The sequence below is a fragment of the Cnephaeus nilssonii genome (assembly GCF_951640355.1).
Source record: "Cnephaeus nilssonii genome assembly, chromosome: 16".
Lineage (NCBI taxonomy): Eukaryota > Metazoa > Chordata > Mammalia > Chiroptera > Vespertilionidae > Cnephaeus > Cnephaeus nilssonii.
Window position 1 is genome coordinate 21,649,210 of NC_137087.1, and position 143,666 is coordinate 21,792,875.

The 143,666-nt window shown below is 42.4% G+C and overlaps 3 protein-coding genes and 3 pseudogenes across 10 annotated transcripts; 3 read left to right on the plus strand and 3 right to left on the minus strand.

The window, feature by feature from the left end:
* The first annotated feature begins 1,199 nt into the window (after positions 1-1,199).
* LOC307112322 (cell division control protein 42 homolog) lies at positions 1,200-1,739 on the plus strand (annotated as a pseudogene). The gene has a single exon. The product of its transcript is annotated as a cell division control protein 42 homolog (transcript).
* Positions 1,740-4,126: 2,387 nt separating this feature from the next.
* Positions 4,127-27,999, minus strand: DDX21 (DExD-box helicase 21). The gene is made up of 15 exons (XM_079794111.1): positions 27,843-27,999; positions 25,408-25,887; positions 24,168-24,243; positions 23,319-23,497; positions 20,947-21,064; positions 20,054-20,239; positions 18,689-18,834; positions 17,864-18,013; positions 16,976-17,137; positions 14,693-14,812; positions 13,615-13,688; positions 11,666-11,825; positions 10,136-10,270; positions 7,709-7,753; positions 4,127-6,640 (listed from the first exon to the last, which is right to left on the minus strand). The coding sequence occupies exons 1-15, from the start codon at positions 27,927-27,929 to the stop codon at positions 6,371-6,373; spliced, it is 2,388 nt and encodes a 795-aa protein (XP_079650237.1). The 5' UTR covers positions 27,930-27,999; the 3' UTR covers positions 4,127-6,370.
* Positions 28,000-32,134: 4,135 nt separating this feature from the next.
* Positions 32,135-60,852, minus strand: DDX50 (DExD-box helicase 50). 5 transcript variants are annotated; one of them, XR_013814798.1, is made up of 17 exons: positions 60,667-60,852; positions 56,921-56,974; positions 55,995-56,291; positions 53,529-53,604; positions 53,008-53,186; positions 51,284-51,401; positions 50,981-51,166; positions 50,362-50,507; positions 47,281-47,430; positions 41,908-42,069; positions 41,328-41,447; positions 40,557-40,630; positions 40,173-40,332; positions 37,784-37,918; positions 36,086-36,130; positions 35,079-35,192; positions 33,956-34,084 (listed from the first exon to the last, which is right to left on the minus strand). XR_013814798.1 is itself a non-coding variant. In XM_079794343.1 (16 exons), exons 1-16 carry the CDS (start codon positions 60,748-60,750, stop codon positions 33,806-33,808), a joined length of 2,265 nt encoding a protein of 754 aa, XP_079650469.1. In that variant the 5' UTR covers positions 60,751-60,852; the 3' UTR covers positions 32,135-33,805. The 5 variants fall into 5 exon arrangements, 4 of the variants coding, with proteins under 4 accessions (XP_079650469.1, XP_079650471.1, XP_079650470.1 ...); XM_079794343.1 differs by lacking the exon at positions 35,079-35,192 and having other exon boundaries at positions 32,135-34,084; XM_079794345.1 differs by lacking the exon at positions 35,079-35,192 and having other exon boundaries at positions 32,136-34,084; positions 56,921-57,032; positions 60,667-60,800.
* A 106-nt stretch (positions 60,853-60,958) lies between these two features.
* On the plus strand, positions 60,959-64,230 carry LOC307112530 (large ribosomal subunit protein eL21-like; annotated as a pseudogene). Its single transcript has 2 exons — positions 60,959-60,964; positions 63,769-64,230. The product of its transcript is annotated as a large ribosomal subunit protein eL21-like (transcript).
* Positions 64,231-67,714: 3,484 nt separating this feature from the next.
* STOX1 (storkhead box 1) lies at positions 67,715-116,817 on the minus strand (the record flags this gene model as incomplete). Its single annotated transcript, XM_079794342.1, has 4 exons — positions 116,408-116,817; positions 74,338-74,490; positions 69,718-72,082; positions 67,715-67,862 (listed from the first exon to the last, which is right to left on the minus strand). Exons 1-4 carry the CDS (start codon positions 116,715-116,717, stop codon positions 67,715-67,717), a joined length of 2,976 nt encoding a protein of 991 aa, XP_079650468.1. The 5' UTR covers positions 116,718-116,817.
* On the plus strand, positions 72,746-73,654 carry LOC307112484 (large ribosomal subunit protein uL22-like; annotated as a pseudogene). Its single transcript has 3 exons — positions 72,746-72,769; positions 72,881-73,019; positions 73,249-73,654. The product of its transcript is annotated as a large ribosomal subunit protein uL22-like (transcript).
* Positions 116,818-143,666: the final 26,849 nt, after the last annotated feature.

A 143,666-nucleotide genomic window follows, 5' to 3' on the forward strand; every position in this document is an offset into this window, starting at 1 on the left:
CAATGGCACACACACTTTCTGAGCAGCACTTCACAATGTATGAAGAAGTGGAAAATTGGGTCTCTGAATGGTTTGCCTCAAAACAAGAAAAATGGGACGGTATCCACAAATTACCTGAAAGATGGGGGAAATGTGTAGCTAGCGATGGATATTACTTTGAATAAAGCACTTTTGATGTTTCTCTTGAAATTATCGTGTTTTCTTTGATGACAAAATCTGCATTATTAACAGGTACACCTAGAAAGATGGAAGAGTTCTAGCTGACAGTTGGGGAACATTATTTCCTCTCTTGGCCTTCTTTTTATACCAGTATTTTGAGTATTGACGGTCGTGGGATGTTCCCTGTGAGATATCATAAAGCAGTCCCTGTGGAATTCATCCAGTGAGTGGTATACAGATCAATGCAGTGACCCGAGATCAAGCTCATGGAAGGTAATTAGAAGAGAGGGAAAAGTATAAGGCATGTTGTGATGAAAGGGAGTTAACTTGTTTGGTCAAAGCACAGCTAATGTTTATCAATTATGTTTTCCAGTAAAAATAAGACACTAAGAAGAGCACTAATTTGTCTTTACACCAGGGAGCCAACTTAATGGAAAACTCATTAATAAGAGCAGGGTAACCATCATCTGTAGTATACAATATTGATCTGAAAGTGCCGGAAAATGCAGTTGGACATTCTTTTGAACAAATAAGAGGTATAATGATTGGGAAGATGGAAAAATTATCGTTATTTACAGATGGTATGATTGTCTTCCTGAAAAAGCAAAGTAAAACTAAACAGAAAAAGTAAAAAAAAGTTTAGTAAACAGGCGGGTCACAAATAAAGGTATAAAAACCAACAACCTTTCATTGGAGGAATGATGCAATGGAGAAAAAGGTCACTTTCATAACAGTAACATCAACAAAAATCTAGCATAAACTTAACCTATTTAATGAATTAAATAATAAGAATGTAAGACATAAGTTTTGTTTCCCAGACTGTAAGCCCTAAACAGTATTACCTATTATAAGGAAACCCGGTTCCTTCAAGAAAATGGTAATTCTGGTTCTGGGACAGGATGAGCCTGGCTATCTTGTCACACCAGAAATCTAAGAAACCATCAAAGACTAGAAGGGTCAGTTCACCAACACCCTGGCGGAGAAGCTGAGGTCACCATCAGATTTCAGATATTTAAATTGGATAGAAAACTGTTTCAGCAATGCAGACAATTAAGTGCATTATTGTGGGCGATGGTGCCATTGGTAAAATATGTCTCCTAATTATCCTACCCAATAAGCAAATTTCCATCTGACTATGTACCAACTGTTTTTGACAACTATGTAGTCACAATTATGATTGGTGGAGAGCCATATACTCTGACTTTTTGATACTGCAGGGCAAGAGGATATGACAAGATTATGACTGCTGAGTTATCCACAAGCAGATGTGTTTCTAATCTGTTTTTCAGTGGTCTCTCCATCTTCATTTGAAAACATTGAAGTGGGTGCCCGAGATGACTCACTACTGCCCATAGACTCCTTTCTTGCTTGTTGGGACCCAAATTGATCTCAGAGACGACCCTCTACTAATGAGAAATTTGCCAAGAACAAACAAAAGCCTATCCCTCCAGCGACTGCTGAAGAAAAGCTGGCCTGTGACCTGAAGGCCGTCAAATATGTGGAACGTTCTGCTCACACAGAAAGGCCTAAAGAATGTGTTGGACGAAGCAATACTGGCTGCTCTGGAGCCTCCAGAATAGAAGAGCTGCAGGTGTGTGTTGCTATGTTCATAAAACATCTCTCCAGAGCCTTTCTGCACAGCTGGTGCCAACATCATACTAAAAGCAATATTTAAATCAAACTCAAGATTAAACATTAAAATTCATATTTGCGATAAAAGAGGCTCTTGCCCACAAGAGAGAATATCTGAAGCAATTTATTAAAATCTTGGCAGCTGGCCCCTCAGCTCCCGCTTTCTCCGAGAGCTGCCGTTACTAAAGCTGACCGCTCTCCCAGCATTTCCCTCCACAGAAGACCTATTGTCACGGCCTCTGGAGGGGCAATTCCTGGAGGGACTGCTTCAGCCAATCTAGGGTCTCAAATAAACAAAAACTATGCAAATAAATCACCATCTTGGGGGGTGCGGGGCAGGCGGTAGGCTCTTGCTGTTTAAAGAGGGGATGGACAATTTGAGCATGAAATAACTGTGATAGATTAAAGTATATCATATGTTAAAACCTACAAATATAGTGATCAACCAAAGGACTTGTATGCATGCAAATAAGCATAACCAATGGACACAGACAGTAGGAGAGTGGGAGTGGCTGGGAAAAGGAGACATGTAATACTTCTTTCAACAATAAAGAATTTAAATTAAAATAAAAATTTACAACTTTATAAATAATAAACCGTAACAATGAAAAACAAATGGCTTGGCTTCTTCAAAAACTAAGTTGCAAGGAAAAAAATCCCCACCTATAGGGGAATTTGTCAATAAACAAAAATACTACATATGCACTTACCTTTTAACCAAGACATCCCACTTCTAGGAATCTACCCTGAAGATACACCTCCAACAGTATGAAACACAGACACAAGATTCCTCACTGCAGCACTGTTTGTAACTGCAAACTATAGGAAACCTATGTGCTCTTACATAAGAAATAAGAAAAAGGTTGAATAAACTATGTTATACCCACACAATGGAGTATGATGCATAAAATAAGGTTTCTATGAACCAATGTGGAGTGATTCCAGGGTATTCTGTTAAGGAAAAAAGGCAAAATGCAAAGCATTACTTATAGAATGACATTCTTCATCTTAATATCCTAGTTTTGATCATTGTACTATGGTTATATAAAACATTAACATTGGTAGAAACTGACTGGAGAGCATACAAAACTCTGTACTATTTGAATACATTTTAAGAAAATAAGTTTTCATTGGTTTTTAGAGAGAGGAAGGGATAGAAACATCAATGAGAGCCCTGTCGACGTAGCTGAGTGTTGGGGCGTCTACCGATGAACAAGGTCATGGTTTGATTCCCAGTTGGGGCACATGACAAGGTTGCAGGCTCGATTCCCAGTATGGGGCGAGCAGGAGGCAGCCAATCAATGATTCTCTCTGATCATTGAAGTTTCTATATATCTCTCCCTCTCCCTTCCTCTCTGAAATCAGTAAGAAAACTATATTTAAAAAAAACAAACACCAATTTTTCAGTCTATAATTAATCTGGGATTTAGTGTAAAGATCAAGTTAGAGTTCTAGAAGAAAATGAATGAAACTTTTATAACCTTGGAGGTGGGGAATACTTTTCTAAGCATAAGATAGCCAGAAATGATAAAAGATTGATAGTTACAACTACATAAAAACTTTGTCAAACATCCCACACAATTAAAAGACAAAAAAATTTTCAAGAGTATTTGCTACATATGATCACTACTAATAAACAAAGAATTTATCAACAAGAGGCAGACCCCAGTAGAAAAAGACAAGTATATAGGGTAATTTTTTAATGCTAATTGTCAATAAATAGGAGATATTATCCCTCACTCAATTAAAAGGTTAAAATAAAAATGACATCATTTTGTACCTAGCAAACTGACAAAAGGAAGCCAAAATCCAGGGTCCCATTGCTGCAGGGAAACAGGTTCTCATTCGTTGTAGGGTGGAACTGTAAACTGGTACCACGTTGACGAGCAACTTGCACCAAAGCTTGATACACATTCCCTTTGACCCTGAAATTCTTTTAGAAAACTTGTCCTAAATTGACAACCAGACAAGTAGGCAAAGATTTACACAAGGGCACTCATTTTAGGGTTGTTTATAATAGGGAAAATTTACAAATAACCAACATGGCCATCTCAATATACAGTGAGATACTATGTAGTCTCAAAATGTCATAGATCTATACTTTCTGAAGTGCGCATTACATGTTGAGGGGGGGAAGAGCAACTCACAAAATTGAATGAATGGTTCCAATTTTGTAAATGAATTCCTGGAAGAGATGCTCACAAAAATGTTAGATATGAGGTGACTGTTAGGTTTTTTCTTCTTCTATGTTTGAACTTTTATATGCACCATTTATTTTTAAAATAAAAATTTCAAGCTATTTTCAATTTCAGGGAAAAAGTCACCAAAAAACATAAACAGTGCTAATACCTTTATTATGGCATAAAGCAATATTTTATACATTAACGCAATTTTATAGTAAAAACATCTTATGTACAATTGTAAAGAAACCACTGCATAGAAAACACCAATGTAAAAAGGGCTGGATTTTAAAAGTTCGTTGAGTTCATAAATTGGAAAATATTTTCTCTGTAGAAAATAGTAAAAGTGGTAACATTCCCCAGGCTAGCGCAAAAGCCCATTTCAACCGAGCAGTAGCTGAATCACTAGTACACATTTATAAATATAGTTTGAATTCTAGGATCCAGAAGAGACTTTAGCTTCATTTACTGAAACAGCCATAGCCATGTTTTCCTTAAAATTAAGTTGTGTAAAGTGAAATATCCAATAATGTTCCCCTTATTCTTGATTTAGGTTTGATTATTTTTCTTTAGGCTAATCCACATCAAGGTTTTAATAAAGAACAAGTACTATGTCCTTTTAATCTGCTTGATAAAGTACCCATTTCTATCTAAACTGTGAAATGTTTTATCTTATTAATTATAATCCACAAGGCACATGAATTCTCTGTCACCAAACACCTTCCCCTAAGTTCCTGTGGCTTGACAGGTAGCCACGAGGAACAGGAGGAAAAGTGGCAACACTGACAAGTGGATCAAGAAATAAAAGCCAAGAGAATTTCTGAGAACTGAGAAACATCCGGTCAGGATTCGAAGACGGAACGGAAGCCCAAACAGAAAAAGGACACAGCCTCGAGAATCAGGGGCGAGTGGCTATCTGAGCCCCTTATTGCAAGGTGATCAAGTAAAAGGCAGGTAGATAAAAGACACTACTAAGTGAGAAAAACCAGGTCCTAGAAAGATTTCAGTTATTCAAAATAATTAAATGAAAACAAAATAGGCCATGCAGTTTTAACTTCTCCCATCAGAGTTTATTCCCTGAGATTCCTAGTACAGAATTTCTAGGAATTAAGGCGAGAAGACAATGCCATTCTAAGCTCCTGGACCATGCAGAAGGTTTCTCAGAGAAGTAATATTTGAGAACTTAGTTAACTATCTGGCCAGAGGTTATAACAAGTTCTCTAATTCCCTCAAAGCAACAACTTAAAATAATCATATAGTCTGTCTTTAAAACCTCCCAATGGAATAGCAGTTTAATAAAGATTCTTATACTGTGGCTATAGGAATAGGCTTTTTTGAGAAACTAACCCAGATCATTCTACCTAAAAATTCCAGTTTGCACATTAAACATTAACTGCCAGAGACATTAATGACCATTAAGTTTCTACCAATTAAAGATATTTTATCTTCACTTGCTCTCTTTGCTCTTAACAGATGTTTCCTTCTTGCATATGAAAAATATTTTCAGTGGTTTTGTTTTGTTTTGATTTTTCAGCAATGAAAATCTCTGCCCCCTATTCCCTTAACTCCTTCTTGGTAAACAGGAAGTGTAATACAGTATCATCAAGCCCCATTTACCCAGCCTCCTTACTTATGAAGAAAGTTATGGAGCCATCTCATACATTTAGAATTCCTTAGAGACACTTGCTCTCTATTAAAAACATTTTGTTATATATAGAGTTATATAGATGTATAAAATCTATGAAGAATTCACTGAAGCACAAATCACCCTATATTGAGAAGCTAAAAACGTATCAAAATGCACAAAATGATGGCTAATCTACATATTGTCTCCTACCATATGTATCACTATCCTCCAAATCTATAGCATAGGCTGGCATAAACTTTATTACATCCAAGCTCAGTTTGAAATCTTGCTTCAAAACATTGCTCAGTATTCTCAGAAGACGTGTTATAGGATCACATGAGGAATCGTTAGGAGGTGGCTGAGGAATGCTAATTACAGAACAAAGTGCTTCTCAGAGACTGCTGCATTCTGCATAGGTACTTAGGGAGGAACACTATTCAGAAATACTTTTAAGTATAAAGACTGGTCAACTTAAAAGTATAGGCAGATACATACTTGACTTTATCTTATATAAAAAATGCATTGGAATAAAAATGCAATGAATTCGTATACCTTTTCAAAAGGAAAACCTGATACAGAAGTGGCAATAAAGTTATAAATGGCAATCATCAGATGAAGTGATTTAAATGAAGCTTATTTCTCTGGAAGAAATGGGCCAAGGCAAGTAAGTGGTCAGGAAGGAAACACAATGTATTTTTAACTTTGTATGGGAAAAAAAAAGTTCAGTTCCATGTTGCCAAACAGTTCTGTTTTGCCATATAAATCGTCTACTTCAATTACCGAATGCTTTATTAAAACTCCGTTTCTGGCCTTTGTTCTGGAATCTGTTATTTCTGTTGCCACCTCCTGATCGCTGTCCCCTGAAGTTTCTATTTCCGTCCCGCTGTCCCCTGAAGTTTCTGCTTCCGTCCCGCTGTCCCCTAAAGCCTCGATTGCCTTCCCGCTGCCCCCTGAAGCTTCGGAATCCTTCCCGTGGTCCTTCCAGCTCCGGTTGCTCCGTGGCCACAGAGAGTTGCCAGCGCCGGGAATCATGCCATTTTTCCTGTTGAGAGATGCTTTTGTTTTTTCCTCTTTTATTTTTACTGAATTTGGTTTAAAAAGACACGAGAAAAACATTTTTTGCCCTTTCTCAAAGAGAAAAACTAGACTGATAACCTAAGTGCTGAAAAGGTCACTGGTCAAAAATACTAACCTTCATGGCCCAAAAGCCAGAGACACTGAGGGTGGAAAATAACTTTCACTATAAAAAGTACCCTCATAGCCTGGCCAGCAAGGCTCAGTGGTTGAGCATCAACCTAAGAACCAGGAGGTAATGGGTTGATGCCCGGTCAAAGCACATGCCCAGGTTGCGGGCTTGATCCCCAGTAGGGGGCATGCAAGAGGCAGCTGATCAATGATTCAAACATTGATGTTTCTATCTTTCTCTCCCTCTCCTTTCTTTCTGAAATCAATAAAAATATATGTTTTTAAAAAAAGAGAGAAGTAGCCTCATAGTATAGCATCATCACAGTATCATTTATTCAATTCAATTACTATAGGTATCCAAAGCTGCCAGGCAGTAAAACATAAATATATTTTGTACAAACATGTTTCTCACAGCAGTAGTGAATAAAGAAAGATATAGCAATTAAAAATGTTTATGTAGCCCTAATCAGTTTGGCTCAGCGGATAGAGCATCAGCCTGCAGACTCAAGGGTCCCAGGTTCGATACCGGTCAAGGTCATGTACCTTGGTTACGGGTACATACCCAGTAGGAAGTGTGCAGGAGGCAGCTGATCGATGTTTCTCTCTCATCGATGTTTCTAACTCTCTATCCCTCTCTGTAAAAAATCAATAAAATATATATATATTTTAAAATGTTTATGTAAACCTCATGTAACATATATAGGGGCGGGGAGGAGTCTGGATATGCTCTGTAGAAAAGAAAACAGGCAAGCTGACCAAGAAAATGTATCAAAATAAAATGTTAGGAAAGAAAAATCCTAAAATTCTTAAATGTCTTTTAGTGAAGGGACTAGAGCTGTTGTTTCCTTTCTATTATTCTGTATTTTCAATAACAAACATTCTACAATTTAGATATGTTAACTTCAAAATCCAAGAAAAAGAATACCTGTATTTCTGTGACTGCTTCAGTACGGACATCAAAGCAAACACCCTAGAAATCAAAACAAATGCAGTTAATCCAGCCTTTGACCTGAATTATAACATGCACATTAAGTAATACACCAAATGACCAGGTATTGTTTTATTTAAAAAGATATTTAAAAAACAGGAATACCACAATTCGCATTAAGATATTTAAAAATTGTATAACCAGCAAATGCTGTTTATAAATGGCCTCTTTTTTTGGCCATCAATAATGTTCTCAAATGCTTCTTGTGTCCTTTATTTTCATTTTTATTATCTCTTTATAACTTTTCATATTTCTTCTTTGTTACTAAGATAAAAATGGAGAGGGAAACTGTGGAAGGAATAAATATTATGTACCTAAGTAAGAAATTTTAAATGCATAGAGTTGGGAGTGTACTAGACTTTTTTCTTGTAAGTGTCCACAGAAATGAGCCATGAAAAGTAATAAATTTGTCATTATCGAGTCAAAAAAAGTATTGATTTTAGGTAAACTTTAGACCAAGACCAACACACTGCACCTCCCAAAGCACAATAGCAAAAAGCTAGGAATATATATATACACACACACACACACACGATTCAAAAACTATTTAGAACTGAGTAGAGATCATTCTTTGGCTACTGCACTGTTCTTATCCTCAAGTAACTATTAGCCACATTTATGGCTGAGGAAACAGAAGATTGGATAGGCTAACTGGTCTAGGGCCCCACAGCTGGTAAATAGAGTAGGTTTGAAAACTCTGGTCAGTATGGCTCCAAAACTTCTGGTCTAAAACCACTGAAATACACTGACTTTCATCAGAAAGAGTGTCAACTATTCAAGATGGCCTAACTAAAAGCAGAAAAATAAATGACGTATGGTTAATCTAGTTTTTTATAATTCAGCCTCCTATGAAGTTTTCTAAAAAATTAAACACAGGACATTATATTTGATAATAATTAGACATTACCTCCAATTAAGTCCTGTGTCTTGGTACCCGTTTTTATACTATATTCAAACTACCCCTGCAACTGACAGAGGCATCCCTCCGCACTGGTTGTTTGTAATTCCAACATTTTATAAGGAACAGCCCTTCTACCCAACAATTTACCCACTTATAAACACAGGTAGCATCAGGCACTGATGGATTTTGCCATTTGTGGGAATGTTCATTTACATGTTTACTAAGTATTCAATGACAGGCTCTCAATAGGTATAGAGAAAACTAGAAAACAGTCTTTGCACTTGAGTATGTTATACTGTTCTCGACGCTCTCAGCCAGCAAGCACAGCAAGTAAAGTTTACCTGAATAAAGGTATGCCCTAAGAACTCTGCAAGACAGATACAGATGCCCCCAACTCTGCTGTATGGCCAGGGAAAGCTTCACAGGGAGACTTAGAGCTAAGCCAAGTCACAAAGGACACCATGAAGAAAGAAATATTATAAACAGTGGGTTCAGCATGCATGTAGGATGAGAAAAAACAAGGTGTACTTGGCATTGCTGGAGTAGAGGAGGGTGCTGGTGGTGAGGAGGCAGAGATGAAGTTAGTAATGGGGGCAGGAGCCAGCTCATAAAGGATCTTATCCTCCATGGGAAAGTTGGGACTTTATTCCACACATTATGTGGAGTTAGAGATAACCAACATGGTCTGACATGAAATGAGTTGAAAATAAACCTCATTTGGTTTACCAGGCCAAGTATAGTCCATGTACCCCTGGAAACCTGAGATCGTTAGGGGGTTCCACAAAGTCAAAATTATTTTCATAAGAATACTGAAATGTTATCTGCCCTTTTCACCCTCATTCTTTCACAAGAGTACAGTAGAGTTTCCCAGACCCCACATGACATGTGATGATGTTGCTCTGATGACTAACTGAACATGATATTCTTGTTTTAGAGTCCCAGTTTTAATTTTAATATGGAAAATAGCACTAGATATAACCCATATGAACAAAAGCTTTTCAGTGTCCCCAACATTTATTAAGAATGTAAAGGGGTCATGAGACCAAAATGTTTGAGAATTGCTGTGCTGATCTGTGTCATTAACTGAGAGCAGGACTCAGAAGAAAGAACACCAATTCTGGAAGGCAAGATTTTAAATTTTGAATGTGAATTAAAGAATTCAATTTTAAATATTTGTTTTAAGTTGCTTAATAATAAACTCCACCTGAGTGGAGCTGTCAGGGAAGCAGCTGGATCTTCAAGTCCAGCACTGGCGGCAGGTGGTTCAGGATAGATACACAGATGGGATAGTTGTCTGTGACTAAGTGGAACTGAGGGTCATGGATGGCACTGCCCAGAGAAAACTAGAGAGTGAAAATATGCAGCATCCCCGAGAACAGGGAGAAACCCCCATACAGTGCTTTATTGCCGCATAAAGCCGTGAACCAAAGCAAGGTCACAACAGAGGTCCCAGCCTTCCTTACCTCCTTTCCTTTGAGAAAGACCATTCCCTTCACTTTGGAATCAATATCCTCACCCAGTTGCTCTTTAAGTTCTTTCCAAGCATAACTAATGTTTGGCATTTCAATTGAGCACTTCAAGATCATGGTCACAAAGCCCTATGGAGGAAAGGGAAACAAAATTAAAGTCTTAAAAACAAACCTAACTGATAAACACCTGCCCTCATGTTTCTAAAATATTTCTGGAAAAGTTCTCCCTAAAAGGATATACCACCTTCCACCTCCCACTAACCATACAAATAAGTACAAGTAAAACTGAGGAACTCTGAATAGATTGGTGGATTGTGCCGAAGTCAATAACTCCATTGTGGTATTAAAGTTTTGCAAACTGTTAACACTGGGAGAAACTGGGCAAAGTGTACAGGGATCTCACGATATTATCTCTTATTAGAGGCCCAGTGCACGAAATTCATGCACTGGGGGGAGAGGGGGTGTCCCTCAGCCCAGCCTGCACCCTCTCCGATCTGGGACCCCTCAGGAGATGTTCGACTGCCGGTTTAGGCCTGATCCCAACCGCTCGCCTGCCTGCCAGCCTGATCACCCCCTAACTGCTCCCCTGCCTGATCACCCCCAACTGCCCTCCTCTGCCGGCCTGGTCACCCTTAACTGCCCTCTCCTGCCGGCCTGGTCGCCCCCAGCTGCCCTCCCCTGCAGGCCCGGTTGCCCTCAACTGCCCTCCCCTGCAGGCCTGATCGCCCATAGCTACCCTCCCCTGCCAGCCATCTTTGACCACATGGGGGCGGCCATCTTGTGCGAGGGTGTGAGGGTCAATTTGCATATTACCTCTTTATTATATAGGATAACCTGTGAACCTATAGTTACCTCAAAATTTTAAAAAAGAAACCGAAAAGCATACACCTTCTAAAGTTTCTAGGTATGCTGGACAAATGTGTTGTGCACATTTATATGTGTGTGTATATTTTAGGAATTTAAAATTTTGAGATATAATTCACATAACCACAAAACTCACCATTCAGGGGTTTTTAGTAAGTTCACAAAATTTTCAAACATCAGCACTATCTAAAATTCCAGAACATTTCATCACCCTAAAAAGAACCCCTATGCCCATTAGCAGTCACTGCCATTTCCTCCTTTTTCAGGGACACTGGCAACCACTAATCTACTTTATGTCTCGATGGATTTGTTTATATACATCTGCCTTCAAGCAAAAGTTAAAACAACTGGGGTAGTCACCAACATTGAAAAAACTATGTATGATGCCAGATGGGTACTTGAATTACTAGGGGGAATACTTTGTGAAGTATGTTGATGGTTTAACTGCTATGCTATACATCTGAAACTAATACAAAATAAATTGAATGTTAACTGTAATTGAAAAATAAATATAAAGTTGAAACAATTGGGAAGTTTACACTTGATCTTAGCCAAAAGGCCGAGAAGCAATGAAACAATTGGGAAGTTTCAATGGAACACTTTCAAATCCCGCTCAAACTCCCAATTATAAAGCATCAGCTATTTGACGGGGATGCTTACCGCCTCTGAGTTGATCAAGGAGCGCTGGTCTACAGACGTGGCCCCTGAAATATGGGCCAGTGCTGCCGCCAGGGCTTCCACGGCTCCCTTCTCCTCTATCAGTTTCTCTGCTGACTGCTTAAAGTGACTGATGGCAGTGGGAGGAACAGAATCCAAAAACCTGTCGTTTGATTGAGAATATATTCGTTAGGAGAAGGATAGAAGTGGACAGATTTCATTTTCTTAATGTATCTTTATTGTCAAAAGTATTACAAATGTCTCCCTTTTTTCCCCATTGACACCCTCCACTCTGTACCTGCCTGACAGAGTTCATTTTCAAGACATCTCAAGTAACTTTATATATATATATATATATATATATATATATATATATATATATATATATGTATAATTGATTTTAGAGAGAGGGATAGAGATAGAAACATCGATGAGAGAGAAACATCAATTGACTGCCTCCTGCAAGCCTCGTACTGGGGATCGAGCCCACAACCCATGCATATGCCCTGACCAAGAATCAAACTGTGACCCCCTGGTTCACGGGCCAATGCTCAACCACTGTGCAACACCAGCCGGGCTAAATCAGTAACTTTCTAACGAGATCTTTCATATTCTAACACATCATTTTGATGCAAAGTATGTAATCATCACATTTCTGTGGTAATAAATTCATTCCTTTGATTTTATCTAGTTCTAACCACCAAAACAAAATGTCTTTCCTAAAAAAATAGTATGATATTAAGATGTTCATCACAGTGTTATAAAAATAATTTAACAATTTTAAAACGTGCATCAATAAAATATGTGTTATTTTTAGAATCAGAAAATACTCCAACTATTTCCATTCTGAAATAAAAGAAAAAAAAAAGACTCAAATCAAGTTAAAAATGATACATGCCTTTATGAGACTATACATCTATCTTGGTGATATTTAATGTCACATCTCAAATTTGAAAGAGATCATCCACAAGAACAAATAGGCTACATGAGGCAATCTCATCTGGCAGGCCTGCCCCGCTCAAGACTATCTCCTGCCAAAACCGGTTTGGCTCAGTGGATAGTGCGTCGGCCTGCGGACTGAGGGGTCCCAGGTTCGATTCCGGTCAAGGGCATGTACCTTGGTTGCGGGCACATCCCCAGTGGGAGGTGTGCAGGAGGCGGCTGATCGATGTTTCTCTCTCATCGATGTTTCTAACTCTCTCTCCCTCTCCCTTCCTCTCTGTAAAAAATCAATAAAATATATATATTTTTAAAAAGACTATCTCCTATACACCACCATCACCATCTTGGTCTCTTTTCTCCTTCCTGACCACCTCACCCCAAATTTCCTTAACTGGTGTCATAAGAAACCCTGTTTGCAGAATGTTTAAAGAAAGACATGCTAAAAATACATTTGAAAAATGTGGAGTTAAATTCTTTTCATTTGCAGAACTTTCCCAAGCTATTAATGTGCTAATATCTAGCATTTCTTTTTATCATGAACTCCTCTTGTCTATTTTTTTTTTTAATTGATTTCAGGGAGAGGAAGAGAGAGAGAGAGAAACATCAATCAGCTGCCTCCTGCACAGCCCTGACCAGAAATTGAACCCACCACACCTCTTGGTATACAAGATGACAATCCAACCAACTGAGCCATACTGGCCACACCTTATGTTTTTTATTGATTTTAGAGAGAGGGGAAGAGAGAAACATCAATCAGTTGCCTCCCATATGCACCCTGACCAGTGATTGAACCTGTGATCTTTTGGTATATGGGATGATTCTCTAACCAACTGAGTCACACCAGCCAGGGCCCCTGTCTATTTTTTTAAAAAGCATGTCACGTGCCCTGGTGGGTATGGCTCAGTTGGTTGAGCATTGTCCTGTGCACTGAGAGGTTGCTGGTCCAATTCCTGGTCAGGCACACGCCCGAGTTTCGAGCTCCATCCCCACAGCAGTGGCAGGGAACATACCTGATGGCATCTTTGCTGGAAGCTTTTATTATCTCTGTTGCAGAAGGAACACCTATTCGTTTAAATTTAATTCCCTACAAGAAAATGAACTATAGTTTAATACACAACATGGCCTTTGAGATTAGTAATCCTCTAATCTTTTATATTTACCAAACATATTATTACATATTTATAAGAAAAACTTTATGAGAATGGTTTTAGATTTACAAAGAGTTCCTATATCATGCACCAAGTTTTCTTATTGTTATTACTGTGGTACATTTATCCCAACTAAGAAACCCAATTGCTGCTTTACTATTAACTCCAAAGTTCATTAGAATTTCACTAGTTTTTCTGTTAATATTCTTTCCCTGTTCCAATATCCAATCTAGGAAACTACATCACATCGAATCATCATGTCTTCTTAGTCTCCTCTGATCTGTGGCAGTTTATGTTTCCTTGTTGTTCATGACCTGGACAGTTTTAAGGTACTGACCAGGTATTTTGCAAACTGTCCCTCAATTTGGCTATCTGAAATTTTTCACATGCTTAGACGGGGGTTATGGGTTTTTGGGAAAGAAGACCAGAGGTGAAAGCTGCCTCATCACATTCTATCAGGGGTACATTGTCTACTTATCACTGTCAACCAAGATCAACCGCCAGGCAGCGTTTGCCTGCTTTCGGCACTGCCAGTCTCCCCTGCCCCACCACCCCGATTTCCTTTGTAAGTGAGAAATTAAGAGCAGTCCACCCTGGAGGAGGAAGTACCAATTTCCGTACAGAAGCACTCCTACAACCCCCTAACTCTATCCTTAAATATTTCTGATGTGTTCTCATTGTCTGAAAACTGCCTTTCTGACATAAAACACCCATTATAATTGTTAAATATGAAAACAAAACCTCTGCTTTCAAATACAAAGTTATTTCAAAATGGGCCTTATATTGTAGGACAATGTATAAAATATGTAACAAACTTTGAGTCATGGCCACACACTGGAAATACAACTAATTTCAAGTTAATAAAAACTGAGTAAAGAAACCAAAGGCTGACTTTAGAACTCAACATTTGTTGAATAAAAAGCTAAGAACATAGTTTTACCGCTTTTTGCTCCACTTGCGCTAACTGATATTCTTCCTTGTGCTGATAAAAGCAGATGCAAACCCCAGTCCTTCCAGCTCTACCTGTTCGCCCAGAACGATGAATGTAGGACTCCACATCCTATTGAAGTAAAATACATGAGTGACACAACAAAAAGAGACAAGGACCTGAGCAGTCTACACAGAGGCAAGAGTGGAGATAAATATGCCGGGGGTATGAGGGAAGAGGTTCCTTAGCATTTCAATTTATATTCAAGTATTATCACAATAAGCTAACAAACAAAACAGAAACAGACTCTTAGATACAGAGAACAGACTGACAGCCGTCACAGAGGAGGGTGGAGGGGGAGTGGGTGAAAAAGGTGAAGGGATTAAGGAAAACAAAAACAAAACAAAAAAAAACCCTCATAGACAATAGTACCAGAGGGAAATGGGGGAGGAAAGGGACAGAGGGGATAATTGGTGATGGAAGAAGGCTTGACTTGGGTGGTGAACATACAATACAGATGATGTATTATAGAATTGAACCCCTGAAACCTATGAAATTTTACTAACTAATGTCATCCCAATAAATCCAATTAAACAAATAATAATTTAAAGCCCTGACCAGGTAGCTCAGTTGGTTAAACAGAACCCCAACATGCCAAGGTTGTGGGTGCAATCCCCAGTCAGGGAACATATAAGAAGCAACCAAAAGCCCGGCCTGTGTGGCGGTTATTGGACTTTGAACCAGGAATCAAGAGGTTGCTGGTTCAATTCCGTTGGGGCACATGCCCGGATTATGGGCTGGATCCCCCGTAGAAAGCATGCAGGAGGCAGCTGATCAATGTTTCTCTCTCTAAAAGTCAATTAAAAATGTGTGTGTGTGTGTGTGTACGCATTCATGAAGCATTCTGAGAAAAAAATATATTAAAAAATGAAGCAACCATGAATAGGTAGAACAGCCAATCAATGTTTCTCTCTCCTCCTCCTTCTCTCCATCTAAAATCAATTTTTAAAATATTAAAGTACTGTGACAATTTTGCAAAACCTCTAGAACAATGGTCCTTGTCCCAGGGACAAGTCTGCACAAAGCACCGTCTAAATAGTGCTGTCCAACAGAGCCGTATGTAATTTCAAGCTGCAATTTTCTAGTAACCACACTAAAAAGTAAAAATTAAAAGGTTAAATTAATTTTAATATTTTAACTCGATATACCCAAAAGTTTTATCACTTCAATATGCTATCTATTTAAAACAAGTTATCAAAATGAGATAGATATTTTGCATTCTTTTCTCCGGTCTTCAAAATCCAGTGCATATAATAAAGAGTTTAAAATTGCCGAAACCGGTTTGGCTCAGTGGATAGAGCGTCGGTCTGCGGACTCAAGGGTCCCAGGTTCGATTCCGATCGGGGACATGTGCCTTGGTTGCGGGCATATCCCCAGTAGGGGGTATGCAGGAGGCAGCTGATCGATGTTTCTCTCTCATCGATGTTTCTGACTCTCTATCCCTCTCTCTTCCTCTCTGTAAAAAATCAATAAAATATATTTTTTAAAAAAAATAAAATAAAATAAAAAACATTCCAACCTGTTTTTTTACACTTATAGCACACGTCAGACTAGGTGCATTTCAAGTGTATTCAACAACCCCACTGGCTGTGGCTACCATATTGGACAGCACAGATCTGCAGGCTCATTTAAACAATATCTATGCCACACAATTACGAGACTTCCTTTATAAGAATTGATGACTTGTGATCACAGTAATCAGGTATTTTTTCCATCCTTTAATCCTGAGGGATTTGCCAGTTTGAGGGAAGGTGAAGGGATATGATAGTAACAGGCTCCTTCAGACCGTCTTTTATTAATGTCAAGTACTGTCCACACCACGTAAATTATGCTTCAGGGCCCTCCCTAAGAGGTTCTAATCTCCCCAAAAAAACCAGCATTTTAACCATGGAAGCTGCAAGCTTCTTCTCCCTTCTCTACCTTCTAGCTCATGAATTTATCCATCCAACCCCCGCCCCATCTAAGTCCTACCCATGTTCAAAAGCCCAGTTCAAAACTGCACTACCTCCACGTAGCCTTCCAGGACTGACCCTCTAACCAGAAATTATGTTTCCTAACTCTGGCCAGTGGTCACACTTGCACTCAACTCTCAGTTCTGAGGGGAGAGCCTCACAATAAATTAAAATCACCCCTAGCACTCAAGACACGGCTATTATTAATCAAGTGAAAGTAAACGATGCAACTTCCATTTCAGTACCCAAAAGAAACAACAAAATAGAAATATAAAACACTTACCTTTGGTGGAGAACTTTGTATAACCAGGTCAACCTCAGGGATGTCTAATCCACGTGCAGCAACGTTGGTTGCAACCATAACTCCAAAATCACCATTTCTAAAACCTTTCAGGGTGATTTCCCTTTGCTTCTGTGGGATGTCTCCGTGTAATGACTGGGCATCCTGCCAAAGAAATAAGCTAGCATAAGGATCCAGATCCAACAATACATACATCACCAATGAGGCCTATCAAAGAGATTCATATTTTGGTGCTACTTCTACTGAAAATAGACAAGATTCAAAACTATTTCCAATCTTTGGTCATTAAATCAAATGCACCCTCCTATACTTACAAGATACAGAACACCAGATAAGAGTGATCAAATCTATTAGCTGGTTTAACCTTGGGTTTAAGCCACCTTTTCCTCATCTCTGAGATGAGACTGACAGATTAGGTGAGCTCTAACATGTATACTCTATTAACTAAAAGATGATTTGTCAGCCCAGTTGGCGTAGCTCAGTGGTTGAACACCAACCTGTAAACTAGGAGGTCATGGTTAAATTCCTGATCAGAGCATATGCCCAGGTTGTGGCCTCAATCCCCAGTATGGTTTGTGCAGGAGGCAGCCAATCAATGATTCTCTCTCATCACTGATATTTCTATCTCTCTCTCCCTTTCCCTTCCTCTCTGAAATCAATCCTATATAATAAAGAGCTAATATGCTAATTAGACCAAACAGCTAATATGCTAATTAGACCAATTAGACCCAGGGCTGCGAGGGCTGGCCGAGGCTGTGAGGGGCTGTGAGGGCCACGCCCCTTGCATGAATTTTGTGCATTGGGCCTCTAGTAAAAATATAAAAAATAAAAATGCTCCCTCCCTAAAGGAAAGGGAGAGGAAGGACCAACCTGCTTCATGGACGAATTCTGAGACAACTCCTGGGCTTCTTTCTTGGTTTCACAGAAGATGATAGTGCGCCCACGAAAACCACTGTACACCCGGATCACATCCCCAATAACTGCTGCTCTTTGAGTCCAGTGGCACTTGATAGCCAGATGCTTAAAGGAGGGGAAAAAAGATCAATTTCATAAACATACCTGGAACCTGAAATCACCTGCTCACCACTAAGGTACCAGAAGCAGAATTAAGCCCACCTAGAGCAGACTATACCACCGTTCGAGAAAAAACTAAACCATGAAAGCAGAGAGCTCCTTCCATTTCTCCAAAGAGCATCTGGCTTCTTTACTTTCTGACGTAACCATGAAAAGGTAGGAAAAGAAATACCATTTAGATTCCTACAGGAAACCAAATAACAAGAGAAACGTTTCTATGTTTTGTCCTTTCATCCACTTAAAAATGCAATCAGTGGTCAGTTACATGTCTACTCCTTGGGTGAAATGAATTCAGGTAGGTACCTGACCCTAAGCTGAACACAGCTTCAACACAAAGCACTAGGCTTCTCCTCTGCCCTCTAGTGTTTAAAGTCTAGGGGTAATTTCTGTTTAGGTAATTCAGACAGATTTAGGTTCCAAAAAAATTATGAAATCAAGCTACCAGAAGATGAATTTAGAAAACACAGATACCACATATAAGTCTTTACTTGGCTTTTCACATGGATTTGTGTTTATCTAGAAAAAAAGTTAATGTTTGCCAGTCTTAAAACTATCAAAATCAGACAGGAAAAAATGATATACAATTTATTACTAATTCCAGCAACTAAATGAATCATTTACCTCCACAGTTATTGCTGTTTTCTGAGTCCTTTTACCAATCAGGTCCACCTGTTCATATGTAGGCTTCATGTATTTCTTAGCAACATTATATACCCAATGAGGGCAAGTTGCAGAAAAAAGCAGTGTCTGGGGATTGTCTTCTGAATCTTTGAGGGTAAAAAAGTTAGTATGAATAACCCAAACAAGCCTACATAGTATTCCACCTAACCCAATTCTTCTAGGCTCCATACAGCAACCACTAGGCCACGCCAGGAATTAAGACACAAAAATGAGAGACACAGGTTACCAATAGGCAAATACTACCTAAATAATTTATTTAAAGAATCTCTGAAATGGCCCTAGCTGGTTTGGCTCAGTGAAAAGAGCATCGGCCTGTGAACTGAAGGGTCCCAGGTTTGATTCCAGTCAAGAGCACATGCCCAGGGTTGCGGGCTCAATCCCCAGTAGGGGGCGTGCAAAAGAGCCAATCAATGATTCTCTCTCATCATTTATGTTTCTATCTCTCCCTCTCCCTTCCTCTCTGAAATCATTTAAAAAATATTTTTTTAAAAAAGAATCCTTGAAATAGCAAAAGCACTCGAAACTTACTTGCTTTCTGACCATTGGCCTTTATGAACCACAAGTAAAATCTGTCCAATATAACAAATCCTACCAAGTGAAAAACACCCTGGGGTGGGATATGGGAGCAGACTAGAAGAGGTCAATGGGAGGGAGGAGGTGGGGGAGAAGACATATGTAATACTTTCAACAATAAAGATTTTTTTAAAAAACAAGACACCAATTCATTGCACTTTCATATATTTCAAATGGCAGTGTAAGCTCATAAAGCCCTTTTTGAGAGCAACTTGATGATGACTATTGAGGAGCATGAACATTCATACCATTCATCTCAGTAATTTCACTTCTGGAAATCTATCCTAAAAAACTAATTCCAAACACTGTGGTGTGAAAAGAAGCTATCTGCACACAAAAAATGTTTGTAAGCAGAATAATTTATATTATCTAAAAATTAAAACACATAGATGGAATTAAATCACAGCACAACCACTTCATGGACTATTATGCCAAATCTGTATATGCACAGTAAGGTTATTGTAATGCACACACATACTTACATACAATAGCACAAAGTCAGGAAGAAATGTACCAAAAGTCAAGTACACCAAACTGGTAGATATGAAATTCTCCTCTTTACTTACTCAAATTTCCCCCATTTCTGATAAATCATGAATTGTTTTTAATTCAAGTTTTCCTGAATAAAATAAGTCACCTCCCAATTTCCTAAAGCTTCATTTAACTCTTAGAAAACTACTTAATCACCATACTTCTTATCCCTTTTATCAATTCCTTGAACTTGGGGTTTACCTTTCTTGTATGCCACACTTAAAATCTCTTCTACTTGATCAGCAAACCCCATATCCAGCATCTGGTCCACTTCATCCAGGACAACATGCTTAAGTTTGGTGAGCTCTAGCTTGCCATTCTGTAGGTGGTCTTTGATTCGACCTGGCGTCCCAACCAGGATGTCAATACCATTCCGCATACGTTCAACTATAGAGAACATAAAGATAAGATATGCTTGGTTTTTAAGTCCTTTTATTAGGCTGGGGTACCAATCACAAATATTTTTACTTTAAAATTTTTACCAACTACAAGTGCTAAGCACTGAAGATAAAGATACCAAGACATGCCCTGGCCGGTTTGTTCAGTGGCTAGAGCATCGGCCCTTGGACTGAAGGATGGTGGGTTCGATTCCAAGTCAGGGCACATGCCCAGGTTGTGGGCTCCATCCCCTGTGGGGGATGTGCAGGAGGAACCCAATCGATGCTGTTTTCCTCTCGCATCCATATTTCTATCTCTCTATCCCTCTCCCTTCCTCTCTCTCTCTCTCTTTCTCTCTCTCAAAAAAATAAAATAAAATAAAATCAATCAATAAAAACCTATTATTAAAAAACGGGGATGGGGAGTAACCTTCAATTTGGAGTTTCTAGTTCCAAGGGCCCAATTGGACTCTGTCCTTGGGGTTCAGTAAGATACCTTTACAGCCTTTAGAAAATCAGATAATACAAAAGTTCTAAGGAGGATACAGGATTTGACACATCATCAGCAGGACCATGACATTAACCAACTTTAAACAATAACCACAAAGGAAACCACCAGAAGATTGGACCAGGTAAAGCCGGATGCCAAGGTTGGATCTAACCACGGCATCCAACAATGAATGGCATTTTCCTTTCCTCACTTTTGAATTTACTTACTTTGACCTCCATAGGGAGTTCCACCATAAAAACAAGCCACTGACAACTTTTTTGTGATGTCGCTGAAGTCTCTGCTTACTTGATTTGCCAATTCCCTTGTGGGTGTAAGAACCAGTACCTGAAAAGAAAAAACTAAATTTAATTCGTAACAAGTATTTTCAAAACATGTGCTTTGTAAGGTGCTGTGTGTGTGGAAGGATAATATAGTTTCTGACAAACCTACTCAGAAGAAACAACTGTGATCTCCCCAATCAGAAGAAAAGTGGTTACCAAAGGTATGGTGCTCAGGAGGGCCGCACGGAGCGGGCTGAGCCACTGGGGCAATGTTCATGGAGCTGCTGGTACTTAACAGCATGCCAGGAAAGGAACAACTTGAGCAAGGAGTAACACTGCTAATAACATTCGCTAGTATTTGTGCTTTTACTGTGTCTCAGGCTCGACTAAATGCTTAATATGCAATATTCTCATTTAATTATCACAAGGTATTGACCTATAATACCTATAATTATGTCATATAATTGTACTGTAATACCTACAATGATATACAAGAGTCTTCTAAAACCAAAGGCAAAGAGGAGGCCAAGCCTGGATTTAAATTAAGAGCCAGGCTCCAGCCATAGCTGGTTTAGTTCAGTGGATAGAGCATCAGCCTGCGGACCAAAGGGTCCCAGGTTTGATTCTGGTCAAGGACATGTACCGTGGCTGCAGGCTCCTCCCCAGCCTGGGCTTGTCAGGGCTCGTGCAGGAGGCAACCAATCGATGTGCTTTTCTCACATCAATGTTTCTCTCTTGTCTTTCCCCTCTATCTTCCACTCTCCCTAAAAAAAATCAATGAAAAAATATCCTCGGGCAAGGATTAACAAAAAAATAAAAAATAGAAGAGTCAGGCTCCAAAACCTGTGGCCTGAACCTAAGGCAGGGCCAACATGATGAGGGGCTTTGAACCCTAGAGCAGCCTGACTTTGATCCAGCAGGACACACAACAGGAAACCACTACAGATCCCCCAGTAAGATAACAACCTGACACAACTATGATTTAAGAACCACCACCTAATACATTCATCCAACAGATAGATATTTACTGAATACCCACTTTGTGCCAGATGGTATTCTAGGTGCCAGAATAATTCATTTACTGCTGTACTTGTTAACAGCAGTAAACAAATAAATCAATGAGGTGGAAGCATGGTCACAAAAGGCCAGTAAACAAGTGAGGTGGGGCCAGAAATTCAGGTACAAGAACCTCCAGCCAATGTGATCGCACAGGCATTTTAGTGAAGTAAGGAGGTTGGCCTCTTCACCTCTCTGAGTGTCTCTCCTTCCATTCATGCATCGCTACTAAAAATGGTTTCTTGCCCTGGCCAGGTAGGTCAGTTGCTTAGAGCATCATCCTGATATGCCAAGGTTGTGGGTTCAATCCCAGTCAGGGCACATATAAGAATCAAACAATGATTGCATAACTAAGTGGAACAACAAATTGATGTTTCTGTCTATATATATAGCTCTCCCTAAAAGCAATCAATAAATAAAAATGCTCGTGTCTTTAAAAATAAATAAATAAATATAAAAATGCTTTCTCCACTTCAAGTAAAAATGATAGACACTTGACCAAACCCGTGAGCCCTAGGGACAATCTAATAGTTTGAAAGAAACATTGTGAACATTAATAAATAATACAGGTGGTCACAACCATGGGATGGATTACAATATTTAAATATATAGGATTTGTGGCCAACAGTATAAAAAGATTTTTTTAATTGATTTTAGAAAGAGAGAGGAAGGGAGAAAAGGGGGGAGGGAGAGATGGAGAGTTGGGAAAGGAGACAGAGAAAGGGGGGGGGGGGAGAATTGGGGATTGTTTCACTTATATATGCCTTCATTGGTTGCTGCTTGTATGTGACCTGACCAGAGATCTAACCTGCAACCTTGGCGTATTGGGATGATGCTCCAATCAACTGAGCTGCCTGACCAGGGCTATGGCCAACACTTTAAAAGAATTATCCAGCCCTAACTGGTTTGGCTCAGTGGATAGAGTGTCGGCCTGTGGACTCAAGGGTCCCAGGTTCAATTCCGGTCAAGGGCATGTGCCTTGGTTGTGGGCACATCCCCGGTAGTGGGTGTGCAGGAGGCAGCTGATCGATGTTTCTCTCTCATCAATGTTTCTAACTCTCTCTCCCCCTCCCTTCCTCTCTGTAAAAAATCAATAAAATATCTTTTAAAAAAATAAATAAAAGAATTATCCAGGTTTACCTGCAGATACAGTAAATACCCAAAAAAGGCTTTAAGGAGAACCCAATCCAAAACAGTAGGGTTGTAAACAATGCCCAAGAGATGTTGCTGTGCGCATTTGGAGCCCCTGAGGTCTGAGTTACCTGAGGGGCGCGGCCTCTCTTCCGGTCATGCAGTTCCCCCAGAAGCTTCTCAATCAAAGGGATGGCAAAGGAGAAAGTCTTCCCAGTTCCTGTCCGCGCCTGTGCAATTAAATCTTTTCCACTATACACATGGTGAAATGTTTTTGCTTGTATAGGAAACAGGAAGGTCACCCCACGGGCTGTAAACAAATTAACCGTGTTATCTGACATTGCAGTTCTTAAAATATCAGCCATGGGGGGGGGGGGGGGAGGTATACCTTCTCAACATCTACAAAATCAGGTTCAGATATATGCTGGTGGTGAAGAAGCTATCTGACTGAAAAATATCAACATACTTTAAAGCACCGAATTACAGTAAATATTTATTACTTTAAGAGTTAAGTTGCTTGTCATGAAATGTCATCCACAGGTCAGTATAAGGTGAGAATCAGATGCTTTGCAGTCCAAGTGCAGACTGTGCAACACCTGGTTCAGAAAACACCTAGCTGGGCATCTGTGACCACCTGGCTCATTCACAGGCACACTGCTAAGATGAATTCTAAGCCAGGCTGGTATCATTAACCTAGAGATACCTCAAAAAGTGGAAGAGGATAAAAAAATATATATACATTAACATGGTATCAACTGTTTAATTGCAGCAGCACTATCAGTCATTACGCTTCTGAATAAATGTTAACCACTGGTTTAAGAGTCAACAAAGACCATCACTAGTATAGTCCTACATTGAATATATAGATCTACTTCATTATATGGCTGCATATAAGAACACGTTCTACTTCCTCTCAGCAAATACAGTGGCATGCTTCCAAATAATATGTTCTAATGTATACAATATTCTAAGAATATTACCTTTGAGAAGTTTAATAGTTTCTTCAGATATGGGGAAATTAGAGAAAGCGCCTTCTTTTTGTTCCACAGGTATTTCCTATCAAGTAAAGGGCCACAGAAAGAAATCAGTAACTTTACCCCTACAGGTTAATACAGAAACCAAAGAACCTATTCTAACATATCTTTCTCAATCAACCCAAAAGACACAAAAACCTTATGAGTAAATGAAGGTCTAAAAAGGAAATAATCTATAAAACCCTAGAAGAAAAATCTGTAGCAAATATATACCATACATATACTATGAAGGCAGGATCAGTCTCAACTAAGAACTATTCCATAGCCATTCTGAACAACTATACGGTTGCACAGGTCTTAGCCCTTTTCCATAGCAACATCTCTCATACATCCACAGAAAATAAGGACCAAACAGTGGCATTGATAGTAAAAATCTGAATGCCCAACAAATTGGGCACATAAAATGCCCAATAATTATGTGAATTTATACAAATTTAAGTGATGGATTATGTAACTATTAAGAATATTTAAGTCTTTTTACTTAACAATAAATAATTAAAATAAATTAAATATTTAACAAGTGGGGGAAATGCTTATATAAAAGTGGAAAAGTCTGGATACAATACTGCATATAGTAAATCCTAATCTGATTTAAAAAATAATTCCATATGTAAAGTACAGCAAGGAAATACCAAAATCAACAGGTTACTTCTATACCTGAAAAGTGCTTAATATTCACTGAATTACTGAATGCAGAAATTCTAAGGCAACTTTTAAAAATAAATTTCTATATTTCCTAAATTCTCTACATCACATATTATTTTTTAATAATCAAAAAAATTCTTAAATGTTGATTATCACCTACAAACACAAAATTGTTTATTAAATTAGGATTTTTCTTTCCTGAGATTCTGAAAGCTATCAGAATTAGCTTCCAAGCAGATTTATTTTAATCATCCAGTTCAACTCAAGTTAGTTAATAGCCTAAACAGAGACTTACAATCCTACTTAGGGATTTGGTGAAACTTAAAGAATCGAGGGTCTGTTTGCATGACTTGCAAATAAGCTGAGGGCTTCGGGAGAGATTTTCCCCAAACTTAAACAGATCTGCTTACTTGCAAGGAGGCATTCTGACTCTAGGCTCAATGGAACCTATGAAGCGCTAACAAATCAAATTTCCTCCCATTATTAAGTATGTAGTGATTACCTACTTATTTATCTGAAATGATATATATCTAAACCTTACCTGCTCCAACTCACTGTTACTTTCTTCACTGGCAGCTTCACTGGAGTTAGAGTCAAGTCCAGAATGAGAGAATCCATTCTTTAGTTTGGGGCTTTTCTCCCCAATTTCTCCATTCATTTCCTTTTCTTTCTTCATCTTCTTGGGCTTAGGAGAATCCACTTCTTCTTCAGAAGGCTCCTCATTTTTTTTTACTTTTTTGGTTTTAGAGGAAACTTCCTTTGTTTTTTTTACACTTTTGATTTTAGGAGAAATCACATCATCTTGAGATGGCTCCTCGTTCTTTTTTGCCTTTTTGGGTTTAACTTCATCTTGAGACGGCTCCTCGTTCTTTTTTGCCTTTTTGGATTTAGGAGAATTCATGTCAACCTCAGAAGGCTCTGCTTTCTTTTTAACTTTTCTAGCTTTGGGGGAAATGGCTTCTTCCTTTTCTTCTGCTGTCTCTTCAGTCTTATTAGATTTTGGCTTCTCTTTTCTACTTTTCTAAAAAAAAAAATCAATAAAGAAAATACAAACACTGCACAAAGCATCTGATACATCAACTCAGGATTACTCCAAGATTACACAATTATGAAGAACACAATTTGAGAGCATTTTTCAACATTTGTACTTCCACCGTGCATTGCAGTAAGGCAAAAATCAAACAGTATGCTTTCTAGTACTATTAGCTATATGGAGATAAACATATAGCAATAAATTCATTAGCTTGGAAAAGAATGCCTCTTACTAACTACTCAATTCATGTTGGTCAAACAAGTTCAAATTTTCACAAAGCATTTGGGGTGGCTCATGGGATGCTCCCACAGGCTCTAAACTAAATACACTATAGCAAGTGACCAAGTAAAGTACAGTTTAATTCTGATAAAAGTAATAAGGCCATATATATCCATGGGTGGAATATAGACTCTTCTTTCCTAGAATTCATGTACAGGTAAAACAAGGATTCATAACATCTGCCTTGCCTACCTCACAAGTGCAAATGAATTTACAGAGACACTTCATGAACCAAAAAGCTATAAAAACTCACAATCTATCACCGCATGTGTAAAAAAGATGAACCTAATTTAAAGAAGATGTGGGGGTGAAGCACAAGTTACAAGGTCCTAGAATGAGTGAAACCTCAAAACCAAATCAGACTATGGCTCCTACCTGAAATGTCTGACCCTCTCCAACGTTTCCTATTACTGAAACCTTAATTACTTAATATTACTGAACACAATTAAGACAGCTGCTGTATAAAACCTCTCCCACAGAGCCCCCGCACAATCCCAGAAGTACAGGGCTGAAGTCTGCCTCCCTACAACTTCAGGTGTGGCCTCTGCTCTCAAATCTTGGATGAGGGTAATCCAACAGGACCGTCCTTCAGACATCTGGAAAATAGCCTGTTTCCCCGCCCCCTCTCCACGACTTCAGTTCTGAATAACATAAGTCACCTTGGTTCTACCAAATCAGAGTGGATTTCCCATCCCCGTGGTCTCCTTGGGAATATAACGGAGTTTGGGCACGTCCCTCCTGATCTGGGCATCCCACAACTGAACACGATCACCGAGGCAGTGGAAGTACAGCGGTGCAGTGTCCTCCCCACCTGTGAGGCACGTCTGTGCTCCCTCGGCTTCCTACAAGGCCAGAGTATTGCTGTTGTAAAAGCTCCCCATCAGAAAGACCCGGAAGCGGCAAGGAAAGACCTAAGTCGTACACAATACAAGCTCTGGGACAATCTTTGTTCCCACTGGCCTCATCTCGGGCTCAGTCACAATCCAATCACTAGCTAAATAAATAACATCAAGGAGGCAGGCAGCTGTCAAGGTAACAGGAGAAATGCACTCTGCCGGCCACTCTCAGAAATATGGTGTGCAGTGAGCACCACAGCAGGGCTTCGCATGCCGGCGGGTGCTCTGGTCAATAAACATTAAGAGGAACTGCACTGCAGGACTAGTTTCTAAGGGCTGCTTACCGGCAAACTACACCTCCCTTAGGAGAAAAGCGTCCCCGCGGACGCCGCCCACGTGGGCAGGTGGGTTAAATTCTCACTAGTTTAAAGCGTCAGTCCCTACCTTGACTTGACTTACAATTCCCTCCGCGCACGCACTGGCCCGGAGTCAGGTCTGAGCTTGAGCCAAAACGTAGGGGCCTAACCTTCCAACGCTGTGCACCGGGTGCGGGGCACCCCGGTTCCGGGACCACGTGGGACAGACACCTGGCCCTCGCCGCAGCTCCGATCCGTCCCGGCCTGGGCCAGAAGTCCCGCGGCGCGGCGGCGCGCCCACCGCCCACGGAAAACGCTCCTCTCAGGCGCCCCTTGGCCGAGACCCACGCGGGTCTCCTGACAAGCCGGGTCCGCGCCGCGCTCCCAGCGCTCCCGGCCGGCGCACCCCTCCCCTCCCCGCACCCGGCCTGGCGTCCTGCCGTGCCCCAGGTCCCTCCGCCCTCGGTGGTACCTTCTCATTTTTTGTCGCTATCTCCACTTTTCCCATGGCCGCGTCTGATTCCAAATCTGCGTCACTAAGGAGTTTCCCCGGCATCATTCGGCACGAGCTGTGTAGGCCTGCCGATCTCGTCCACCGCGTGGAGAGGAAGAGACAGCGCCAGCCCGTTGGTCCACCCAGCTGTCGTCACTTCCGGTGGCAAAGCGTTTCCCCCGGAAGGAGAACACGATCACTGAAGCCTTGCAAGTACAGCAGGGAGGCTGGGCCCCACGTGGTGGTTCCAGGCGCCAGCTGCTCAGTGCCTGGGCGTGTGGAATTGATTGCTTGCAGCACCTAGACTAGGAGGTACCTACTGTAGGCTAGAACTGGAAGGAGCACAAAGGTTGGCTTTGTGTTTTTTTTAAATATATATTTTTAAAATATATTTTTATTGATTTCAGAGAGGAAGGGAGAGGGGAGAGATTAAAACATCGATGAGAGAGAATCATTGATCTGCTGCCTCCTGCACAACCCCTACTGGGGGTCAAGCCCACAACCTGGGCATGTGCCCTTGACTGGAATCGAACTCAGGACTCTTCAGTCTGCAGGCGGAAGCTCTATCCACTGAGCCAAACCAGGTAGGGCTTTAATATACTTTTTAAAATATATTTTTATTGATTTCAGAGAGGAAGGGAGAGGGAGAGAGAGAGACATCAATGATGAGAATCATTGATAGGCTGCCTCCTGCAACCTGAGCATGTGCCCCTGACCTGAATCTAACCCGGGACCTTTCAGTCCACAGGCTGACCCTCTATCCACTGAGCCAACCGGCCAGGGCTCTTCACTACTTTAGATTGCTCGAGTTTGCAAAATCCTTTCATGAACAGCTTAGCAAGACGTCTATTCTTTTAATTGATTTTGATAGAAACATTAATTGTTTGCCTCCCATACCGCCCAACCGGGATAGCCACAACCTGGGTATGTGCCCTGACCAGGAATGGAACCTGCCACCTTTTGGTGTACCTGACAATGCTCCGAGCCACACTGGCGAGGGCAAAACGTATATTCTTGATCATTTTGTTAACTCTGAAAGTAAACGCCCAGACTCACAAGCCTGGTTTAGAACTAAGATTCAATAGGGTCTGGTCAACAAACTTCCTAAACTTCCGCTGAAGAACTAGTGATCCAAAGAATTGGGAGCTAAGTCATCATAAAATCATTTTTAAAAATGGATTGAAACCCTGGCTAGTTTGGCTCAGTGGATAGAGTGTCTGCCTGCGGACTGAAGGGACCCAGGTTCAATTCCGGGTCAGGGCACATGCCCGGGGTTGCGGGCTCGATCCCCAATAAGCCCCGCCTCCCTGCTGTACTTGCACTGCTTCAGTGATCAATCGGAAGCAGCTGATCAAAGATTCTCATCATTGATGTTTCTCTCTCCCCCTCTCCCTTCCTCTCTGGAATCAATAAAAACATATTTTTAAAAAATGGGTTGAAATAAAAAAAAAAAAAAGGGTTGAAATCATGCATGGCTTTGAAAACCTGCACTATATTTGCTCAATGATTTTGGACACTACCTGATTTTCTCACACATGAAATAACAAAACCTACCTCATAGGTGGAGAAAATTAAGATAATGAATGAAAAGTGTTTGGCAAATACAGCACAATAAATGAAAGCTATTAAAACTCATAGATGTGTGAAGGTGGCTAGAAAATTCAAAATGTAACCATTTTGTGACAGGAAAATGCTGGAAATTTTATTTCTGCATGTCATAGTTATTTTAATTGTACTTTTTAAATGACAGCTTAAAGGAAAAATTTCATGTTTCACATAAACTATTATTTCATGTTTCAGAGTCTCAATTTTTTAACAAATAAATTTATGTAATTTATATTCTGTGATATCCTTGAGCCAGGAGCCTTCAGACAGCGCCTGACACATAGCAGCCTATCACCAAATGTTGACCATTAAACTGATAAGAACAGATACTACACTTGATCTTAGCCAAAAGGCCGAGAAGCGATTAAATGTTGACCATTAAAATGGCATTGTCGGGTGAAATAAATTTTAGCTATATGCCAGGCAGAAAAGCAATTCAATCAATCATCCTGGCATTAGGTGTGAGAAAAGGGGGAGCAAACATGAATGTAGTCAACCAACTGAATAACAAAATGCTTAACATCTAGGATGTCAGCATTGTACGCAAACGTTAGAGTACATATGTGAAGGACCATTCCCTGCCTCAAGCTGATAAACCACAGTCTGGTTGATAAACCACAAAACTATGGGATACTGCTATGTATGATACCACTAGAAATAGTATAAGACATTTTTATTACCAACAGATGTTCAACGAGAGAAGAGCCCAGAACACTGCTAAATGAATTGCTGTCAAAGCTTATAAAGTAAGGAAAATCCTTTGTAACATACCTGCACAAGGCCAAAATTATAAGAGGAAAAAAGCAAAAGGCTCTTTTTGGCTCATAGGTGGCCAAATTACTATATAGAATCTACTTATCAGCATAAAATTTAATAAGTAGAAGATATGAGTTTAATATACATCTTATAGAAAATGCGAAGTTCTGCTTGAATACTGACTGCAGCAGACTAGTGTCCTCTGATGTAGATGATACATTTTCATGAAATTATGGAAAGGATTTGTTTCAAAAAGTATGTATACATACATGCACACATAGTGAATTCAACTCTACACAACAAAAATGTTTGCAGTAATTATCTCTGAGTGATGTGATTGTAAGTGGTTTTTATTTTCTCTATTTTTTCAAATTTTCAACAATGGATATATATTACTAATATAAAAAATATTGTTTTTAAAACTTATTAAGCACTACCCCAAAATATACAAAGCAAAATGTGAGAGGAGGCGACTCTCAGACATTCCTATCTAAATGTGAATTTGTTACAGGGGGATAAATGGTGCCGAAAGGAGACTTTGGGTGGTGAACACACCATACCATAAAAGATGATGTAATAGAATTGTACACCTAAAAACAGATAATTTTATTAACCAATATCACCCCAATAAAGTCAATAAAAATTAAAATAAACAAATGTGAATTTGTTATTCAAATGTCTAATGCCGAAGGTAATAAAACATTTTTTACTAATTCAAAAACTGAAGATCAGGGCAACTGATTCAAATTCAAATAGCTGTGCACAGAGTACCAAACTGGAGGCTCTGAATGGCCAAAAAGTGGCACCATGACGTTCTGGGCTCTATGAGGAAGGAGCAGAGTAAGGTAAGTGGCTGAATGAAGCCCAAGGCCAAGAATCTGGTGAAGAATTTGCCCTGCCTGCTCCTTCTTCCAGAAGATATGGAAAGCTATGATTGAATCTTTTTAGGACCTGCCTCACTTTCCCTGTTACTAGGGAAGCCAGCCTTTAGCAAGTGGATGCCTTAAATACATCTCCATCCTGCTGGCATTCATCTATATACTTACCTTTCTTTTTAAATATATTTTTATTGATTTCAGAGAGGGAGATGGAATCATCAATGATGAGAGAGAATCATTGATCGGCTACCCCCTGAACACCACTTACTGGGAATCAAGTCTGCAACCCTGGCATGTGACCTGATTGGGAATCGAACCATGACCCCCTGGTTCATAGGTCGACACTAAACACTGAGCCACACTGGCCAGACTAGCTCTAAGTTTATGTGTCCAACTATGTCACTAGATTTTGAGCTCCTGAGGGCAGGTACTCGGCACTCCTTATTCACCGTTGTACCCCAGACATAGTGCCTGGGACAGTATACATGTACAACACATTCTGACTTAAGTACTAGTTAGTACTCTTGCACTTAGAAATAGAGATCCTATATCATCTTGGGTATAAATCCAGAGCTCACAATTACTTGAAAAAAGGAGAAGGACTGTTGTGTGTGCAGCAAAAGGTGTGAAACAGGGAGAGGGAAGCGAAGAAGCAGCCGTACAGTGTGTGGTAAATGTGAAAAAGGTCTTCATGGTACATGCTATCCTGAACATAAGTGCGCGTGTTAAATTGTGTGTGGGACATTTTAGTAAATTCAATGTTAGTATTTAAAAAATAATGGCAAAAGCATAAAAATTTGTTGGTGAGCTAATAAATAGTAGTAGAAACTAATGCTAACAAAATTAATACTGTCAAAAATATTAAAGAACAAATTTTCTTATCTGAATGTAAAAGTTTAAATTTTTTAATAAATTTTAAAATTTACTTTTTTTTCATAAATTTATAGAAGAGATAACAACATAAATGAACTTTTTTATCATACCTGAAAGTATTAAGAGTGTATGTAAAAAAAACTAGCTTCAACAAATAAGTATTAAGCTTACTATAAATTTCTTAGTACAAATGTACAAATTCGTCAAAAAAGCCGTGGCATTTTTCACGTATACCAGGCCTAAGAGGCTGGCACTAAAAGGGTTAAGGGAAAAGAGGTCAGTGCTCCTGACTGAATAGTCAGGTATTGTGCTGCAGCTCACCGGTTAAAAAAATCATTGCTCTAGGGATAATGGGGGAATAAGGACACATATGTAACACCTTAATCAATAAAGAAATTTAAAAAAAAATAAAAAAAACACTGCTCTAACAGCATCTTTAAAAGCCTCCTGGCCTCCAGTCTAGACCTTCTGCAATCCAATCTCCTCAGGGTAGCCAGTATACTTTCTGAAACACAAATCTCACCATGTTAGCTTACTCAAAATCTTTTAATGTTTCCCACCATCTTTAAGGGAATGTTTGAACTCCTTAACAATGCACAGTCTTTTTATTTATTTATTTATTTATTTATTTATTTATTTATTTATTTATTTTAATATGAGCTCTGGTTTTCTTGTGTATTTTTTAAAAATATTTTTATTGATTTCAGATAGAAGGAAGGTAGAAACATCAATGATGAGATAGAATCATTGATCAGCTTCCTCCTGCATGCCCTCCACTAGGGGTTGAGCCCACAACCTGGGCATGTGCCCTTGACCAGACGGGCTATCTACTGAGCCAAACCAGCTAGGGCACACACAGTCTCTTAAAATCTGGTCCCTGTTAAGTATTAACACCTTCTCTCTCCCATTCCTGTCTTCTGCTCATCACATACAAACCTGAGCTAACTGTAGGTCCTCAGATTTACCATGCTATTCTTAGCCTCTGGGTTTCTGCATGCTATTCTTCCTGCACAGCCTCTCCCTTCTAAAGTCCTCTTCCCACCATACACATTTACCTGGCTACCTCAACTGATACTTTGCTTTACTTTTCCTTTTGGGCACCATTTCTTCTAAAAGCCTTCCTAATTACAAGACTGGGTAGGCACAACCCAACCAGGTCCTTAGCCTTCATACTTACCTTCATCTTAGGCCTTAGGTGCTAATCTCATTCTTTAGACTGTAAGTTCCTTGAGGACAGTGACCATGCCTTGTTTAATACTATATCCCTAGTGATTAGTATTATGATGGGCACATGGTAGATACTCCAACCAATATATGTTGTATAAGTTATTAAATGTGTACTCTCTATACACCCTTTTAATTAACTACACCTAATTTAAAATACAACACCTAACTAATCATGTCACCAGTTTATACAGCCCTTTAATGTAAAAGGGATTTCTCATTTTCTACTACATGTTCTATAGAAGGAATAACCTGAATACAGATACAACACAGATACATCTTTAAAAAGTCATCTTTAAAAATTCATTTTGTAAAATACAAGTAACCTTAAACAAGATTAACTTGACTGCCATGTTTTAGAAAAAATATTAAATTCTTAACGCATAATGAAAAGAGACAATAAAAGGTTTTATTATTCAAAGGTGTAACTGGGTAAGTTGATTTGTTTACATCCATTCTTGTGAAATATTTCTTAAAAAAATACGACCAACTTCTTTGTAAATAGCAGACACATACCTCAACTATGATGACCTAATTTTTGGTGGATAATGTACATGATTAGGCAGAAATAGGTAAGCTCACACTGGTAGATTAACTATCAAATTCTCAGTCAAAACTCCGTTTGTGGCCCCCGCTTCTTGATTGATTTCTATTCCCACTTCGTCTTCGACCATCTTGTCGACTTCCTGACCGACTCCCCTGTTGACTCTGTCTACCTGACCGGCCACCAGATCGACCCCCTGACCGACCTGACCGGCCTGACCGGGCACTTGACCAGCCACTCCTCTGTCTGGAATTAGAAGATGTGTTTCCATCATAATATTCTTCGATTTCTGGTAACTTGGCTGGCACTGAGATTATCCAGTCTGAATCATGCCACTCTGCCTGTTGGGGGAATTTACAGGATTAATATAAATGCAAACTAGAATCCATAAGGAAGCACATGAGTATAGGACACTCTTTTTTCATGCCTATTATCTATTAACTAAAGGTCTTTAAAGTCAAAGTATATGGTACAAACTTAAAAACGAGAGGGGGAAAAACCATATTAAAAGCACTTGCCAGGCTGGTGTGGCTCAGTGGTTGAGCAACAACCCAGGAACCAAGAGGTCACCAGTTTGACTCCCAGTCAGAGCACATGCCTGGGTTGCAAGCTCGATCCCCATGCAGGAGGCAGCCCATCGATGATATTTCTCTCTCATCAATGTTTCTTTCTCTCTGTCCCTCTTCCTTCCTCTCAGTCTAAAAATCAATAAAAGCATTTGAAAAAAATAAATAAATAAAAGTACATTCATGCCCAGTTGGCGTGGCTCAGTGGTTGAGCATAAATTCCCAGTCAGGACACATGCCCGTGTTGTGGCTCAATCCCCAGAAGGGGGCATGCAGGAGGCAGTTGATCAATGATTCTCTCATCATTGATGTTTCTATCTCTCCCTCTCCCTTTCTCTCTGAAATCTATAAATAAATAAATCTATAAATAAATGTGCTTTATTTCTTTATAAAGCACATTCACTAAAGTTCCCAAGTTTTACTCTTAGGAGAAATCCTCAGGCCTATTTTGAGACTCTCAATTTATACATTCTAAAAGAGCACACTGTCTTCTCTGCATCAAACAATTAGGCCATTAATAAGTAGTGCATTGCTTTCAGCAAGTATACTGACAGAAGCAAGGAGTAAGAAGCTGATGATGGAGATTAAAAACGTGTAAGCACCATCTAGGGACTAGAAAAATGTGGCCAGTGGAAACAATTTGGTATTAGAATAAACAACTCAACATACACAAATCAGCAGCTCATAAGAGCATCAATGTCATATCCTGCAACATTAACTGTTCTTCATTGTGATCATAAATTACCAAGGAAAGTTAATATTAAAATACCTGTTGGTAAGAGTGAGTAGACAAACACCCACACACACCATTGGTGGTAATATATAACCAAAGCCTTAAAAATGTGCAAACCATTTGGCCAAGCAGTCATCTTTAAAAATTCATCTTAAAGAGATAAACATAGCAATGTATAAAGAGTTAGCTACAACAACATTGTTTATAACAATATACTATGGGAAATAATCCAAATGTCAGAAAATAGGACACTAAGAAAAGTTGGACACCCCACATGGCCAAATGCCAGGGAGCCATTAAAAATAAGCGTATAGCTGACACAGAAATGTATTCACAGTACATTCTGAATTTTTAAAGACTTAAAATACAGAACAATCCCCTCTTGTTTCAACGTATGTATATAAATATGCACAGGGATGCAATAGACAAATTCTACACTATAATCATTCACTTTCTTCAACAGATAAAATACAAGGAAATTTTTTAAAAGGACAAAAGAGGGAGAACCTATAGATTAAAAGAGAGTTAAGAAACATCAAATTACAATATATGAACCTTATGGACCTTACATTAAAAAATATTTAGGAGATAATAGGGGAAATTTAAACACAAATTGGACAGTGTCATGGAATTATTATTTTGGGGATTTAATTATGGCATTATGATTATTTTTTTAAAAGTATCCTTAATATTTAAGTATATGGAAATATTTGCGGTTGAAATGACAGAATACATAAAATTTGTTTCAAAATTCTAGGAGAGTAGGGAAGTGGACGGAAGTAGGCATGAGACAAAATTAGCCAGAAGTTGATAATTGTTGAAGCTGAGTGATGGGTACATGAGGATTTTTATGCAATTCTAATTTTTTATATGTTTGAAATTAGTTATAAAAAATGTTTTAAATTATGATACAGAATGGATATTTTATAGCAAGGAATTATTAATTGACTTATGGCATGATAAATATACTGTAACTATGTTCTTAATCCTTATCTTATAGAGAAACATACTCAACTATTGAACAGATAAAAATTTTTAAATACCTGTAACCTTTCTGACTCAGTTGTGGGAACATCAAAGCAAACACCCTAAAGACAAAATGAAACAATTTATTTAGATTCATGAGTTGATTTTTTTCCTAATATGCTAATACTTGCTAATAATCTCTATATTCGATAAAACAAAAAGATTAGGTGTGTCCCATGATTGCTTATAGGATTAAAACAGCTAATACATAATAATGCCTGCTTATTTTATTTTCTAAATCAGAAAAATAACTAAACACAATATCTAATAAGAATCTACTACCACTGAAAGTCTAGCGCATTCTCTAGAAAAGATTTTGTAGACGCCATAATGCTGTTCCATGTCCTTTATAAAATGACCTGTCTGATAGTCATTTCAAAATTTAGTACCAGCCCTGGCTAGTGTGCTAAATGGTTAGAGCGTCAGTCCGAGCACCAAAGGGTCTTGGGTTCGACTCCTGGTCAAGGGCACCTACCTGGGTTGCAAGTTCTATCCCAGGCCCTGGTCAGGACACATGTAGGAGGCAGATAATTGATGTATCTCTCTTGCATCGATGATCGTTCTCTCTCTCTCCCCGCTTTCCCTCCCTGCTTCCCTTCCTTGAAATCTATAAATAAATAAACTTGACCCTCTCTGAAAATCAATGGAAGAAAATATCCTCAGGTAAGGATTAACAAAGATTAATTGATTAATTAATTAGCTAATTAATTAATTGCCAGAAAGTTTCTCTCCTAAGGAGCTGCAGTGTTTATCAGATAATGAGAATGATGTAACCCAAGATGTTTCCTCCTTGGTCTTGATTGCTAGTTAAGTTGAAAGTTAACTTAATACTCAAGTATAATAACTAGTTTAGCCTAAGGATCTTGTTATATTTTCCCTCCCCTCCACATTTTTTTTCTGAATGTGTATATTTGTCTCATACTTGCCACAAACCCTTTTTGAATGTAAGTAATATTAAACTCTGATAATTACTTCCAATAAACCTTCAAGTTAATAAATTCTAGACTAAAATGAAGCTCTGTAGTAAAATTAGATGAATAAATATAACATCTTTTCTCAAAACCATTAGAAGAAATCAGTCACTAAGATTACAGATGGTTTTAACTTTGCTATTTCATAAATGTATTAAAATATTTAATGCACTACATTATCCACATTAACAATCAATATTACTGGTCTGGCTCAGTGGATAGAGCATTGGCCTGCGGACTGAAGGGTCCCAGGTTTGATTCCGGTCAAGGGCATGTACCTTGGTTGTGGGCACAACCCCAGTAGGGAGTGTGCAGGAGGCAGCTGAATCCATGTTTCTAATTCTCTATCCCTCTCCCTTCCTCTCTGTAAAAAATCAATAAAATATATATTTTTTAAAAACAACCAATAGCAGGCCACTCAAAAATTAATATTGCCTATTTCCTAAATAACAGTTGTGGCTATTGGAATCATAAGTTACTTCATCTTAGAAAATAAACACACACCACACAATAAGTATATATGGGCAGAAACTTAAATAATTTGGATATTAGGTAGTCAAAATAAGAATAACTTACAGTTTTCTAGAGTAATGGGTTATTTAAATAACTGCCCAAAAATTTACAACAAAACAAACTAATTCATCCCATTAGGCCTCAATAAAAGAAAGAAGGAACAAAACTTGCTGGTCTTTATATACATTTACAGTAGTTGATTAAGCTTTTTAGTTGTCTAGAAAAGCCTACCATATTTCCTTTTAGGAGGCACATTCTGGTAATTTGGGACACAGCATTACTACTCAGTTTTCTGTTAAGTTCTTTCCAAGCACAGCTGACATCCTGTATTTCTTCTGGGCTTTCCAGAGTCATGGTCACAAACCCCTTAAGGAATAAAAGTTACACTATGTTTATGGAAAAAGCAATAGCAGCAACAGCAGCAATGACGTCCTAATTCAATGAAGTTCATGACTTAAACATGCCAACTTATGAGCCAACAATATAACATGACTGCTAAAAAAATAACTTCTTTGAAGCTGTATTAATAGAAGATGAGTGTTTACAGATCATTGATAGTACCATTCTCTTATGCATTGCGATGAAGACCAAATTTAATTCTAACCATCATGCTTTAAGAGATAATTAAACTAGAGCAGGGGTCCTCAAACTTTTTAAACAGGGGGCCAGTTCACTGTCCCTCAGACCGTTGGAGGGCTGGACTATAGTTTAAAAAAAAACTATGAACAAATTCCTATGCACACTGCACATATCTTATTTTGAAGTAAAAAAACAAAACGGCAAAAACACCTGCATGTGGCCCGCGGGACGTAGTTTGAGGACGCCTGAACTAGAGCATCAGAGAAAAGGTAGTAAAGAATTAAGGAAGTCAATTCTGAAAGAGTCCAAGTTTGCATGGAGTAGAAAAATAAGAGGCTATAAACTCTTTAAACTTTGTAGGGACTATTACATAGGCAAGACTTACTTGTTCTGTAAAATTTCACTGTATAGGAAAAGGATCAACATGAAGAATATATATGGAGGCATTCATTTAACAAATATTTCCGTGCCCTCTGTGTGTGTTTCAAAGACTCTACTAGGTGTTAGAGATTCAGCAATAAATAGCCCTTTCTCTCATGGAGGTTACATTGTAGTGTAGGGGGAGAAGAGCGGGGCTGATGGAATGCGACAGACAGTAAACAAATAAGAAAATATACAGAATGTCAGATAGTAATAAGCACCATAAAGAAAAGTAAAGCAGAGCAAGGGAATAGAGGGTAAACCAAGCTATTTCAGGGTGATCAAGAAAGACCTCTCTACTAAGGTGATATTTGAGGAGAGACCAGAATGAAGTGAAGGTTATTAAAAGGAAAGAACATTTGAAACAATGCAAGTAAGTACAATGGCCTTGTGTAGGGGTAGGTTTAAGTTTAAGTAACAGCAAGTAGGTTACACCCTAAACTGAAACAAGCAAGGGGAGAGTGGTAAGAGATGAGACCAAAGAGGTAGCAAGGGAAAGATACCCTGTAGGACATTTGTGGTAAAGGCTTTGGATTTGATTAACCTATAAAGAAATTTTAAACTACTAACACCCTGTTTCTAAGATATTCTAGACTTTTATCTAGACAACTGACCTACTCTTTTAAAAGATCAATAAAAATGATGGGCAAACAGTCCCAAATTAAGAGAGACATAATAACCAAATATAACATATAAACTCTGCCCTAACTGGTTTGGCTCAGTGGATAGAGCGTCGGCCTGCGGACTGAAAGGACCCAGGTTCGATTCCGGTCATGGGCATGTACCTTGCTTGCGGGCACATCCCCAGTAGGAGGTGTGCAAGAGGCAGCTGATCGATGTTTCTCTATCATCGATGTTTCTAACTCTCTATCCCTCTCCCTTCCTCTCTGTAAAAAATCAATAAAATATATATTTAAAAAACAAAAACAAACTAACAAAAAAAACATATAAACTCTAATCGGAACCTAATTTTTATAAAAAAGATATATATATAGGGGAGGGATAGGAAGAAAGAGGGGGAAGGGAGGTATAGAGTTGGACAATTAAGTCACTCTCGCAAAATGACATTTGGCTAAACCATTAGCACCTGCCAAGTGGAAACCATCAGATGACCCAGCTGTACCCACTTGCTACATCAAGTAAGTCACATGCACGTTTACCTCCCCTACGCCTTTTGTTTCCCTCTCCCACCAACTCTGTCTCTCTCTTCACCCAGACATCAGAGAGCTCTTTTTTGATGGGTCCCCTCACCCAGGAACTCCCCTCACTTACATCACGATGTAAGTGAACTACTTGCAACTAATAATTCTGGTGTGGTTTGTTTAGATATCTGATATGGACATGGCAGGGGGCCAGATTAGATGACGTCTCACACACACACACCATCCATATATACATGCAATCCTTAATTTGCATGGTACTATGTTAACTTCACAGACTACTTCTCGATTTACATAGTTCCATGGCAATTTAAAAAATGAACAGGTTTTGGTTTGCAAGTTTCAGTTAACAAAGTGTCATGCAAAGTGAAAATTTCCTGTATTTCTTTCCAGATAGACAGCTAGCTATGGTTCAATTTTAACCTTTTCTCAAGCACATACATTTTCTTACAGGTTTCTACCTTATCAGAGGTAATCAAAGATCGTGGTTCAAAACTCGATGCACCGGAGATATGGGCTAATGCTGCAGCCAACGCATCCACCGCCCCTTTCTCTTCTATCAGTCTCTGAGCTGATGGTCGGAAAAAGTCAACAGCAGCATAAGAAACCGAAGCCAGGGACCTATAGTTTAAAAATAGCAAATTTTCTTGGTCAAGGCAAAGGGAAAAAATTAAAGATAAGAGAATGAATGGGAAAAGAAAGAGCAACGTTTTTGTATTTTAATATAACTAAGTATCTGCTGGTAAAACTGGTGATTAAATTTTCTGATTTTTGAACTAGCAGAGCTTAAAGATGAATAGCCTAACACAAAAGAAAAAATTATTCAGCAAGGTCAGAAAGCATACCTGATGGCATCCATGCTTTTAGATTTAACTAAATCCATTGTAGAAGGAACACCTACACGTTTAAAAGTAATTCCCTGAAAATGAAAGAATTACATTAAAGAAAAATGGAAGTCTTTACAATTAATTTCTAAATTAATATAGCTTTTTGAATTTCCACTTCTTGGACGAGATTTCCAAGCCCTAGCAGATCAAAAGATCTGCTTTTTCAAATAAATCACCAATTACAAAATCTAGAAAAAGAAAAGAGATTTTCTGAATTGCCCCTTAGTTACAAACATGGAATTTCACTTGCAAACTTAAGCTGATTCAAAAAAAGGAAAATGATGCTGTTTACAACTATGAATCTTTTTCTTATTACCCTATCTAATTTTACAAAGTATATTAGTGTATAGAAACACATCATAAAAATAAAAAAATATGAAATACCACAAAAAATCCATAATTATTCAATATAATCTTAACAATTACACCAAGACAATGTCATAGTCACCATTACAATGCTGGACACTAAGAGGTACTGAAATCATAATGCACTTCTGATTTTAGTATCAAGGGAGAAATTCAAGGGAAAAATGAGAGTCAGATTTTCTGTCTTCACAATAACACATATATGAAAACAAAGAATTGCAGCTAATATATATTTAGCTCTCCACATGCTTCACATCCAAATGCAGCTTAAACTGAGAAAAGTTATAAAGATCTATTTGTGAGAACAAATGTAAAAAGAACTCTTTTCAGATAATAAGCCTGAAATAAATTAACTCTACTTACTGCTTTTTGTTCCACATATCTTAGTTGACCTCTTTCTCTTGGTTGATAAAAACATATGCAAATTCCTGTCCGGCCAGCTCTACCTGTGCGTCCGGAGCGATGAATATAGGACTCAACATCCTAAAAATAAGAGGTAATACTTTTTTAAAACCTAGCAAGTTACACAGTCATTTCAACATCCAAATAATAATGCTAATAACAAAACTACTACTACCAATAATAACTCAATCCTGTCACTTTTTCCAAAATCCCAAAAAAATTTTATGCAGAATTTTGGGACACGGGGGATATGATCTTAAACCTTATCTAAAATTTTTTTTAAAATAAGCAAAATAAAACCTTATCTACCCCATCCAAGGACTCTTTAATGGCAACTTTTTAATAATTCCCTCTATAAATCCATGCTTCACATCCAAATAATGAAGTTAGCAATTTGCAAAGACATCGGATTCTAGTCAATTTAACACCACAGTGACAAGAACAGATAACATTTTTTATATCCAAAAGCAAAATTTCCCACACACACAAAAAGTCAATTTATACAACTGTTCTTTTCCCCAAATCCAATCTCATTTCCTACCTGTGGAGGAGAACTCTGAATCACCAAGTCAACCTCAGGAATGTCCAAACCACGGGCAGCCACATTGGTCGCCACCAAAACTTTAAAACTACCTTCTCTGAAGCCTTTCAGTGTAATTTCTCTTTGTGACTGTGCAATGTCCCCATGTAAACACTGGGCATTCTATTAGGAAAAAGGGGAAAAGTAAGTGTACAATTCATACTTACAATTGATAGCACCCTAACACCATACATTCTGTGCTCTTTTTTTTTGTTGTTGTTTCTTTATCTTATTTTCTGATCACTGTAATGCATGTTTATTGTTCAAAAAACCATTACTGAAAACCTTTCCTTAAAATCCTCCTCTTAGTAATTCACTGCTAGTAGTTAGGTGAATATTCCTCCGGAAATTTTTTTTTAAATACACACACTGCCCTAGTCGGTTTGGCTCAGTGGATAGAGCATTGGACCGTGGACTGAAGAGTTCTGGGTTCGATTCCAGTCAAGGGCACATACTTTGGTTGCAGGCTTGATCCCTAGCCCTGGTTCGGGGCATGTGTAGGAGGCAACCAATCCATGTGTCTGTCTCACACCAATGTTTTTCTCTCTCTTTCTCTCCCTCTCCCTTCCACTCTCTCTAAAAATCCATGGGAAAATATCCTCGGGTGAGGATTAATAAAAAACAAACACACAAATACACACACACACACACTTCTCACATATATTAGCATGTACTGTAATTTTAAGTACTTACTTAAAAATAAGGGACCATACTATAATTATATTTATGTACTGTTTTGTAACCTGCTTTATAAATTATTAGCCATTTTTCCACATCTATAACTCAATTTTTTATTTTTATTTTTTAGAATTTAGTGACTTATTTTTTAATATCTATGTATATACACATACATATTTATTGATTTCAGAGAGGAAGGGAGATGGAAAGAGAGCTAGAAACATCAATGATGAGAGAGAATCATTTATTGGCTGCCTCCTGCACGCCCCCTACTGGGGATCAAGCCCACAGCCCGGGAATGTGCCCTTTACTGGAATCGAACCCAGGACTCTTCAGTCTGCAGGCCAACGCTCTATCTAGACCAGTGGTCACCAACCTTTTGGACCTTGTGGACCACCGGTTGGTGACTGCTGATCTAAACCATCTAGGGCAGTGATTTTTTAGAGAGACAGAGAAACACTGATGTGAGAGTGCAACATTGATCAGCTGCCTCTTGCATGCCTCCCATCTGGGATTGAGCCCACAACCCAGGCCTGTGCCCTGGACCAGGGATCTCCTAGTAGATAGGACAACACCTAACCAACTGAAACACACTGGCCAGGGCCTTACTTAATTTTTAAAAACTATATATATGATTTCTTCATATGGATGTGGTATCATTTATTTTAGCAATATTCTACTGATGAACATTTGGGTCGTATCCAAATCTTCACCTTCAGAAACAATGCTAGTGAACAACATTGTACTTATATCACTGGATACCTCATTATATGTATATTTCAGAAGGATATATATATATCTAGAAACTGTATTTCTGGGTCAAAAATTATGAACATTTAACAAAAGAGGTTGTACCCATTTACTCTTCAACATTCTGAGTATTTATTTCCTCATACCCTACCTACCCTGTTTACTATGAATCATTATAATCCTTGTGAATGTAATAGGCAAAAATGACTTCACAATGTTATTTCAATTTACATTTAGGTAATTTTTACTGAAGTTGAACCTATTTATATATTTACCTACCACTTTGCTACAAATAATTTTCCTAGATTACTGGTATAAATTTCCTAGTATTCTTAGCCACTATTAAAATTTTAGTTTATAACTATGCCCTGGCTGGTGTGGCTCAGTTGGTTGGAGCATTGTCCCATACACCAAAATGTGGCGGGTTCAATTCCCAGCCAGGACAAATGCCTAGGTTGTGGGTTTGATTCCTGGTCAGGTCGATGTTTCTGTCTCACATTGACGTTATTTCTCTCTCTCTCCTCCTCCCCTCTCTCGGCATATCCTCGGGTGAGGATTAAAAGGAGAGAGAGAGAGAGAGAGAGAGAGAGAGAGAGAGAGAGAGAGAGAGCGCACGCGCCCGGTTGGCATGGCTCAGTGGTTGAGCGTTGACCTATGAACCAGGAGGTCACGGTTTGATTTCCAGTCAGGGCACATGCCCAGATTGTGGGCTCCAGGTTGAAGGCTCCAGGTTGTGGGGTGTGCAGGAGGCAGCCAATCAATGACTCTCTCTCATCACTGATGTTACTATCTTTCTCTCCCTCTCCCAAATCAATAAAAATATATATTTTTTAAAAGATAGTAAGACTTTTCACAAACGAAGACTACATTAGAAGGAACACAAGACTAACTAAACACGATAGATGATGCCTTAAAAATGGGAAGTTTTGAAAATAAAGATGAAAAGAATTTGAGATAAAGTGACAAAGGAGAGAGAAAAGAAGAGCCAATGCCAACAAGAGTCCCTAAAGAAAAACTCCAAAGCAATCAAACCAAACACCAAAAAATTAGAATTCGGAACTACAAATTACACATGTACATTGATTGTGTACCCAGAAAAAGTGACCAAGAGCAATACCAAAATATATTCTAGTATAACTACTGACTTTTAAAGAAAAAAGTCTTTTGTGTTTAGGCAAAAGACCAAAATCACTCATAAGGGGAAAAAAAGTCTGACTGGCATCAGACTTTTTTAGTATGCTTTATTCAAAAAATAAAAAATATTTAAGATACCAAAGAAAATGCAAACCAATCATTATATATTCGGCCAAATTTATTTCCAGGTATACCGTTATAAACAAGCTATCAATAGGCAATATTGTCTCCTTGAGTCTTTCTTCAGGATCTACTAGATAACTAGTCACAGACAAAAACATGACTAAAGAGACCATGATATAAGGATTGACGGCAAGATTACCGATGGATGTTGTCACAAAAAGAGAAAGCACTAGACATTTTACACACCTCCTGATGAAAGTATACACCAATGAAATAGTTCTCTCTAAAAAAACAACCTGAATTTTCAAGAAATACAGAAGACAGAAAAACATGTTAAATGATACCACATGGAAGCAATACACTAGATTATTTATGGAAACTTGGTTTCTTTCTCTTTTTTTGTTATTGATTTCAGAGGAAGGGAGAGAGAGACAGAAACAGCAATGATAAGAGAGAATCATTGATTGGCTTCTTCCTCCATGCCCCCTACTGATATCGAGGCAGCAACCCTGGGGCATGTGCCCTGACCAGAATCGAACTTTGACTTATATATTAAAGATACTTAATGGAAACACACAATGTAAGAATCTTATCTGGATTCAGATTCAAAAAAAAAACTATTTAAAGAAAAGAAAAGCACTTATGAGGCAATTGAGAACCTGAACACTAATTGATATTTCAAGGTATTAATTATTGTTAATTTATCACCAACCAATTGTGCCATTGGTTGGTGTTGCTAAATGGTTAAGAGTGTCGGCCCCTGCACTGAAGGGTCCAGGGTTCGATTTCCAGTCAAGAGCACGTACCTGGGTTGCAGGTTCAATCCATGTGTAGGAAGCAACCAATCAATGTCTCTTTCACATAGATCTTTCTTTCTATCTCTCCACCCCCCCCCTTTTTCCTTCCCTCCCTCCCTACCTTACCTTTCCCTTTCCTCCTTCCCTCCCACTCTCTCTAAAAATTGATGAAAAGCCGAAACCGGTTTGGCTCAGTGGATAGAGCGTCGGCCTGTGGACTGAAAGGTCCCAGGTTCGATTCCAGTCAAGGGCATGTACCTTGGTTGCGGGCACATCCCCAGTAGGGGATGTGCAAGAGGCAGCTGATCGATGTTTCTCTCTCATCGATGTTTCTCTCTATCCCTCTCTCTTCCTCTCTGTAAAAAATCAATAAAATATATATTTTTTAAAAAATGATGAAAAAATATCCTTGGGTGAGGATTAACAATAACAAAATAATAATAGCATTGTGGGTTTTTAAAAATAATCCTTTTCTTTTAGAGACACATACCCAAATATACATGGACATATGTTTTCTAGGGTTTGCATGAAAATAATTTAGGAGCAAGAAATGAGTAGAATTTGTGAAATAAGATAACTGTTACAACTGGAGAATGAGTACATAGGGATTCATTAGACTGTTGACTTTTGTACATGTTTGAAATTTTCTATAATAAAAAGTTAAGCCCAGCCGGTGTGGCTCAGTGGCTGAACACCAACCTATGAACCAGACAGTCATGGTTCGATTCTTAGTCAGGGCACATGCCCAGGGGACATGCAGGAGGCAGCTGATCAATCATTCTATCTCATCATTGATATTTCTTTCTTTCTCTTTCCCTCTCCCTTCCTCTCTGAAAACAATAAATATACATAGGTTTTTAAAAGTTAAAGAAAGCCCTAGCGGGTTTGGCTCAGTGGATAGAGCATTGGCCTGCGAACAGGGCACGTGCAGGAGGCAACCAATCAATGTGTTTCTCTCACATCAATATTTCTCTGTCTTTCCCTCTCTCTTCTACTCTCTCGAAAATCAATGGAAATATATCCTCGGATGAGGCTTACAAAAAAAAGTTAAAAGAAAAAAGACATGGACTTAGTATTGATTCATTCATTAAGTATTTGTGATTCATTTTACAACACAACTCTAAAATGTTACCCACTCATACCCATAGAAACTCACTATATTTCTACCTCTATATTTACTTTTTTATATATATTTTTATTTATTTCAGAGGAAGGGAGAGGGAGAGAGAGAGAAACATCAATGATGAGAGAGAATCCTTGATCAGCAGCCTCCTGCACACCCCACACTGGGGATCAAGCCTGCAACCCAAGCATGTGCCCTGACTGGGAATCGAACTGTGACCTCCTGGTTCATAGATCCACGCTCTACCACTGAGCCATGCCAGCTGGGCATCTACCTCTATATTTTCAAGCTCACATCTGCAAAATCTTTAGAAAACCTGGTGAAAATGGGTAGAATTCTATCCTAATTTACCAGATCATTTGAGCCTGACTACAACTTCTTTCTGAATTAGACCCAATTCTAAAAATGACTATTAAGCCTGGCCAGTGTGAGTCAGTGGTTAAGCGCTGACCTATGAACCAGGAGGTCATGGTTTGATTCCCAGTTGTGGGACATGCCTTGGTTGAGGATTTGATCCCTAGAAGGGGGTGTGCAGGAGGCAGCCGATCAATAAGTCTCTCTTATATTTGATGTTTCTAGCTCTCTTTCCCCCACCCTCCCTCTCTGAAATCAATAAAAAAATATATTTTAAAATGACTATCAAACTTGGGCCACAAATGACAATATGAATTTTTGTGGAGTGATTCACCCATGTAATCTCAATTAGAGAAATCATGAAAAAAGACTTACCTGTTTTATGTGCGGATTCATGGCCATTTCAGTTACATTCTTTTTGGTCTCACAGAAAATAATAGCCCTCCCTTCAGACCCACTGTAGACTTGAAGGACATCTCCAATAACTGCTGGCCTCTGAGACCAATGGCATTGGATGGCCAAATGCTTTGAGGAAAGAAAATGCCAAATATGTTTCATTAAAATTAGTAGAAAAGATTTCTCTTGTACATTTTTCTTCCTATCTGTTCAAGAATTGGCCTTCCTGGGAGACAATAAGACAATGATTCTCCTCAATCCCATTTAAAAACAATATACAAATGGCAATCAATAGGTAAAAGGATAAACAAATTGTAGTATATTTTATACAATGGAATACTATTCAGTAATTAAAAGAAACCAACTTAGAGAGAAACCAACTACTGACACATCCAACATTATGGATAAATCTCAAAACATATGCTGGGAGAATGAAGCCTTTTAGAAAAAAAGAGTATAGACATTATGATTCCATTTATATGCTGTTCTAAAACAAACAAAACTAACCTACAGTAGAAAAAAATCACGACAGTGGTTGCCTAAGTATGGGAGACTGACTGGGTAGAAGCATGAGGGAAGTTCGTGGGATGATGGTAATATTCTATATTTTGATAGGGATTTATGCACCTGTATGAACTGGGCAAAACTAACAAATATATGTTTAAATGTTTGCAATTTTTTGCATGTAAATCTTATTTTTAAAAACTGTAAATATTATATGGGTGAATCTCAGAAACATGCTGTGACAGAAGCTAAACACACAAAAAGTCACATATTATATGATTACATTTATACAAAATACTAAATGATATTGAATTGCACACTTTACAGGATTAAATTTAGTTATTACAATTTTGTCTCAATAAAAAATTTATAAATATTGAGCTCTAGCTAAAATACTTAAGAGGATGCCGAAACCGGTTTGGCTCAATGGATAGAGCGTCGGCCTGTGGACTGAAGGGTCCCAGGTTCGATTCCAGTCAAGGGCATGTACCTTGGTTGCAGGCACATCCCCAGTGGGGAGTGTGCAGGAGGCAGCTGATCGATGTTTCTCTCTCATCTATGTTTCTAACTCTCTATCCCTCTCCCTTCCTCTCTGTAAAAAATCAATAAAATATATTTAAAAAATAAATAAATAAATAAAATAAAATACTTAAGAGGAAATATACTGATTTCTGCATTTTGAAATGCATCAAAAAACAAAATGGATACAGGGATGGGTAGATAAGTGACAAAGCACACATAGATGTTAATGACAGACTCCAGCAGTTGGTGAGTATATGGGTGTCCACTGTGAAATTTAACTTTTTGTTGTGTTTATAAATTTTCATGTTAAAAAATGTAAACTATTTGTACATTTTAAATCTGTGCATTTTAACATATACCTCAATAAAATTGTTTTTAACATGTAACATATATAAATTATAGAACACCTGGAAAATAAAGAGCACACAGAAGAAAACTAAGAATCATTTGTACTACCTACAACAAAGTGCTTCCCCCACTCTCAAAAAAACGAAGAAAACAACCTGAATCTGATCAAATCTCACAACCTAACCATTAATTCACAGGGAAAATGAAGGCAGAGGAACATGTTAAATAACACTACAGGGTTGCAAATCAGCAAAATTGAGACTGTGGGAAACTTGTAAGACAATTGTTCAGTTCTTTTCAAAAAAATATTGCAAGGATATTAAATAAAAGGGACAGAGGAAATCTACAGATTACAAAAGATTTAAGACATACAAACCAGGGCAATGTAAAGATCTTATTTAGATCGAGACTCAAACTATTAAAAAAAAAAAAAGACAAGTAGGGTAATGTGGACACTAGATATTAATGGTATTAAAGAAGTATTGTTTTCTTCTTCTGTGATAAAAACTGTAGTTTTCTGGGTGGTTGTTTTTTAAAGAGCCCTTATCTTTAAAAAAATATATTAAATTACAAGGAGATGAAATGATAACTAGATTGCTTCAAATGTAGGGATGAAGAAAGACTTATCAGGCTACAAAAAAAATCACTTCTTAAAACATGGTGATAGGTATATCAAATCCCTTATATTACCCAATTTTCATGTATGTTTGAAAACATCCTTAGTAAATTTTCACTGATACATTTTCCATTCTTATTGTAAAATTTCCAGCCATTACAAAATATACAAAGCTTCCTCTGACCATCCCATACTATAAAAGTCCTCTTTCCTAGAAGAAGTCATTATTAACTTGATGTTTATCCTTCCAACTTATCTTTGTACATTTACATAAATACCTAAAGAATGTAGCATTTTTTGTTTTATTTTTTAATATTACGAATCTGTACATATCACTTTGTAATTTGGTTTGTATCACTCAAATTCATTCTTTTTAACCATTACATTGTATTTACAGATTACATTATTGTTCATTTAGCCTATTTTTATCTACTTCCACATATATGTACATCTATTAAATGAAAAATTTATATATGTAGTACGTACCTGACTATAATAAACCATGCAAATATTACCTTTAATTCCTTTTCAAAAAAACATACTATTGGTTTAAATTTTCATTAAGTCAAAATTATCAACCTTTTTCTTTATGATATATTCTTCTGACTTTATGTTTAGAAAACCCTTCCTTTTCCTAAAATCAAGTAATTGTTCATCTACATGTGCTTTAAATAATTTTATGCCTTAATTTTTAAAAAATCTTTTGGAAAAATTTTTGGTATATGATATTAGATGAGGATCTAACTTTTTTTCACCTAAACTTTAATAAATTATCCCAGCACTATTCTTTTTAAATTGATATGAATCGCCTCCTCTGTCATATTCGACACACTTATTAACTGTCTCAATGGCTGCTTGTTTAAATCTCCTGGAATTTGCCTGCTGATACTTTTCCCCCATTTTTTCTATTCTGCTCCTCAGTCACAGACATAGAATTACATAAGTATCTTATTGACTAAGGGCAAAAAAGAGATTTGGCTTAAAGTGGTACCCAAAACTTAAGTTTAGCTTCAACAAATTTCAAAATACCAACTAAAAGTTAAAATCTATCATGCTGGAAAGCTACTTACTTCCACAGTAGTTGCAGCCTTTTGAGTCATTTTTCCAACAAGGTCAACCTGTTCATATCTGGATTTCATGTATTTTTTTGCAACTTTGTATACCCACTGTGGGCAAGTTGCAGAAAAAAGTAAAGTTTGAGGATTGTCTTCAGAATCTTAAACAAAAAGAATTCAAATGCTTTCTTAATACCCCATGATGCAGTAAGCTCTTAAAAATCCCCCCAAACTTCAAAGAAATAGTGAAATATTCAAAAAGGGATGAATTTTGAATATACAAACTTCATTGCAATTATTCAAACTTTCAACTTTCAAAACTAGGGGAAACTATGAAGAAAACCAGAAGGAAGGTGAGAATTTAAGAAGGAAGAATGCGCAAAGAAATCAATAAATTGATTTAGTAAATCTAACTATCTATAAAAAATAATACACAGAGGAAAGCATAGAAAGCTAAGAAAATAGTTAAAGTAAGCTACTGTATCTTCCTGTTCAGGAAGAGAACAGATACCAAATAACTTGAGTTGTGTTAGAAGAACACTGGGGACAATGTCGTAAAAACTATGAAATAAAAAAATTCATAAGTTTTTAGATAAGAGAATTGCTAATGTGCTTATTTTGAATTAAGATGTACCAGTTTTGTAGGATTCATGGATGATATCTTCAACTTGTTCAGCAAAACCTAAATCTAACATTTGATCCACTTCATCAAGCACAACGTGGCGCAGTTTAGAAAGATCTAATCGGCCGCTCTGCAGATGGTCTTTGATACGACCAGGGGTCCCAACCAAGATGTCAATACCATTTCGAATATGATTAACTGTGAGAGGAAAGAAATATCAGCAATATGTAAATTAAATATCTTTTTCCTGCTATTTCTTTAGATTTTTAAAGTAGCAAATAGGTATTTGCGCTATTTTCATACATATTTACTCACTTTGGCTTTGATATGATGTTCCACCATAAAAACACGCTACACTGAGTTTCCTAGTTATATCTTTGAAGTCTTTGGCTACTTGATTTGCCAGTTCCCTTGTAGGAGCCAAAACAAGTACCTGAGCAAGAGGTTTAAAAAAACAAAAACATACTTTTCTAAAGATGTCTAAATTCAAACTGAGAAGACTTTTTTAAGGTGCATTTAAAACTAGGAATCTCAACATGGTACTTAAAGACAGCACAAATAACAAGAACAATAGCTTATATTTATATCTTCCCTTACTTCCTTCAGGTCTTTTTTCAAAACTCACTTTCTCAATGAGCTTACTAACCTTTTTTTCATATACTCTCACTTGTTTCTTCTATCATTTATACCATATAAAATATTCATATTTTACTTATTTATTTATTGTCTGTCCCACCCACTAAAATATAAACTCCAAGAAGGCAAGGATTTATATGTGTTTGAATTACTGTATTCCTTGTACTTCAAACAGTACCTGGCACAGAAAAGATACTCAAAAACATATTTGCGGAATAAATGCTCACTAGTGATTTTCATAAATTATCTAATTTGATCCTCACAAAAACTCTGTGAGGTGGAATATCCCAATTTTACGTATGAGGAATCTGAGTCTTAGAGAAGTTAAGAATCTTGCCCAAGATCCAATAGCTAGAAGTGGCAGACCTGGAATTTCCAGTAGTGTGCTTCTAGCATAAAAGCTTCTTAAGGCAGTGCTGGGACTGTGTCCTATTTCTATTACTTGCATTCTTTCCTAATTTCACCTAAGGAGCAAAACACTCTGAAAAAGATTTGTCCTGTTGGCCAACCTGATCCAAGACCATTATGACTTAATTATATTCATGTATGTGATACTTTCATACTGCAATATCATTTAATAGTCTCAAAAAAACAAATTACTTTAAGTCACGTATCTTTTCAAATTATGATGTTGATTTTTTTCTTCTTCACTTTTATGAAACTTAAATTAGGTCCTCTTTGTTCTTTACTATTTATAAAAACAAATTTCTAGACCTAGCCGGTTAGAGCACTGGGCTGCAGACTGAAGGGTCCCGGGTTGGATTCTGGTCAAGGGCACACGCCCAGGTTGTGGGTTCGATCCCCAGTGGGGGTGTGCAGGAGGCAGCCAATCGATGATTCTGTCATCATTGATGTTTCTATCTTTCTCTCCCTCCCCCTTCCTCTCTGAAATCAATATAAATACATGTTTAAAAAACAGATCTCCAGTACCCCAATAACATAGGGACCAGCAATATCATTTCTATAGTCTCTTCTTAAAGTTAACCAATGAAATAAAAATTGATAATTTGCTGAATGACCAAATAAATGAATACCTCTTTAGCAAATTCATTCTTTAAAAGCAAAGGTCATGACTAAAAGAAGAGAAGTTGTTCACTGAATATACTAACTGTAAATACTTCTAACATTAGATATGCTAGCTTCAAAATAATTATACAGTTATCAAAGATGTCTATGAATCCATACACATTACATTCATAATGCAATAACTACTTCACTTTAGCCTTGAGATATTTTTTTACGTTAAAAAAAAAAAATCAACAAATTTTTGCTTTAGGACCCAAATTTTTACTTTATGCCACAGAGTTAATTTTTCTATCATGGGGGGTACTTGAACTTAAAACCAGTACACTCTTTCTTTCCTTTTCATTAATGTTTAAATCTTTTACTCCTATAATGGTTACCTTTGGTGAGCGGCTTTTTTTAATTGTCTCTTGATTTCTTTGGAGTCTTTCAATCAAGGGAATGGCAAAAGAAAATGTCTTTCCTGTTCCTGTTCGTGCTTGAGCAATTAAATCTTTTCCTTCATATACAGGACCAAAGGTCTTAACTTGAATAGGAAACAGATACGTTACCCCTCGACCTGAAAAATGAGATTTCATTGAAATATTTATATAAATATTAGGAAAAAATTTATTTCTTTGAAAATGATAATCCTGATTCCTCAACATCTGCCTAAAGATACCACCTAGTGACATTTACAGTTATCCCTACCCCAAAGAAGAATTCTTATTTTTAATGGTCTAACTTTTGACAATTACATACAATTCTTTAGAGTCAAAAACAAATCGGAATACCAAAAGGATGATATAGAAATAACCGCAATTAAAAAAGAACTATTTATGCTTTCTATATTCTCCTTTAAACAGAAAATTTGGTTTTTAAATTTACATTTTCAATTCCATATCCATTAAGTTCATAGTACCTTTGAGAAGCTTTATAGTCTCTTCAGAAATAGGGAAATTGGAGAAGGCTCCTTCTTTCTGTTCACGTGTTAGGGTCTGTCAAAATGAAATAAAAGTTCTAACTAATAGAGTTCATATTTGACTAGGTATTTAGAATCTTTTACTCATTTACTGTTTTTATTTTACTACACAAGTTAACAAAACAACTTTCGTTAATACTTGCAAAAACTTTATAGATTAACTTACATGATAAATTAGTGGGAAATACTTTTAATTTCAAAAGTATCCCTTTAAATAGCAAGCTTACTCAATACATCTCCCATAGTACACTTAAAAATAATTCACACATAAGACTCCCTTTAGTAATAATCTACCACATAAATCAAAAATATATTTCCATTTAACTAAGATATTACAAAAAAGCTACTTAACAATCTAAATCATATTCACAGATACAAACAATGTTAATTATTATGAAAATTAATACCAGCCAATAAAACAGCCCTAAAAGAAATTACACATGAGGAAAGTAAATTGCTTCCAAAAATAAAAGTTAAGCCAATCAATGATTCTCTGTCATCACTGATGTTTCTATCTCTCTCTCCCTCTTCCTTCCTCTCTAAAATCAACAAAAATAAAAGTTAAAAAGTTGTTCTATAGCTCTAAACAGCATTTTTTTAGGTCACTGATACAAATAAAAGTTCCTGTAAGCTTGAAAATTTCTTTAACATATATACAGATTAGCATAACATTATCATTTAAGATTAGAAACTCTGTATTAGTCAGTGTATATATGGAACAAAGACGATATATCTACCCATAAACTTTATTATTGGCGTGTTTAAAGAAAGTAGTTCCAGAACCACACACAATAGCAATTTTTAAGTAGGGAATCAGATAAAAGACATATCAAATTCAAATTGTAAGTCATTAAGCAAATCTCAACGCTGTCATTTTTTAAGATTAAAAGAAAAAAATATATTACAAAAGTAATACATTTTCATTGTAAAAATATTAGAAACCATACATAAACAAAAAGAAATTTTTAAATTATCTATAATCCAGTCAGCTAAAGCCACATTTGAAACATTCTCCCAATCCTCACTCTATACACATACAAATTTTTAAAGTAAAAATAAGACAACAGTATACACTATGTTATCTGCTTTTTTTTTTCATTTACTATGATAAACTAAATGCCTTTTTAACATTCTTCTATGACCTTTATGATAGACGTATGCTATTATGTGGAAACAGCATATTTTATTAAGCCGATTGCCCACTAACAGACACTTAGGATGTTTAAATTTTGGCTATTATCAACAATGTCACTGTGTTAAGAGTACTTATTCATACATTTCTGCACACCTCATAATTTACTCCTTAGAAAGATAAATTCCTAGAAATAGAATTATTGAACTCTAACATGATCTAAATAAAATTATAAACAGTTAAGTCTATTATAATACAGAGCATCATTGTACCAAGCAAAATCCCAATAGAGTGAGCAACTTGTACAGTCCATTGCTAGTAATACAGATTTGTGGGGCCTTATTTAGATCAATCTCTAATATATGTGCTTCCTGACCAACAGCAAATTCACAAATAAAAAAACCACCATATTGTAAGACAAGGATTCAACATCTATTCCCAAAACTCCCCAAAGATTGATATTAAATTAAGCTCGAATGTATTTATATTATTAGCAACTATCAGATTAAAAAATTTTAAAGAATTAATTACCAAGAATTATTAAGAATATCAAAGTTGTTTCTTTCTCAACATCTTTCTAAGCATCACTGACAATTTGTGATACCTAGAAAAATCTATGAACTCTGGTAGAGAAAAACTGCAAAAACAAACTGAACAAATTCTAAGCAAGAAAATATATCTACTGTAACAGGTACTGGGCAAAAGCAATGAAGATTCTATACTAAACATGTTTTCTACACTTCGCCCAAAATATTCAAGAGAACAGATTTCTTCAGATCATTTTTATATGTCTCATTTCCTTTTTAAAAATGCAGCTTTAAGACTGAATTTCAAAGACTTAAAGATCATTTAAAGTTGCTTTGTTATAGAAGCAGAAAAAGCAGATGGCAAAATACACAGTCAAGAGGGCTTATGTACCTTATTTCAGGAAGTCGGAAGTCAATTCATGAGTACTAGTAGGGTCCAAAATAACCATAAGAAATGCAAGTATGTGACCATCAATAAGCAATTTGGAAAAACTGTTTACGAACCCAAATGTACAGGAAAGGTTTAAATCTGACCATCCCCCCACCTCCGCCCCAGAGGCAATACCTTAAAAGAAACAGGGGACAAAGGAAAAAAGGCTCAGGTTTCAGCAGTAGAGATTCCCAGGTCCAACAGAGTACTGAATACTAAGCAGAAAATATTATAAAATCAATTCTAATTAGTCTAATCAATCCAATTAGCCTGCATTTCAAGGAAAATGTCAAATGCAAGACAAAAAGTATCCATACCTCCTCTAGTTTATTATCACTTGACTTATGAGTAGAACTATCTAAGGATGATACTCGCTTTGATTTTTTTTCACATGCATCAATATCTCCATTTGACAGATCTTTTCTTCTTGACTTATGAGACTTAGAAAATTCATTTGAAAGTGTATTATATCCTTCTTCAGTGTCTCCATTTAACTTCTCTTTCATTTTAGCTTTTTTGGACTTGGGAGCATCCAGGTCATCTGCAACACCATTTTCTCTTGTTTCTGATTTCTCATCCGAGTCATAATGGTGCCTTGACTTCCTTCTATCACCCTGTGAAAAAAACAAAGAAGCAGTGACAAGAGAGCCAAAAGCTCTTCTCTAAGAAGTTAGAGCAGGACTCCTCAACCAGCAAAGCTCAACATACCTTTATCTTGAAAAGTAACCTGGCAGACATCAGGCTGGTTTCTAATGCCAAGCCTTAGCCTCATCTCCTGCTTTTTCTCTTCTTTTACATTTTCAAGACTTGGCCCCTAGCCCCTCTCTAAATCTCATCATTTTTTTTTTTTAAAGATTAATGTGTTCTATCAATGCTTTTAAAAAAAAAAGTTTTTATTGATTTCAGAGAGGAAGGGAGAGGTAGAGAGAGATAGAAACATCAATGATGAGAGAGAATTATCGATCAGCTACCTCCTGCATGCCCCCCACTGGGGATCGAGCCCCCAACCCTAGCATGTGCCCTTGACCTGAATGGAACCCACAACCCTTCAGTCCACAGGCCGACACTCTATCCACTGAGCCAAACCGGCCAGAGCTCTAATCCCATCATTAGATTTAAAGGAAATTAAAATAACTCTTTTGCAGAAAAAAGAATGAAAACCCAAGATTTATAAATTGAAAGACACACAAAAGTTTCTAATATCTCCAAGAGAAAAAAATATTAATACTTATTGAGTACCTACCCAGCATTGTGTAATGTGTTTTCGGCTTATCTTGTTTAAATCTTCATAACAACCCTATAAGGGAAGTACAGGTCCATAATCCCTTATCCGAAATTCCGATATCCATAAAGCTCTGAAAACCGAAAGTTTTTTTGTAACTTATTTGGAGACAAAACCTTACCTGACCTGAACTCATTTGGTGGCAAAATTGGACTTGAACTAATGTGAGGCTATTTATAATCCTTATTTATTATATTAGAATGAATATTCATATTTAATATTAAGGTGTTTGATTTTAGATTGGGGGCCCAAAAACCCTTCTGGGGTGTTGCCCTTCTAAAAATCCCCAGAATTCTTAATTCCAAACACATCTAGCCCAGGGATTTTGGATAAGGGATAACGAACCTGTATTATTTTTACCATTTTACAGATGAGGAAACAGAAGTTCTTAGCTCAGTAACTTGCCAAAGACCCACATGTGGAATTTCCTGCAAGTGGAAGTGCTAGAAATCAAGACCCATCTGACTTGAAAGCCCATGATTTTTTTTTTTTTATATCATGCTTCCTCTCTGAACTTTGATAAATAACAGGTTAAAGAAAAAAACACACAGCCCTAACCGTTTTGTCTCAGTGGATAGAGCGTCGGCCTGCAGACCAAAGGGCCCCGGTTTCGATTCCAGTCAAGGGCATGTACCTTAGTTGCAGGCTCCTCCCCCAGGCCCCCAGCCCTGGTCAGGGCTCCTGCAGGAGGCAACCAATCTATGTGTCTCTCTCACATCAGTGTTTCTCTCTGTCTTTCCCTCTCTCTTCCACTCTCCCTAAAATCAATGGAAAAATATCCTCGAGTGAGGATTAACAAAAAAGAAAAAAGAAAAAAAGAAAACTATATAATTTATGTAAAACTCCAATTGTTATACTCCCGTGGAAGAACAAGTACCGTATTTTCCGGCGTATAAGACGACTTTTTAACCCAGGAAAATCTTCTCAAAAGTCGGGGGTCGTCTTATACGCCGAGTGTCATCTTATAGGGCGGGTATATCCCAAACTCTATATTTTAACTGGAAAAGTTGGGGGTCGTCTTATATGCCCAGTCGTCTTATACGCCGGAAAATACAGGTATATTAGTAATTCTAGAAAGTAAAAAGTTTTTTAAAGTTTTAAAATTTTAGTTACTAGAACCATTTATAAAGGACTATGCTACAACTTCAGTTTGTTTTTTTTTAATATATTTTTATTGATTTCAGAGAGGAAGAGAGAAATAGAAACATCAATGATGAGAGCGAATCACTGATCAACTGCCTCCTGCAAGCCCCCTACTAGGGGTCAAGCCCGCCACCAGGGTATGTGTCCTTGACCAGAATCGAACCTGGGACCCTTCAGTCCACAGGCTGATGCTCTGAGCCAAACCAGCTAGGGCTGCAACTTTAGTTTTAAAACACCAGACTAGTGGCCACTGTTTTAATATCTGCAGCCAGTAAGCAATTATTTGAAAATTTAGCACTTCAGAATTACTTGGTCAAATATTCAAAATAAATTAGATAGTAGTGATTGGTGATAGTAAAAGCTACCACCACCAAAATTTTCACCATGATTTACACAATTTTTACAGAGTATTTTCACATACAATTTTCTCAACCATAAAATAGGAATTGCAGTGAAAATTTAATAATATATGTGAAAATGCTTTGTAAACAATAGACCTTTAAATTAACGTAAATCATATACAGTTAAATGTCACATCATTTGGTCTTCAGTTAACTGAACTAGCCCACATTTCCCCAAATCAATAGTTTATATAGAAATACAAGGTCATTTATAGAGTCAGCCTTGGAGTTTGAATTGTTCCTCAGCCCTGCACTTCAGGGAAATGAAGCAAGGTAAAGGGAGACCTCTAGGTCCAAGCGCAGCAACATCACAAGGTGATGAATATACTGTTCCACATCTGATCCACAGTGCCTGACACTCTCCACTTCCTTGGCTTCCATACGCTGTATATTCCCTCCTTATTCTCTTACCTCTACCTTCGGTGGTTCCTCTTCCTCCTCTTTCTGTGGATGCTCCTTAAGTCTGTTCTCTATGTACACTTTCATGGCTTCAGCATACACTGCCAGGCTTCCTTCCTCACCTGCACTACAATTCTGAGAACCTAAGGCCCAGCTCCATAGCTCAACAAACCCCAAACCAAAGCTATCTTCGACTATTTCTATTAGTTAGTACCCCAATCTGTTTCCAAATCATATAGCCCCAGACAGCAAAACCTTATCACCTTCCGACCTTAACACCAAGGTAAACTTGCCATTCCAGCTAAGCATTATTTTTAAAATTGTACTAAAATATACATAACATCAAATTTACCACTTTAACCTACAGTTTGGCAGCAAGTACTTCTACAATGTGAAAGCCATCAATTTATAAGAATATAGTGAAATGTAATGGACAAATACATAGTCATTTCCCTCCAGAATCTTTGGGAAGTATTTGGGAAAGATATACACAGGAAAAAATGAGTTAACTTTACAAGGAAGTGCAATAATAAATGACAATCGAATGATAAAGATAGCACTGGAACAAGACTTCCAAGGAGGATAACATTATCTGTTCACACTGGAGTGGTTAGAACATAACTAAACCTTAACAGATGGGTAGGATTTGATGGTAAAAAGAGAAACAAGTATTTCAGGAGGAGCCAAAATTAAAATCACTGCTGGATGATTCCACTTGCATGAGGTATCAGGGGCTGAAGAGAGGAGGCAAAGGGGAGTTGGTGTCTAATGGGCACAGAGTTTCGGTTTAGAAGGATGAAAAAGTGCTGGAGATGAAGGGTGGCGATGGCAGCGGAACAATACGAATGTGCTTAATACTGCAAAACTGTGGTTTAAAATAGTTAAAATGGTAAGTTTTATGTGTATATTTTAGTACAATTAAAAAAAAGACTGGCTAGAATGGCAAGTTTACCTTGGTGATAAGGTCGGAAGGTGATACGGTTCTGCTCGCTGGGGCTATACAGAACACAGCCCTTCTTTTGTCAAATGCCAGCCTTTTTCTCAGCTGTGTTCTCCAACTCTCACTCTTCGGAGGAGCTGGGCGGAGGGGTAGTGTCTACAATTCTACAGGTTCCTTGAGAGGAGGGGCTTATTTAAACTCCTTGATGCCCCGAAGAGAGTCTGGCACAAATTAGGCTCAGTAAGTACTTGTGAAATGAATGAAAATACTAACAGTAGAGGCTATCAATAACATAACCCACAGGATCTCCATCACAGCCAAATCCTGGCGACGTTGGCGGTGATACTTTTCCCTAAGCCTCCCCAGATTACTTATGGAGGTTTGTAAACCTAAGGCCGCTCTCCCCAAGATTCCCGTCCACAGGTCAGGGTGACGGAGAAGCAACACACAATTCAAGGCAAGCGGTTCTCTTCATCATTTTCTAAGACGGCCACCAAGAACCAGATGACAGGCCTGGCTGCTTAAGGAAGAAGAGGAAAGGGCCGATTCCGCGTCGATGGGAGCTTACATCTGCCCATCTCGTAGGCGCCGACGGGAAGGACTCAAGAACCAAAGCCGAGTGCCCGGCCACAGCCCAGCACCGCCCTTCTCCCGCTTGGGCGTGGAGGCGGGAACGGTCCTGGAGCGGCCTCAGGGGAACGAGGGCTGCGCGAGGGGAGGTGCTCGGATGCTAGGACCCGGTGGTGACAGGCTATCAGGGACAGCTCCCCTCCCCGCCCAAGCCGGCGCAGCCCCAAAGGAGGCGCGGCCCATCTTCAGCGCACCTTTTGCTTCTCCTGGCTCTGGGTGTCCTCCAAGGGTGCCTCCAGCTCCATGATGTCTCCCCAGAGTAGTTCCCCAGGCATCATTGCTCGCCGCCGCCTCCCTCTGGGCACGGTGGCCACAACCACCTACCGCTAGCGACAGAGTGAAAGGAAGCGGGGGCAGGGTGGTCGCCGGACCAGAGCCATGCGTCACTTCCGGGACACGCACCGCACAGCGGGGGTGGGGGTGGAGGGGAAGTAGTCCCGGATACTCTTGGTTTAAACTCTTCCCAGGCGCCTCAACCTGCGACCAATGACCGTGAGAAGTCTCGATTGGCCCACCCTCGTTCTAAAGTGATTGGCTTCTAAGAGGAAAACCTGGCCAATCTGCATAAAGGACGCGCGAGAGCTTATTAACATAAAAATGGCGGTGGGGGGGGTTCCTCTCTCTACCCCTCCCCCACCCCGAACATTCCTCCTCGGCACCCCGGAGACGCTACAGGGCTTCCCAGCATGCAGTGCGGGGACTAGGAAGCGCCTCGGCGGCCGGGGCAGAGAGCTCCCCGCGCGCGGCGGGCTGGCGCGTGGACGGCCCCGTGCAGGGCTGGACGGAGCGCCACGTGCCGCCCGCCCTTCGCCCCGGAAGCTGCCGGCCTCGGCCCCGCCTATTGCGGGGTGAAGCGTTAAGGTCCAGAGGCCTCGCGCGAGGCCTGCGGTCCGGCCTTGGTGGGGAGGGGCTCCGTGGGCTCTCAGTGAACACCTGGACAGGACAGTGGGCCCGCAAGTGCTAAATTGTTGTCGGGAAGTTGGTCCTTGGCTCACTTTACGCCCTTCCCGTATTCCGTATTTGAAACAGAGGGAACTAGGAAGGGATGTCCCGTCTGGTCACACGACCAGTCGGTGGCGGCCACGACTGGAGAACGCATCTCCTGAATGCGGCCGAGACCGGTGCCTTCCGGCCACATCGACCTGAACGAAAGCTTTGCGTTTCTTCGCAAAGCGTTTTGGGGAAGGTTGCTCTCCTGAAACAGAATATGTAATAAGTAGGGAAAACCGGGAGAAACTTGGACGGAAAACAAGCCTAAATGTCTGGCCCATTATGTATTTGCAGCGAATAAAAGGATTTTTATATTACCGATGGGGATTAAGTGCCCCTGAATTATATACAACCTTATGCAAAACTGGAAGCCTTTTGGTAATACAGAGGGTTAATTCCCTTAGCATATACCTGGAGCCATTTCTTTCTCCTCAGGATCTCTTCACTCCAGCGACTCTCGACTGGAGAACAAGCACCCAAATTGAGATGTAGGTGCAGGGGCACTTCACAAACCACTTGGCAGTGTCTGGCCCCGCCAGCCTTGTAGCCGGAGCGTCAAACTTCTCTTTCAGCAAAACTACAAATTGCTACCCACGTCATGGAGTTTGGGGGTTGGTCCTGAGTAGCTGGAACCACAAATGTTAAATCTGTGGGAAAACGCCTCTCTCCCTAAATTGTAAGAATGGCTATGCATCTCTAAATCTGTGTTTTTGGTTTTTTTCCTGAATCCTTTTATCCCACCCCCTCACCCCCACCCCCAATTCTACCATGGTAAAGTTCATAGCCCTACAATGATATAATGTGCATAGGAACATGGAGTGGATGTGGTTAAGAATGTCACACATATAAAATTGGGGTAAAAGGAACCAATTAACATATGTTCTGGTTGAAGAGCAAACAGATGTAGTTTTTAAAACCTCCTTAAGACAATTTTTGGCATTCATTTTTAAAAATATATATTTTATTGATTTTTTATAGAGAGAAAGGGAGAGGGATAGAGAGTTAGAAACATCAATGAGAGAGAAACATCGATCAGCTGCCTCCTGCACACCCCTTACTGGGGATGTGCCCACAACCAAGGTACATGCCCTTGACCGAAATAGAACCCGGGACCCTTCAGTCCACAGGCCAATGCTCTATCCAGTGAGCCAAACCAGTTAGGGCATCATTTTTATGCCAAAGGTCACACAGCAGATCTGTAAAAGGAAAGGACTACACTTCTCCCTATGCAAGAGATAGGTTTTTCAGAACGACCTTCTGTGATTTAGATTAGAATACTCTACAAACCTTGCCTTTCTAAGCCCCAAATTCATTGAATCAAATATCTGACTGCTGTTTGTCAGGTGGAAAATACAAATGTGTGCAAATTAAACCAAGTCATAAGTAACTTGACCAAGCTGTGGCTTAGCTGGAAAAAAAAAGAGGGGGGGGGGTGTTGGGGATACTACTACATATGTGTTCTCAATGAGTATCAACTAGGAAACTTGAGAATGAAGGAATGGAGAATTTTTTTTCATATTTGTTCCCTCTATAAATTTCAAGAGATTTATATCTGATGAAATTTGGAGGGGGGAGGAGTATGAAGGAATAGCATAATTAAAATGCATAAGTAATTAAAAATATGGTCTTATTAGAACATCTTTATTTTCCAAATGTCTTACCAGTCATTGATATTTCTTTCTTAAAATTTAAGAATTGGGGAGCTGCATCTATTGCTGTGTTCCAAGGTTCTATAAAGATTTCCCTTGCCTTTGGCTTCAGCTCATTAAACTTTATGACCTTAAGATACAGACAAGATGACTATAAATTTGCCTCCCTCTGGTCATTCTAAAACTTACAAAGCTAGATTTTTACTACATAATTAGAAAACAGGAGGTAAAAAGAGCCATCATTTTGCATCTGCGTGTCAATTTTATGTAACAAGAAAAACTGAGCTATCATTTTTAAATGTTATGACACTGAAAATAGTTTAAGGGGCAGTTATAAGTTGATGAAGAGACATTGGAGTCAGAGTGTTGAGAGTACTCAGAAGTAAGGAGAAAATGAAAGAGGAAACAGGAGAGATGTTTCTGCCATTGCTAGCCACATGACCTTGGCCAACTCAACTCTAAACCTGTTCTTAGTTAGTAATGTGCAGACGAAAATGGCTTCCCTACTGACAGCACGGGGAATTTAGAAGGGTGAGATGATATAACAGTACTACATAGATGATGCTTACATTTATACCTCTAGCTTGAGGTTCTGACAGGTTTTGAAAGCATTGGCTGTACCCATCTTCCAGTAATTCGCCAAAATGACTAACAAAGAGAAAGAGGAGAGGCACCCGCTACGTGTTCTCTAGACCTTGCAGAAAACATGGAGCTGTTCCTTTGGCCACATGCATGCGAATCTACAAGGAAAGTGATGTAGTCGTCAAGGGAATGGGCACTGTTCATAAAGGAATGCCCCATAAATGTTACCATGGCAACACTGGAGAAGTCTACCATGTCACCCAGTGTGCAGTGGGCATTGTTGTGAATAAACAAGGTACGGGCAAGATCCTGGCCAGGAGAATTAATGTACATATTGAGCATATTAAGCACTCTAAGAGCCGAGATAGCTTCCCGAAACGTGTGAAGGGAAATGATTAGAAAACGGAAGCCAAAGAGCACGGTTCCTGGGTTCAACTAAAGTGTCAGCCTGCTCCACCCAGAGAAGCACACTTTGTGAGAACAAATGGAAAGGAGCCTGAGCTGCTGGAATCCATTCCCTATGTATTCATAGCATAAGTGCAAAAAAACAATCAGAAAACCTCTGTACTGAGTCAAACAACATTGGAGACAGCTTTGAACATATTTAGCACAGGTATACTTATGTATCTAACTCCTAATTCTAACTAGTTGAAAATGTTTTTAAATTTCTTTAACCTTTGGATAGAGGTCTCACTGTTTCTTTAATCACCTACTATATACACATTTTAAATCAAGTGGTGGAAGGGAGAAGTCACATCGTTTATCCCAGAAGAGGGCACCATTCCCAAGAAATGGAAGCTGCTTCTGATAAAGAGGGAACCTTCTAAGGTTTCAAATGGGAGGATTCGTAGTTATGGGGATGTAAAGCACCCCATAGGGAATATAGTCAATAATATTGAAATAGCCCTAGCCGGTTTGGCTCAGTGGATAGAGCATCGGCCTGCGAACTGAAAGGTCCCAGGTTCGATTCTGGTCAAGGACACATGTCCAGGTTGTGGGCTCGATCCCCAGTGGGGGACTTGCAGGATGCAGCCAATCCATGATTCTCTCTCATCATGGATGTTTCTATCTCTCTCCCTCTTCCTTCCTCTCTGAAATCAATATATTTTTTAAAATAATAATAATATTGAAATAACTAGGTATGGTACCAGGTGGCTACTGGAAATATCAGGGGGAACACTTTGTAAAGTATATGATTAACCACTATGCTGTAAACCTTAAATGAATACAAAATAATATTAAATGTAAACAGTAATTGAAAAAATTAGAAAAGAAAATAGCGCCCTGCTGGGTGGCTCAGTTGGAACGTTGTCCTGTGCACTGAAAGGTCACCAGTTTGATTCCCGGTCAGGGCACACGCCCAGGTTGCAGGTTGGGTCCCCCCAGTCAGGGTGTGTAGAGAAGGCAACCGATCAATGTTTCACTCTCATCTCTCTCTCTCCCTTCCTCTCCCTCCTCCTCTCTTTCTTAAAATCAATAAAAACATATTAAAAACAAACAAAAACCTTCTTAGCCAAAAGCATAATACCTTCCCCAGGCATGTCTAGATTTTGATTGACGATACTTTCTATAATCATTACCTAAATTGAATCTCTAATTGGAGGAACTCCAGACAACCTGGCAAAAACAGAGGACCTGTATAATAGGCCATGTATTTACCTATCAGACAAGTTTGGTGAGTATATAGAATTATACACACATAGATTTATAACAACATTAGGTGCCTGCTATATTGGGCACTTTCCATAGATTACCTTCAAATCTTACAACAAGCTGTGGCATGGGTATCATTACTATCTTCCTTTTACAGATGAGAAAACTAAATCAGAGAAGTTTGGTAACTTTCTCCATCACATGACTACCAAGAATTCCAAATGAGATTCAAACTTGTCTTTCTCTTAAGCTCATGTCATCATGCTGCCTCAAGAGACCAGTTTTCTCGTTAGAGAATAAACTGCAATGGGCAAGACAAATCAAGAACTAAAATTTCCACATACAAAAATTAATAATGAAAAAAAAAATTAATAATGAGGGAAATGCAAGTCACTAGAGAATAATCTCCCAAAGAACTATTTAATAACACATGCACCCATCTTTAATATCTGTACTCATATGTTGTGTTTAATAGAAGGGAAGTTTATTGGTTTCACAATAGGCTCCATTTAATACATTTCGAATGTTATAATGCATCTAACACTAGTGGCAAATTTAGATGGCTTTCAATGATTCCTAGATGTGATTAGAGCACAAAAAGACTGGATTCCTCACTCTCAGAAACTTGTCCAGGTCCAAAATCAAAGAACAGAGTTGTTGGTGCTCCTCTTTCCAAGGATTGGCAGGTATAGATGCAAAAATGGAGAATTGAAAGCAATACTCAGGAATCTTACATGAGCCCTAGCTGGTTGGGCTCAGGGGATAGAGTGTCCGCCTGTGGACTGAAGGGTCCCAGGTATTTAATTGAGACATATTTGACATATAACCCTCACTGAAGTGCAAAACCTTATTGTTGAAAGGAATCTTCAAAATCGTCTAGTTCAGCCATCCTGTTAAACTAAGTACTGGAAATACCTATGCAATGTTATCAGTCAAGGGATCACCAAGCCTCTATAAGAATGCCCTAAAAATGGGAAACTTATTCATTTACAAAGCTGCCTATTTCATCTGTAGATAGTTTTGACTAATAGACGTTCTTCATACTGAGCTGAATCGTTCTCCCAACTTCCATTCACTGTTGCTAATTCCAAGCTATAAGAATCCTTAAAACAATGCCTCCTCACAAGGTTTTTCTACCCAGATTACCCTTCTTGATACTTTGTCCAGGGTTTCAAATGTCATTGTGACCACAGCTAATCTTGGATAGATTGGTTAGGGCCTATTGAAAACCAATAGTGAGGACTGAGTGGCCCACCCACTGCACAACGAAGTAGAATATCTGATTTCCACTCCTCTCCACGGGGCCTAGAGGCAGCTCTCCACAGTGCTGAGCTTCATCGGGCCTTCACTGCTCCCAGGCCAGTGAGAGTTGGAAAGAGGCACTCTCCAATTATTTAGTTATCCTTGAGATCTAAGGCCTTGACAACCTTTAGAAACCTCTTCAAAGAAACATCCTCAACCATAAGTCAGCATTAGCATCTTCATAAAACCTGTCTTGACTGCTCCACGTTCCCCAGACTCAAGAGAACTGACCATTCCACTGTGTGGTCTGAAAAGGCCTTCCAGAAAAAATTCTGGCAAAGTTATGTAGGTCTTACGATGAGTGGAAATGGATCAAATGGTTTCTCTTCTCTAAATCTCTAATTCAGAACCTCCCTTTTACTCACAAACCATTTGCAACCATTCTGCTTCCCTTCTATCTCCATGCCATCTGAGAACATCCTGACTTCTCACTGCCATGCTATAGAGAGAGCCTCAAATGTGGGGAGGAAACAGGTGCTTATTGCCACAGGTAATTTGGTTGCCAGTCAGTCACAATGTGAAGCTATTTGTTCATATTCAAGCTAGTCACAGAGAAGGTCCTGGGCAGTAGGAATTCTTGTTGCAAAGTACCCAGCTCTTTGGGTAAATTCTTTCAGATAACAATAAGACTTTAGTTGTAAACAAGTTATTTTTGCAACCCTGAAACACTATATTCTGGATTTTTGTGATGAAATCATGTGAGATCCACTTAACATAAGAACTCAATATTAGGTATGGGTAGAGAAATGCAAACTGGGTAGTAAGTTAGCATCCTCTGTATTTGAGAAACTAATAAAAATTCAAAGTAATTACATTTGGAAGAGGACAAAGGAGTCCATTTTTTTATTACAAACTATGTATGTCAAATAAATTCATAGTAAAATAAGCTTTAAAAAAGCTTTAAAATGTCAAAAAAAGGAAAAAAGCCAGCAACTAGAACAAAATATGTAATGAGATTAGTAACATTTACACTCAGCTTTAGAGAATTCTTATATACTCAGTTGATTAAAACATCCTATATGATGCCGTACATTTTTACAAAAAGTTTTCAAAAGAAAAATAAGAATTAAACATTGATGACTGGAGTTAGTTGTAGCAAGGGATTGGATGTGAGTGTTTGACTGCTTTTTGTGCCTTCAAAGTTCTGCAGAAAATTCTGTCTTCTTTTTAGACCATCCAAAATGATTGAATTATTAGATGCCAGACTCTGTGTCCTAAAAATATTAAAAATAGAATTATTACCTTCAAAATGGGTTGAATTTCGAATCAAAGCATGATACTGTCATTTGTTTCTTTGTAGCGGTGTAACATTTATCAAATAAGTTAACCTTTAAAAATCTAAAGTACTCTTTACATTTTTTTAAAATATATTTTATTGATTTTTTACAGAGAGGAAGAGAGAGGGATAGAGAGTTAGAAACATCGATGAGAGAGAAACATCGATCAGCTGCCTCCTGCACACCCCCCACTGGGGATGTGCCCGCAACCAAGGTACATGCCCTTGACCGGAATCGAACCTGGGACCCTTGAGTCCGCAGGCCGACGCTCTATCCACTGAGCCAAACCGGTTTCAGCTCTTTACATTTTAAATGCTTCACAAAAGCACCTCAATTATTTGACAGCTGCTTTCTGAGAAGTTCATATTTTCTGAATATCATCTGTTCTCAAATCCAAAATCAAGTATATTCTGGTCAGAAATAAGTTTCTGAAAAACTATTCTATACAACTAACGTAACCAATATCATCTTGTGTAATTTATTTTTTTGGAAGTCATAGGGAAGGGAAGAGCTAATTACAATAGTTTTCATATTGACAATGTTCCCTTCCTTGCAGCAGTAAGCTATGTTAGTTTCTTACCTAACACATCTGCCTTGCTTCAGCCACATTACTGTTTAGGCATTTGGCTTCCACCAGTCCCCATTTCCCACCTCCCCTCCTCTTCATCACATGTCCATTACATTAAGATATGTCTCAAAAATGTGTCCTCCAATAAGCCTCTTATATAGCATATCACTTTTTTTAAATATATTTTTATTTCTTTCAGAGAGGAAGGGAGAGAAAGAGAGAGAGAGAAACATCAATAATGAGAGAGAATCATCGATCATCTGCCTCCTGCATGGCCCACACCAGGGATGGAGCCTGTAACCTAGGCATATGCCCTGACCGGGAATCGAACTGTGATCTCCTGGTTCATAAGTCGATGTTCAACCACTGAGCTATACTTGCCAGGCCAGTGCATTAATTCCATACCCCTTTGGCAGTTATGAAGAGTTTATGCTTTGTTCTTGAATTCAATCTGTCTGTTTATTGTTTGTCAGTCTCAACTAAATTAAATTATAAGCTTCCTATAGGTAGCAACAATATCTTGTTGATCTCTGTCCCCCCAATCCTTATAACATTATGGCACATAGTTGATGTTCAAATGCTCTATCTTCCCTCCCTTTTTATCTTCATGTCTTTAAGAATTATAAGTGTTTTTTAAAATCATAAGCAATTTTTACAAAATTAAATTTCTGCTCGGCCACTGGGATCCTCAGTGGTTGAGCATCGACCCACGAACCAGGAGGTCACGGTTCAATTCCCATTCAGGGCACATGCCTGGGTTGCGGGCTTGATCCTGGTGTGAGGCATGCAGGAGGTGGCCAGTGGATGATTCTCTCTCATCACTGATGTTTCTGTCTCTCTCTCCCTCTCCCTTCCTCTCTAAAATCAACAAAATTAAAAAATAAAAAGTTCCACTTTCACCCTTTCCAAGTAAAATGTTTGCTGTAATGTTTGAGTCTGTGTGTTAGTTTCTAAATCTTTCATAGAGTCCATCAACACTCCAGATTTAATTATCTCCTAGTTGTTATTAAACTCTTTTTAATGGCTTCAAAAAATGAACAATATATTCTATTATATAAGAGATTGCATTGTAACTTTATATAATTTTTTTCAGTAAAATAAAGGCTGGCAGAAGAATATCATTATAAAAAGATTACTCAGGGGTTGCCCACTAGGTAACTCAATATATCCTTAATTTTAATAAATCCTGTGAGATAGTTGCTAACCACTTTTATGTGCACTTACCGTGGAGAATCTATTCCACTATCTCCTGCCATGCTATGATTTTCTGTTCCTTCCAAGTGACTGTGTTCATGCTGGATATCCTGAGCCATCACTGGCATATGTGTAGTGTTGAAAAGTTCTAACTTTTGTGTGAACTGTTTTCTCATTTCCTGATTCTGAGCACTCTGAGACCAGCAAGCTGCTTTCTTTCCTGTGTCACCAACGCAGTCTCGTGGGGTTTCGGCCTGCGAGCTGGCTTTCCTTGAGCTGTAGTAATCAAATATGCTTCTCTCAGCAGATGCTGAGGCCTGTACACATTCAGCAACACTGGGATCCTCTTCATAGTTACATCCGGATTGGGTCCCTGAATTGAGGCCACAGCTTTCAGCAGAGAGATTAGGTTTTTGGCTTTCACCTGGGTTAGTGAGCAACGCAGGCTTGCAGCATTCATTTCCTTCAAGCACCGGAGGCTCAAACCTCTGCATTTTGCTGTTGTACTCAGTCAGAGATCTCTCAGTTACCTTTTGTTTTCCTAAATGACTCCATTGGCTTCCCCCAGAAAAGGAATACTGAATGTGACCAGGCAGCATTTGACACAAATCATCGTTCTCCGAAAAGTCATCCTCATCTAAATATAATGAACTGCAGGCACCGTCCTCATCTTCTACTTTATTTTGATACAAGGCTTGGTCATCGTCAGAAAGCACCTCATTTTCTTGACTCACCGTCTCTGCTTCCTGCACAAATGCCTTTCTCATTAGTGTTTCCTCTGAGTCTCTGACTTGTCGCTCAGATTGACTCAAATGGTCCACACCAAGTGGATAATCCAAAAGACCAAGATTTTGGAATTGGTGTGTTGTTTTATCAACTAATCTACAAGCAGAAGATGCCTGGTCTAAAGAGGAGGAAGCCGGTGATGGAAGGACATTCTGTGTGTCTTTTGTCTCCCCTAACATGTCAGAGTGAGAATAACCTTCCCTCGAGTCTTCAGGGATTGCTTTGTTTTCTCTACCATACACATCATATGTCAACATGCTTTCCCTAAAGGAACAGCGTTGACTATCCTTTTGCAAAACACCACATTGGGAGTAATTTAAGAGGTGATCTCTAAAATCATCACTGACAGGCTTGACAGTAGAGTTACTCATATGAATGGGTTCTACCCTCAGTTTATCATTGCATTGTTCAGCACATGGCTGTTTGGCCTCCCTGTCAAGGATTCGTGAGGAATCTAAAGACCTTGACCTTTGGCAAGGCTTGCCCTTTGGTCTAATCTGGCTGGGTTTCAAATCACTGGTCTTCTGGTGGTTGTGCCCTTTGGTTATTGGGCTCCTTCGGTGAGACAAACCCTGGAAAGGATTACTGATTCGCTTTTTGTAAATCAGATGGGAACCTAGCTCTGATGGGATCTCACCAAGTGGTTTCTGCACTACTGCTTCATTTGGGCTTTTCATTCTGGGGGTGGGCTGTGTGGCAGGGAGCTTGGGGTGTTTCTCCGGTCGAATGCTTCCTGGCTGAGGCTCACTTCCCTGACTCCTGGCTTTGTGTCTATCCCTCTGAGAACGGCCCTGCCTTCGAGGCTTTGCAGACCGGCCCTGCCTTTTCTTACCTCCCTCTCTCAAAGGATATTTATGCCCGACTGTCAGCATATCAGTGGAAGTGCCCTGGCTATTATATTTTTTCTGTTCTTCGTATTTTTGCATTAGGATGGTATGTTTGATTAAGTTGTCAACAGTCAGAACGGGATTAATGCGTTTGATGATCTCATGTTCAATGTCTCGAGGGATATTGTCCAAGTTATCTTCATCTCGGACAGGCCATTCTTCCGGTGGGAACTGGGCAGAGAAACTGCTGTGCTCTGTTCTGGACTTCTCCTTCCTGGACATACCGCGCCAGAAGAGGCTAAAGCCAAACTTCTTGCCTCTGTCTCTGTCTCTCGTGTATGGTAAAGGCTTGGTGCTCTCAGAGACATGATTCTCCTCAGACACTGAAACTGCTCGATTCTGTACCAAAGATTTGGGTTCCCCAAGACCTTTCTGGCCTTTTCTAGTTGCTTCCGCAGCAGCTGGTGGTTCCTGTGGGTCCTGCGTGCACACATCAGGGAAACACTGGCAAGACGGACAATGGGAAACGGGGGCAGCGTTTTCTTTGGCTAACTCTGCAAACTCCGCACAGCTCTCCACGCTCACCAGGTACGTGATGCAGGCAGGTATCTCGTGACTTTCATCTGATCGGACTCTCTTATTTTCTTGGGGGTTTGTATTTGTGATGAAGTAAGTCTGAGGAGTAACTATGAAGTATCCTTCTCCAGTGTGATAAATCTTCCTTTCTTTAATCAGAGTGCCCAGAGTGGTATAGAGAATATCTTGAGATGGAATTGCAATGCCTAAAACAAAAGCATTTTACACTGGTAAATTCTGAATAAGAAACATTCTAATGAGTGAAATCAGTCACACAGAAATGACCATACAGTTGCTTGATGAGCCTAGAGCTAACTATAACACAATTGATATATGTAATTAAAATGCCAAAGAAACATTAACAGTCTCATCATTTAACTGAATAACAGGAATATAATTTGGTCCACACAAAGACATATGGCTAGGCTAATAGTTAAGTAGAGGAAAATAATCTGAGTTCACTAAACTACAAACACTAAGTTATACAATCCCACTACAAATTTAAATTTTGCCTAAGGAAAGTATTCTTAAGAACAAACATAGGAGTTTTTGAAAACAGTCTCATTGCTTACATCTTTTTTTTTTTTTTTTAATATATTTTATTGATTTTTACAGAGAGGAAGAGAGAGGGATAGAGAGTTAGAAACATCAGATCAGCTGCCTCTTGCACACCCCCTACTGGGGATGTGCCCGCAACCAAGGTACATGCCCTTGACCGGAATCGAACCTGGGACCCTTGAGTCCGCAGGCCGATGCTCTATCCACTGAGCCAAACCGGTTTCGGCCCATTGCTTACATCTTAAGAAGCTAAAGAGAAAATGAAATCCAGTTTGTGCTTGGGTGAGGGCAAACTACCTAAAATCTGGATTATGGTGGTTTTTCAAACTGGGAAGGTGATACTTTTAAAAGAAATTTCCCTTTCAAAATAGCAGGGTTTAAAATTATATTGTGAAAACAGTGTTCAAAATGTGTGTGTAAGCGTAACACTGGAAGGCACTCCCCAGAAGCGGTCAGAGGTGATTGCTATTCACTTAGAAAACCGCACAAAGCCATGCAAATCAAGAGGTTCCAATCTTCGTGTTCACTTTAAGAACACTTGTGAAACTGCCCAGGTCATCAAGGGTATGCATATCCAAAAAGCCAGTAAGTATCTTTAGGATGTAATTTTAAAAAATATATGTTTAAAAAAATATATGTTTCAGAGAGAGGAAGGGAGAGGGAGAGAGAGAGAGAAACATCAAGGATGAGAGAGAATCATTGATCAGCCACCCCTCCATGTCCCCCACTGGGGATCGAGCCCGCAATATGGTCATGTGCCCTGACCAGGAATCAAACCCATGACCTCTAGGTTCATGGGTTGACACTCAACCAGTGAGCCACACCAGCCGGGCAGAATGTCACTTTCAATGTGTGCCATTCTACAATGTTGGAGTGCTCAAGCCAAACAGTGGGGCTGGACACATGGTCAATGGCCTAAAAAGAGTGCTGAATGTTTGCTGCACGTGCTTAAAAATGCAGAGAGTGATGCTGGACTTAAGGATGTAGATGTAGACTCTCTGGTCATTGAGCACATCCAGGTGAACGAAGCTCCCAAGATGCAGAGTAGAACTTTACAGAGATCATGGGGGGATTCACCCACTCATGAGCTCTCCCTGCCACCTGGAGATGATCCTGCTGAAAAGGAGCAGATTGTTCCTAAACCAGAAGAGGAATTTGCACAGAAGAAAAAGATACCCCAGAAGAAACTGAAGGAACAAAAACTTATGGCCCAGGAGTAAATTCAGCATAAAATAAATACTAACACATAGAAAAGTGTAACACTGAAAGAAAATACATTAATATGTTAACCTTGGTTTCTTTCGGGTGGCCATACTATAAGTGGTTACTTTTCTATATTAACCACATTTTTCTACAATATGCATGTTCATTTTAGAATGAGAAAAATAAAAAATACTCCTGTACATTTACACACTGGGATATGAAAAAAATTAGATCAATTTATGCCAATAAAGAAAGATCTCCAAAATATGTAAGTTTTTTAAAAAGTGCAGAAAGAACGTATAGAATGATCCAATTTATGTTATTAAAAAAAGATACATATACTCAAATATAACTTATGAAAGTATACATAAGAAACTATAGACAATAGAAATTATCACCTCTGGGAAGTGGCAATGGAAGAACAGGAGGTGTGTTGGGGGGGAGAAGATGAACTTTTCCTTTGCAGAGTCTGATTTATTTATTGCCTTAAGTATTTTTTTAAAAAAAGCTAATTGGAATGTAAAAGAAATACCCTTATCAAATTTGCTGATGCAGGCCTTTTCCTGGCAAGGCTCTAAAATAAGATTCTATAATAGAAAAAACTTTGGATATCATCCAGCTCATTTGTGTTTAAGATTATTTGTAAAGAGATCCATCAAACACATGCAAAGAACTAACAGAGAAAAACTTGTTACCCTACCTGGGTAATGTTTCATCAAATGCTCCAACAGTGATTCCTGTGTTACTACAATTTCAGCAGCATTCATGTCAGATATAGCACAGCAAAGAACTTCAGCCAAAGGTATAAACTGTGATTGGGCTATTGGATTCATTTGCACTGGAAAGACATCACCTAAATTAGAGATTTAAAAAAAAAAAAAAGGAAAGGTGATAAATTTGATAGAGTGTAAACTATTTGAAATTAGTGAATCAAGCACATTTATAAAGATTGAATAGCAGGTGGAATTGCTATTCTTTCATCAGTCCTTACTAGGAATCTGTTAACATGACATGCACAAGAATAGACACTGTAGAAAAAAAGAGTTTACATTATAGTCCCTACTTTTAAGAAGTTTGTGGTATTTTTCAGTCCAAGAAAGAGTAAGAGTATGAAAGTCACAAAGTGCTATCATAGTTTAGGTCTGACAATGCTTATATGACAATTGTATTTCAAAGCATTTTTCATATTTTAAAATATACAAAGCCATAGAAAGCTCAAGTGATTGTCCCAAGGCCTAAAAGCTAGTACAGTAGCAGGAATACTGACACCTAATTCAGTATTTTCATCATTCCACACTTTCCTGATTGGAATGATTAAGAAAATTTGAACTCTTTGCTGCATCTACTGTGAGGATGAAGACCATTTTCAGCAATCAGACTGCTGACATTCCAGAAAATGTTGACATCACTCTGAAGGGACACACAATTACTATGAAGGGCCCCAGAGGCACCCTGCAGGGGGACTTCAATCACATCAATGTAGAGCTCAGTCTCCTTAGAAAGAAAAACAAGAGGCTCCAGGTTGACAAATGGTGATCTGGCCATCATTTGCACAATCTGCAGTCATGATCAAGGATGTGATACTGGGTTTCCATTATAAGATGAGGTCTGTGTACGCTCACTTTTGCTGTACGGGGCTGTCTTGTGCATTGTAGGATATTTAGTAGTGCCCTTGGCCTCCACCTAGTGTCTCTCTCACATTTGTAGCAACCAAAAATGTCTCCATTGCCAAATACCCGGGGGATAAAAGGCACAGGTAGAAGAACTAGCTTAGAAATTATGAAGACTTTACTTCATCTGAGACTTAAGGAACCAACGGAGGGTAGCAGAAGCCCAGAAATATACTGAGGCAGAGAAAGAATAATATTAGCTTGGCAAGTTATCTGATCTCTGTAAAGTCAGAGAGAGAATGGGTAGGAATGGGAATGATGAGATGAAAGGTAGAAAGGGGGGTTTGAGGAGCAATTCTTGGAGAATATTAGGAAATTAAAAACCAATATGAAGGTTATGAAGGAGCCCTGAGTCTCCAGGTGATTTTAGTGTGGTTTCTGGCAGATGAAGCGGCAAGAAAGGAAGAGAGGCAGAGAGGCCAGCAGTGCTGCTAAAACTTGAATGTGCAGCTGGCAATCATCTGCTAATGTGCAGATTCTGATTCGGAAGGTCTGGAGAGGAACCTGTGATTCTGCATTTCCAACCACCTCCCAGGTGATGTCCACTCTTTGGAGCGGCAGGGGTTGGGGTGCTAACGACAGCAATGTTAAAGTAGCTAACCATTCAGCAAATAAACATGGCCTGTATGGGAGTCAAGTGTAGCCCGAAGAAAGCTGAAGAACTGAGAAACTTAGCCAGACATTTCCTGCAGTGACAGTTTAGAAGCTGCTACCCTGCAGGGTTGTTGAGGGGAAGGTGGTGAGGACTGGCGTGGTGGAAAGGGTTGCAGCCAAAGCTGGCGAGAGGCCCATCTATAATAATAAAAGCGTAATATGCTAATTAGACCAGACGTCCTTCTGGATGACCTTCCGGACGAAGCCGGGGCTGCAAGGCAAGCCCGGGTCCCCAGTGCCTGCCAGCGGCCAGAGGGAAGCCCAGGTCCCGGCCCGGGTGCTGGGTGCCAGGTGCCAGAGGGGAGCTGGTGCCGGCAGCTGGGGGAAGGAAGGCCTACTCCAGCACGAATTTCGAATTTCGGAATTTCGTGCATCGGCCTCTAGTAATAAGATAAAGGGCTTCCTGAGGGAAACTGATAAGCTGTGTGCAGTTATACCTCACATTGGTCTGTTTTCTTGTTTCCTTACGCTTCTCTACCTGGCAGACTGGGCCTCAGGTCACAGCACAGGAGAGAACTGCAGTTCGGCAGCCTGGGGAAGGCTCCCCTCTAGGTGTGCTTGTGGCTATCCCACTGGATTCTGAGAAGCTACAATGAGGGGCTAATCAATTCATTAGCATTTCAAAGGGCAGTGAGGAGAGATGGTGCTCTCTGGGCCAAGGGTAATAAACCTCTCTCCTTAACTTCATTTCCTCTTTGCCTTTCTTTTTTCTCTCCAGGTCAGAGATTTACTCTCTTCTCTTTCACATCCCTCCTCAACCAGACAAAACACAAAATTAAAGTATCATTTCAAATATTTGTATGCTTTCAGATAACTATGTGCTATTTTAAATAAGTGACTTTAAACTTTTATGTATCTCTCTTCTTCATCTCCCAAAATGCTGTGACTTTTTTTTCTTGTATGTGATCTTAAATTGATTACCTGCCTCCACTCCGTGTGGACCAGAAGTCCTTAATTCATAGAGGAGGGGGTGTCAACGTAAGAAACATTCAACCCTGTGAAGAATTTTTTTTTAAAAAGAATTTTTGAGCCCTAACTGGTTTGGCTCAGTGGATAGAGCATCGGCCTGAGGACTGAAAGGTTCCAGGTTCAATTCCGGTCAAGGGCATATACCTTGGCTGCGGGCACATCCCCAGTAGGAGGTGTGCAGGAGGTAGCTGATTGATGTTTCTCTCCTATCGATGTTTCTCTCTATCCCTCTCCCTTCCTCTCTGTAAAAAAATAAAAAATCAATAAAATATATTTAAAAAAAGAATTTTTGAGAGTTTGAGCCAAACTGTCAACAATTGTAGGGAAGCAAAATCTCAACCAATTGAGACAGTGCTCCAGAGAATGGCAGTTTTGTGGCTTATTTTATACATTAAAAAGAGATGATACAAGAGGGTTACATGAAATCCACTGGTGACAGATTAGGGAGGTGGGAGAAAGCAAGCAGGGAGGGGGTAACCCCAAGGCTTGGGTGAAAAGTAAATTGATAGACACATGTATCTTTTAATAGGTGGGTACAGTATAGTTAACAGTCAAAATTAACATGATAAAACAAAGAGAGTATGTTTTGTATTAGTTGTGCCCTGAGGGATCTGGAAAAAGGGGAGTTACCCTGACTGCTTTTAGTTAAAAAGTTTTAATATCAGCCCAGCCGGTGTGACTCAGTGGTTGAGTATCAACCTATCAACCAGAAGATCATGGTTCGCTTCCCGCTTCCATTCCTAGTTAGGGCACATGCCCCAGTTGTGTGTTGTAGGCTCGATCCCCACTGATGATTCTCATCATTGATGTTTCTTTTTGTTGTTGTTGTTAATCCTCACCTGAGAATATTTTTTCCATTGATTTCTAGAGAGAGTAAGGGGAGGGGAAAGAGAGATGGAAGAAAGGGGGATGAAGGGGAGAGAGAGACACATCGATTGGTTACCTCCCGCATTTGTCCCTATCAGGGCTGGGAAATCTGCTACTGAGGCACCGTCAGTGCCCTGACCGGGAATCGAACCGTGATGTGTTCATAATTCCTACTGGTTTGGGGAATGTGCATTTTATTTTTAAAATTTTATGTTTTAATTTATTTTTAATTATAGCTGACATTCAATATTAGTGTCAGGTGTACAACATAGGAATTCAACATTTATACACCTTAGGAAGTGATCACCGCAAGAGGAAACAAATCTACTATTAACTAGAAAGACGACTTATCTTTTTTCCCTTAAAATTAATACAACCATAAATCATCTGCATTTTAGAGAACAGGCTAAATCACATGTAACCTCTGCTTTGGAGCTCCTTTCCAGACAAAGCTTAGCAGTTTCTCAGTACGTTTCCTTCACCGTCGTTGCTAAGATACGTCTGCAGGTGCATAAATCATCAAGAGTTTCTCATGCAGGAAAGCAGAGTGACATGGGAACATCTGGGACGGAAGCAGGAATCATTTTCAAGCTACAGCCACAGTGTGCTCTGGTTACTTTGGCATTTCTTGAGTTTTTGGGATACAATAACTAAAATGCAAAAATAACTTTCTGTGTAGAAGATCCCACTTACAGACTTCACAATCAGAGAAGGCCAGCCCTTTGGCTTTATCCTCCACTGCTATTGAAGAGCATCCTTAAGTCCTGCTGCTGCTGACCTCTGCCCCTGGAGAAGGAGCAGGGATCAGAAGGCTAGGAGAGGCTGTGGGGCAGAGTAAACAGTTCACAACAATGCTCTGTGTTTACACAGCCTTGTGCTCTGGGGTGCCAGGAGAATGGGAAAGTGTTTAGGCTGAAAGACTGGTTTCACAAAAACTGTCAACAAAGCAGAACCACACAGATTTGTGCCTGCTACATTTAATGCCACTTTTTGTGCAAAGAACATTTTTAACTTACTGTATCTCACTGCTCTTCCCAGGGAGAATTAACCAAATGTAACCAAATAGTTGGTATATAAATTTTTTTATATTTGTGATAAAGCAAGTTATGAGTTTTAAAACAATTACTTCTTATAAGTCTACTTTTGGGGGGAAAATAGTGGAAGGCAAATTAAATGTATGCAGCATACAGGTGCCCAATCAGCAAATATAGAACTCAACTATCAAAACTGATGACATCCAGTATGTGCCTGGCCTGGAATCGAACCCGACACCTTTTAGTGTATGGAACAACATTCCAACCAACTGAGCCATAAATATAAGTTTATCTTTACATTTTAAAGCACCTAAACAAATTCTAAAAGGGCTTCCTCATGGACACTAAATTCTTTTTTTTTCTCAATATATTTTATTGACTTTTTACAGAGAGGAAGGGAGAGGGTTAGAAACATTGATGAGAGAGAAACATTGATCAGCTGCCTCCCGCACACACCCCACTGGGGATGTGCCTGCAACCAAAGTACATGCCCTTGACTGGAATCGAACCCGGGACCATTCAGTCCGCAGGCCGACGCTCCATCCACTGAGCCAAACTGGTCAGGGCTGGACACTAAATTCTGACATTTTTAACTTGGGGTGCCTGCATTTGATTTTAAGATCCATAAGAGGCTGTGCTACCAAACATCAGAACAAAGTGTTTTTTGGAAATTTGGAAAGCATTCCCATCAGCACTTTTTTGAGTCATACTAAAACATGAATTTGCCATCAAACTAAATTCTAGGCAAAACTAATCCTAACATTGCTTGTTTCATATTCAAAACACATTTTCTCTAGGATAAAAAAGTTTAGTCCCATACAAATGTGTGTGTGAACTCTTTGCTAGGCAGTCAGCCAGAAATTCATGCATTATTGACCTTCAAACAGTTAAACTGAGCCACTCAAACTGCTAATTACCCGGCACGTGAAATCTGAGACCATCTTTTTGGGCGCCTGTATTGAATCACACTGTGGGAAAGGTATCTTCTACGTGCATTAGAGATGACAATAGAGCAAGAATAAAACAGCCTGCGATACACCCAAGTTTAATAAAAAAAGGATGCTTTGTTCTAAGTAATCCAAGAAGCTTCCCTGATTTTAAACTGTACTTTTATCCAGTACAGAATTTCCAAATTTCTTTAACATTAAAATCAATCCTGACCTTTTAAAAATGAAAGTATTTTGTAACAACGTGCATCTCATCAGAGATAAGACGCTGTGCAAAAATGTCCATGGCTTTGAATAGATTCAGAAAATCAAACGAAACGGGAACACAAGAAGATGAACGGCTTCAGGTCAGCAAAAGCAAGCCCCTCTCCATATCGCCCTGTTCTTTTAGTAACATGAAAGAATGCAAACACTTTACTCCACGTTCAGAGACAAAAGCGCACCAAGACTCCAAAACTGGCTGTAGTCTAAGGGTAGTCGGTTTATCTACGATGGCGGCTGAGATTCTTTCCCAAGCGCGGAGATGTTTATTTTGGACTCCCAGACAAACGGCTTCCCTTCTGGGAAATGCCCTCTCTTGAAAAGCTCAAGGCCTCCCTCAGAAGGCTGGGCTGTTCAACAAGCCAGGAGTTCATAATGCTACCTTCTTTAATAATCACACTTCAGCCTCTCAGGATTCGTAAATTAGCATTCCTTTCAAGTGATACATCCCCTAATATCCACCTTCAATTGAGTTGCAGAGGACTTGGGCCACTTATGACTGAGACTCTACGCGATTTGGTTGTCAGGATAGACAGAGGCGGCCCTACTTCAGGGAGCCCCTTGAGCCTCTAGCAGCCTTTCCCCACTCCCACTACCCCTCACTTTGGGTAGAGATACAGGGACTCCGGCCTGGGAGGGAAGGGAGTGAAAGACTTAATCCCCCTACCCGACCCCCGTTTTTTAAAAACAATAAAACTCACTCACATTCAGCCCCAAAGCTCTTCCAGCCCTGTGGTGCCCTGTCCCACCCTCTCTTCTGTCAAGGCTTCTACTATTGGATATGTTAATGACTTTACCCAAGAGTGTTAGTTTTATAAGGCTGTCAAAATGAATGATCATAAACTTAGTGGCTTAAAACAACACAAATTGCCCGCCTAGCTGGTCTGGCTCAGTGGAAAGAGCGCAGGCCTGCGGACTGAAGGGTCCTGGGTTCCATTCAAGGGCATGTACCTGTAACCTGGTCATATACCCTGAAAGGGAATCAAACCGGTGACCTCTTGGTTCCTGGGTCGATGCTCAACCAGAGTCGCGGTGGCCGGGTGAAGGATGTCATTTTCCATGTGTCCCATTCTATCATTACAATGGTCGAGTTGGGAGGTGTGTCCAGGCTAAGCAGTGGGGCTGGACACGGGTCGGTGGCCTAAAACGAGTGAATGTTTGCTGCACGTGCTTAAATATGCAGAGAGTGATGCTGGACTTAAGGGTGTAGATGTAGGCTCACTGGTCATTGAGCACATCCGGGTGAACAAAGCTCCCCCAAGACGTGGAGTAGAACTTAACAGAGCTCATGGGGAGGGGTGGAGGGCATGAGCTCTCCCTGCCACCTGGAGATGATCCTGCTGAAAAGGAGCAGATTGTTCCTAAACCAGAAGAGGAATTTGCACAGAAGAAAAAGATACCCCAGAAGAAACGGAAGGAACAAAAACTTATGGCCCAGGAGTAAATTCCGCATAAAATAAACGCTAATAAAAGTTTTTTTAAAAAAATTACTGCACAAAAACGGGAAATTTTAGCCCAAGATTGTTGTTTGAATAAAAATAAAGTTCCCTGTAATAAGGGTGTCCTTCATATACACATAGTTTTACGTTACAAATGAGCATTACACCGGGCGGTCAATCTGACAGAGGTTCTATTCCAGAGATATGTGGCTCTGAGTAGGTCATCTGTCTGGGTCCCAGTTTCCTTGTCTATAAATGTGGGGCTGCTGGATCATTTCCCAAAATGTGTTCTGTGGAAAATTCTTTCTATGAAATGCTCTGCAAAAAAAAGAGGACCCGTCCTAGCTGGTTTGGCTCCGTGGATAGAGCGTCGGCCTGCGGACTAAAGGGTCCCAGGTTCCATTCCCGCACATGGCCCGGGTTGCGGGCTCGATCACCCCAGTAGGGGGTGTGCAAGAGGCAGACAATCAATGATTCTCTCTCATCATTGATGTTTCTATCTCTCTCCCTTCCTCTCTGAAATCAATAAAAATAAATTTTTTAAGAAAGTGTCAAGGTTGAATGTTTGAGAAATGCTGCTTGGAGTCACAGTGGCATTGTTACAGGTTCTAAGAACTGTTATGGACAACCTAGATTAACCCAATGTTTCCCAATCATGTTTGGCAACAATCCCTTTTCTGCAATACCTATTACTACCCTTCAGCTGTGACTTCTCTCCATTCAAACTAGCCTCTCCCTAAATAGTCTGTACTTTCTCATCTCAGCATCCTTGTCCTTACTTCTTCCACCTACAGCACTCTTCCCCACACCTAAGTGTTTAGAAGTCCTGTCATGAAGACTGGCTCAAATGCCGACTGGCTCTCCCATGAATTGCTCTCTGGCCTCATCAGATGGAGATATATTCTCCTTTATACATGGGTCAATTAAGAAAAACGTAATGAGTGGCTACCATAGTGTAGCACTAAGTACACAAAAACACTGACAGTAGTAGCAGTCCTTCATTCCTTATCCAGCAAATACCTATTGAGTACCGACCATATGCCAGTTACTGGGGATACAACAGTGAACAGGACACAGTTCTTGCCCTCAAGGGGCTCTGGGTCTACTGGAAGAGCGGTGGTTGGAGGCAATGATAACCCAACATGAGGGCTATAATTGGTAAGATTAGGACTTGGCATTCCTGGGTCCCCCTCCTGAATGCCATTCTCAGAAGAGTGTGGATGCTTGGGCATAACTATCATAAGGACGAGAGCCAGACTTGTCCCTGTGGGGCCTTGGGATACCTAAGGCAGCATCTATCTAATAACAGAGGAATATGCAAATTGTCCGGGATGCCATCACAGTAACAGTAATGACCAGCAGGCTTCGTGGGGCGACCAGGCCAGCAGGGGGGTTAGTGAGGGATGACCAAATGACTCAACAGCAGGCTGCATGGGGTGACCAGGCTGGCAGGGGAGTGGGGGGGGGGGGCAGTTGGGGGTGACCAGGTCGGCAGGGGGGGCAATTAGGGGTGATAGGCAGGCAGGCAGGTGAGCAGTTAGGAGCCAGCGGTCCCAGATTGTGAGAGGGATGTCCGACTGCCGGTGTAGGCCTGATCCCAGGGATTGGGCCAAAACTGGCAGTCTGACATCCCCCGAGGGGTCCTGGATTGGAGAGGGTGAAGCTGGGCTGAGGGGACCCCCTCCTCCATGTACGAATTTCATGCACCAGGCCTCTAGTAGGATAATAAAGGAGCCATGAAATTGGTCAGGCAGATCTGGATTCAAATCTTCCACGCCCACTTACAGACTGTGAGTCCTCCTCAAGTAGTCATTAATGACCATAACTGTGCAATATGATGAACAATATCTGGCTCAAAAGTGATTGTGGGAAAACATCCAGAAGTGCCCAGAATAAGATCTGACACACATCAGTTCTTCTATCAGTAGCAGCACTCTTTAACTTTTCTTCCCAAAACAGGGCTATCAAACTTGATCATCCCTTGTTCCACGTCATTATTAGTACTTCAAGTTTTTCTTGTAAGGCACTGGTTCTGCCTATGATGGATTTCTCAGCCAATCCTGACTTTTCTTTTCCCAACTCCCAGAGCCTAATGGACCAGACACCAGTCCTGACCATGATCTGGAGAAAACCTGGGAAAAGACAAAGGATGTTGGCAAAGCCACTGCTAGCCCTGTTTTGTTCTACTGGGTAATATTCTATTGCAACCCTCATGGCAGATAAGGTAGGACTGGCACATTCAGCACACACTCCCAGCCACCTTTTTCCTTGTCTTCCTCTAGTGTGGAGGCAGGAGAGCGTGTTACCTGACTTCCCAGACTCACTTTATTTTTTTATTTTTTTATATTTTATTGACTTTTTACAGAGAGGAAGGGAGAGGGATAGAGAGCTAGAAACATCGATGAGAGAGAAACATCGACCAGCTGCCTCCTGCACACCCCCCACTGGGAATATGCCCACAACCAAGGTACATGCCATTGACCAGAATTGAACCTAGGACCCTTGAGTCCACAGGCCGACACTCTATCCACTGAGCCAAACCGGTCAGGGTCCCAGCCTCACTTGAAACTAGTGGCCATCACAGTGGTCAATGAGATAAAGGCAGCTCGCTGGCTGGCAGTGCCAGAGGAGGCCTCTCAAGGAAAAACCCCTTCCTTTGTCTGTTAGCCTTTCTTTCTTGATTCTTTCTTCCAGCCTGGATATTAGGGAAGCAGCCATCTTGTGACCATGAGGTGACAAGTATGATGTCAAAATACCACCCACTACGGAAGGCAAAGCAGAGAGAAAGAGCGAGCCCAGGTGTCTGAAAGCCTTGCGGAGCCACCGGGCTGGCCCCGGACTGACTACCTCCAAACTTCTTGTTCTGAGACAAATCTACCCCTCGTTTGTGCATGCCACAACAAAACTCATTTCTAAGCAAAATACTTGGTCAAAGACACCTGACATTTATCTCCTCCTCCTATTTTCTGCTGTGCGCAAAATCTTTGTCTTAATGAGGCCTCGATTAAAGCTTCTGGATTTTATAGCAGCCAATGCTTGTACTTTAGCACCTTAACTGCTGTGAAACTAGAAGGACATACTGATGGGTACTTACAGGAAAGATGTTAGGGCTCCTGCTGCCCGACCCACATCATGTCAAGTCTGGGACACGCAATGAGAAGGAGGATCTGCAGGAGTTTCAGCTAGTGTTGCTCATTTTTTAAAATATATATATATTTTATTGATTTCAGGGAGGAAGAGAGAGGGAGAGATAGAAACATCAATGATGAGAGAGAATCATTGATCGGCAGCTTCCTGCACACCCCCTACCAGGGATCGAGACCACAACCTAGGCATGTGCCCTGACCGTGAATCAAACCGTGACCTCCTGATTCATAGGTTGACGCTCAACCACTGAGCCACATTGGCCACGCTCGTGTTGCTCATTTTTAACTGCTTGGAGATATCTGTCCTAAAAAGGTTATAGGAGGCACTCTTCTCTTGATGAGGGTTTCCTTCCTGATGTAGAAAATCACAGAGGGGAGGACAACACGGTCACAGCTGTACAGCCCGCTCTCAAAACGGGTATCTACAGTTACAGCCCTGAGAACGGATGCCTTTCAATCTCTCCCGAAAGAAAGGCTTGTGAAATGGAGCCAAAAGTCAGTATCATCATCAACATCAATGCAAGATTCACTCAGGGTTTAAAGAGACAAATAATGAATAACCCCACTTATATTGCAGGGGCAGGGAATCCCTGCCATTTGTTGAAGAAAGGGGCATTTGGTCCTGAAAGAGCCTGGGTCCATCCAGGCCTCAGGTCTCTGCGGCTGGGTGCGTGTGATGGTGGACTGAGCCCCGCACAGGCCTCCTGCGCCAATGAGGGGAGGGCTCTGGGTGACGGGAGCTGGGGAAAGCGCTACTTCATTACATCACAAGATTGACGCACTCAATGCTGCCTTTTACCCCAGACTATACACAAACATACCTACGTACTTTACCACAAGCATCATAACAACGGCAGCCCTGCCTCTTCCTCTCCTACCGATGAAGGTGGGGGTTGGTGACCCAGAATAATGATGAGCACCTTCCCCAGAATCCATGCCCACAGGCGCCCCCTCAGCAAGGCTGCTCAGCCCAGTGGGCCATCCTCTCTCCCACCCTGAACCGCTCTTGCCCCAGTCTGGAAAGCATCACTGAGTTTCTACATCAATGGTCCCTTTCACTTCTCCCAGACTGTCTGCTACGCTCCAGCTGCTTTCAAGTTGATTACAGACTCTTTTGGCCTCCTGAAATATTAACTTTTGAAAGATAAAAGCCACGGTGGGGATACAATTCACATAAATGTAGTTTCACTGAGAAGTACTTCTAGGCTGTTAGAAACTTTAAAAACATAAACTTTTCAATTTTAAGATTGTGAACTCCCTTTTCTCCAACCCAGAAGGCTTCATGTTAAATCTGGGCAGATGTGACTGTGCCTGAGCAGGACGTTGGCATCTTTTCACCAGGCAATCGCCTTAGAAATGAAATGGGAAAAAGAAGAAAAAAAAAAGAAATGAAATGGAAAGTTCATCTCCCTGGAAAGTCTTAAGTGAGGCTGGCCGGGCACCACCCTGAAAAACCTTAAAAGAGGCTGTAGGGTCCTAGCTGGTTTGGCTCAGTGAATCTCCAGAGCATCGGCCCTCGGACTGAAGAGTCTCCGGCTCGATTCCGGTCAAGGGCAGGTACATAGGTAGGTTGCAGGCTCGATCCCCGGCCCACATCAGGCACATCCTGGAGGCAACCAATCAATGTGTCTCTCTCACTGTCTTCCCCTCCCTTCCACTCTCTCTAAAAATCGATGGGAAAATGTCCTTGGGTGAGGATTAAGAACAACAACAAAAAGAGGCTGTAGATCAGGTGTCCTCAAACTACGGCCCGCGGGCCACATGCGGGTGTTTTTGCGATTTTGTTTTTTTACTTCAAAATAAGATATGTGCAGTGTGCATAGGAATTTGTTTATAGTTTTTTTAAACTATAGTCCGGCCCTCCAGTGGTCTGAGGGACAGTGAACTGGCCCCTGTTTAAAGAGTTTGAGGACCCCTGCAGTAGATCTTGCTTAGTATCAGTGGCTCTCATCTCTGCCTGTGAGGGGTCACTGCTTCTAGGAGCCGACCACCTACTCACTTCACACTCCGCCAGACGTGCTCTCAGGTTACATTCCGGTGGAGAGGCTGTGGGTCTGTGCACATCATGTTGTGTCCAGACAGAAATCACTAGGGTCCGTCCTAGAGGTCTTCTGACCCTTCCCTTTGCCTTCCACACAGACATGGATCCCCAACCCCACTCAAAACAAACATGGTGTCAACCCACAGAAGAGGCTCCAACATACCTTTTAAATATACATGCTTCCTGGCTTACTGCTTCTCTAACACCCTCTTTTTTGTCCAGCCCAAGACGGACATTCTCCGTTTCCTCATGAAAGATCCCCTCTCCCAAAGGCTGCACAGCCAGTACTCCCGCTGCCAACCTGCTGCAGATTTTCTCAACTCCTGCTCACTTCACCAACCCTCTTGCCCAAGTGACCCCCTCCCTTTCCCACCCCCACCCCAGGCTTTAACCCTGGCAGCCCAATGCATGGTGCCGCAACTCAGGTGTAGGAGAGCAAAGCCAATTCTTATGGAATTGCCTGGAGCAACACAGACTGCTGGGTCGTGGAAGTCGTGCATCCATTCTGCTTCCAACGTGGCCCAATGGAGCAAACTGTTAGCAAGAGAAGCGGAATGTTTGACTGAAGAGTTGGGGCTTTCTGACAAATGCTGCTGAAATCTTGGGATCCTGAGCTAAGTCAACTTACAACTATACCAGATAAAATAGATGACAGATAGATAGATAGATAGATAGATAGATAGACAGACAGACAGACGGAGCTGAGCTGCTATCCCAGAGGTACTGCCTTGCTCATTTTATACCTCCAACCTTGGAATGTTAAAACGAGGCAAAATAATCTTTGGACTAGTCCTACAGCAACATTGTGTTCCAAAGAACTGTATGCAAAAACAACAGGAAAGCAAAAATTATGACTATTGAATTGATGACTACAAACCGAAAATTATCAACAAGCGTTACTATATTCATTTTCTTCACCTTCTATTTAGAATGCTATTTGGGCTTCTGCCTGAATCAGTGCTTCCTGAATTACTCTTCTCTTTTTTATCCCAAACAAATGCTGTTGCCTCTCACATTGACCTTCTATTTTTAGGTTAACAACAGTGAGAAAACTCTGGAATTCCCGAATTGAAGTGTTCATATTTCAAGGTGATGTCGGAGGCTCATGGGGAGGCCTAGGGAGACCTCAATCCTGTGTCCTTGGGGTGGAGCTCCTACTTCCTCTACCCAGTCCCTCCACCTGGTCCTGGCTCTCCCTGGAGCAGCAGGCCAAGAACACTGGATCCCAACCACCTTCACCCCAGCTCACTTACCAGGCACAGACTCCAGCCTGGTAGAGCATGCTGAAAAGACAACAGGCTGCCATTGTGCCCAGCGCAGGATGTGTCTCAGTGTGCCCAGGGGCAGAGGCAGTTCATAAGAGTTCCAAAACACTCCCCAAAGGAACTGACTTTATTGAAAAAGTGTTCCGGAAAGTTCAAGCCTAAGAGCACTACTGAAAAAATAACTCCTCTTAGGAACAATGTGCTAAACTATAGGCCAGTTCCTGCGCCAGACAGAACCAGAAAAAGAGAGGGCTAAGAGCACTCCTGGAGTCAGATTAACCTCAAAGACTGATCTCAGAAGTGACCCCCTGACAGAATTTCACTGAATCAGACTGCTGAACAAGTTTGCCCCAGAGCACTATTGAAAACAATGGAGCAATCACCAGTAATTATTAGTCCCTCATAGGAGTGGTATAATACCAAATGAAGCAGATCTTTTAACAAAGAGTCCAAGAGAGAGCCCTGCTGAAAACCACTGTCATCCCAGAGTGACTGTGTGCCAGACCAAGGCTGCCTTCTTTGAGGAAAAACACCAAAGGCTTCTTGCTGCTGGGGAAATAGACTTCACTAAAGTAGCCTAGTCAAGTTACAAAAGCAAACAAATACAAGTCCTAGAGAGGGGAAGAGAAATCTGGATCCAGAGTTGCTATAATACATATTACCTAAATGGTCCAGTTTTCAACATCACAAGACATGCAAAGAACCAGGAACATGTGATACATATGTAGGGAGGAATGTAGGCAACAGCAAATGCCCTTGAGAGGGGCCAGATAAAGACCTCAAGGTAGCTATTACATGTTCTAAGAACTAAAGAAAACCATACTTTAAAAGTACAGGAGCCCTAGCCACTGTGGCTTAGTTGGTTGGGCATCTGTCCGTGCACCATAAGGTCACCAGTTTGATTCCCAGTCAGGGCACAGGCCCAGTTTGAGGACTCAATCACAATTAAGGTCCTTGCAGGAGGGAAGGCAGCCGATCAATGTCTCTCTCTCTCTCTCTCTTCCCCTTCTCCCTCTCTCTCTAAAAAATCAATAAAAAGTTATTTTTAAAAGTACAGGAAAGTATGAAGACATAGATGATATCAATAAAAAGGAACTGAAAATTAGGGAGTTGAAAAATACAATGACCAAATTTAAAAATTCATTAGAGGGATTCAACAGCAGATTTGAACTGTCAGAAGAATCAGTGAACCTGAAGATGGAGCAATAGAGATTACATAAACAGTCCGAAGAACAAAGAAAACAGAATGAAGAAACAAAACAGAACCTCAGAGCAATGCAAGACTCCTTTCAGCGCACCAATCTATGTGTAAGGAGGAATACTAGAAGCACAGGAGAGAGAGAAAGGAGCAGGAAAAAGTATTTCAATAAATTATAGTAAAATATTCCCAAAGTTGCTGGAAAACTATACATCTGAAAAGCTCAAAGAACTTCCAAGTATGAGAATGCTACACACAGACCCACCAGAGAATGAAAAGACTAAAAGCCAAAGACACACACACACAATCTTAAAAGTAGCAAGGGAAAACAATTCAACACATACAAAGAAGATCCAAATAGATTAACAGCTAACTTCTCACCAGAAACAATAGAGGCCAGAAAGCAGGGTGGTAACATTGAAAGTGATGAAAGAAAAATCTGTCTCTATCAAAAACACCTCATGTGTGCATTCCAGATAAAATTAATAAAGATAAATATTAAAAGCCAACAATGCCCCGAAACCGGTTTGGCTCAGGGGATAGAGCGTCGGCCTGCGGACTCAAGGGTCCCAGGTTCGATTCCGGTCAAAGGTATGTACCTTGATTGCGGGCATATCCCCAGTAGGGGGTGGGCAGGAGGCAGCTGATCGATGTTTCTAACTCTCTATCCCTCTCTCTTCCTCTCTGTAAAAACTCAATAAAATATATTTTTAAAAAAAATAAAATAAAAGCCAACAATGCTCTAATTAAAAGTTTTTTAATTTAATGACTTTTCACTGACACAATTGGAGGAAATAATATTAAAAACTGCGTTAAGACTCACATGATTCTTTAATCATGGAGATTTCAAACTGTCCACAACATTGAGGGTCCCTCTTCCATTCTTTTTGCAAGATGGAGTTGTATTTGACTTCATGTAGAGACCTGTTTTCCCTCATCTATCATAATCTATAATAAGAAAAGCCTAATATGCTCTTTAGACCAGACAGCCAAACGGCCTTCTGGACGAAGCCGGAGCTGCGAGGGCCGAGGCCCTGGCACAAATTCCGTGCATCAGGCTGCTAGTGAAATCATAGAAAGGTATTTGGTCTTTGTCCCTAGTTCCTGGCACAGAGCTCCTAAAACCCTTGGAATTTCCTGAGTGATAAGTGTGATTGGTGGGCCCCTAGATAGTCTCAGGATGGATGCTGGCTGCCAGAAGGACCAAGCCTTGATTAGAAACTTGGAACTTTCAGCCCCACTTTCTAATTTCTGGGGGTGGGTGAAGGGCTGGAGATTGCATTGATCACCAATGACCAATAATTTAAAAAATATTTTTATTGATTTCAGAGAGGAAGAGAGAGGGAGAGAGAGATAGAAACATCGATGAGAGAGAATAGATTGGCTGCCTCCTGCACGCCCCCTACAGGGGATTGAGCCTGCAACCCAGACATGTGCCCTGACCAGGAATTGAACCGTGACCTCCTGGTTCATAGGTCAATGCTCAACCACTGAGCCACAACGGCTGGGCCCCAATGGCCAGTATTTTAATAAATCATGTACCATGGCATTTGTAATGAAACCTCCATAATGAAGTTGGGAGAGCTTCCGGATTGGTGAATACATCAAGGTGCTGGAGGGAACCTCTGAAATCCTTCTCCCCTTTACCTTATGCATCTCTTCCATTTGTCTGTTCCCGAGTTGTAGCCTTTATAATAACCCGGTAACATAAGTAAAACACTTTCCTGTGTTCTGTGAGTCATTCTAGCAAATTATTGAACCTGAGGAGGGTGGTTGTGGGAACTCCTGACTTTGCAGCCAAGCTGCACAAGAGTGTCAGTAACCTGAGGACCTGATACTTCAAATTGGCAACGGAAGAGACAGTCTCGTGGGACTGAACCTTAAACCTGTGAGTTTGATGCTAACTCTAGGTAGTTCATGTTAGAATTGAATTGGAGGGCCGAAACCGGTTTGGCTCAGTGGATAGAGCGTCAGCCTGCGGACTGAAAGGTCCCGGGTTTGATTCCGGTCAAGGGCACATGCCTTGGTTGCGGGCACATCCCCAGTGGGGGGGGGGGGGGGTGCAAGAGGCAGCTGATCGATGTTTCTCTCACATCGATGTTTCTAGCTCTATCTCTCTCCCTTCCTCTCTGTAAGAAAGAAATAAAAAATATATTAAAAAAGAAGAATTGAATTGGAGGACACCTAGTTGGCATCTGCAGAGAACTAGAGAATTAGTAGGTAAATTAGAGAATTTACCCTTCTTGTTTTCCCCTCATTCTCTGTGCCTCCACCCTGTGTATTTAAAGCTGGTGGTCCAGGTCAATAGGGTCCCTGTAGCCACAGCCGCCATACTCCAAGAGGCCCCCATACACACAAAAGTCTAAGTATAAATAAACCAGATGTCATGGAGGCTCAGCTACCGATAAAATATCAACTTCAAAATGAGTGTGGAGCGCCTCATTCAACTCAAAGGAAACTTTTGCAACACAATGCTCCCCTCCTCCGCCCTCCCCAAGGGCTTCCTTATAGTTGAGAGAAGTTGAAAAGTTAGTGCCCTAGTCCATTGTTTCCCAAACATCAATCATTTGGGTCACCTTTGGGATTTAGGACCTATCCACATAGACCTTTATTTTTTAATCAACTCTATTAAAATCATTACTGAGGAAACTTTATGTCCCTACTTTAAATGGAAAATCAGTACCATTTGCTATAATAAAAGGTATGCTGTAGTTCATTTTTAAAAAATTAATGTTTCGGTAGCCAGCATGGCTCAGTGGTTGAGCATCCAACCTATGAACCAAGAGGTCATGGGTTCGATTCCTGGCCAGGGCACATGCCCAGCTGAGGGCTCTATCCCCTGTTGGGAGAATGCAGGAGGCAACTAATCAATGATTCTCATCATTGATGTTTCTCTCTCTCTCCCTCTCCCTTCCTCTCTGAAATCAATAAAAATATATATATATTTTTTAAATTAATGTTTCCATGTATACCTAAATCAACTTGTGTACCACCCCCAATGTTATACATAGAACACTTTGGGAAACGATGCCCTACTTCATTGTGGGATGGGAGGCTAAGGACAGAAATAGAAGGCCCTGGCCCTGTGAAGGGCCCTGGGTTTCAGAACCAGGCTTCCTTCTGAGCAGACTGCCTTCAACTTCCTCTCTAAAGGCACATCAAGGAACCACTAACATCGACAGTGCCTGGGTTCCGTGAGGACACTAAAAAGAAGAGTTATTTTTATTACCAGGGCTTCCAACCAGCAAAGCTAACTGAGGGCCACTGCAGGGCCAGACAGTTCAGCTCAGTTTAAAAATACACAGGGCCCTGGGCTTTGTGCGAAGTGCCACCACTGAATGCTCTTGCTGTCCAGCGAGGGCCCGTGTGATGTGACCCACAATGACCATTTAAAGGGCACGCCATTCCTTTACTCCCGTTCTTAGGGTGGCGAAGAATCGGATGATGGAAAGCTTAAGAAAAACAGATTCTGGCAAAGGCTGGGATTAAAAAAAAAAAAAGTAAACATCAAAACTGCTTCTTGAAGGTGATTTTTTTTTACCTGTACTCCAATAAGAATCAAAATTTGGAACAGGGATGAAAGAACAATCACAAAAGGAATTCGAGGGGCAGACACACATACCCTGTCCTGCTAAGGTCCCTCACTTACTAGCTCTCTGTTTCTGTGCACGGGGCTCTCGGCCAATCAGATGGCAGAGGCCTCACAGAAGACAAGGCCTTGCACACCCGGGTTCTCTTCAGGAGATGAACTGCCTCTGGTTGAGGACTCCTTCCACAGCTCAGAGGCTGGAAGTGCCTCTGGTTGGGTAGGAATGGGTGGAAATCACACAATTTTCAATTTTTCAAAATATAATTTTTATTCACTCTAAATTACAAATAAGATGGACCATTCCATAATTTTAGAAAACAGTGATTTATAAATTAAACACTAGGAAGGGGCAGGAATTACTGGCCTATGAGAATCATCCAGTGACTCAAGGGAATGAGAATAGTACAGGACTGAATGGAAGACACCCACAGACTGAAGGTGAAGTTCAGAGACGGTCAAGGGGCTGGCTATTCAGGGGAGGAGTTAAGACTGGAATCCGGGTCTCAGACTCATGGGCCAATAATGGTTGAATAGGAAAAAGCAAAGCCACGTTTATCTTTTAAGTGCTTTGTTATCGGTATATGTCATGTTATCTTACAACAGCCCACTGTAGTTCTATTATCTAAGTTTTGCCGAGGGGAAGCAGTCACATACAGAGTTAAATCAGTTGCCCACAGTCTCCATTAGGTGCCTGAACAGGATTGGAAGCCAGGCAGTCTAGCCCCAGAGTTGGTGCTCTTGACCACTGATATTCACTGAGCATCATGCTCTGAAATCCCTCCTCCCCCTTCTTAACTATCAGCCCTAAACTGTGGCACCGCTGTCCCCTGAACAGCCCAGACAAAGGCTGGGTGAAGGGCCTTGGGCTTAGATGGAAGGTAGCCAATGAAGCTGCATTGAGCCTGACCTGGCTGAGGTCGGGCCAGAATGATCACTTTTCAGTTCTGGTCATTTAGCAGAGATTAGAGCAATGATTCTCCACCTTTTTGGCCATGCCCCACCTAAGCATCTCTAAAATCTTGGTGCACCCCGCAAGACATATAATTCTTATTATTCAAAAAGTGAACTCCTATTCACGTGGAGGAAGCCTAAAAGGCCATTAACTTAGTCTAAACAAGCTTCCAAAGAACGTGGCATCCATGAAAGAGAAAAATAAAAGAACAAAGGACAGTTGAAGTACTGAGGAAGAAATCACTAAGAAATTGTTTAAAATAATAATAATAATAATATGAAGTGATATAAAAAATAGCAAATAAAGTTTCAAAACATATAGAGAACTGAAATGCATAAATATGCCACAATATATATTTATATACTGTATGTGAGGCCCCTAGAACCATAAGAAATGCAAAAAATTCACTGTTAATAACTCATTCTCAAATTGCCCCCCTTAAAAATCAAATTGCCCCCCTGTGGGGGGTGTGCCCCACATTGGGAACCACTGGATTAGAGGCAGGCTCCTTGCCTCTGCTCTGAGATAAGAGACATGGCAGGCATGATTTGCAGTGTGGGAGAAATGCCCCTTGGCCTATGCCCATGGCAGGAGACCCAGCATCCCCCACTGGGCCCTGCCTGGCACCCAGGTCAGAGCTGGCCTAGCATGATTCTTGATCAACAACTAAAAAAAAAAGGCAGGGTACAAGCAGGAGAAGATAATAAGCCTTGAAAATACTTCTACTTCCAATATCCAAGCCCACGCACAACCTGACAAAACAAACTCCCCAACAACCCAAGCCACCACCACAAACTTGTATGTGATGATGCTCTTAAAACTTAAACCTGGGGTCATCTTTTGTTGGCTTTCAAAATATTTTCCCCTCAGTTGATATAGACTTCCTAATTCTTCCCACGAGATTTGCCCCTTTTTGATCCTCTGTGTCCCTGCGCCCCTTGAGAATGTAAATGAATCTCCTGAGGGCTCCCTTCTCTCTGCTTCCTCCGGCACCTGCATTGCCTACTCCCTGGTATCTGGAAGGCATCTGGTTTCACAGAAGGCTTTCAAAGGCTGCAGAAGTCAAAGGTCAAAATTTACATTTGTAACACACAGTGAGAATCAAAGAAGATTTAATAGATCTATTGTGTACCTACATCAGAAGACTCAATATTGTTAAGATGTGAAGTCTCCTGAAATTGATCTATAGATTTAACACAATCCTAATAAAAATCCCAGCAGGATTATTTTCCTGTGGAAATCAATAAACTGATTCTAAAGTTTACAAGGAAAAGCAAAGGACCTATAGTTGCCGAAACAAAAAGAAATAAAGTTAGAGGTCTTACAATACCTGATTTCAAGATTTACTATATAGTTACAGTAATCAAAACAGTATAGTACCACCCATGGCTCAGTGGTTAAGTGTCGACCTATGAACCAGGAGGTCACAGTCTGATTCCTGGTCAGGGCACAGGCCTGGGTTGTGGGCTTTATCCCCTGTGTGGGGCATGCAGGAGGCAGCCTATCAGTGATTCTCTATCATCACTGATGTTTCTATCTCTCTCTCTTCCTCTCTGAAATCAATAAAAAATATACATCTATATATTTTAAATATTGGAATATATCTGCAAAAAAAGAACATCAACCCATAACACACCATTTACAAAAATTTTCATGAAATGCATCATAAATCTAAATATAAACCTAAAAGTATAAAAAAATTTAAATATATTTTTATTATAGTCACTTATGTAAGACTAATTAGCCATGGGAAAATCTGTGTTGCAAGACCATCACATCAAATGAATACAGTTACAACTGATGGTTTCAGATTGGGGGGAACAAAAGCTGTTTTGATTTTAAAAGAATTTTACAAGAGACTTCCTAGTCTTTAATTAACAGCTTAAGAAATGGTGCAGAGCTTTGTATCAACAAGAGGGAGATCTTTTGCACACATTTCCCCCCAACAGATAAATTTTTTAAGTCAATTTCCATGTAATGAGCTTAATATCATAAACTAGAGGCCCGGTGCATGAAATTCATGCACGGGGGGCGAGGAGGGGGGAGGTCCCCTCAGCCCAGCCTACACCCTCTCGAAATCCAGGATTGCAGGATTGGGCCTAAACCAGCAGTCGGACATCCCTCTCGCAATCCGGGACCACTGGCTCCTAACCGCTCGCCTGCCTGCCTGATCACCCCTAACCACTCGCCTGCCTGCCTGATGGCCCCTAACTGCCTCTGCCTCTGCCCCCGCTGCCGCAGCTTTGTCCAGAAGGATGGCCGGAAGGACATCCAGAAGCTTGTTCGGCCATCCGGTCTAATTAACATATTACACTTTTATTATTATAGATGATCCTGGGTAAGTAGTCTCTGTTTCCTCACCTGTAATAAGTTAGCTGACCTAAAGAGTTCTCTGCATTGTAAAACCTTAAAGTCTCATTTCCCTACCAGCACAAGTTAGCGGAATCTCCAGGGGGCCTTTGAAAGCCCTCTGATCTATGAAACCTGTGAGCTCAAAGGGAGGCAAACTCTACCCCTTCCTGAGGCCTCCACTGTGCATGTGCAGGGCAAGTCCGTCAGAAGGGGAGGACTGCGGGGTCAGTGCTGGGGAACTTCTGCCCCAGGTCACATGATGAACACTCTACAGCAGCCCAGACTCAGTCAGGGCTCCCCACAGCCCAGCCCCACCCTCTGTCCTCCAACACACTGACCTCCCTGGGGGAAGGGTAACCTGGGCAGTTTGTAGTTGGCCTCGACATCCCACCATCACAGCTGCTCTGAGACTGTGGCCCTCTATCGGGGGGGCGGGGGGGCCTCTTGCTCAGCTCTGTGAGCTGATCAGCTCCTTCCACAGGAAGATGCTCCAGAAGAACCCAGTTTCCCAAGAAATGCCTCAAACATCTGCCCCAGAAGGAGTCAGGCAACAGGGGTTTCCATGGTAGAATAAGCCTGAGGCACTAAATTTTTCTCCCGCCTCCTGGATGTAGGCAATCAGCTCACCAAGGTCTCCCAGAAGTCTTTGCAGTCATGAAACCTGTTTAAAAGTGGTTTCCAAGCTCACTTGGCTAGGAAACTCCTTCTCATGTAATACCTATTTACATGCCATGGACCTAGTGTTTCTGTACACACTTAGATCAGTGCTATTAACTTCTTTGCATTTATACTGTTCCTTTTTTATGACCGTTTTAGAAATCCTATGTTCCCAAAGAAAAAAAGGTTCATGCGATATGCTAGCATTTATGTAAAAACGGGGAGGATATTTCTATACATATGGCGTGTAGATGTATAAACTATCTCTGGAAGGATTTAGGAAACTAACTGGTCACTGCAGCTGTTTCTAGAGAAGGGCAATGAGTGGCTGGAGGTAGGGGGAAGAGAGACTTTTTACTGTGTACCCTTTTGTCCCGTGTGAATATGTTATCTAGCAATCCATTAAATTAAAATCAAATTAAAATAACAGGTACTAAAAAAAAGTGATACCTTAAAAATACAAACACATTCACAAGTGCATGTGCACGCACACGCATACACACACACGCAGGCACTCCAGCCATAATCAACACCACAAAAAATATAACCACTGTTAATATTTGGTGTTCATATTTCAGTCTCAGTTGTCTTTTTTGCTTTAGTTGCCTGTGACTTTTTTTTTTTTTTTTAACTGATTTCCGATAGGGAGAGAGCAATGATGAGAGAGAATCATGGATCAGCTGCTTCCTACATGCCCCTTATTGGAGATGAAGCCTGCAACCTGGGCATGTGTCCTGACCAGGAATCGAATCGTGACCTCCTGGTTCATAGGTCAACGCTCAACAACTGAACCACACCTGCAGGGCTAGCTGCCTGTGCTTTTGATGTCATATTCAAGAAACCATTGCCAAGACCTACGCCATTATGTTTTTCTTCTCTTTTTTAAAAAAATATATTTTTATTGATTTCAGAGAGGAAGGAAGAGGAAGAGAGAGAGAGAGAAACATCCATGATAAGAGAGAATCATGGATCAGCTGCCTCCTGCAAGTCCCCCACTGGGGATCGAGCCCACAACCCAGGCATGTGCCCTTGATCGAAATCGAACCTGGGAGCTTTCAGTTCACAGGCCGACGCTCCATCCACTGAGCCAAACCGGCTAGGGCTCTTTTCTTTTTTTAGGAGTTTTACAATTTCAGGTCTTACATTAAGCCTTTAATCCATTTTAGTTGATTTTTATGTATGATGAAAGGCAAGGATCCAATTTCATTCTTTTGCATGTGGATATCCAGTTTTCCCAGCATCTTTTGTTGACATTATCTTTTCCCCACGGTGTATTCTTTTTTTTTTTTTAAATACATATTTTTATTGATTTCAGAGAGGAAGGGAGATGGAGATAGAAACATCAATGATGAGAGAGAATCCACTGATTGGCTGTCCCCTGCACAACCCCTACTGGAAATTGAGCCCACAACCCTGAGCATGTGCCCTTGACTGGAATCGAACCTGGGACCTTTTAGTCCACGGGCCGATGCTCTATCCACTGAGCCAAACCAGCTAGGGCTCCCATGGTGTATTCTTTACACCCTTATAAAAAAATCAGTTCACTTTTTATGTGTGGGTTTATTTCTGGGCTTTCTATTCTGCTTCATTGGTGTATATTTCTGTCTTTATGCCAGTACCATATTGTTTTAATTACTGTAGAATTGTAACATATTAAAATCAGAAAGTGTAATGCCTCCAGCTTTGTTTTTCTTGCTCAAGATTGTTTTGGCTATTCAGGTTTTGGGGTCCCACATGAATTTTGTTGTATTTTTTTCCGTTTCTGTAAAAAAAAAAAAATGCGTTGAGATTTAAAAAAAAAATTTTTTTTTGTTAATCCTCACCTGAGGATATTTTTTCCCATGCTTCTTAAAGAGAGTGAAAGGGAGAATGGAGAGAGAGAGAGAGAAACATTGATGTATAGAGAGAGACATCGATTGGTTGCCTCCCGCACACGCTGACAGGGGCCGGGGATGTAACCTGCAACTGAGGCACCTGCCCTGGCCAGAAAGCGAATCCTCGACCCTGAAGTACGAGGGCCAACATTCTAACCACCCAGCAACACCAGCCAGGGCGCCATTGAGCTTTTGATAGGAATTGCATTGAATCTGTCGATCACTTTTGGTAGCATAGACATTTTAAAAATATCAAGTCCTTGGACACAGACAATAGTGTGGTGAAGGTCTGGGGGTTAGTGAGGGAGGGGGAAGGAGGTCAATGGGGAATAAAATGGGGACATCTGTAACACTTTCAACAATAAAAAAAAATTTAATATTAGGGTAAGTCTTTTAATCCATAAACATAGGATAATGTTGAGGAGCACACGAGACTTGGCTGGAAAGTTGTGAGGAGGACATTCTGAGAAAAGGGAAGTGTGTGGAAGGCGGCCTGCCCTGTTAATTGGAATTCCGACTTAGGGGAGACTTAGGGGAGTGTCAAAGGCGGCACCCCTAATTATTCCTTGATCTTTCCAAGCACGTGCAGACCCCTGGGTGTTTACTGGAATCCTTATGCTTAATCCCTGCATGCCCTTGCCTAGAGGACAATGCAAACACGTGTCCTCCCAAGATTACTCACCCTACTGATTGTATCTAAAGACAAAAATTCCAATAAAATCTAACGAGGCAGGCAATCGAGGCTGCCTGGCTCCTCGGCCGGGCCGTCCCTTAGCCCTCTCTTTCACAGCAAAGTGTCAGAGTAATAGATTCATCCCTTGCTCAGGTCAGCCCTGGCAGGATAAAATTACCTTAACTTAACCTTAATTAAATTAACATAATAAAGCCCACAGCTAACATAATAATCAATGGGAAAAAATGGAAAACTTTTCCTTTATAATCAGGAATAAGACAAGGATGCACATTCTCACCACTTCTATTCAACTTAGTCCTGGAAGTCCTTGCCAGAGCAACTAGGGAAGAAAAAGAAATAAAAGACCCAAATTGGAAAAGAAGATGTAAAATGATCTATTTGCAGATGACATGATCATGTATGTAGAAAACCTTGAAGACTCCACAAAAAATACTATTACAACTAATCAACAAACTCAGTGAAGTTTCAGGATACAAACAACATCGAAAAATCAGTTGCATTTCTATATAATAACAAGGAACTATCTGAAAAGGAAATTAAGGGGAAAAAAATCCCACCCTAGCTGGTTTGGCTCAGTGGATAGAGCGTCTGTGGACTGATGTGTCCCAGGGTCAAGGGCACATGCCAGGGTTGTGGGCTCAGTCCCCAGTTGGGGGCATGCAGGAGGCAGCCGATCAATGATTCTCTCTCATCACTGATGTTTCTATCTCTCCCTCTCCCTTCCTCCCTGAAATTAATAAAAATAGATTTTAAAAAACCACAGCAACAAAGTTCTAACATACTTTGAATATTTTTTTAAAAAGGAAGAAAACAAACAAAAAAAAAAGTCCCATTTGCAATACCATAAAAAACCCTTAGGAATAAATTTAACTAAGAAAATAGAAGACTTGTACACTGAAAGCTATAAAACACTGATGAGAGATAAAGAAGACATAATAGCCCTGGCTCAGTAGATAGAGCATTGGCCTGCGGACTGAAGGGCAGGTGCCTGGGTTGCAGGCTCGATCCCCAGTGGAGGGTGTGCAGGAGGCAGCCGATCAATGTTCTCTCTCTCATCACTAATTTTATATCTCTCTCTCCCTCTCCTTTCCTCTCTGAAATCAATAAAAATATATCTTTTTTAAAAAGAAGACATAAATAAATGGACAGACAGACATCTTGGTGCTTGTACTTTGTACTTTTCAGGGTTTTCACAGATAGTATCTCACCTGAACCTGATGCCAACTCTGTGAAGCTAAGAGCAGAGAGAATGCTTGCCAAAAGACAAGGAAGCCAAGGCCCCAGCGGGTCTGGATGAGAAACTGGTCACTCGGCTGATCAGCGAGAGGATCAGATCCACACAGCCCTGGGCCCTTACTCAGATGACAGACCACCACTTAACGAGCATCAGTGGGTCCACAGGGACCACAGAACCCCTCAAAGGCACCGCCACTGCCGACAACAATCTCCATGGAAGATAACGCACACCCATCGGCTGGGAAATGCAGGGTGGGGCAAAAGTATGTTTACAGTCGTGAGTATGGGAAACACAGAGTTTATTCTTGCATTATTATTTATTACTGTATTATTTTCCATACTCACAACTGTAAACCTACTTTTGCCCCACCCTGTATTTATCATGTATCGTGTTAGACAGGATTATAAATGTAATCACATACACATATGTGCACTCTACTACTTACTGCTCTTCAGTGGCCTCAGGCTCAAGTCCACACCCCTCAATACAGTAGTCAAAGCCTGTCACAGTCTAGTCCCTCTCCCGGCCCTTCATGCCACTGCCCACAGCACATGCACTGGCTGTGCTCAGCTGCTTATGGTTCCCCATGTGGCCTTGGGACACATATCCTCCCCCTCTGTTTAAAATGTACTTCTCATCAAGCTAACATCTACTCAGTCTGAGTTTAGACATCACTTCTTCCAGGAAGTCTTTCCTAAAAACAGCTGTGAGTGTACACAGGCACGCACGCAGCTCTTGGTCAGCCGTGCTTCTACTGCTCCCTATGATTCTATCCCCTCCTCATCCATCTGACCCCTGGACTATAAACTCCTTAAGGTCACGACAGGAGCCCTTGGCCCCTCCGTACTGACCAGTGCAGGACCAGGCACACAATAAATGCTCAGTGCGACACCCTAACAGAAGTGAGAGCGAGGGAGGCCCAGGATGGTGTGGTTGCTCCAACCGCTGCACTACTTTAGATGCTTCAGAAGGGGGGACAGTATTAGAGAATCAAGGTGTCTGGGCAGGACTGAGGGGAAGGTACAACTTCCCTGCTTGTGGAAATATCTTAAGCAACTTCAACGTGAGCTTTCGTCTTCTCTTCCCTGGACCCCCTGACACAGGTGACGAGGAGGCTGATCCAGCCACAGGCCACTGCCACGCCAGGAGCAGGGAAGCCTCAGCCAGAGGCCTCAACCAGAGCCAAAGTGAGCAGTAAGCTATTCACAACTGAAGACCCGGAGGTCCAGAGAAACGAGCCGATTGACCTAAAGGCTCAGCTTGTTAAGAGGACAGCACCCACGTACGGCGGAAGGGAAGTGTGATGGTCAGTCCTACATGTCAGCCTGGATAAGTTTCGGCCTCATTTTTCAAACACAAACCCAGGCATTGCTGGGAAGTTGTTTTTTTTTAGATATGATTAATAAGGGAGATTATCCTACATAATCTGGGTTTCAATCAATTGAAAGGCCTTAAGAACAGAACTAAAGAAATTCCACCCAGCCCTAACCCGTTTGGCTCAGTGGATAGAGGGTCGGCCTGCGGACTCAAGGGTCCCAGGTTCGATTCTGGTCAAGGGCATGTACCTTGGTTGCGGGCACATCCCCAGTAGGGAGTGTGCAGGAGGCAGCTGATCTATGTTTCTCTCTCATCGATGTTTCTAACTCTTTATCCCTCTCCCTTCCTCTCTGTAAAAAACATCAATAAAATATATTTTAAAAAATAAAAATAAAGAAATTCTACCTATTCATAGCAGCTTTGGTTTGTGCCTGAGATGTCCAGCCTGTCCTTCATGATGGCCAGACCTAGAGATTTCTGACTCGCCTTGCGAGCCCCCACAATCCCACAGAGTCAATTCCTTGCAATCTGTCTCCTACTGGTTCTGTTCCTCTGATTGAACCCTGACTGGCACAGGAAGGCAGGCACCTCTCAGAAGGTGGGGAGAAGGAGGATGCTTTCGGTGGAATTGGATCAGAGAGCCTTGCAGTGCATGTTAAAGGCTCGAGCTTTTCCTGAAAAGCTAGGGGACCTGAGCAAATCAAGAGCAGAATTAGGTCTCCTTTTTGGACTGTCATAAGTCTGCCTACCTGTAGGATGGAGAATGAACTGGACTGTACAGGACCACACAGGGGATGGCACCACAAAAAGGGAGGAAGCTGGAGCCCTAGTTCACGTGGGATATGGCGAGATCTTGGGTGGACGAAAGCCCAGCAATGGAAACAGAGAAAGGGATGGATTTGAGAGAAACCTGAGGTGTTGAGCCTCAAGGAACGTGGTGACCTGCTGGCCTGGGGCAGGAGAAAGAGGGTAGAGAAAGCCAAGCTAATTTTCAGGTTAATGGCTCTTTTCATCTCACCGAACCTCAATACTACAAGGCAGCAACTAGAGGTGTCTTTTCCTACCCACCAGCTGCTTAATCAAAACATGGAGCCGGAGATACTTATTACCTACCCAGATGCCACATATAGGCCATCCAGCTTGATAACAGCAATGTGCCTACAAGACACCCTGCTGTGAGCCCTTCAACTGCCCCTGCACAGACTAAGGTAAAAGGCAACATCTGGCAGAACAAAGCCAGAGAAATATGGGTGGGAAGGAGGGAGGTGAGCGTGGGGACATGGACAGAGCAGCTGTTTCTGCCATTTTCTGGGCCTTGGAATGGACTTGTGGGAATCTGATAGCCCCTAAGGAAGTGTGAGTGCCGGTGAAAAATGCCAGGCCCTTTACACGAACCCCAGTGAACTGGTGGTGAATAGAGAAGAAGGCAAGAAACCCAAACAACTCCAGTCAAATCACAACCTTCATTCTGTTTCCTGTCTGCAAAATGGGCAGAATTACCCCGGCTTCCCCCCTAACTCGAGAAAAGGGATGATCAAGCTAGAAGAGATGGGGGAGAAACGGAGATCTGTCAGGGGGAAGGAAGAGGTGGAACAGAGGCATGTGTTTTTGGTGACTGTCTAAATGATCTTGAGTTTCTCTGTGGCCCAGACATTGTTCATCAACAGAATAACATTTTAGAAGAGGAGAAAAGCCAGGAATTAAGAACATGTATTACTGGGGTTTTGCTTCCAATAATGGTGAACGAGATCCTAGTAGACTAACTCTCTTGCCAATAACAACTATAACTTTGGACAAAACATAAAAACCTCTACCTGAAGGTACTGAAAAGCAACCAAAACCAGGTAGAAACTGGAAGGGAGGTTCCCGTGGAAGGAAACAGCACTGGATAAGTTTCCCATTTTTTACAGCTTTTCACCTAAAGGCAGGCCCCATTAGGAGCCAGGCCAGAGAGAAATCGATGTTTCTCTCTCCTACCTCCTTCCTTTCTTCTCTCCCTCCCTCCCTCCTCTCTTCACTATTTCTGAAAAGCAATGGAAAAAATATCCTCGGGCGGGGGGCGGGGGGGAGAGCAACACTGTACAGAGGAACGTAACAATCCAGAGTTTCTACAACACATCACTCATAATGTCAGAAGTACAATCTGAAACACTAGACAACACAGAAATAGAAAAATAAGTGCCTATTCAAAGTCAAGGCAACCAATGAGACTGGCTTGCTGACCCTGAGATGACGGAGATGTTAGAATTGTAAGTATTTTAAAGAAGCTGGAAGATAACATTTTAAATATGCTGATGATGAACAAAGAAATTGGAAATCTCATTAGAGAAACAAATTACTTTATGACAGCCAAATGGAATCTACCCAAAAATTAAAATGTGTGTGCATACACAGACTTGCACAGAGATGTTCACAGCAGCATAATTCATCACGGCCAAAAAGTAGAAACTACCCCAATAGCCATCCATTGATAAAATGGATAAGCAAAATGTGGTATATACACACACAACATATTATTATTCAGCCACAAAAATGAAGTTCTAATACATGATACAACATGGATAAACCTTGAAAACATTATGTTAAGTGAAAGACACTAGGAAAAAAGACCACATATTGTGATTCCATTTAAATGAAATGTCTAGCCCTAATCGATTTGGCTCAGTGGATAGAGCGTCAGCCTGTGGACTGAAGGGTCCCAAGTTCGATTCCGGTCAAGGGCATGTACCTTGGTTGCAGGCACATCCCCAGTAGGAGGTGTGCAGGAGGCAGCTGATCGATGTTTCTCTCTCATCGATGTTTCTAACTCTCTATCCTTCTCCTTCCTCTCTGTAAAAATCAAGAAAATATATTTTTAACAAAAAAATTTAAAAAATGAAATATCTAGAACAGGCAAATTCATAGAGACAGAAGATGAATTAGTGGTTGACAGGGTTTGTGGAGGGAAATAGAAAGAATATGCTAGTGAATAGTGGTAAAGGGTTTTCTTTTTTGGGTGATAAAAATCTTCTAAAATTAAATAATGGTAATGATTGCACAACATTGTGAAAATCCTAAAACCCACTGAGTTATACCCTTTAAACTGGTAAATGTTATGCTATGTGAATTATATCTCAATTTTTAAAAAAAATATGCTTCTATTGATTTTTTTTTTTTAGAGGGAGAGGAAAAGGGAGGGAAAGAGAGAAACATTGATGAGAGAGAAACATAATCGATCAGCTGCCTCCTGCACGCCCCCTACTGGGAATCGAGCCTGCAACCAGGGCATGTCCCCTGACCAGGAATCAAACCCATGACCTCTTGGTTCCTGGGTTGACGCTCAACCGCTGAGCCACACTGGCTTTTTATTTTTTTAAGGTAAGGTTAAAAAAAAATTATGGGAAACTGGGTGATGAATACAGAGCTCTGTAATATATTTGCAATTTTTCTATAAATCTAAAATTATTCCAAAATACAAAGTTTATTTTAAAATAATACCACTTATAATAACATCCAAAACATAAAGTTCTTAGGAACATAAATTTAACAAAAGATATTCAATACACTAAAAAGTATATTAAAGACACTCAGAGAGATATTCCATGTTCATGAAATGTTAAGATGTCAATTCCCCCTAAATTAGGGTGACCAATTCTCCCAGTTTGCCTGGGACTAAAGGGCTCCCAAGATGGCAAGACTATCATTTTTTTCAATCCTCACCAGAGGATATGCTTGTTTTTAGAGAGAGAGAGAAACATCGAACCCACAACCTAGGTATGTGCCCTGACTGGGAATCAAACCTGCAACCTTTGGTATTCAGGACAATGCTCCAACCAACTGATCCACCTGGCTAGGGCAAGACTATAATTTCTTTTTATTTTTTTTTTTTAATCATCACTCAAAGATAGTTTTCCATTGATTTTTTTAGAGAAAGTGGGAGAGAGAGAGAGAAACAGTGCTGTGAGAGAGACATCAATTGATTGCCTCCCGCACATGCCTCAATCAGGGCCGGGGATTGAGCCTGCAACCCAAGTACGTGCCCTTGACCAGGAATGGAACCTGAGGCCCTTCGGTGCACAGGCTGGTGCTCTAACCACTGTGGCATACCGGCCAGGGCAAGATTACCATTTCTAAAACCAGGGTAGTTCAGGAAAACCAGGATGAGTTTTTTCATCTAACTTCATATTGATCTCCTGTTTCAACACAATCCCAATCAAAATCCCAGCTGGATTATTTTTTTTAAGTAACTGATAAACTGATTCTAAAATGTATATGGAAAAACAAAGAACCTAGCGCCGTGGTCGGCAAACTGCGGCTCGCGAGCCACATGCGGCTCTTTGGCCCCTTGAGTGTGGCTCTTCCACAAAATACCACGGCCTGGGCGAGTCTATGTTGAAGAAGTGGCGTTAGAAGAAGTTTAAGTTTAAAAAATTTGGCTCTCAAAAGAAATTTCAATCGTTGTACTGTTGATATTTGGCTCTGTTGACTAATGAGTATGCCGACCACTGACCTAGAGTAACTAAAACAATTTTTTAGGAAGAACAAAGTTGGAAGACTCACAATATATCTGATTTCAAGTCTTACTATAAAGTAAACCAGACAGTACAGTATTGGTGAAAGGATAGACTCAAGATCAATGGAAACAGATCCTGACACAGTCAACTGATTTTCAACCAAGTTCCAAAGGCAAATTCAGTGAGAAAGGTTAGTCTTTTCAACAAACTGTCCTTGGACAATTAGACACTCAAATGAAAAAAATATAAAAAATGAGCTTTAGCCCTAGCTGGTTTGGCTCAGTGGATAGAGCATTGACCGTAAGGGTCCCAGGTTCGATTACGGTCAAGGGCACTTGCCTGTGTTGTGGGCTCCATCTCAGTGGGGGCGTGCAGGAGGCTGCCAATCAATTATCTCTCTCATCATTGATATTTCTCTCTCTCTCTCTCAACCTCTCTCTTTCTCTCTTCCTCTCTGAAATCAATAAAAATACCGTATTTTCCGGTGTATAAGACGAGCTTTTAACCCAGGAAAATCTTCTCCAAAGTCAGGGGTCGTCTTATATGCCCGGTGTCGTCTTATAGGGTGGGTGCTGAAACTTCCGAGCCAGACTGGAGAATGTGCGGTTGCCGCATACAGTGGGGGGAGCTCAAAAAATGGCCACACTCCATTTATTTCAACCGCTCGTTTGCCTGCCTGCCTGATTGCCCCTAACCATTTTGCCTGCCTGCCTGATCACCCCTAACTGCTCACCTACCTGCCTGATCGCCCCTAATCGCCTCTGCCTCAGCCCCCACCATCACAGCTTCATCTAGAAGGATGTCCGGAATGACATCCAGAAAGTTGTTCTGCTGTTTGGTCTAATTAGCATATTACACTTTTATTATTATAGATTTTTAAAGTAACAGCTCTGTGAGATAAAATGTATATGCCAAAAATTTCACCCTTTAAACTACAATTAAATAGTCTTTTGTATATTTTACAGAGTTTTGCAACCATCCCCACGAATATCAGAACATTGTCATAACCTCCCTCCGAAATAAATCCTATACCCGTTAAGAGTCACTCCCCAGACCTTTTTTCTCTATACTCCCTGCAACCACTAAACTACTTTCTTTCTCTATTAATTTTCCTATTTGGCACATTCCCTATACATGGAATCATGCCATATTTGTTCTTTTGTATCTGGCATCTTTCACTTAACACAATGTTTTCAAGGCTCATATATGCTGTTACATGCATTAGTACTTCATTTCTTTTTCTGGCTGTATAATATTTCATTGTATGGATATACTATAATTTGTTTATCCATTCATCATTACATGGACATTTGGGTTGTTTGCATTTTTGGTTATTATGAATATGCTACTATGAATATTTTTGTACAAGATTTTGTATGAGCTTATGTTTTTAATTCTCTTGCATTTGGTATATTATTTAGGTCTAGAGTTGCTGGGTCATATGGTAACTCTTATGTTTAACTTTTTGAGTAACTATCAAACCATTTTCCAAATTGACTACACCATTTTTTTTAAATTTCTTTATTGATTAAGGTATCACATATTTGTCCTCATGCCCCCATTCCCATCCCACACCCCTCCCCTCACATGCCCCCACCCCCCTGTTGTCCCCAACCGCTGGTTAGGCTCATATGCTTGCACACAAGTCCTTTGGTTGATCTCTCCCCTTTACCCCCACCCTCCTGACTACACCATTTTACATTCTTACCAGCAGTGTTCTAATTATCCATCCTTACAAACACTTGTTATTGTTTATCAGTAAACAATATTATATTTTTATTGTATATCAGTACAAGTGGGTGTGAAGTAGTATCTTATTATAGTTTTTATTTGCATTTCCCTAATGACTAATTACGTTTGAGTATCTTTTATATGCTTATTGGCCAGGGGTATACATTTTTCAAGAAAGATCTATTCAAATCCTTTGTCCATTTTCAATTGGATTATTTGTTTTTACTGTTGAGTTGAATAAATCCTTTATATATTCTTGATATAAATCTGATCAGATATATGATTTGCAAATATTTTCTTTCATTCTGAGGATGTCTTCTCGCCTTACAATTCCTTTAAACATAAAATTTTAAGTTTTGGTGCAGTCCTATTTATTTGTTTTTCTCTTATTGTCTATGTTTTTGGTGTCATATCTAAAAAATTATTACCTAATCCAAAGTCATGAAGATGACTTTCTTAGAGTCTTATAGTTTTATTTCTTACATTTATGCTTGTGAATTATGTTTTAGAAAAAATTTTTAAAGTCTTTGTTAAAATATAATACCTATACAGAAAATAAAAACAAGTATTAAGTTGATACATTTTTGCAAACTAGGTGTTCTATTGGTTCAACAGATCAGCCTCCCAGTTACCTGAGGTGGACACTCTTGGTGCATCCCTTTGTGGACTGTGTGTACAGCCTTGTTGTAGTTAAGTCTTGATTGTTGTTGGTGTCACTGGGAGGAATTGACCTCCAGGCCAATTGGCTGTGAGAACCCGCTGTGTCTATAACGGAAGAGTTGCTGTGCTGGAGACACGTTTATGGGGCAGGACTTGTTCCAGTAGGGCTTTGGTGCTCACTGAGTCTGCCTCTTGAATGCGTCCCTATGCGAGTGGTTGAAATCTGGTGTTGTCTCACACCGACCACTAGATGCACTAGTTCTGGATCTCCAAGGGGTGCAGGTCAGCTACTGTCTGAGGCCACCCAGCAGGAGCTACAGCAAGAACTACAGTTTTCTCCTCTTTGCTTGGGCTTTGGCGGTTTTGGAGCAGTCTGACTGGAGCTGCAGTTAATTTGGTTAAGCTTCCACAGAACAGACCATTTATATGCCAAAGGTGCTGTGTGGAGCCTGGGCGGGTTTGTAGAATGTGCGGGGCAGGGTCTCAGGGTGGGGCGGGGTCTCAGGGCGTCACTAGGCTGGGGCGCGGCAAACAGCAATGGTGGCCATCAGCCGTCTCTGCCTTTCCGCGTTTCCAAGTCCCTGCATCCCATGCTCCAGCGCAGTAAACACTGATTGCTCGGCGCACCTCTGCAAAAAAGTCACTCTCACTTTCTGACCTGATGGCCGAGAGTCCAGCTTCTCCCGGTAGGCGTCTGGGTCCCCCGCGTGTCCCCAGAAACTGGATTTCAGAGTGATCGGGAGCTTGTCTCCCTTCAGGTTGAAAAAAAGCCGTGCGCCCAGTCGCCCACTACCAGCCTGATGCGCATGCCTCCGCACCTCAGCTTTTCAGCGTTTGTGCTCCTTTCTCTCCTTAGTTGTAAATCTACCACTCAGCCAGCTTTCCCGTGGTTCTGGGTGGTAGACATTTTGTCTTTTAGTTGTATTTTTGAAATTGTTGTGCGAGATGGCAGTTTAGTTGTTTACCTTTGCCGCCATCTTGGTTCCTCCTTTGGCCGGGGCCGTTTTTCAGCTCCTCCCCACCGTATGCAGCGACCATATGAAAGCAGCAAGGGCGGCGCTGTACAAGGACGGTAGAAGAAAATCCACTCACCAGGATTCGTGGAAAGAAGTGACTTAACGCCGTCCCGATGACAAGGTGAGGGGCATCTCACCGGGAAGGTGTAAGTGAAGGGCGGAGCAAGCTGCAGGCGTCCAGGACACCCGGGGTTTGGAAAAAAGAGAGAGAGCAGCACTGTGCCCAGAAAAACACATTTAAAGATCGCATTCGAGAACAGTGGAATGAATGGATGGTTAGCGGCGAAAAGTCATTCACAAAAGAGGAAACATGCGTGCTCCACAGCTGGATGTTTTGTGCAAGTTTGTCATAAAAGCCTGGAATGATATTGATGCAGAAACAGTCATCAAGTCTTTCAAGAAGTGTGGCATATCAAATCCATTAGATGGTATGGAGGACGACTACTTGTGGCAAGATGAAGAGGAAGCCGAAGCTGAGACCACACCATCTGATACGGAATTCGATCCATATGATGACTGCCTTACAAATGTATCACAAGAGGTCATTGATGTACTTATGATATCAGATGACCAACAGGAGGATTTTGAAGGCTTTTAAAGGGAAACTGTCACGACAGCAAAACCTGTAAAAATGCCGTAGCTTGCTTACAGTTATGATGGGCGTTGCTAACTCCACAGGGACTTGCCCTGCTCTCTCTCTGTTGTTTGTTACCTTCCTCCTATCATCATCAGTTCCAGTTTGGTTGACAGCTTAGAAAACAAACAGCATGGCAGCTCCCATGGGTTTATTGTCTTATCCTTTCAGCTTTAGAGTGAATTAGGAAAAGTTTAATCCACTTGCACTGTTGTATGTTTACATGTTTGATGACAAACAGCCTTATGTGTGTTTTTTTGTTTTTTGTTTTGTTTTTGTTTTTGTTTTTTAATATATTTTATTGACTTTTTACAGAGAGGAAGGGAGAGAGATAGAGAGCTAGAAACATCAATGAGAGAGAAACATCAATCAGCTGCCTCCTGCACACCCACCCCTGGGGATGTGCCCGCAACCAAGGTACGTGCCCTTGACCGGAATCGAACCCGGGACCTTTCAGTCCGCAGGCCGACGCTCTATCCACTGAGCCAAACTGGTTTTGGCAGCCTTATGTTTATAAGTGACAGTTTTCCTGCTAAGTACCTGCATGTCATAAGCATTTGAATTAAAATTACCATATTGAAATCAAATCTGATGTTTTTTTAATTTTTATTTGGTGTGCGTTGGAAGAGGGGTAGTCTTATACGGCGAGTATATCCCAAACTCTATATTTTAACTGGAAAAGTTGGGGGTCGTCTTATACGCCCAGTCGTCTTATACGCCGGAAAATACGGTATGTATATATATATATATATATTTTAAAAACACACAAAACTGCCTGGCTGGTGTGGTTCAGTGGTTGAGTGTTGACCCATGAACCAAGAGGTTACCAGTTTGCTTCCCAGTCAGGGCACATGCCCGGGTTGTGGGCTCAATCTCCAGAAGAGAGCGTGCAGAAGGCAGCTGGTCAATGTTTCTCAGCAATGTTTCTCTCTCTATCTCCTTCTCCCTTCCTCTCTCTCTAAAAATCAATAAAAACGTATTTTAAATAAATAAATGAGTAATAAATAAATAAAACTACAAGATACTACCAGAATAGCTAAAATTATAAAGACTGAAAACGTCAAATTTTGGCAAACATGTGCAGCAACCAGAACTGTCTCACTTTGTTGGTAGGAATGTAAAATGGTACAACCACTTTGGGAGAAGTTTTCATAAAACTAAACATAATCAGTGAGTTAGCAATTTCCCTCCTAGATACGAACTCAGAAAAATAGAAGCATAAAAAAAAAAACTTGTACATAAATATTCACAGGAGCTTTATTTATAATAGCCATAAACTGGAAATAGCCCAGGTGTTCATCTAAGGTACAATGGATAAACTGTGGTATATTCATAAAATCCTACTCAGCAATAAAAAGGAACTAGTAACACAGAGAGATGAATCTCAGGAACATGAAGTTGAGTGAAAGAATCCTCACACTAATGATTCCACCATTTACATGAAATTCTTAAACAGGCAAAATTTATAGTTAAAAATAATCAAAAGAGTGGTTACTTCTGAGGGTGGGAGCAGAGGTGACTGGGAAGGGGCAAGAGGGAACTTTCTGGGACAATGATAATGTTCTAAATCCTGTTAGGAGTTTGGGTTACACTCATTTATTTATGTATTTGAAGAATGCATCAAATGCTACTCTAATGATTTGTGCATTTCACTAAATGTAAATTTCAACTAAAAATTCCATTGGCTAGCCCTAGCCAGTTTGGCTCAATGGATAGAGCGTCAGCCTGCAGACTGAAAGGCCCCAGGTTCAATTCCGGTCAAGGGCACGTACCTCGGTTGCAGGCTCGATCCCTGGCCCTGGTTGGTGCACATGCCCGAGGCAACCAATTGATATGTCTCTCTCTCACATCAATATTTCTCACTCTGTGTCTCTCCCCTCTCTTCCACTCTCTCTAAAAATCAATGGAAAGATATCCTCCGGTGAAGATTAACAAAACAAACAAAAAATTCCATTGGCTACTAAAACCTACAAGATGCCCTACTATCATTCAAGGCAGGACCTCAGAAGCAAGACACAATAGGAGCTGGACCACTCTCTCTCCTCACCATCTCTACACACTTCCCTATGCCATTCCCTCGATCACAGAATAAGTCAGACAACATTCCAGATGTTTGCCCAACTCTTGTACAATCAGGCACCCATACCCTTGAGCTGTTCCTCTCCCACACCAGATCCCAGACTAGATTCTGAAATCAGTCATTTATGCCTAGCATAAATTAGTGACTTGGCCTCTAGTCTTCAAAGGCACTTGCAATTTTACCTTAATAACTCTGTGTGCTCAGAGATGTTTCAGGAAGCAGGGAGAAGGGTCATGAGGGGAGGTGGGAAGATTCTCACATTAGCTCCCCTTCACCAGCCTGACCTGCCAGATCTGTATTTACCCACTCCCCAAACACACACCAGGGAACTCGATCAGAGGCAGAACCTGCCCACACAGGTCACTGTGGGATGGAGAAGACTGTGAACCTAGCCTCCCACTCAACTATCCCTCCTGAACTGAGTATGGAGGAAACAAACAGTCCATGAAAGATACACTGAAACACCTAGAACAGTATCTGGCACATGAGTGAATTAATGAAGCAAATATCGTCAAAGAGCCACGGGCATTCTCATTCAATGAGAAAAGATGGAAGGCCATGATGGGGTTAAAATGTGGATACCTCAGCTATCGATTTCAGGAGAAGGGAACAAACTTGTTTGGCCAAGTGGCCTTCCCCCCTCCTTACCCCAGGAAGCCACCATTAATCTTTCATCTACCTGGTAGGTGTGGACCCAGAGTAACAATTGATTCACCCAAACAAATCCGGGTGTCCTCCACCCCTACCACCTGCGGGTCAGCTAGGTAAACAGATGTCTTCCTCCAGCTTTCAGCTCACCCCTCCCATCTGCTAATGTCATTTGCTGATTTAAAAGAAAGAAATGAAAGAAGAAAACACTTGAGGACTAGAGCACAAAAAGAGAGTTAGTTTGTTCAAGATCCTTTGCTGTACACCCGAAACTGACATAAAATAATACTGAATGTCAACTGTCATTGAAAACTAAAATTTAAAAAATATACATCCTATGTCCCTCTGTTTAGGGAAATGCTCTCAGCCTGGGAAATACCTTCTCGTCAGAGGGAAGCCGAGGTGGAGAAAGTGAAGAGGGAAAGAAAGGGCACAAAACATGGATAAAACAAACCCCTTCAGGCCTTCACTTCAGGTCTGCATCTGGGGCTCAGGTCACTTCCGTCTGCTTGGCCAAGGCACTCAGACATCATTTCTTCTGAGGCCCCGTAAGTCCCAGGTCCAAAAGCCCGGGAGAAGGACCCAGGGAAGCACAGTGAGTTTATAAAGCTCAAGGCCACACCTCTTTTCCTGCCAGCTGGCTGGCAATACTCCCTATGCCCAGATACTTTTATGTAGGAGAAGAGAGCCTTTAAAAAAAAAACACAAAAAAAACAACAACAACACTACAGCCCTAGCTGGTTTGGCTGAGTGGATAGAGCGTCGGCCTGGGGACTGAAGGGTCCCAGATTTAATTCCGGTCAAGGGCACATGCCCAGGTTGCCAGCTTGATCCCTGGTGACAGGGCATGCAGGAGGCAGGTGATCAATGATTCTCTCTCATCATTGATGTTTCTATCTCTCTCTCCCTCTCCCTTCCTCTCTGAAATCAATAAAAATATATATTTTTAAAAAAAATACAGATGCCGAAACCGGTTTGGCTCAGTGGATAGAGCAACAGCCTGCGGACTGAAAGGTCCCAGGTTCGATTCCAGTCAAGGGCATGTACCTTGGTTGCGGGCACATCCCCAGTGGGGAGTATGCAGGAGGCAGCTGATCGATGTTTCTCTCTCATTGATGTTTCTAACTATCTCTCTCCCTTCCTCTCTGTAAAAAAATCAATAAAATATATATATATTTTTTTTTTTAAAAAAAAACTACAGCAAAGAGACCAAACCGATCTAACCAAATTGATCCTTTGTATCTTTTCCTAGTTCTGCTGGTTCCCACAAGTAACAAGTAAGGTGTGAAGCCTGCAGAGGTGCAGCTGCTCTTCCCTTGCCTCCCCGGAAGCCCACTGTAGCCTCTGGAAGCCAATGCTGCCGGATCCAGGAAAGCAAGCCAACTGAGACTCCCAGATCCTGTGGGGCAAGGCAGCTGCCCGGCCCTCACCACCCTCTGTGACTCAGATGGCCCAAGGGCTGCCTTGGTGCCTCCTCTCCTCTGACCTGACCCAAGGACCCCAAGTGAGACCCGTAATTAGCCATTCCGTTCCAAACAGCCTCCCCGCAGAGGAATCCACGGACCTGCGTTAAATAAGATCTTTCCCCAGTTTCCTCCTCAAAATGTCCCAAGAGGTGGTTTTGTACAAATTCCAGCTCAATGTCTTCATTCTTATCAGGATGCTATTGAAAACGTCACTATCATTTCTGCCCGGAGACCCACTCCATGGAACACAGTGTCCACCGCGTCCTGAGCGATGCCATGAGGTGGCACTGCCTGGCGGTGGAGAATCAGAGCACCTGGGGGATGTTCCCTTTGTCCCCTGCGGCTTTCAGGTGGCAGCTGACCCGGGCCAGCCCAGGAACCAGCGTCCACCGCTGCTCGCGGGACCCCAGGTAGTAAGTAAGCATCTTGGCTGCCTCTGGCTCAGCACAAGCCCTCTCTATTTCACCCTCAGGTCTAGACCCCAACTCCACCCACCCCCTTTCTGCAACAAGCTTTCTGCTCACCCTTCCAAAGGGGGTGGGGGAACCAGAGAATGCAACCGCTAATTCAAACCAGAAAACCCCAGGACACAGAACTGAAAAGAGTTTTTCATCCGCCCTTCCCCTGTGAGAATTTCGGCTTTCAGAGCCAAAAACCTATTTTCTTCACTCACTCCTGCAAGTAAAAGGAGATGAAATGCGTTTATGTGGCTTTGCAAATGAGCTCTTTTTTGCTCTTAGGGGAAGAAAAAGGGTGTGTGCGTGTGTGTGTGTGTGTGTGGGGGGGGGGGGTGTTGTACCAGACAGAATGGTAATGCATGGAGGTGACAAGCCAAGGTTTAACCTCACTGACCTGGGATGCAGAGACATCATCTCTGACAGGTTGATGCACAACATCAAGTGCCTCCTGCTACCCCGTTCCTTTATCCCTGGGGACCAAAACACATGTTTTTTATTTGCTGCTCCTCCTCTGAGGAGGATTTATGGACTGAGACGGAGCGGGGTTCCTTGGTATGAGTCAAAATCCAGGGCTGGAACAAGTGGTGACTTGTCAACAGCACACCATCACGTCGTCCTCACAGCCCCCCGCACGCGCAGACAGACAGAACCCGGCTGTTACCGGGAGCTGACAGCCCCCCGGGGCGCAGTGGCCGGTGCCAGGGAACACTCACTCGGTGGTTTAGCTTCTCAAACGAGGAGCTAGGTCACACAGGCAAGAGCTGCCGTCTGTCTCCAAACAAATGGGCGCTCTGAAAAGGCTGGGAAGGAGGAATTCTATTCGGCCGATGGGATGTGTCCACAGCGCCATTTGTCATGTCTTTCACCCGAGCAGTTAACGACCCCAAACCTTCCGCTAGGCCCTGATCCAAAACCACCACACCGCCCGATACAGCGGAGGACGAAAACCACACACTGCTCCAAGTCTGTAATCAAAAAAGTAAATAACAGCAGCCAGTTCAGAACCAGTAGATTCTGGCCAACCCCTAGGGCTCCCCTTCTAAGCGCCCCCATGGAACAGAGGCAGAGACCCCTGCCTCCGGACCAACCCTCTGGCTCCCGAGCACAAAGCCTTTCTCCCCAAAGCATCACTTTTCTACGGAGAAAGTTCCTTCGGCCAGGAACCTGCGCGCTATTTGGGCAATGGAGGCCTCCCGGAGTTGGCCCGGCGTGTCAGGGGGGCTGGGCCCGGAGCGTCAGTGCCCCAGGTGGAGGGAACGCTCGGGAGGAGAGCCCTCTCCCAGCCGCCGGCCGGTTTCCTCGTCCCCCCCATCCGCCCCGCCCCCGCCCCTCAAAGTGGACCGGAGTGCACGCGCCCGGGGAACCAGGGCTCGGGCTCCGCGGCTCGCGCGGGGCGCCCCTCCCTCCGGCCCCGCACTCACCCACCGCGCTGATGCGGAAGCCGCGGGGCGGGCGCAGCGCCCGCCGGCACCAGGCGTCGCGCAGCACCTGCAGGCTGGCGGGGGGCGCGTGCACCAGCAGCACCCCTCGGCACAGCCAGCCCTGGAAGGCCAGCCGCGAGGCGGCGCGCGCCAGCCGCGAGTTCCAGAAGCAGCGCGCGTTGGCGCGGCGAAAGGCGCGGAACACCGCGTGCCCGCCGGGGTCCTCCGCGACCCCCGCCGCCTTCGGCGTCTCCAACCTGCTTAGCACCAGTGCCAGCGACCCCGGTGCCAGCTGCACGGGCCGGGCCATGCTGCGCGGACGGCCGCGGCGCCCAGCCGAGCGCACCGGTGGGCGCGGCGGGCGCAGGGCGCAGGGCACAGGCGGCCCGGGCGCCGCACGCCCGGCGGGAGCGATCGGCTGACTGCGCGCGGCGCCGGCGGTCCCGGGAACCGGACTCCAGGGGGCGGGGTCAGCGGTGCTCCGCGGGGCCGGGGGTGGGGCGGGACGCGCGGCCCTGGGGCTGGCCGCTGCTCTCGCCCGCGAGGCGCTCGGTCAGGGTTTCCAAGTGCCCAGTTACCAGGTCCCTGCCCACGTCCCATCCTGGGCTCTGCCCTCCCCACCCCGGCGACTCCCCGTGCTCCCATGGGCCTGCCCGGGGGCTCTCCCAAGGCCTCGGGGAGCCCTGCAGCCCCTAGAGAGCCCGGCCGCCTCCGACCGCGGCGCTAGCTGCACGGCCAGGGACCCCAAAGCCGCGAGGGCCAGGCGGGCGCCCAGGCTTTGTAGTCGCTCCCAGTGAGAGAGGCCAGAGGGGACAGGCAGCCTGGAGGTGTCCGGAACCTCGCTCATGGCCGGAAACCCAGGTGGGATCGGCTCCTAACCTGTTGAGACATTTTACTTGCCCTCTCTGAGCTCCAGCTGGCGGTCCTATAAAGTAAAGCGCTGGGCCCCGCTGGCGCGGCTCCGTGGTTGAGCGCAGACGTTTGAACCAGAAGGTTCGGTGGGCCGGGTTGCGGGCTCCATCCCCAAAGTGGGCGTGCAGGAGGCAGCAGATGAAGGATTCTTTCTCATTGTTGATGTTTCTCTCTCCCTTCCTCTCTGAAATCAATAAAAATATTTTAAAAAAAAAAAAAAGAGTTGGTCCCTAACCGGTTTGGCTCAGTGGATAGAGCGTCGGCCTGCGGACTGAAAGGTCCCAGGTTCCATTCCGGTCAAGGGCATGTACCTTGGTTGCTGGCACATCCCCAGCAGCAGGTGTGCAGGAGGCAGCTGATGGATGTTTCTCTCTCATCGATGTTTCTAACTCTCTATCCCTCTCCCTTCATCTCTGTAAAAAAATCAATAAAATATATTTTTAAAAAAAGAGTTGGGACTCTAAGAACTTTTTCACCCATGACTTTCCGGGGTTCTAGGATCTGGCCCCGCCCCTGGGACATGGAAGTGATAAGAGAAGTCAAGTGTTCCAGAGGTGCCACCCCAGTTGGCGCGGCTCAGTGATGAAATCCCTGGGATTCAGCCCTGGGTTGGGTCTGGGGACAGGACAAGACTGAGACACGGACTTGCCCCACGAGGAACGGGAGAAGGAACTTGTGATCTGTCGTGGATCTGGAGCCAGGCCTCACAGGAACAGGGACATTGCAGATGCTGAGGACAGAGGCCCTGGGTGAGGGCTCCTCCACGAAGGAGTGGGAAGGGAGAGGAAGGGCCTGACTACCCCTAGACAGGGTCAGTGTGAGAGGGAACGGAGGTGCTTGGCAAGACCTGGGCCCCATTCCAGACCCCCCGCTCCCTCACTTCACCATCATCAATGACAACTATTGGGGTCATCTATAACTGTCCCTAGTAACTATCACAATAAATGATTGACGATGTCATTACATAGCAATCCCTAGCATTTGTTGAACACTCTATACTGCGGCATTCAGGTCACAACCCTGCATTAATTGCTGTTCGCATGTATGTGTTACAGATAAGGAAACTACAGCTCGGTCAGATTAAGATGTGTTTCCCAGGCACAGGCACAGTAAGAAATGGAGTCAGACAACTGCCAAGGCAGGGCTCCCTATGACAAAATTTCAGTTCGAATTATAAGCCTGAGACAACACTCTCCCCTCTGAATTCTAACTCTAAGATGGATGGATGGATGGGTGGATGGATAGATAGATGGATGGGTGAATACAGCCGAGAGCCCAAATGAAGTAAACTCCTTTGTGCAACCACAGGGAGAACAAAGTTCCTCCCAGAGTTCTGTGTCATCATGGGGAACGATGACTTCGAACTCCGTAGATCTAGCATCCAGGACAGTGCCTTTTCCGTCATAATCATGACGATGCTGATTCCCATTTCCTCACAGCTTCCTCTGTGCCTGGAACTGCACAGAGGGGTTTTTTTTACATGTGTGATCTAATTTTATCCTCAAAATTAACTCTCTGAAAGGAGTAATACTATTAAGCCCCATCTTCCACAAGAAAAACTAAAGTTTAGAAAGTTGCGGCAGCTTGTCCCGAGGACAAAGCTCCTAGTCAGTGATGGGCAACCTTTTGAGCTTGGTGTGTCAAACTTCGCCAAAAAACTGAGCATAACTCGGGTAGTGTGTCACTTTGAGGAAAAAACATTATTTCGCGATATTTATAGTTTAAATAACATAAATGTTTCATCCTCAGGATGTGGCCGCCTCAGCGGCCGCGTGTCATCAGAAATGGCACTGACACGCATGTCAGAGGTTCGCCATCACTGTGACCTAGACAGTGAAGTGGAGATCCAATGTCTCCTTGCTCAGGCTCCTGGCTGGAGGGGGAAGCCAGACAACCATCACTCGGGCTCATTGGACCTGTATCTGATGTGAACAGCTGTCCTGAGCTTGGTTCTCTCTTCCAAGAATTTGAACTGGAAATGCACAGACAACCAGGCCCTTATGAGCAGGGCCTGTGGCTGCCCCAAGGTAGACCCAGATGTGAAGTTTCATGGCCTGATATTATGAGAGAGGTTTCAGAGGTGTGACATCTCCTTATTTTATTTACGCTAGTCCAATTATCAAAGGAGGGAGAAAGAATGTACAGAGAAAATTTTTAAACTGTACAGCCATTAGTTTTCCCAAAGGATCAGCTACCCAACCCCCACAATTCTCAAACTCCTACAAAATGGGACGTATCTTAAATGTTAAAACTACAGGCCCTGGCCGGGTAGCTCAGTTGGTTAGAGCATTATCCTGACACATCAAGGTTGTGGTTTTGATCTCTGGTCAGGGCACATATACTAGTAAAGAAGCAACCAATGAGCCAATGAATGCATAAATAGGTGAGAGGACAACAAATCGCTGCCTCTCTCTCTCTCTTTCTCCTCCCTCCCCCACTCTCTCTCTCTCAAATCAATTTTAAAATGTACAGCTTAAAAAAGAAAAGAAAGAGCAGCCCTAGTCAGTTTGGCTCAGTGGATAGAGCACGGGCCCAAGGACTGAAGGGTCCCGGGTTTGATTCCCGTCCAGGGCATGTACCTCCGTTGCAGACTCTATCCTCAGCCCTGAGTTGGGGTGTGTGCAGGAGGCAACCAATCAATGTGTCTCTCTCACATCAATGTTTGATGTTTCTCTCTCTGTATCTCTCTGCCTCTTTTCCACTCTCTCTAAAAATACGCCCTGGCTGGTTTGGCTCAGTGGATAGTGTCGGCCTATGGACTGAAGGGTCCCAGGTTCGATTCCAGTCAAGGGCATGTACCTTGGTTGTGGGCACATTCCCAGTAGGAGGTGTGCAGGAGGCAGCTGATGGATGTTTCTCTCTCATTGATGTTTCTAACTCCCTCTCCCTTTCCCTTCCTCTCTGTAAAAAAATCAATAAAATATATTTTAAAATAAATAAATAAATAAAATAAAAATAAATGGAAAAATACCCTCAAGTGAAGATTAACAAAAAAAAAGAAAGAAAGAAAGAAAACTATAGCCTCCAACTACGGCCTGTATTATATGGCAAAACTAGAGAAATGGAACTTCTCAAGAGCCTTCTATCTTGTGGCCCCAGCAGACCAGATCAGAAACATTCATCCTCCACGTAAAAGGCACAGAGTAGTCAAAATAAACCAAAAATTCTCAGGATAGAGGGATTTTTTAAATTTTACATGTTCAGTGGACTCTATGCCTGAGAAAGGACAACATAGCTCTAACACTATATACAAATCTAAGCTGCGTGCTAGGCAGTCATTAAAAAGATGGATAGAGCCTGGCCAGTGTGGTTCAGTGGTTGAGCATCAACCCAGGATGTTACTAGTTCGATTCCCAGTCAGGGCACATGCCTGGGTTGCAGCTGGATTCCCAGTAGGGATGTGCAGGAGGCAGCCAATCGATGATGTTTCTCTCTCATCAATGTTTCTATCTCTCCCTCTCCCTTCCTGTCTCTCTAAAATCAATAAAAACATATTTTTAAAAAGATTGATAGAACTTTATATGCTTATCCTACCTAATAATAGACAAATATGCAAATTGACCATACCTCCAACACCCCCACAAGCCACGCCCACCATCCAATCAGAGTGAGCATGCAAATTAACCCAAACCAAGATGGCTACAGCCACAGAGAGCAAGGTTTCCTAGGTAACAGAGGAAGCCAAGCTTTCTGCCTGCCCTTGCCAGGCCTAAGCCTCCACTCAAGCTACAAAGTTTCAATTATAGAAGGTAAACAAATTCAAACAAATGGCGGCAGAATGGAGCTTGAGAGAGCAGGCCAGGGTTGCCGCCGGCAACAGGGGAAGCAAAGCTTTCCGCACACCCTGGCCGGGCCCACCTGCTTAAGGCAACAAAGTTTCAATTATAACCCCAACACAAATGGCTGCCGGCCTCGGAGGGAGCGGAAGGCTTGGCTCCACTCCAGGCTACAAAGTTTCAATTGTAGAAGATAAATAAATCCCAGATACCAGGGCCTCCAATTGGGTCGCTGGGGAGCGTGGCCAGCCTGCAAACCACCACAGGCCCCTCACCCAGGCTGCCCCACACCCTAAGGGAACCCCCACCCTGATCCGGGACACCCTTCAGGGCAAACCAGCCGGCCCTACCAGGCCTCTTATCCTATCTAATAAAAGAGTAATATGCAAATTGACCATCACTCCAACACACAAGATGGCTGCCCCCATGTGGACACAAGATGGCCACCACAAGATGGCCAGCAAGGGAGGGCAGTTGTGGGTGATCAAGCCTGCAGGGGAGGGCAGTGAGGGGTGACCAGGCTGGCAGAGGAGGGAAGTTGGGGGCAAACAGGGGAGCAGTTAGACATCAATCAGGCTGGCAGGGTAGTGGTTAGGGGGTGATCAGGCTGGCAGGCAGAAGTGGTTAGGGGCAATCAGGAAGGCAGGTAGGCGAGCAGTTGGGAGCCAGCAGTTCTGGATTGTGAGAGGGATGTCCGACTGCCCGTTTAGGCCCGATCCCACCGGGCCTAAACGGGCAGTCGGACATCCCTCAAGGGGTCCCAGATTGGAGAAGGTGCAGGCTGGGATGAGGGACACCCCTCCCCCCCAGTGCATGAATTTCATGCACCGGGCCTCTAGTATAAGATAATATTCCAAATACATTTTAGTAAAAAAGAAAAGTAAATAGAATAGTACGCTAGACCAACTACTGTGTTATAAAAGAAAAAATGGGCACATATATGCATGTGTACCTGGAAAATCTCTAGAAAATACGTTACAAGCTGCTGATGCCCTGGCTGGTATGGCTCAGTTGAGCATCCTCTCAGGCACGGAGAGATCACTGGTTTAATTCCTGGTTGGGGGGGGGGGGGGGGGGTGTGTCCAGTGGGAGGCCTGCAGGAGGCAGCCAATGATGTTTCTCTCTCTCCCCTTTCCTCTCTCTCTCTCTTTCTAGAATCAAACTTTTTTTTTTTTTTAAAGCTGGAGATAACAATGGTTAGCTCTAGAGAGAGGAACAGGGAATAGGGTAAGGGAAGCTTTTTTTCGCTGTGCATTAATTACCATATATAAATACTTTTTCAAAAAATACTTTCAGAAATTTATATCAGGACATTAAAAGATTATCTCTGGTCATTTTGACAAATGGAATTTTTTTAAAAATATATTTTATTGATTTTTTTACAGAGAGGAAGGGAGAGGGATAGAGAGTTAGAAACAATGATGAGAGAGAAACATTGATCAGCTGCCTCCTGCACACCTCCCACTGGGGATGTGCCCACAACCAAGGTACATGCCCTTGAATGGAATCGAACCTGGGACTTTTCAGTCTGCAGGCCGACACTCTATCCACTGAGCCAAACCAGTTAGGGCAACAAATGGAAATTTTAACGACTGTTAATTTTATTCTGTCAGGAGTAAATAATTGCTAACAATTTACTTCATTTTTCTCCTCTCCTATTTCCAGATGACCCTTCTCTTGTCCACCTTATCAAGCCTGAAATTCCTGCCCAGATAAGCCCGTGTCTCCACAGTAACTGGTAAGGCACATACAATGCCTCTCCCATGATCACATTTTAAAAAAATATATTTTATTGATTTTTTACAGAGAGGAAGGGAGAGGGATAGAGAGTTAGAAACATCGATGAGAGAAACATGGATCAGCTGCCTCCTGCACACCCCCTACTGGGGATGTGCCTGCAACCAAGGTACATGCCCTTGATCGGAATCGAACCTGGGACCCTTGAGTCCGCAGGCCGACCCTCTATCCACTGAGCCACACCAGCTAGGGCCATGATCACATTTTTGTGAAGATTTATTTAGCTCATCCAACTTGCTGTGGCTTTTCATGGGACAGGACACAGAGCTTTTGGCTTTGGGATCATTGAGGACGATGAACATGGCTTGCCCTAAGGCGGAGGGAATGGGAAGCTAGTGCCTTTAATTGAACTGAGGAGTGGCACTATCAGGAGGTGCCTTTCCCAAGAGGAGCCCTCATGGAGGAATACCTGCTGAGCCTTGTGGAGACCAGACCAAGGAGTCAGCCCTGAGAACAACAGTGAAAGGGTCTCTGAAGCAACATGGCCCTCACACCAACACAGCGCATCGGAGCTTGGTAATCAGTGGAGGTGGAGGAGCAGCCCTCGACATCAGTCCTGTGTGGCCATGTATCAGTCCTGTGTGGCCATGTATCAGTCCTGTGTGGCAGTACATCAGTCCTGTGTGGCAGTACATCAGTCCTGTGTGGCAGTACATCAGTCCTGTGTGGCAGTACATCAGTCCTGTGTGGCTGTGTATGCCAGGGTAACTATAATGAGCTTCCCAGGAAAAGCCCAGGCGCCTTCTGCATACCATGTACATCCCCAAGCTTGTTGTTGACAACTCCAAGGAGTAGACTCCCCAAAACATGGTCAAGATTCAATCTTCAGTCAACTCTGGCAAATGGAACCTGGAGTTTTATTTTTTTAAAATATATTTTTATTGATTTCAGAGAGGAAGGGAGAGGGAGAGAGAAATAGAAACATCACTGATGAGAGAGAGTGATTGATCAGCTGCCTCCTGCACGCCCTCTACTGGGGATCCAGCCCCCAACCAGGGCATGTGCCCTGACTGGGAATGGAACCTGTAACGTCCTGGTTCACCGGTTGGCGCTCAACCACTGAGCGACACCGACTGGATTGAGTTTGATTTTATTTTGTTTAGAAAACTGGACCTGACAGAGAACAAATTCATACTTGCTACATTATAATTGCGATAGAAGGTGAACTAGAGCGTTTGATGCTCACACCTGCCTGATGTCAGACCCTGACTCCAGCCTGTCTTTCTAGCTTCATCTCCATTTCCATCCTTGCCCTCCTTCTTTAATCCAACCAAGGGTCTATGCTGCAGCAATGCAGAATTGCACACCTTCCCAAGAAGATGCCTTTGCTCACACTATTCCCTCTTCCTATAAGGCCTTTCCTCCTCCTACCAGGTGCTATCCTGCAAAGCCCAGCTCATAAAACCTGTGACACATCCAGCAAGATTTCATCTGTTCTTGGAGCACATTCTTCACACCTGTGTTAAGGGCTATAATATTTAGTTACTTGTCTCATCAGGCAACCTGAGATTTCTTGAGGGCCAGGCTCTTGCCTGACTCATCTCTGTGACCCCGCACGTAGCCCAGTGTCTGGGCCATAAGTTCATTCCCCCCAAATCAAAACTAATTTAGCTAGTGCTTGATCGAGGATAACTGTGCTCTTGCTGCTTTCTCACTAGCCTGGTCTCACTGCTGCAGAAGACCGGAAAGAAAACCAAGCAACGCTTAGAGAGTTTGGAGTCACACTTGAATATACACCGGTGGGCTTAGAGAAAAATGAATTAAAATTCTAAGCAGAGCCAAAGCAGAATTTTTCTTTTTAGTAAAGAGCCAGCCCTATGTGTGCTTAGTGGTTATCTCGCTGGAAGCTTGTGGCCTTGAAAACAACACAGTTCTATCCAATTAAAAAATACACCTGGCATGGCATTGAGAGTATGGGCGTATTTAGTCTCTGGTCTACAAGGTCAGACAGCTAAGTTTATCTTCCTTATTATTCAAGCAGGCTAGAAAGCAAAGTTATTTTTTCAGAATAAGGGGCTGTCTAAAAATAGCAGAGTTGACTTTACAGAATAAGGGACTATCTAAATAGCAGAGACTTTCAAACAGTAGTGGTTTTTTGTTTGTTTGTTTTTTAAATATATTTTATTGATTTTTTACATAGAGGAAGTGCGGGGGCCTGATGCGGCGGGGGCCAAACATGGCGGGGATCTCCCTTTGCCGCGTCTCGCGCGGAAAGAGAGATGAAACGAACCGGTTCTAAGTGGAGGCGGCCAGGGATTGAGAAATAATAGAAATAAAGAAAACAAGACACAGAAATAGATTCATGAAGCTGGGGCTGGGTGGGACGCCATCTTTCCTCTCTCATGGAGAGGCAGCATGACGACGACCCTGAGCCACCCAGCAGGTTTATTTTATATCCCAAAAATCCAGGAAGTAACACCAACACTTAGGATCAAAGGAGCTTATTTGCATTCTTAACTAGGCCCCAGCATTACTGGATTTACATATCTAGACCCGCCCCTGCCGACACCTGGGCTGCTATGAAGTCAGAACTGATTAACATGTCCAGCCTCATTGGGGAAGCAAGTTCCCAGGGCGTGACTTGGCCTACTCCCTGAGTTCAGCTGATGATAATTCAGGAAATGCCCAGGTGCCTCCCAGGCAGCCCTCTACAAGGAAGGAAGAGGGATAGAGAGTTAGAAACATCAATGAGAGAGAAACATCAATCAGCTGCCTCCTGCACACCCCCCACTGGGGATGTGCCCGCAACCAAGGTACATGCCCTGGACCAGAATCGAACCTGGGACCTTTCAGTCCGCAGAACGACGCTCTATCCACTGAGCCAAACCGGTCAGGGCTCAAACAGTAGTTTTACAAAATAGGAGTTAGCCTTCTCACCACTACACACAAAAACATTTCTGGGTTGAGGGTAAATCACAGGAAAACCTGGGTGTCCAACAGTTAATGCCCAGGGCAAAGTCTCAAGGCACACCCAGGCCTCACACATCTGGGCATCTGGAACTCAGTGACTTATCTGGAGTCTGTTTACAACATACCTGTTGTACTGAGGATCCCATTGGGATTAACCACCTCAAAGTTTTCTCCACACCAGGTTCATCAGGCTGAAGTTCCTAGGCTTTAACTCAGAAAAATCAAGCCTGGACACTGAAGGCAGATTTAGAAAGCATTTCCTATTTGGATTCTCTTTATTATGATAATTCCCACTTCTACAGCACCATTCTTCACTTTACCAGGAAAAAAGAGAAAAAAAGAAAAAGCCTTGGAGACTTTTGTTTCTATTTCTCAAAGGAAAATGTGAAGTTTTGCTAAGCAACTGTGTTGACAAAAGGCAGAGAAAAGGAGGTGGGGGCATTTAATGCCATTTAAAAAAAACACCATTACTTTCTTTATTCTAGCTGCTTAACTTCGCTAAGACTCTGGGCCACAGTAGCTTTCTCTGAAAAATGAGAGTAAAAATGCTCAGCGGACCTGAAGGATGTCTTAGGGTCCCTTCCAGGTTCAGGATTCTACAGCTCCCCGTTCACACCCAAAGACAGAAAGCAGAAACCGCACGTTTTAAACAGCCATTGAATCCAGTGAGGCACTGAGAGATGCCAAACCAGAGCCTGAGAATAGCTGTCCCAACGCTGATTCTGGTTTGACTTTAAACAATTCACTTCATCTTTCCAATGGCAAGAGGCCAACAAAGAAAGTAGTATTGGAGAAAAAAAAAAGGTTCTTAGCTTGGAATACTAAAAGGCTAAGGATACTAGAAATCCCATGGTTCTGATGTGAGAAGTGTTAAGGAAAAATTATTCTGACATTTGTTACAATGGCAAGGAAGACTTTATTCAAGATGATTGCGAAATTGAGCGCTGGCCAGTGTGGCTTAGTTGGTTGGAGCATCGTTCCGTACACGAGAAGGTAGCCACGTGGCAGGTTTGATTCCTGGTCAGGGCACATGTCAGCGGTTGATTAATGTTTCTCTCTCTCTTTCTCTCTTTAAAATCAATAAAAACATGTTTTAAAAAAACACAACATTTAAAACATCCCATACTCCCATTTTTGTTTGGGAAGTAGGAAACTGGGATAATGATATTAACAAATTATTTCTAGATTGTGGGATTACAAGCAATTTTTTATTTCTTTGAGTTTTTCTATACTTCCCAAATATTGTATAATAAATTTTTAAAAAGGCCCCAATAACTTTTGGTTTAAAAGAAGTTAAGGCGCCCTAACCAGTTTGGCTCAGTGGATAGAGCATCGGCCTTCAGACTCAAGGGTCCCAGGTTCGATTCCGGTCCAAGGGCATGAGCCTTGGTTTCTGGCACATGCCCAGTAGGGGGTGTGCAGGAGGCAGCTGATTGATGTTTCTCTCTCATCGATGTTTCTAACTCTCCCTCTCCCTTCCTCTCTGTAAAAAAAATCAATAAAATATATTTTAATAAATAAATAAAATGGATGCATTAAAAAAAAAAAGTTAAAAAACTTAAAAAAAAGAGAAAGAAGTGAAGGCAGCTGGCTCTCCCGCACGGGGACCATCAGAGCCAATAGTCTTTCCAACCAGAATGAAGAGACTTCTTCACTCCACTTCCCCATTAAACTCGGGGTCAGAGGGCAGCTCTCACAGCTGGAAAAATTTACTTCCTGAAAGAAAGTGGGAGCCCCAGCCTGTCAGGAAGGTGTGCAACTAAGTGCCCTGGACAGGCAAGTCAGCAAAATTCTTATTATTGGAAACATGGAAAATCGGGTTAACTCTTCCCTAAGAGACCCCCCACCCACCGACAAAAGAGAATCAAGTGTGGAGGCCTGAGGCAGGATGCCAGAACCAGCGTCAGGGTTTTAAAGGAGAAACCACTTCTCTTCAGTTTTATTACAGCCAAGGGTGTAAAGCTGGGCCTCACATCCCACTATTTACATGCAAATCCGATTTTAAAAAAATGAGTTGGCCCAGCTCCAGGAGCTCAGATCTCACAGGAACTCTGTTTCCAGCAAGGAAGGCCCTGCCTTCTAGCTACCAATCTCTCCTTTGCTTTCTCCAGAGGGAAGGAATTCTAAGGCCCCTCCCTCACACACTGAAATTCTCATGGATTGGGGAACTGTTCCTTTCCCCCTTCTCACAATCTACCTGTAACCAGTTGTTGTAGCTTCTTAACAGCAGGAATCCAGGTTGACCTCCTAGTCATCCATACGTACTGGCTGCTCTAGGATGCCTCTCACAGCGCGGCTCAAAAGCAAAAGAATGGCTCCCAGAGCAGGACTAGCCCTTCAAGTTGGTACCCACAACCCTGGTTTACTACTAAACCGATGTAGTTCATTCAGTTTCTCTATACTTCTACAGAGGACCCAAATAAAATATGAGACGTTGTAGAAGTAACTATAATACAACCATAATACATAGTTATTGAGCCCCAGGTACTGCTCTGAGCAACAAAGAAAAGGATTCAAAGATAAAGGAAGCATTTCCATTAGTCAAACAGCTTACAAGCTGGTGTTTTTCCACACCTCAGAGCCTTCATAACAAATGCATGACAAGAAAAACAAAGCCGGGGAGGAGAGCGCACGTTCAAAGAGACTGAGAGCACGTCCACCACTGCAGTGGGGAGTGTGGACCTGCGAGCGGCTTCAGGGGCATCTTTAGGCGTCAGCAACAGGCAGAGACATCCAGACCGAAATCCAGAACTACCAGGCCACCCCTTTGACAGCCCTCCCACCCCCGAGACCAGAACCAGAACCAGACCAGGAACTGTTGGCAGAACCACCTGGACTTCCACCGCTGTGAGGAGGCAGTGACTGCTGAAGGGGGTGGTGTCTCCATGTGCCGGTGGCACCAGCGTGTGTACAAGTCCCTGTGCCCCATATCCTGGGTTTGGCCTAGGATGACGGCCAGGCAGAAGGCGCGTTTCTTGGGGAGATTGGAAATGGCGGCACCCCACTGTCCTCCGTCCTCCATCCTTCTCCCAGCGAGGTGAAGGGGGACCTGGGTACTTCCCACCCTAGGATCCTGAATCTTGGCTTAACTAATAATAAATTCTTGTTGAAAAGTATATAAAGAAATGTGGACCTTATTTGGATCCCAGTTTGAACAAACCAAATGTAAAACAACTTATTGGAAACGCGAACATTGCCTGGCTGGTGTGGCTCAGTGGCTGAGTGTCGACCTCTGAACTAGGAAGTCACGGTCAGGGCACTGGCCAGGGGGCTCCGTTGGTTGGAGCATCATCTCATACACCAAAGGATTGTAGGTTTGATTCCCGGTCAGGACACATACCTAGTTTGCCAATTCGATCCTGCGTCAGGGCCAGTGTGGGAGGCAACTCATCGATGGGTCTCTCTCATATCGACGTGTGCCTCTCTCTTTCCTCTCTCTCTCCTCCTCCCCCCGTTCCACTCTCGCTAAAAATCAATGGAAAAAATACCCTTACTCCTCAGGTAAAGATTAAAACAAAACAAAACAGGCTCTAGCTGGTTTTGCTCAGTGGTTAGAGCATTGGCCTGAGGACTGAAGGGTCCCGGGTTCAATTCCAATCAAGGGCACGTACCTCGTTTGCAGGCTCCTCCCTGGCTGGGGCCCTGGTCAGGACATGTGCAGGAGACAACCAATCAATGTGTGTCCCTCACACTGATATTTCTCCCTGTCTTTCCCTCTCTCTTCCACTCTCTCTAAAAATCAATGGAAAAATATTTTTGGATGAGGATTAAAAAATAATAAAAGAAAATGAAACAAACAAATATAAAATATATATATATATATATATATATATATATATATATATATATATATCAGTGTATTAGATAAGTTGGTGATTTTGTTTTCTACTCTTTAGTAAAAATGATTATGAACCTTCAGTCATCACCTCTTACTTATAAGGTACATCTAGGTAGCAGAGTGCTTATAAAATGTACTTGCCAATAAGTCACAAAAACATGAACATTTTAAATGTTTTTGGGTTGTTGTTTGTTTTTTTAATTGATTTCAGAGAGGAAGGAAGAGGGGGAGAGAGATAGAAACATCCATGATGAGAATCACTGATGGGCTGCCTCCTGCACGCCCCCTACCGGAGATTCAGTCTGCAACCCATGCAAGTGCCCTGACCAGGAATCGAACTGTGAACCTCCTGGTTCATAAGCCCACACTCAACCACTGAGCCTCGCCCACCAGGCTAAACTAATTTCCATTCACATACATAACACTGCCTGGGTTGACTTCTGCTCCTATAATAAAATCAGGAAATCTAGTATTATAATACCTAAAAAACGCAATAAAACAAAAACCACCTTTGTCTTATCTGTTCCTATTCCTCCCATTCTGTCAAAACATAATAAAGAAACTGAGGCCCAAACTTAAGTTAAGCAAGTGCCCAGGGTCCCCCAGCTGGTTAGTGGTTGGGCAAGGAGTGGTCGTGAGAGAGATCTCCACCTCCTGGTCCACAGCAGAAATGGGCCAACTACGGGCGGCAGCCACACCTGGCCCGCTGCCTGTTCAAGGCTGGCCTCCAAGCTAAGAAGGATCTTGACGTTGTTTAATGGTTGGAGGTAAAACACAAAAGAAGAACATTTCTTGGCGTGAAAATTACATGAGATGCAGTATAAAGTTTTATTGGAACACTGGCTCACGCATTCGTGTCTGTATTCTCTGTGGCTGCTTTTGTCAACAGAACCGAGTGGTTGCAGCAGAGACTGTGTGGTCTGCAAAGCCTAAAATATTTCCTCTCTGATCCTTTTCGGAAAAAGTTTCCTCTCCGTGTCCAGACCGCCGTACAGAAAAGGGCCGGACGCAGGAAAAGTACTCTTAGCGCACAGATGGTGGGCCTTCTGGGCCTCCTGGCCCAGCCCAGCTGCTTTACACTGTGTGTTGGATGCTGCTGCAGAGAGGACTGGTAGCTGCCTGGTGAGTCCTCCAGCCAACACGCTGAGCTGAGTGGGGTAATTTAAGTTTCTGTTCTCATCGCCCATTCATCACAGAGCCTCTCGGCTGAGCCTGTCAACAGGGAGACCAATTAGTGCCAATTTCCATGTGAAAGGCGCTTCCTTCAGGCAAGACTGAGATCACCACCTCATTTCACACAAACAATTCAGGGTCAGAAGGTTAACCCGGGTTAGATTCAAACCAGTGCTAAAAAGTGAGAGGCCCCCTTCTAACCAATCCCCAGAGCTCTCCGGGCTCCTTAGGAAAAGAGTGTCAAAGAACTCACTTCATTTACCAGAAGGGGACCTAACACTTTGGGGGTAAAGAGCCAACAGGCCCTACAAATTAAACATCCCTCTACCAGCCTGCGCTCAGACTTCCCACAGGTGTTCACGGCGAAGCGTTATTAGAGCCATGTGTAGCAACCTTGGGATTCAATTGAAGAGAACCGGATAGCAGGCCCTCCACTCCAGAATTCCGAATTTCTTAGGAAACCAGAGATCCCTCCTAGGGCCAGTGAGTTCTCAAAACACATTTCTTAAAAAGTGAAAATATTTCTTTTGCATGAGGGAAAGGTACATTTACAGGTCACCTTATTTTATACCAGAGTGCCTAATAATTTACTGTAAATAAAAATGTTTAGTGTATATTGGACTATTTAGGATGAGCAGAGCTTAGTACTCAAACCCGTTGGTGGATCATTTCACAATAAATAAATCTCTTTTTTATTGAGAGTGCTCAGTTTGTTATTCAAAAGAATCTAACTTTTTAAATTGAAGTTCCATTCACATAATATAAATTGCGTGTTCTAAATAAACCAAAATTATTCATTCCAAAGTAAACAATTCAATGGCATTCAGTACATTTATTCATAATGTCATGATTTTTTGTCAATGTACCTTTCCATATTTGCCTAAAATTTTGTTTATATATTTGAATACATATATATTTCTTAATACTCACCCGAGGGTATTTTTCCATTGATTTTTAGAGAGAGTGGAAGAGAGAGGGAAAGAGAGAACAATATCGATGTGAGAGAAACACATCGATAGGTTGCCTCCTGCACTTGCCCCAACCAGGATCTGGGCCAGGAAGGAGCCTGCAACCAAGGTACATGCCCTTGATCGGATTCGACCCCAGGATCCAAAAATAAATAAATAAAGCTATTTCTTTTAAAAAATGCCTCTATCGTTTATTTTTATTTATTTATTTTTTTTAATTTCTTTATTGATTAAGGTGTCACATATTTGTCCTCATCCCCCCATTCCCGTCCCACACCCCTCCCCTTGGATGCCCCAACCCTCTGTTGAACTTAAGCATTGGTTAGGCTCATATGCATGCACACAAGACCTTTGGTTGCTCTCTCCCCCCTCCCCCCACCCTCCCCTATCCTCCCTCTGAGGCCCGATAGTCCGATCGATGCCTCCTTGTTTCTGGTTCTGTTCTTGTTCATCAGTCTATGTTGTTCATCATTTCCCCTAGATGAGCGAAATCATGTGTCACTATAGATATACTTATAAGAATTGAATGTGCGACGAGCAAAAATAGTTATGCTGACAGGCAAATGAATCAGTCTGTAGTGAGTTTCTTTCTGGACCAACAGTTCTTTTGAGACCCAATATCAATGTCCACCGGTTCCCTATGAGTACATGTCGGCACTGACCCCTCAGCTCTGGATGGTGGACAAATGGTGGTAATGCAGGTCCGACTCCCTCTGGTTTGGTCTCGGCTGGACCCAGGGGCACTACTTCACCCGGCTCCAGGGGCCCGCGGCCTCGCCCGGACCCGGGGCCAGGCTCACCCGGCTCCAGGGGCCCGCGGCCTCGCCCGGACCCGGGGCCCAGGGCTCACCCGGCTCCAGGGGCCCGCGGCCTCGCCCGGTCCCGGGGCCCAGGGCTCACCCGGCTCCAGGGGCCCGCGGCCTCGCCCGGTCCCGGGGCCCAGGGCTCACCCGGCTCCAGGGGCCCGCGGCCTCGCCCGGTCCCGGGGCCCAGGGCTCACCCGGCTCCAGGGGCCCGCGGCCTCGCCCGGTCCCGGGGCCCAGGGCTCACCCGGCTCCAGGGGCCCGCGGCCTCGCCCGGTCCCGGGGCCCAGGGCTCACCCGGCTCCAGGGGCCCGCGGCCTCGCCCGGTCCCGGGGCCCAGGGCTCACCCGGCTCCAGGGGCCCGCGGCCTCGCCCGGTCCCGGGGCCCAGGGCTCACCCGGCTCCAGGGGCCCGCGGCCTCGCCCGGACCCGGGGCCCAGGGCTCACCCGGCTCCAGGGGCCCGCGGCCTCGCCCGGTCCCGGGGCCCAGGGCTCACCCGGCTCCAGGGGCCCGCGGCCTCGCCCGGACCCGGGGCCCAGGGCTCACCCGGCTCCAGGGGCCCGCGGCCTCGCCCGGACCCGGGGCCCAGGGCTCACCCGGCTCCAGGGGCCCGCGGCCTCGCCCGGACCCGGGGCCCAGGGCTCACCCGGCTCCAGGGGCCCGCGGCCTCGCCCGGACCCGGGGCCCAGGGCTCACCCGGCTCCAGGGGCCCGCGGCCTCGCCCGGACCCGGGGCCCAGGGCTCACCCGGCTCCAGGGGCCCGCGGCCTCGCCCGGACCCGGGGCCCAGGGCTCACCCGGCTCCAGGGGCCCGCGGCCTCGCCCGGACCCGGGGCCCAGGGCTCACCCGGCTCCAGGGGCCCGCGGCCTCGCCCGGACCCGGGGCCCAGGGCTCACCCGGCTCCAGGGGCCCGCGGCCTCGCCCGGACCCGGGGCCCAGGGCTCACCCGGCTCCAGGGGCCCGCGGCCTCGCCCGGACCCGGGGCCCAGGGCTCACCCGGCTCCAGGGGCCCGCGGCCTCGCCCGGACCCGGGGCCCAGGGCTCACCCGGCTCCAGGGGCCCGCGGCCTCGCCCGGACCCGGGGCCCAGGGCTCACCCGGCTCCAGGGGCCCGCGGCCTCGCCCGGACCCGGGGCCCAGGGCTCACCCGGCTCCAGGGGCCCGCGGCCTCGCCCCGACCCGGGGCCCAGGGCTCACCCGGCTCCAGGGGCCCGCGGCCTCGCCCCGACCCGGGGCCCAGGGCTCACCCGGCTCCAGGGGCCCGCGGCCTCGCCCCGACCCGGGGCCCAGGGCTCACCCGGCTCCAGGGGCCCGCGGCCTCGCCCCGACCCGGGGCCCAGGGCTCACCCGGCTCCAGGGGCCCGCGGCCTCGCCCCGACCCGGGGCCCAGGGCTCACCCGGCTCCAGGGGCCCGCGGCCTCGCCCGGACCCGGGGCCCAGGGCTCACCCGGCTCCAGGGGCCCGCGGCCTCGCCCGGACCCGGGGCCCAGGGCTCACCCGGCTCCAGGGGCCCGCGGCCTCGCCCGGACCCGGGGCCCAGGGCTCACCCGGCTCCAGGGGCCCGCGGCCTCGCCCGGACCCAGGATTCAGCCTCACCCGGACCCAGGGGCGCACGGCCTCGCCCGGACCCAGGATTCAGCTTCACCCGGACCCAGGGGCGCATGGCCTCGTCCGGACCCAGGGGCACGTGGCCTCACCCGGACCCGGGGCCCAGCCTCACCCTGACCCAGTTCCCAGCCTCACCCATACCCAGGGGCACGCGGCTTCACCCGGATCCGGGACCCAGCGGGGTTTCGTCTTCTTGATCCCAATTCCTGTTGGTCAATTCCCTCTCAGCAATTCCTTCGGCCATTTTCTCAGAGTTCCAGGGCAGCCACCGCAGAACTCGTTGGGCGGCGGGCTCGGCGAAGCTCCGGTGTGCCCGGTGCGCGGCGGCGGGCTGGTCCGGGGTGGCTGCGTCGGCCCTTGGGTCTGCAGCGGTGGCCGGTCGCTGAGCGTGCGCACCTGGCCGCTTCCGGGGTGTTGAGATTCTTGAAGGACTCGGAGGTCAGCAAGCGCGTAGTCTCCCGCCCCATGTCTCCCAGGGGCTCGTCTGTCCGTGCTCGGCAGCGAGTGAAGCCTTCCCCTCAGCCGGAGACCGCTGGGGGAACTGCACCGAGCACGTTCCAGGCCACCATTGTGTCGCCTGAGCCGTAGTTTTTAAAGTGTGGTCTTTGGGTCACCGGCATCAGCTTCATCCCGCGTACCCCTCTCTTTTATTCTAGTTGTATAGCATCCGCTCAGTTAGCCCTCCGGTGGTTCTGGATGGTGTCTGCTCTGCTCTCCCGTTGTAGTCTCAAAACCGTTGTGGTAGGCAGCAATCAGGCTTCTGCCCTATGCCTCCATCTTGGTCCTTGTTTGTATAGTTAAGTCTTGATTGTTGTTGGTGTCACTGGGAGGAATTGTCCTCCAGGCCTATTGGCCGTGCGGACCCTCTGTGTCTATAAAGGAAGAGTTGCTGTGCGGAAGACACGCCTATGTGCCGGGTCTTGGTGCAGCAAGGCTTCGGCGCTCACTGCGTCTGCCTCTTGAATGTGTCCCTTATGGGAGTGGTCGAAGTCTGGTGTCATCTCACACCGACCACTAGATGCCCTCATTTCTGGGTCTCCAATGTAGTGTAGGTCAGCTACTGCCTGTGGCCCCTCAGCAGGAATTACAGCATCCCTTATATTCGTGACCTGTTTCGGTGCCTTCCCCTTTTGGCTGCCTCCCTATCGCTCAGCTTCCCCAATCTCCCTAGGTGGTCGCTCTTGATATCCCCCTTTGTGGGCTGAGTGCAAAGTCTTGGTGTTGTTAAGCCTTGATTGCTGTTGGTACACTGGGAGGATGTGACCTCCGGCCCAATTGGCTGTGAGGATCAGCTGTGTCTATGCCGGGAGACAGCCCCATTCAACTAGACTTGCAAAATTGTAAAAGCCTCTGTGTTCAGCTTGGATGGGGCGGAGTTACAGGGCGGAGCCTACCGCCTTGGCTTCCCGTCAGCCCCGCCCTATGAGGTTCCTGTGTCCCTCCGTACTCCCAGCAAACACCTCTGAGAGAAAAGTGCCCTGGAGTTTCGCGCGCTGCCAAACAGTCTAGTCTCTCCCCCAATGAATCTGGATTCCCAGATTCTCTCCCGGAACTGGGTTTCCGTGTAGTCAGAATTGGGGCTCACCTCAGTCTGGCGCTTTTGTCTCCTTCCCTCCAGGGCGACTCAGCGGCACAGTCAGCAGCCCATCCTCCGCGCACAATCCCCTGCGCGCCTCCGGTGCTCTGTTCTTCGCCGCCTCTCTGCATCTCTGCCCCACAGCCCAGTTTTCCCCAGTATGAGCCTGGCTTCCCCGGGTCTTTCCCGGAACTGGGGTTCAGTGCAGTTGGAACTGGGGGTTCAGCACAGTCCGGAGCTTTTGTCTCCTTCCCGCTAGGGCAATCCAGCGGCACAGGCAACAGACCCTCCTCTGCGCGCATTCCCGTGCGCGGCTCCGGCGCAGCTCCTCTGTGTCTCCGTCCCACAGCTCAGACTCCCCCAGCATGAGCCCGGCTTCCCAGGGTTTCGCCGGGAAATGGGGTTCAGTGCAGTCGGAGCTGGGGTTCAGCACAATCTGGCGCTTTTATCTCCTTCCCGCCAGAGAACGCCAGCCAGGCCGTCAGCCGCCCCTTCCTCTCCGGCTCCGTCTTCCCCGCACGCTCGCGGGCTCGTGTCTCCGCCTGTGTCTCCATACCTCAAGCTTTTACGGCTTCTCTGATTTTCCTTGTGGTTTTCTTTTTCCTTCTAATTGTGGGCATTTCAGTCAGCCAGCTTTCCTGTGGTTCTGGATGATGTCCGTTTTGACTTTTAGTTGTGTTTTTGATATTGTTGTGCCCGGCTGTAGGTTAGGTGTTTAACCTATGCCGCCATCTTGGTTTTTCCCTTCGCCTCTATCGTTTTTGAAAAAATAATATATCTCAAAATTAAAAATGTAAACACCATACAAAAGAAAAATATTCACTTGAAATTCTCCACCCAGAAATGATCATCTTTAACAAGGTGAACATTTTTTAGAGTTTTTATTCATTTGCTTTAGAGAGGAAAGGAGAGGGAAAGAGAAACATCCATTGGCTGCCTCCTGCATGCCCCCTACTGGGATCAAGGGCATGTGCTCTGACTGGGAATTGACCGTGACCTCCTGGTGCTTGAAAGAAAGCCCAACTGAGTCACACTGGCTGGGCATCTCAAATGCTCTTTCACTAAATCTGGCATTTCCTCTGCTTTCTCTAGAAATACCTCTCCCTTCTGCTTTTAGGATTCGAGAGAACTGATGCAAGCCCTCTGCCTATTGCTACCACAGCAGCACTTTCACTCATTTCACCTCTAATGCTCCTCCTTAAGTAAGAAACGAGGTCAGAGATCACAGGAATGGCTTCGTTTATCCCCAGCTCCACCTCCTGGACAGAAACGGGCTCTCTACAAGAATATTGCTTCACCAGTGGCCTGTCCTTTTTTCTTTTGTTAATCCTCTCATGATACTTTTTCCATTGATTTTTAGAGAGTGAAAAGGAGGGGGAGAGACAGAGAGAGAGAAACATCAATGATCGATCTGCACACGCCTGGCTCAGGGCACCGGAATCGAACCTGGGGCCCTTCAGTCCACGGGCCAACACTCTATCCACTGAGCCAAACTGTCCAGGGCTCCAGTGGCCTGTCCTTGATGGTTTATCAGATTGTTCTAACCAAGAATATTCCTTTAAAGACTCTGGCACTTGTGGGGAAAATACATATTGTTCAAGGTCTAAGAGTGGAGGTGCATGCTCACTTCGCGGTAGTTGTGGCTGTTCTTTCATTGGAGGTGATAATTTTCCCTCTGTTTCATTTATTTTGTATTTTTAGTTGCTTTGAATAGAGAATAATGAGCAAAAATAACTTTATTTCACCATTTTTAACTCAATATAGCATTCCCAACACAAATGTTTGGGACAGCCCCTTCCTAGGCATCCAGAATGAAGCTGTCTGCCCTCTGTAGCTCTCATTCATCTACTCTTCACCCTCAAACATTTGATGCCTGATTCCTTTCCATTATGGTTGACAACATCTCCATTCTTTAATATATTTTTTAATTGATTTTTTTACAGAGAGGCAGGGAGAGTGATAGAGAGAAACATCAATGTGAGAGAAACATCGATCAGCTGCCTCCTGCACACCCCCTACTGGGGATGTGCCCGCAACCAAGGTACATGCCCTTGACGGGAATCGAACCTGGGACCCTTCAGTCCACAGGCCTACACTCTATCCACTGAGCCAAAACAGTCAGAGCAACATCTCCATTCTTAAACCCCTATGCTCAACATTTGCAAATGAAAAGGGGAAACCACAAAGGACTTTATGTATCAAAGTGCCTAACTCAAGTCAGCTAACAGCAGTGTCCATGCCCCAAAGAAGTTTATGCTAGAAACCATGCCGGGCACTTAGCAAGAACAGGGAGAGATGGCTGACGTTATTGCCAAAGCAGCTACACATCAGTTTCTGATCAGTTCATACAGCTACATCATTCTTAAACTGCATCTATCCCAACCTGTTTTTCCAAAAATAGTACAGGCTCTTAAAGAAGAATTTTAAGTAAATTTCCCTGAATTCCAGTTCATTATGAAGAGAATCCGAGACATCTTGTTTTTATTTGGTATCTATCATGAGAACTAAGAAAAGCAATCCAAATGTTTTCCCCTCGTTATGAAGCTGGGTGGAGCCTTCAGCTAGTGTTCCAAGGTTTGGCAGGCCAAGTCCCCCAAACGTCTGTGTGATCTGAGGTAGAGCCCCACAGTTCTGGTTTCTTCCCTCAGGGTTCTACCCCACAAATTGGGAGGATGAGGAAAAGCTGTATCATGTAACTTTTTTAAAAAATATATTTTTATTGATATCAGAGAGGAAAGGAGAGGGAAAGAGAGATAGAAACATCAATGATGAGAGAGAATCATTGATTGGCTGCCTCCTGCAAACCTCCTACTGCGGATCGAGCCCACAACCTGGGCATGTGCCCTTGATCAGAATCGAACCCAGGACCCTTGAGTCCACAGGCCAACGCTCTATCCACTGAGCCAAACCAGCTAGGGCTCATGTAACTTCTTAAAAATATATATATTTTATTGATTTTTACAGAGAGGAAGGGAAAGGGATAGAGAGTTAAAAACATCAATGAGAGAGAAACATTGATCAGCTGCCTCCTGCATGCCCCTATTGGGGATTGATCCTGAAACCAAGGTACATGCCCTTGACTGGAATTGAAGCCGGGACCCTTCTTCAGTCCGCGGGCTGACACTCCATCCACTGAGCCAAACCAGTTAGGGCTATTGTGTAACTTTAAAAGGTGACTAAGTGAAGCATGAGTTAGGGTAAGACTTGGGATAGAAGAGGGGTAAAATAATACTGAAATAAGACTATCCATTATACTATGTAACACAGATTTTTACAAAGTGTAATTTCTTACAATCATTTTGTAAACTATACCTTATTATGCAAAATTCCAGAGTTCTAGCATATTTCCTTATCCCAAGCTTTCTCTGTTCTGATTTATATTTCCTCTAACATTCTCTCAATTAAAATTTGGATGTAAAGCCAGTTGCATTTGAGAGTGTTGTTTTGAAGGTATTTAGTAAAGGTACGAGAACCTTTGTCGTGACCTGAAAGAATATACAATTGCTCCAAGTAATTAAAGTTAAAGGTTAATAATGCACAGTCCCTTTACAGGTGGGAAGCACTGTGAGCTGGGCAAGGTGGCACTGAAGTAGTGACTGCTAGGAACAGTGCAAGACAGGAGTGGCCCAGACCCTGCAGCTTAGACTTTCAACTGCTATTTTAAGAAGTTTAATAAAGCGTTTTACTATTCATACAAGTACCATTAAATCACAGCTGGCCTGATTAGCTTTTTTCTTTTTTAGTGTGGAATAAAGCTGAAAGTTTTATAATTTTGTAAGTAATAAAACTGGCCCTGGCCGGGGCTGCTCAGGGCTCGGAGCAGCAGCCTGCGCACCGAAGTGTCCTGGGTTCCATTCCCGTCAAGGGCACCTGGGCCGAAGGCTCACTCCTGGCCCCTGGTCAGGGAGAGTGCGGGAGGCAACCAGACCATGTGTCTCTCTCACATCAATGTCTCTCTCTCCTCTGTTTCTCTCCTCCTTCCTTCTTTCACTCTCTGAAAAGCAGTGGGAAAAATACCCTCAGTTGAGGATTAACAAAACAAAACAACAAATCTAAAGTTACATAGCCTGTTTTCATATGCCAGGTCAATCAATGCTTTCCTGTTTGCACTGACTGACTAAACCCCATACACCATCTCTATTAGGTTCCTATTTCTTATCCTTACACCATGACATTTCAACCTTTTACTTTTTCCAGTTGTCACAGGGCACATGCCTTGATGCCTGACATGGTTCTATATCTGTATATCTTCAACAGAATAACTACCCATTCTCTCAATAATCGTAACAGGAGTGTTGGTGTGATTTCATAATCAAAGGAATCAAATGATGACTTTCTTCAAAAACTTTTGAGCTATTCAAGCAGAAAAAGGTTGGCTCAGGAAACAGGAACTGGTCTGCTATTTGTTAAAAAATATTTAAGGCGAATCCTCAATCATTTAAAACAAGAGTACTGCTGAAGCAATGTTGAATGCTAAGGAAAGCCAGAAGTGTGTGCATTGCGGTTTTTTTTACCTTGCCTTCAGTTTTTTTAAAATACTATTTTAAAATATGTTTTTATTTATTTTAGAGAGGAACCTTCTGGTTTGTGAGTCGACGCTCAACCACTGAGCCACAATGGCTGACTTTTTTGTTTTTAAATTAAAAATATATTTTTTATTGATTTCAGGGAGATAGAAACATCAATGATGAGAATCATTGCCTGGCTGCCTCCCAACCAGGCATGTGACCTGACCGGAAATCAAACCATGACCTCCTGGTTCATAGGTTGATGCTCAACCACTGAACCACACCATCTGGGCTAAATTATTTATTTTATATTGATTTGAGAGAGAGAGAGAAACATTGATCAATTGCCTCCCATATGTGTGTTGACCAGGAGTTGAATCCAAAACCTAGGTATGTGCCCTGACTGGGAATTGAACCTGCCACCCTTTGATGGTGGAAAACACTCCAACCAACTGAGCTACACTGACCGGAGCGAGCTTCCGTTTTTCGTGGTGATCTGCAGACTGCTGGAGACCCCACCCAATGAAGAACTAACATGACCAAGACATTATAGAAAAAACTGTGGCTGAAAGGATTAGCTTTAGAATAGCACAGAATTCTCGTTTTATTTCAAATTCCAGTTCTTATGGTGGTGGTGGGTTGGTTGGTGCTCTTCTGAAAACAGTAGCACAAAGGTTAAATATTCACCCCTGGAAACATTTCCCAGCCAGGTGAATGCCTCCTGAGTGCAAAAGGCCTGGGACAAATAACAGATGGATTTGGAACATGGCATAAGTGTAGCCCAAGGTTATAAGTGTACTTTATGGGAAGAATGGGTTAAAGTAGGTTTTAATTAAATATTTATGTTATAGTCAGAAATGGCAAGCGGTCTTTGTGTGGCCAGGAACTGGCTTTCAACAGGTCCATCTGGCTAAGAAAGAAAATGAATGGCCATTAAATATTTATTCTTTATACTATATTAGGAGGAGATTCTGCTCTTTCCCTGCCGGAAGGAAGATAAAAAGGCTTGAGGTGAACAGTGAGCTGCATTTAAAGATGCACTCTTATAAAAAGACAGGTTCAACTAGGAAGTGGTTCTGAGGTTTTATTGAAGCCCAAGGATGTGAAATATTAAAACTTTACTATTTATTTGGGCACCACAATGGAATAACTTATTTTTTTTTTGGTTGCATTTTCTTGCCTTTAGAATGGGGGAAATAACATGACCAAATTTTTTTTTTCTTTTTTGCTGAAGCATAGACTACTAAGTGCTCTACCAATTTTCCAAACTCTGATATGACCCTTGATTCTGATATGCAAAAATTTTGTCGTCCTAACCGATTTGGCTCAGTGGGTAGAGCCTCGGCCTTTGGACTAAGGGTCCCAGGTTCAATTCCGTTCAAGGTCATGTACCTTGGTTGTGGGCACATCCCAAGTAGGGGGCGTACAGGAGGCAGCTGATCGATGTTTCTCTCTCTTCAATGTTTCTAACTCTATCCCTCTCCCTTCCTCTCTGTAAAAAATCAATAAAATATATTTTTTAAAAATAAAAATAAAACAGGAAAATTAACAGCAGAGCTCAAGGCTTAGCATCTGAATGGCAGAGTTCTTTTATTCCAAATCCTGATTTCCTCTAAATTTGATTTCATGCAATTTGAAATTAGACTGGCTCTAACAAAACATATTAAAGTCGAAACCGGTTTGGCTCAGTGGATAGAGCGTCGGCTTGCGGACTGGAAGGTCCCAGGTTCGATTCCGGTCAAGGGCATGCACCTTGGTTGCGGGCACATCCCCGGTAGGGGGTGTGCAGGAGGTAGCTGGAGGCAGCTGGTCGATGATTCTCTCTCATCAATGTTTCTAGCTCTCTATCCCTCTCCCTTCCTCTGTGTAAAAAAATCAATAAAATATTTTTAAAAACATATTAAATATATTAAAATGCCTAGATATTTTTGATTAATAAATCTCTGTAAAACCACCTGTGGTTAACCCCGCATTTTAGCCCTGCACTGCTGTAAGTAGGTTCTCTCTAAACTGCACATTTAGCCGCACGAGGTTTTTGAGCTAATCCAAGCAGCCTGACATTTTAGGGTGTTCATCACACCAATGGCTAGAATGTATTACTTTTATTGTCCTAAATGCCACCACCCTCACAGGGCTCTTGTCTTCAATCAAAATCGCATAAATGAGCCTCTGTCTTTACTCCTGCCTAAATTGTTTGCTGAACTTGGGGCCTGCTTCTGACTTCTGCCACTGTGGTTGGGGTCCTGACAGTCTGCTCAATACTCTCTTTCTGGGGGGCTTGCTTCTCTCTACATGGCCCTACTACTGGCTGAGCTCTAATTCAAACTGATCCACTTCCCTGCAATTAAGATTATACTCTGCCTGATTTTCAGTAAGACTGACACAGCCTAGACTAGAGGATTACCATCTCCTCACCCCCTATTTACTCTCTCCACCCACCAGATTAGACCTTTGGACAGTGAAGTCAGCCTGTACACAGTAATCTGAATTACTGTCCACCCCCGGGTAGGGCCTGGGGGAGCAACACAGGATGACCCCCACACATCACCAGTCCCATTGACTACCAACATACTCTAGTTCTGGAACTCAATGGAGCAGCAGTTCGGAAATGTATCTAACTTAGCCCAGTTAAGTTTCTCTCACCACTGCCTTGCCCATGCAAAGCAATTTCTCTCTGAGGGCCTAACTAGTCATGGAGACTCCCCTTCTGCCTCACGGAGAAAACACAAGGCCTTTGGTTAAGGCTTCAGAGGGCGAACTCACTACCTTGAAGATTAGTCAGTCCCTTTAGATTCAGGCAGATGACTGACCTCTGGCTGGAGACACAGAGAATCTGGGATTGAAATGATAGCCTTTGCTCACATATTTTCAAGAGATGCTCCCTTATTGCTTCTGATATCTGCCTACTCCTTGCCTTGTCATTTTCTTGAGATCTCACTGTCAAAAAGGCTTTGTTGTCTATTTACTTCCTCCCCTGCTGACCATCTCAATCCCCCCCCCCCCCTCAGCCCAGCAACCTACTCTATGTTCCTGCCCAAGCCAGGTGATAGGCCCCCTCACAGGAAGCACTTAACCTTCACATTATGTCTGAGCATCCTACTCAGCACTCACCCAACCACGCTGATCACACATAGACACTCCGTATTAGTTGTTCAGAATTTTAAAAAATTATCCTTTTATTGATTTCAGAGAGGGAGAGGGAGAGAAACATCAACAATGAGAATCATCAATTGGCTGCCTTCTGCACACTCCCTACCAGGGATGGAGCCTGAAACCCAGGCATATGCCCTGACCAGAACTGGTGACCTCTTGGTTCCTGGGTTGACACTCAACCACTGAGCCATGCAGCTGGGCAGGTTGTTCAGAATTTGATACCTCACAAAGGAATTA

Excerpts from the sequence above, each read along its gene's own strand:
- DDX21 (XM_079794111.1), bottom strand. The coding sequence starts at position 27,929 with ATGATGCCGGGGAAACTCCTTAGTGACGCAGATTTGGAATCAGACGCG. Across the intron at positions 20,240-20,946 it reads AACTCCCTATGGAGGTCAAA|TTGAACGTATGCGGAATGGT; the intron begins GTAAGTAAATTC and ends TGTTCTCTATAG. Across the intron at positions 13,689-14,692 it reads CGCAAGTGGAGCAAAAAGCG|GGAATTAAATTTAAACGAAT; the intron begins GTAAAACTATGT and ends ATTTTCTTGTAG.
- DDX50 (XM_079794343.1), bottom strand. The coding sequence starts at position 60,750 with ATGATGCCTGGGGAACTACTCTGGGGAGACATCATGGAGCTGGAGGCA. Across the intron at positions 50,508-50,980 it reads CCATGAATCCTACAAAACTG|ATTCTGAAGACAATCCTCAA; the intron begins GTACATCTTAAT and ends TTTTTGTTTAAG. Across the intron at positions 37,919-40,172 it reads CTTTGATTACCTCTGATAAG|GGGTTTGTGACCATGACTCT; the intron begins GTAGAAACCTGT and ends TTATTCCTTAAG.